Below are 113,505 nucleotides of genomic sequence, written 5' to 3'. Positions count from 1 at the left end.
GAGTATGGTTTTACACTGCGTTTAGCAATGGGTGAGAGGATGAGTGTATGGGTGAGTGAGTGAGTATGGTTTTACACTGCATTTAGCAATGAGTGAGAGGACGTGTGTATGGGTGAGTGAGTATGGTTTTACACTGCGTTTAGCAATGGGTGATGGGTGAGAGGATGAGTGTATGGGTGAGTGAGTGAGTATGGTTTTACACTGCGTTTAGCAATGAGTGAGAGGACGTGTGTATGGGTGAGTGAGTGAGTGAGTATGGTTTTACACTGCGTTTAGCAATGGGTGAGAGGGTGAGTGAGTATGGTTTTACACTGCGTTTAGCAATGAGTGAGAGGACGAGTATGGGTGAGTGAGTGAGTATGGTTTTACACTGCGTTTAGCAATGAGTGAGTAGGTTTTACACTGCGTTTAGGATGAGTATGGTGTATGGTCAGTGAGTGAGTGAGTGAGTATGGTTTTACACTGCGTTTAGCAATGAGTGAGAGGATGAGTATGGGTGAGTGAGTGAGTGAGTGAGTATGGTTTTACACTGCGTTTAGCAATGAGTGAGAGGATGAGTATGGGTGAGTGAGTGAGTGAGTGAGTATGGTTTTACACTGCCTTTAGCAATGAGTGAGAGGATGAGTTCGTGAATGTCGCACACAGCAATATTCTTGCTATAAGGCAGCGGTATATAAATAATCAAGTCTGGGCCACACAATTCAAGGTTAAACACCATGAGCATCAGTGTACGCAACTGGGATACGATGTTATGTTTCAACAAAGACCGCGAGCCAGACCATCCGATCCCGCTAGTCGCCTCTTACCACAAGCATGGGTTGCTGAAGACCAATTCTAACCGGGATCTTCACGGGTCATATATAAACTTAACTATGCACAAACAAAATGGGGCACAGACTAACGATTAATTTCAAAGCTGAGGAATGAGTGAGTGAATTTAGGTTTACGTTGGTTTTAGCAATATTCCAAGAATATCTCGGCGGGGGACACCAGAAGTGGGCTTCACATATGTGCCCGTGTGGGGAATCGAACCCGGATCTTCAGCGTGACGAGCGAACACTTTAACTACTAGGCTAACCCACTGCCATTTCAAAGTTGACGAAGTCAGAACATGATATTGTAGTACTGATTATGGACCGAACGATGTTTTTGGGGGGTGGGGGTGTGGGTATGCAAGTTTATGAAATGACCATTGAAACTCGTGAAAACGGGTGCACGCACACACGCACGCACGCACACACACAATTTATCAGGTGTGTGCACCACCTTTCTAAAAAGGCTGTCAGCATTTAGCTCTGTTCCAACAAAATCATGAGATCACGAGTGGGAATCGAACCTGGGATTTCGGTGTGACGAGTGAACACTTGAAAAGCTATATCTGAGCAAAACATAAGTCTTCCTGAAAATTACGACCTGTCAATTGAACTCTGCGGCTGCGTCGATTGGTCGATTACATAAGCAGGGGTGGAAGGTTTGCTCTTTGCTCTGACACAAAAACGGTTATACTATACAGCACGTGCATCGTGCCACACGCATCCCAAACGGATCCTTCTGTTGCACGCGGAAGACATTCTGTTCTTAAACGCGGTGTTCACTTCTTTCCCCAGAAGGTTTGTTTAGCAGTTACTTCACCGCCCACTCACAAACACCGCTATGAACAGAATACGTTACGTCAGCTGTACTTGTGCTGACAAGCTCATACTGGTACACGTTTCACCATTCGGTGATCCAACTTACGAGAGCAACCTACTAAGACGGAAGAGCGTAATAATTATTGTGAAGTGAACTTTCTTCAAGACATCGTGATCAGCTGCCAGTGGAAAATGTAGGAAATTACAAAAACATCACGAGCCATATTGCCACGGCAGTCATATTGAAAGGGCTATTTATAGCCATTACTCAGTCATTTTGTCATGACATTATAAACGTGCCACGAACATGTGTCGTTAGATGTCTGGCCCTCCCAGCAATATTTATTTATTTGTCTGTCTGTCTGTCTGTCTGTTTATTTATTTGTTATTATTTATTTGTTATTATTATTATTATTTTTTTTTTATTTATTTATTTGTTATTATTTATTTGTTTGTTTATTTATTTGTTATCATTTATTTATTCGTTATTATTTATTTGTTTGTTTATTTATTTGTTATCATTTATTTATTCATTTATTTAATTATTATTTGGGTAGGGGTATTTTCATTTGTCTTTTTTTGTTCTTGGTAATTATTTCAAATTCTGATCTCTCTTCAACCTGTCCAAATTCCTAAACATTGAGTTAGAATTCATTTCCTCGCTATAAGAACATTTTCACTGAACCATGGATACTGAAACTTCTCGACTTAATTGTTTCCACAATTGTCAGAAACGTATTTATGGTCACTGCTCAAAATGTACTGTAACACTCAATTTTTTCTCAAAACACAATGTTTGCTTTGTAAATATCTGTGAATTAAGTTGGCAGACTGCAGAACCTAAACTTAGAATGGCTAAATCGTGCTTAAGGTAACAGCGTAGTTTTGGAAAAGTCAGTTGGAGGTTACTGTGTATTCCGAGATTCATTTCAAGAATGAATTGTATGAAAATAAAGAATTATATCTCCGGGTAGAGGTTCCTGAAAGTTTATTATAAATGACCATTGAAACTCTCGTGAAAATGAAGCGTGCAACCCCTAACTAACAACAGTGTCGGAACACTGGTTTATAAAGACGGAAATCGTATATTGGTTCTTGATAGCCTAGTGATGTAAGCCTTCGCGTTCGCTCGTCACTTACCTAAGTGATGATCATAATGAAAGTAAGAACATTCCAATGGGTAATATTTGAGAGGATCGGTCAGTCAAATATTCCGACTAATGCCGAATCTGTTTTTTTTAAATGTTAGCAGTAAAGAATTACTTTATATGGCCGTTTGATGTTTATTCGTTGGAGAATGAGAGATGTATAGTTGTTTACGTAAGCGATATGACCAGTAAAAATGAAATGCAATCATGAATAAAAGGAGCACTCATAAAATCCTTTCCACCACCATTTCTACGGCAGAAGGGAGGTAAAAACTGAATGAACTTCCGGATTTTCATTATCAACCAATCAGAACTATGTATTTTGGCTCGGCCCGCTTCTTTTCAATATGGCCTCCGGTGACACTGCACTGTGGCTTCATAATAAACTAGGATCGACGGACGATTTGTGGTCAGGACGTACAATATGCTCGCAACTCAGCAAGGAACGTTTGTTAAGTATCCTGGAATGTTTCCATACACTTCAGCCGCATGTCAAGGTCAAGCTCATGCTGTCTTTCCTTCACGTTCCACGGCGAAACACAGAAGTGGTGAGATGACATTTCGCGGAAAAAAATATTTACACAAAGCTGTATAAAAACGCATTTTTTCAGCCACATTGAACAACGAAGATTGTGTCTGTATGAAAACCTTTCAGATAATTCATATTTACAGAATCAGTAGATAACATAACGCCTTTCATTCGGTGTTAAATGTTGATGTTCTGGCAATTTCGTGAATCGGCGAATCATTTGCGAAAAACATAACAATTATCAGGTGTGGGAGATTTCACCGTCATTCCATTCATTTCATCTACATGCATATCAATTCGTGACAGCTGGTCTTTTCATTTCTGGATCGGTAAATGAAATTCTGCCTTGTCAATCATGGAATATAGTGGTCAGTCTCTCAGTGACTGAAGGATTCAGTGTCATCTTGCACTGAATGCATAGGTGTTTTATTCATAATGTTAACCATTACCTTTGGATCATGGAGATCTGATTATTTACAAATTGTTTTCTGTTAAATTAGCTGAACACAACATTTAATATGCTAAATATACTATAGACATGATAGATATACCCGAGGTGTCATCAGATTTCTGTTTACAGAAACATACCCTAGCTGAAATCAGAATACAGAAACATACCCTAGAACGAGTCCATTAAGAATTGTTCTGTTTCCTTGATCGGAACTTCATACTGTTGTATGAGATGCTTTTGAGTGTGTTATACAAGAGAGAAGCATACACAGTAACGAATGTTTGCATAATACCACTCGCGATCAGGTGAATGGTAACAACTACATACAGTTTCGATTTTAGATTGAGGAATATTCGTTGGTTTCACATTAATTATGCATAGAGCGTGTAAAAATATCCACTGGTCAACTTCCGGTTTGGTCGTATTAGCGATATTGTAAACACACTCTAAATAAATGCTGTATGAATATTATTTACCCGTGACAACTGTTCATAGTTGAGTACATACATCCATTTGCCTATGCTTTTCAATAATTGATGTCCTATTTTGGTGGCATTGCATCAGAGATGTGTTTTTTTACTTGTGAGAAGGGGATGTGCAGGAAGGACGGTGGACGGGTGGTGGTGAGATGTGTTTATACAAGAACTTGTTAACAAACGTTAAGCTATTTATTTAACTAATTTCGGTCCCTTCCATTCATAAATGAATTGAGATCAGTTAAATTCGACATAAAACCATATATTTATTTTGATTTTGGCTTTCTTTAGAGTGTGTTTACACTTTCGGTAAAGCTTACTACCAAACCAGAAGTTGGGCCGTGGATATTTTTACACGCTCTGCGCATGCGCACAGCGAGTCGAAAATTAATGTGAAACCAACAAATGGACTTGGGTTCGACATTCAGGGTACCTGGGTTGCATATCTATAGCAGTACTAGTACCTGTGCCATTAATGATCTCTTCAGCGATATTTATTAATATGAACTTTTTGTTGTATTTTGCCTCTTGATGCAGTGTTGTATCAATACTGTCTATTGATTTTCTAACTTGTCATTTGTCTATTGCCGTTGGATCAGACAGGCTTTTGCCTTGCCCAACTAAAATAAGGGGCTAGAACACCCCAAGTTACAAACTGCAAGGGTCCTGTCACTATCAAATTGTATGGTGACCTGTTATATGAAATAATAACGTTTTTAGTAATTATACCTAGGATTTAGGACATTTGTGATTGACTCGGTCAAAAGATTGTGGCCTGCTTCCGGCATTACTGTTTCATGTTTTTGTCGAAAAATGCAACAACTTTTCAGTAGCCTCGAAACCCAAGGGCAGCACATAAGTTTTATAAAAAACTGCTATTGGATCAAAGGACATATACCGTTCCTTATTGTTGTTTCAATATTTTACATAAAGTAGGGTGTATTTATCATGGTATATTATGGATATGGAAGACAGAAGGAGAATGATACACCAATGCAAAAGTTAAAGAGTTTAGAAAGAGCTTCTAGATCAGTGTTATGCATGTAGTTGAAATGTGTTGAATGTGTCAAGCTCTTGTTTTGACAGATTAGCTGTCATAGGTTTTCATGAATATGTGTTGTGATTTTGCAATCTGTCATTTTGGATACAGAAGTAAAAACTGGTTGTTGAGGTTCTCTCAGGGTTGTCATGATTCAGAAAGTGACACATACCTTCAGTGTTGACAGTTTAACATGGGCCATTGTATACACTTTGGACACATAATTGGCAGTTAACCTATATCAGTGTGATCCACTCAACTGAATTTTGTAAAATAATGTGACTTATTGACTAACAATTATATTATAAACATGGAAAACCTTTCATGGGACCATTCGGAAGTAAGTAAACTTAAACAAGAAAATCAAGGGATCATATTGAAGTCAACAAGATCATATTGAAGTCAACAAAGTCATATTGAAGCATTAGAGAGATATCAAACAAAGGTGACCGCCTCCGTGGTGTAGTGGTTAGAGTGTCCACCCGGAGAGTGGGCGGTCGTGGGTTCGATCCCCGACCGCATCATACCAAAAGACGTTAAAATATGGTACTTGTTGGTCCCTGCCTGGCGTTCGGCATTAATGGGTACAACAAGGACTGGTCGGCTCGGAGTCAGTATAATGTGTCTGAGTGGGGTATTCATGCTTCACTGCGGCATGGTATCTCAGTGGGCTAGCACTATAAAACCAGCTTAAGTCTGGGCTAGTACAAGCAGCCGCACATACACACGCATGCACGTTGTCATATGAGCGAAATATTCTCAAGCACGACGTTAAACCCAATTTCACCTCACCTCATCAAACAAAGGATGCCAGGATCATGTAGACTAATGCTCAAAGACTGAAAAACCGATTAGATGCAAACGCAACATTGCCTTCTTGCCATCACCAGATGATACAGTTACCATGGTAACTGATTTTTGTTATTAATCACGTCATGGTGACATAATATTTTCATAGAATGCAGAATATTGTCATGGTTGCTGAAAGTTGTTGTCATGGTAACACAAAGTTGTAATGGTTGCAGTGGAAACGGGAAATGGATGAGATTCTGCACATGGCCATGATGGACACCGATCCATGGGTGTGCATGGTGGCAGAGATTCTGCAGACCTTCCCAGCTACAGGCTCACTGAACACGGCCTTGGAGGAGAACAGTCAGACATTTGCAGAGGTCTTAACTGACCTCAAGAAGAGTGGTAAGGGAACCTCACATTTCACAGTTTCTAAATATTCTGTTTTGTCATGTAAACTGGAAAAACATTTGTCGTAAGGATTTTTAACGATGTGTTTGTATCTAAGGGCATGGCTGGCCTTGCACTTATAGTCCGTTTGGCTCAAAAGCGGACCGATGAATTGCAATCTAACTCGAAAACTAATAAACATAACATACTCAATGAAACGCTGATCATAATCAAAACATCATACCCACTCGGTGAGGATTTTGCAGAATTTTTGTCCTAAAATTAAAAAAGTTGTTTAAGAATCTATCAATAAAATATTGACACAGTTCACTATTTGTTACGAGGGAGGAGTGCAGAGAAAGGGACAGCCAGGTGTTCGAGAACGGATGGAGACGGCACAGCACAGGTTAATGAATAAATAACTTTGTACGAGGAGAGTGAGCGTGCTTCTTGAACACCTGGCTGTCCCTTTCTCTGCACTCCTCCCTCGTAACAAACAGTGAACCGTGTCAATATTTTAATGATAGTTTGTTAAAAGTCAACATAAACCCTAGGGTACAAATACATAAATCACTAACTGGCATCGTTATAAATGAACCCCGTCATTAAAACTACTCATTTCGACCTTTAATTGACTTAAATCGACCTTTTTTGACAACAGTGCACAATTCTCACCATGAACGAAATTTCAACCAATCAGAGGTAAGCATCTGTGGCGTCATATGAGGAATAGCTTTGAGAGCCGATGCAGAATTCATCTACATTTTAGGGGGTAAATTATCGTGTTTACAGGCTTGTATAAACCTGAAATCGTGACAATTGTGGTGGAAAATGAAAGCTATATGTTCTCACAATCTACTGTCATTTAATTTTGTCTCCTGCTTTTGCCTAGTTTCGAAGTTACAACTTGTTTTCATAGACGATTCTGTCAAAATCGATTGGTGTCGTTAGGCCCTATTTGTATAATGACTGATCCAAATTGATCCCATTTCTGTGTTGTTTTACCTCGATATTTAATCATGTCATGTAAAAATCTGCTTGTATTCTCAAAACAGTGTCGGCCCATAAGTTTTCACATGCAATACAGCAATTAATACTCCCTCGTTGTAACCCGTGTTAGGTGGTATAAACCTACACATGTTATTTGTCATCATTCACTTGATGGTCAGTTAATGAATTTATAACAGGTATAATTAGTGGTAACACACTTAGATTACCCGACAAAGGTTCCCATTTGGCATTTCTTGTGTCTGGAGTAAATATTCAACATTATAAACATCGATCAAAGGATTAACCGATAACGCTTTGATTGATTAATTACTTTTATCTTACACAGTGGAATTGTCAAAAGGTAGTGTTTATGTATGTAGATTTACTAATCTATACTGAATACACTCTGTCGGTGTCGGTGTCTGCGTAAAACAACGTCCTTCTTTCAAAGGATTAACCCGGCAATACATTGATTGATTGCCCATTATTGGCTAACTAAATTACTGTTTTTAAAGAAAGGCGGACATTATGCAATTAGTTGCCAGGTGTGCTATCTTGGGTGACCAATGAGACTATACACCAATACCTGAAAAGATTGATCACTTTTTCAGTATATTAAACTGTTAAAAGACACATCATTTGGAACAGTTTTGTGGATATTGATGGATACATTCCTCGAACAAGGTAATGGCCTGATATTGTTCCTATAACTTTAATCTGTTTTAATTTTAATATTTGCATTTTGTTTTATTCATTTGTCGTAGCATTCAACAGAATCATTGTTTTCGCCGTGAAGTGTAATGAGACAGACAACATGCACTAGGTGTGTGCGAATTATGATTCACATTGGCAAACTATAAAATGTCTAGATATTACAGTTCTGTTATAAATTCACTATAAGTATCAGCAGATCGTCTGCTTTTTATTTAGTTTCAAAATGCATACAAGTGTGATAATAAACTAATTAGGATTATAAGACCAAATATAAAGACGCACATTGACTAGTATCTACATACTGGTGAGTGGACATTAACCATGGGAATGTAGCAAGAAATTTATCACAAGCAGTATTGTGACTTCGACCCCCACCTCGCTTCCGTGGAAGAAATCGTTATGTTATAAGTTGTGTCATGCAAAATCCGTTTGGTTATGATTCCAATACATATTTAATCAACGAGTAGAAAGTAGTCTTGATTTTCTAACTTGATGAAAACAAACTATAATCTCATTAATTCTAACAGATTTTTATTTTAAAAATGGCTGTATACCCTGTCGGGAACATCCGCCAGTCTGAGGATAAATGGTATTTAGGTTTGTTTTCACTGAGTTACAAAATCAAAACTACTTTCTACTGGTAGTAAAATATGTATTTTATTGATAGCCAATAGGATTTTGCATGACATAGCTGCAGATATCATAACAATTTCTCTCAAACCTGGCTGGCAGCGAGGTGGGTGTCAATATAATACTACTTACAATATTATTGTTACTTCGACCACAACCTCACTTCCGAGGAAGAAATCGTTATGTTACAAGTTGTGTCATAGAAAATCTTTATGGTCATCAATCATATGCATATTTTACTACAACTAGTAAGTAGTTTTGATTCTTTAACTTCCGTGAAGCTATTATCTGAACACAAGTAATGCACTCACAAACATAACCCATTTAGCACGAACCGCGGGGTCCTGTGGAAATCTGTGCATGGGGACACCATCGCCCGACCCCTAGGAGCAATTGACGACAAAGCAACGATTCGCATGTCGCCGTTGATGTCGAGAAATCATCAAATTGATGAGCGTGCTACACATTTTCTATACAACTAACTGAAAATCGTTCCTCATATGACGTCACTGCAGTGCTCTGGCGACAGAGTTACGTAACCTGTCTGTGGTTTCGTTGGCGGGCGAGAGGGAAGCAGGCGACTTTTTGGCCACTTTTAATCGCTCGGTATTAATTAACCACAAGTTTTTAAAGAATAAATTTGGTGTTCCGCATAAGACTAACCACAAATCTTTCATATGTAATGGTTAAAAGAGTAACAAAAAACAAAGTTTAGTGGTTCTTTAAACAACTTTTTTAATTTTAGGACAAAAATTCTGCAAAAACCTCACAGAGTGGGTATGATGTTTTGATTATGATCAGCGTTTCATTGAGTATGTTATGTTTGTTAGTTTTCGAGTTAGATTGCAATTCATCGGTCCGCTTTTGAGCCAAACGGACTGTAGGTGCTGCAATGTACTCTGCAGAGTTGTGTCCCTTAGGTGTGCAAGGCACATATGATCGTGGGTTTGAATCCTGGTTTATCGTGTGTACTTCTGGGTTATTTGTCAGTGTGATACCTATAATTGTGGGCGTCACCAAACGGGTTAAGTCTAAGACTCAATGTTGGTAAACATTTATCTTTGTGTCATTGATTTTCGGATGCTCAAGAATGTTTGTTTTTCTCTCAATTATTGCATGAACAGTTGTGAAACATTTCACTAACCTATTAAAGACATCTTTATTGTAAACACAAGCCATCATCTATGTATTCACAACAATTGTGTGTTGCAACCCACCTTGTGATGGCAAGCGTAAAGACTGCCTGCTGAAAGCACATACAAGTCTCAAAACGTAATCTGATGAAAAGGTGTGCCTATGTGATGACATATTTTTTTCATTCACTCCCTACAGCATCAAGGAGTCAGGCTCGCTGACTTGGTTGACACATGTCATCATATCCCAGTTGCGTAGATAAAGGCTCATGCTGTTGATCACTGGATTGTCTGGTCCAGACTCGATTATTTACAGACTGCCACAGTATGGCTGGAATATTGTGTAAAACTACTCACTCACTCATTCCCACCCTCACCTGCATACACTGACATTATTTGTATTTCATTTATTTGCAGTGAAAAAGTCAGGCGGATGTTCGCATGCTGCCCATTGAATGCCAGTTCCTCAACAAGACGGCGCTGTCGAACACTGCTGGCCAGCCTCCGCAGCCTGTCAAACACTTCGCTCTCAAGAGAAAACCCAAGTCGGCTACGCTTCGAGCTGAACTTCTTCAGAAGTGTAAGTACACCAAGTACAGCGAAGACGTGTCACCATCTTGATTCAGTATATCTGTTTTTCACAGTCATGGGTGCAATTAAGGCCATCATTGAAACATGAAAGACTACCATGAACATTATGTTGAATGCAGGATGTAATAATGGTTACATGCTTACTGTCCTTAGCATGTTTCTGGAAATTATTATTAGATTGTTTTTGTTGTAAATATTTTCAAATGCCAAAGTCATCCTGTGGCATGGGAATGCCAGCGTTCTTGATGCTGTGGTTAGGAAGAGATTGAAAAGTGGCCTTCAATATCTGATTGAATGTGAAGATCTGTAAGTCTAAAAGTTTAAGTGTCTGTTTTTCTGTTTTAGCATCAGAGGCAGCTGCCAACAAGAAGAACAATGTACCTAATTCTGTGCCCATCAAGATCAGGAGTTTTGCCAAGAAGATGGATGATTCAAGTAATTTATTATTATAAATGTCTTTGTCAGTTGAAGTGAAAGCTTTTTGGTTTATGCCTAATCTCTGTTAAAATCAGGGTCAGAATTTCTCTTCAGCCACCCGTGTCTATCATAAGAGGCAACAAACGAGAGTGGGGGTCAGTCTGTCACTTACTTGATTCATGTCATTGTGTCCCAGTTTCGTAGATTGATTCTCGTGATGTCAGTTACAGAGTTCTCTGCTTACAGATGACTGGCATAAAGCTTGATGTAGATGGAATATTGCTGAGTGCTGTCAAATTTGGAACTATAGGTTTCTTGTGTTTAGAGTACCGTAAAACTGAAGAGATCCTAAGTGACCGAAACTTATGACGTGATGCCCATTAACTAGGAATCTGAAAACCCTTGTCAGTGTTCAGTGTGGGTGAAATAGGTCTCTGCTTCCTCATCGATGTTTTGACAGGTGATAACATGGATCTGTTTGACAGTCCCATGTTCCTTGATGAATCTTAGGTTGAGATAACCCAACTCAGAGATGACAGTCAGATGCCTCAGCATTGTTTCACACTTAAGTAACTTAAGGTTACTAGTAGGGGTGCAATGATTGGGTATGATTCATTGGAAATCGAATCTGACACCTTACTTTCTATTTTCGATAACCATTATCACTATTTCGATTCGATATTTGAATACCTATTTAAATTATTTCCACAAAGCCAGAACGAAATTTTGACTCCAACTCGAGCAGTTTCGAGCGCTGAAATAAGGTGAAATGTAATTGGTTGACGCCAGGCTAATTATCTAATGAGAATTGTTGTTAGTAGACATCGCCAAGTTGACGATGGACTTCACGCTAAAATGCCGACCCTGAGAGTTAAATGAAATCTGATGTTTTTACTTGTATGAAGAATCGAATTGAAAATGATCGAATCGAGGGTCCAATATAAAAAAATCGAATCAAATCGAGGTCTGGGTAAATGTTGCAGTGCTTGTTCGAGCTACAAGATTGTTGTCTTGTTATTTTCCAGCTCCACTGAAAGGCTTACCAGGAAGGAGTCCGACTACTCCAGCGTTCCGGGCGGCAGGGGCAGGATTCGGGAGGATTAACAACACGCCTCTCAGTACTCCCCCTCTCAGCAGCAGGTCCAACTCCGCTCGGAGGGAGGGCAAGATAAAGGTACCGCCCATGTTGTAGATACAGTGTTTCTGATGGCCTTTGTTTGTGCTTGTAACAGGTCTAGTGATACCCAGATATCCGGAAGCCCCGGCTTCCAGTCAATTTGCAGAAGTAACAATCTCTTACGTTATAAAAGTGACTGTATATAACGAATATGTGCTTTCTGGACAGTAAATTTTACAAACCAACTGACTAAATCAACACAAAATTGACTTACTTATCCGCATGAAGTTTCGATCTTCTGATTTTGATTTTGCTTACTCTGCTGGGTAACTGAACTGTGTTTGTTGTCAGTTCTTGGACCTGGATCAAGTACCAGTTGGTTCCAAGGAAGCCAAGCGGAGAAAGAAGATGGCTGGTCAGTAAACATGAGTTAATGTTAGTGTGCAAAACAATCTCATGATGCAGTTCATTGTAAGGACGGGCGGTGGGGTAGTCTACTGGTTAAAGCGTTCGCTCGTCACGCTGAAGACCCGGGTTCGATTCCCCACATGGGTACAATGTGTGAAGTTCATTTCTGGTGTCCCCACCGTGATATTGCTGGAATATTGCTAAAAGTGGCATAAAACCAAACTCACAATCTCACTCATCATAAGGAAACCTGGGTTAAACAGGTCCCTTGTACTGCATTGCTTGTCTTCAGGGGTAACTGAAGTGAGGTGAATGATTTCAAGCTTTCCTTCCTCACACATAAATTTAACATGCTGTGAAATATAACCAAGATTCTGTTCAAAGCGACATTGGACAAACTCACTATTGTCATATGTAAGTGTATTTGATTATTGAATTTTGTTTGTTTCAGAAATTGAGGCTATTGAGCTGCAGAAGAAGGAGAAAGAGGCAGCAGCATCCTCAGCAGCATCGGCAACAACTACGACTGCAGTGACATCTTACACTCCCGACTATGCTGCAGGTCTTGTACCTCCAGCAACACCGGTACGTCTCAGTGTGTGTTTGTTGTCATCGAATTGTCTTCTGGATATTGACTGTGTTACAGTGTAAGAGTTATTTCAATCCATATGTTTGGTTGTGATCTGGTTGTGACTTCGAATTGGCTGTAGTACTTTTTACATGGCATAACTTAATGTAGAATATCATCTTCACTATGTCAGTCTAAATTACTTTTCTATAGCTCGCCTGGTGTAATTACCATTGTTATCTACAGAGTGTACTGTTAATAAACTGTTAAGAACCTTCCAGGGCTCAGATAAGGACCGTGATCGGGCGTATGTACGGATAAAAAAATATACACGATCACGGTAGGAAATAATTTAGAAAAACGAAAGCACATACACCACAGCAATGCTGTACGGTCTTGGAATCATTTACAGACGTATTTATCTGAAAGAGTGTTGTATTGTTTATTGACCTGTTTACACAAGAGTAGTAATGTTGTGGTGCATATATGAAGCGGCACCCAAGATTACTGATACTCCATTAAATTCCATTCAGTACAAAATGTACTCTTTAAGTTTATCCAGTACTCCTATATTGAAAAATAAGGGAGGCATGACTCCTGATGTTGAAAAATTATCTTGAGCCCTGCCATTGATGTAAAAATTCATCAAAACCATTGGTTAATCACATCACCTGTGATGTAATGAAAATTTTTAAAGTTTCTTGCTACCATGTTAAATCGACCAATGTTAAACAACATTTCAAACCTTCAATAAGTTTAAAACTAAACCCAACAGAGACATCCTGCCTGATCTTATTCCTTTTATGACACAGGAAAATCAAGTGTGAAAGGAGAACATTTAATGTTTTATGTTAGTTTGCTTGTGACAAGGGAGACAACTCATAGCACCTTGGGTTTGAGCAGATCAATTGTGATGAATATTAAGATGATGGTGTTGAAATTATATTGGGATTTGGGGCACAATCGAAAACAGTTTGTAGCACTACTATGTTCACAAGCCAATTATAAACTATACAGTTGCAATCCCAGTAAAACATTAGTAACAATTATTGTTCGATTTTACATCATTCCGCACATTTCCTAAAGTCAGAATAGCAATGTTATATGGATTGTCTGCAAGTGCAAGTAAATCTGTTGGACAGAGGGTCTGTATATAAGCTTATTCCAGTGACATAGTTACAATATTTCAGTATGTTTTTGTTTCACTATAAACATTTCAGTCACACTGTGATACGCATTGCTTATTTACACTTTGTGTATTCAGAAAATGCCCACCCCAGCTGTTGGAACCAGCACATCAACACTGCCCACCCCACCCCAGCCTATGTTCCCACAGCAAGCAGTAGACTCCCAACACAGCCTGCTGCTGTCACCACGGCTGCCACAGGTAACAAGACATACCGTAACCTATAGCAACCAGAACAATATTTGTCAGTATTGTTGAGTGTTTAGGTGAAACAAGGATATAGTAGTGAAGGAGGTGAGGTGAGGTGAAATTGGGTTTAACGTCGTGCTTGAGAATATTTTGTTCGACGTGCATGCGTGTGTATGTGTATGTGCGGCTGCTTGTACTAGCCCAGACTTAAGCTGGTTTTATAGTGCTAGCCCACTGAGATACCATGCCGCAGTGAAGCATGAATACCCCACTGAGACACATTATACTGACTCCGAGCTGACCAGTCCTTGTACCCATTAATGCCGAGCGCCAGGCAGGGACCAACAAGTACCATATTTTAACGTCTTTTGGTATGACGCGGTCGGGGATCGAACCCACAACCTTCCGCTCTCCAGGTGGACGCTCTAACCACTACACCACGGAGGCGGTCCGGTGAAGGAAAAACTTACCCTCACTACTATGTCTTCCTAGTTTAACCCAGGTGGAGATAGATCCACAGCTATCTACTAGCTGCAGCTGCAGCCGCCATCTTTGTCGACACTGTTTGATTTAAACTTCACTGATTGAAGCTCGATTGTTAAAGTGTTGGCTCGTCTGACGAAGGGCCGGCTTCTACTCCCCACACGGGACAATGTGAAGCCCATTTCTGGTGTCCCTCGGTGATGTTGCTGGAATATTTAAAGCGAAAACCAAACTCAGTCAGTCAGTCTTATCTGATTGGCTGTGAAAGACCGGTGGGGTAGCCTAATGGTTAAAGCGTCTGCTTCGTCACATGAAGACCGGGTTCTACTCCCCATATTGTGTGAAGCCCAAGCCCATTTCTGGTGTCTCCCGCTGTGATATTGCTGGAATATTGCTAAAAGCGGCGTCAAACTAAACTCACTGTGAGAAAGAGGACCTAGCAAAGGGAGGTAATACAATTATTGGGCCGAGTTGAAGATGGAGGTTATCAAGGATGTCTACTAATCTGGAAAGGATGGTCATACTCTGTGACATGGTTGACCACAGGTCATTGCACACCAGCATCCATTGCAATTCATGACAAACTGATATGTCTGGGTGAGTGAATCACTTAGTTACAGTCAGCTCTGATGTATCTGTAGTTGGAATTTTGAATACCTAGAAGACATTGAAAAGTCATTGCCATTGTCTTATGATGATAATTGTGTAACATTTAACTGATGCATGTTATTTGAAAATAAATATGTCCAAAATGTGTATGAACCTAAGTTGGGTGATGTTTTGTGGACTTATCAGTATGCAACTAATACAACAGCCCACCAAAGTAAATACCTGTCTGATAATGAAGTCAATATTTTATATGTTGGTGTGGGTGTGTAATAATATGGCCAAATAAGAAAAAATGTTGTGGTTCCAATTACACCTCTTTGAAATTTAGGGTAGGTAGGTACGATTTTTTAATTTTTTTTACATTTTTTTAGAAGTAAAGTACAAGCTTATAACACATTTATCAGTGTGTAATTACTTATTCAATCAATCTTACGGCCATCATGTCGACTTTCTCTATCAGAGTGACCAGTGTCCATCGGTAACGGGGAAAAACAATGGTATCTGAAAGCTTATTTTATTCATACCGCCTAAGAAAGATCAGCACCAGAATTCAAGGGTAATCAGTAATCGGAACCACAACATTTTCTTTTTTAGGCCTATGTCAATTTTATATAGCTGCTCAGTCAGAACTATCATCAGTCAGAACTGCAATTTAGTCCCTCATTCAGAGTTGCATCCCTGTTTCACGTGGTCCAGGATCTTGTGATTGTGAGTGCGGCGGTGTTAGTCACTCATTTTCCATGGTGGAGATTCTTGGTTTGCCAGCACTATGCTTCTAGAAAACCTATAACACCTGCATCAAAACTCCTTGTCAGACACAAGTGCAAGGCAACCATTTTGAAGATAAGATTGGAATGATATTGTAAATTGTGACTACATTAAGAGTTGACATGTTAATTTGCTCCCTGTGTATTTCAGCATCGGTCACCCTGTCAGCCTCGACACAGCAGGCCAGACAAAACCTTCAGCAACAACTGCAGCAACAGCTTGGCCAGTCACAGATCAGGACACAGATGATCGTCACCCAGCAACCAGGCAGCCAATCACAGACAGTGATACTGCAGCCTCAAACAACCCTGCAGCAGGTAGTCACACAGCAACAAACAGCTGTGCTGGCAACAACTCCACTACAGCAGCCGCAACAGCAGCAGCAACAACAGCAACCTGCTCTACTCCAGCAGTCTGTACAGGTGACAACAACGCCGCAAGCACAGACAGCTGTCGCAGCACCAGCCAAGAAAGGCCTTTCACTCACAGTGAGTCCAGTTCAATGTGGAAATTTGAAATGACATATATATCAGTGTAAACCTTTTCTTTCTTTCTATGATGTACATGACTACAGCAGAATGAAGTTCAAATATAAACGATGCTGAGAATATGTATAGGAGAAACCATGACTACGAGGGTTTACTAGAGATTATGAACCCTGAGAGGAGGGAACATGTTCCCGACTCTCAGGGTTCACCATCTCTTGTAAACCCGAGTAGGAGTGGTTTCTCCGACTTATCAACCGTTTTTGCGTAAAATATCTTTTAAAATAATATATAACGATCGACATCAATACGCCCCTAGCAGAAAAATATTGATGGGACAGCCCACAAATGATGGAACAGTGTCAACTGGGATGCGACTGGCAGCCAACACCTTGCCTAGCATGCGCAATGCACGTGCTACCTGGTGTCCTGCATGTGTGCTGCATGGTTCATACTGACAAACAATCTCATTCTTCACAGCGATCCTTCGTAGCTTAGTGGATAAAACTGCCAAGCTAGAGAGCAAAGGGTTGCAGGTTCGAAACCAGTTATCGCCACTATATGTTGGAAGTTTTCAATAATGTCATATTTTACGATCAGTGATAGCAAGACAAAGTTGTATCAATCATGAATAATATCCTAGGTTTAGAAATGATCAGTGCAGAGGTCTGGGAACCCACTTAACTATTCACATCCCAGGGATTACAATTTACATCCCGGGGATTTATAATACACATCTCTGATTATATAGTCTAACCATATGATACGATATTGAAAAGACTGTCTGAGATGACCTGTTATACGTGAGGTAGGGTGCTATAGGTAAAACCTATGATGTTGCTGGAATATGGCTTAAATTTGTGGGTATTTTTTTTCAGAGAGAACAAATGCTTGAAGCACAGGAGATGTTTAAGACATCGAACAAAGTCACTCGGCCAGAGAAGGCCCTCATCCTTGGTTTTATGGCAGGGTCAAGAGGTGGGCATGTTTGTTTGACTTAAAAAAAGGACACTAGGTATTCAGAAAGTTGTCCTCTTTATTCTGAATCACTTTATCATTGCTAAGTTCCTGATGCACACAATGATGATTCATTGCATTCATTTTACATTGAGTTGAATGACACCACGCTTTCACCTCCTGCTCTACCACTCACTCCACCACTCATTCAAACTCGCACTCTACCACCTCACCGAACCTCCCAGTCATCCAGCATCCTGTCTCAACCTTGTTTTAATCAAACTCCAACTCTTTTAAAACCTCACTCTACCAGTTGTCTCTCTCGAGTGCTTGTTTCCCTTAACCACTCAACCACTCACTCAACCATTCCTTCACCTTCAACATCCACCAACTCAGCCACTCATATCCCTCAATCACTCCCTCAACCACTCACTCAACCATTCACCTAACTGCCTCACTCAATAACTCACTTCACCACTAACTCAACCACTCAACCAACAACTCACTCAACCATTCACCTAACTGCCGCACTCAATAAGTCACCTCACCACTAACTCAACCACTCAACCAACAACTCACTCAACCATTCACCTAACTGCCTCACTCAATAACTCACCTCACCGCCACTCAATAACTCACGTGACCACTAACTCATCCACTCACTCCACCGAGGTACTAAATCACTCATTTCCTCACCTTCCACATCCACTCACACAATTTGGACCAGAAGCTATTGTCACAGAATGCATTCTCTCACCCAAGCTTTTTTCTTCCACAGACAACCCCTGCCCACAGCAGGGCGACATCCTCAACATCCGACTCAGTGAAACAGAGGAGACTGTACAACAGACTGACGGTGTCCAGAGGAAGATGATAGCGGACACCTACTTCCAAATGAACTATTCCACTGGAGAGTGGAAGCGCTTTAAGAAATTCCGGGAGTTGGGAGCCTCCTAGTACACAACCAACCCATTGTTAAATGGGTGTGCGTGACTTGGTGGGGAATACATGTGATAGCTTGGATCAAACGGGGAATACATGTGATAGTTCTCGAGCCTGTTCACTGAAGGAATCAACACTAGCAATGTCGGTCTTGAGGAACTTATCCTGGATAGTCAGTCACATTTCTCAGGGTCTGTATAAGTTTCCGAGCCTGTTCACTGCTCAGATTCAACACTAGCATTTCAGGCATGTTCAGGGTTGGAGCTTGTTCAGTAGGAACTTATCCTGGATAGTCTGTTTACATTTCAGGCATGTTCAGGATACATGTCTGTATAAGTTTGGAGCTTGTTCGAGTGGGAGCTCTTGCTCAGATTAGGAACTTATCCTGGATAGTCTGTTCCCATTTCAGGCATGTTCAACACTGTTTAGGATAGGAACTTGTTCAAGATAGAAGATTTGGACCTTGTCTGAAATAAAGTTAGCTGAAGAGCCAGTTTGGGTGGGAGCCTAGCCATCTATTTTATAGTTGAAACCTTTTCCAGTTGAAGGCTTGTACATATGGATAGCCTCTGATACTGTGACCAATCTCTGAGCTGGTCACTGCTGGAACTAGGATACTGGGATTGAGAGCAGGTGCTTGGAGAATGGGGGCCTGGATGAATGACCAAAGTTTATATTTTATCATGCAAAGTCTAAATGCTTGCAACCTGCCTTTGTGTATGTATTTTTCACATCATGAGAACATATACATGTATGTTTACCATCCATCATCGATTCTATGGGCCATACACAAGCTGTGCTACTCAACCTGATGGCCAGAGGACTGATAAATGGGAAAGACCTAACGTTTAATCTCAATGCCTGTCAACATGCAGTGTGATGTTAGAAAATCTCAAGCTGTCAGCCAACGTCATCATCACTTAAAGCCACCAAGCTGTAGTATTGTGTATGTTTGCAACTGCATGTATAAATAGTGTTCCCGATCTTGGACACTTACTACTTGTCATTCAAAATGGCTATTCAAATTTTTCCAAATTTTTAAAGGAATACAAGGATATCTCATAAAACTCACTAAATTCATGAACATATCCCATTTCCACGTAACTCCAACTTACTGAGAGGGAGACTAATGATTATACTTATTGTTTGACTGTTGATTTTGTGGTAATGATGTTAAATTATGTATGGAAGAATTGTCATGTTAAGTTATATCATCCCAATCTCTACAGTATGGACATACTTGCTGCATTAGTGTTAGAAGCTGCCGACTTCTCTCATGTAGTTCCTGGTCCCTCTGTGGACTGTTAAACATAAAACACTCCCCTGCATCAGGATGGCCCTGTGGTCTGAAGAACTCAAGTACACGTTGAGAGTTTTACATAATGGTGCCATGAATGGTATCATCAAAGGAAAGAAACCCAGATTCAGCCTGATTATCATCCTTGTTTGTTAGAACCACACCCAAGCTAGTGGATGCCACCAAGTGGTTGATAACTAAGCCAAGCAGCACTCCAGGCTTTCCTCCTACAGCTTGCCCTGATTTAACTGAAATACCGTTCCAGGTGGGATTAAACCAAACTCACTCACTCACTGTTGGTTTGTCAGTGCCCTAACCGTCATATTGGGTGTCTCCTAAGTGGGAGGTAGGTAGCCTAGTGGTTAAAGCATTCGCTCGTCACGCCGAAGACCCGGGTTTGGTTCCCAGATGGGTACAACTTGTGAAGCCCATTTCTGGTGTCCCCAGCCATGATGTTGCTGAAATATTGCTACAAGCGTAGTCCAAACTCATTGTGTAGTATGTCTCCTGAGTGGAAAATGTCTTTTGGCATAAGTCTCATGGGCAGAAACACACAGATATACCAGAAATACAGTTTGAAGCACGGTGATTCGCTGTACACAATCATTCTCAAAATTGTTTTTTCCATCATGGGCAGGCTGAAATGGTCGGAATACAATTATGGTTTGGCTTTTTGGTGTCAGGATGTTTAGATTCACATGCTAGATTTGTATATTATTTCTTGTGTACCTTGCCAACCAACATGTGTTGTGATATGTCTACTATCTCATGGCTAATGTAGTGTCAACCTTGTGTGAAATATTCTAGGGGAATCTATCTGAGAAAGATGTTATACTGAAAGCAGCCGACCAGTTTTCGGGAATCACAACATGTTTGTAAATGACATTCAACATACGCTATTCACACTTTGCTAAGGATCAAATGGATTCAACAGAAAACTATTATGTGGGGTCAAATTTGGTTTAAATGCCTAAGTGTATTGTAAGCATGGATCCTAGGTTTCAGTATGTCATTGCATCTTGTGCAACCCATACCTGCTATTGACATGTGTTGTGTACTTGTCACTCGTTCCATGATTTGCAAAATGGTTGATTGGTGCCATGAAAACCATTTTTATGGTTACTCGTATATCAAGTGCATAGGGTTAGATTAAACTGGTTGTTTGCCTGAAGAGGGGTTACCATATTATTATTTATCCAGTTTTAAATGGATTCAATTTCAAATTATGAGTGTGTTGTGATTTTTTGTGATCCTTTGCAAACTGTGAGTAGTATATCTGTTAGTTCACTTACACACCGACCTTCTAAGAATCTACTGACCGTGAGCCTCTTCTAGAAGACAGTTTGGTGCTCTTCAGCTACTACTAAGTAATTCTTAGGAACCAAATCGGTTTTAAGAAAGTAAAACAGGATATTTTGATGAGGTACATTCGAGGCTGTTGCACAAACAGCCAGGGGTACATGACATTTCTAGCACAGGGTTTGAGTGATTTGTTTTGGTATCTGAGATTTGTTACCTTGCAGAATTGTTGGACCATGGTTATGAACACCCGGTGTTGTTGAACCAGCATGTACGGACATACTGACCTGGTGTCTGTATGTGTCGCATGTTCAAGTGGAATCTACCTATTAAGCATGTTGTTTCCATATGTGCAATTACCGACATGATACTGTATGTTTGGTATCTACATGAATGTTGTTATGGTGATGACCTGTCATTTGATGCCATACGTCTGCATCAAACTGTGTTTTGTTTATACAATAAACCAATTATGAAGAACGTGTCGTCTGCTCTTTGGGTTCAAATCCTAGATTTTCAACCTGAGATGAGGTGAGGTGACGGTCCATCTGGGTGAAAAGAAATCCAGTGGGTTTAACGTCGTGCTTGAGGTGAATATTTCGCTCATATGACGACGCTTGAGAATGTGCTCATATGACGTGCATGCGTGCTGCTTGTACTAGCCCAGACTTAAGCTGGTTTTATAGTGCTAGCTCATTGACATACTTTTCACCCTGATGTTTTTAGGTAGAACCGTGCAATGGGCATAATGCCGTGACAAGCGGCGTCAAACCAGACAATCATGGGGTGTTGACACGGGTGAAGCCTCTGGTCGTGGGCTGCAAAATGGGGTAACCTCAAAACGAAACGTTTTGGATATTGACTCTTGAGTGGTAGGAACCTGAGGTCATGGCGTGACAGCGTGAATGAGGAGTCAGACTCATTACAGCGATATTGAGAGGTAACCTAGTGGTTAAAGCGTCCGCTCGTCACGCCGAAGACATGGGTTCGATTCCCCACATGGGTACAGTGTGTAAAGCCATTTCTGGTGTCCCCGTCGTAATATAGCTAAAAGCCGCGTAAAACTAAACTCACTCACTCCCTCACTACAGCGGTAGTGCAAGCCTTCATCATTGCTGCTATATACGGACTTGCATTTTTCTGTGAGTTTGCTGAAAATTAAATGATATTTGTCAAATTCCATTGTGTTTGTTCATCGCCTGACAGAGTCAGTACCTTGGGTTGTTAGTACCATAGCCGTTCTTGTAGTGTTCAGTGTTTGGTGTGGTGGTTTTATCAACAGTAGTTAACGAAGGCCCTATCCAGGCAGTTGAAATAGAATCGTCCCCATGCGACAAGACATTCATGTGGTAATCAACGTAACTATCTCCAACATCTCTGTTGAGCGGGGCGGATGGGTAATCCAGTTGTTAAAGCGTCCGCTTGTCACGCCAACAACCCGGGTTCGAATCCCCCCCACATGAGTACAATGTGTGAAGCCCATTTCTGGTGCCCCCCACCGTGATATTGCTGAAATGTTGCTCAAAGCGGCATAAAACCATACTCACTCTGCTGAGCGTAATATTGGCAAGCATTGTACCAGTACAAGCACCAGTATCTAAAGCAATGGTTTAAATCCTTTTATGGTATCATTCAGTCTCAGTTAGGTGACACTACTTTAGTTGCTGGTGTTTTGAACACTTCTAAATACTCTTATTACATCAAAATGTTCGAGAAGTTTAGACATGACTGTAAGTACGAGGCATTTGTGTATACGCATTGACTTGGTCTCGTTGCGATGGCTGAATGAGTTTGGTTTTAACCAGCAATATCACGGCGGGGGACACCAGAAATGGGCTTCACACATTGTAACCATGTGAGGAATCGAACCGGGTTTTCGGCGTGACGGGCTAACACTTTAACCACTAGGCTACCCCGCCGCCCCTCGCAATGGCTGAAAGAATGCAAACGTTTAATTCTCTCTCATTGAATCTTGTGGGTTTCAGCAAAGTCATGTACGTCGAGGATTCACGTCTCTCCGGGCTTTCTTCCCACACGAATATCAGGCAGTGATGAACCTTGTACGCCGTTCAAAGAGGCGGTCTACCAAACTCACTCGCTCCCTCTTGTTTTTGATGCATGCTCGGGACGCGGCACGCCCAGTTGGCAACTATTAGCATACGTTAGCGTTTTTGGTTTGTTATGCAATTTGGAATTTCGTAAAACTGCCATGGTAACTATCAGGAACACAATGTGATCGCTGGAATGCTTGTTGATTATGTAGTGACTCACCAAGACTGCATCGCAGTAACCTGTTTGTGTTGACCATTTGTTTGCTGCTAAATATCACAGAAGGGCACGAGTTATTCAAAGACGCACAACATGCACCTGTGGCGAAACAACTTGAAACAGCAGAGCAAGAATGCATTTCCATTACATGCTGTGCATGTTGGAAGAAGGAGTTCGGTAATGGAAGTGAAATCTGAGACCAGACTAGACGCCTCTATGTGGAGAATGTTTCTTTCTTTATCGTATTCGCTGTGCGGTTTGTTGTTTAACGCCGCACTCGGCAATATTCCAGCTGTATGCGCAAGGACTCTCCGAGATCGACATTACTTAACTTCATCTGATTCGTGACCTGAGCACAGGACCACACACCACCTCCACTACAGAGTTACGACAGATCGTAACGTTACGAACCTTTTGTGGATCGTAAAGGATTCGTAAAGTTACGACCAGTCGTAACTCTATACCTGATCATAAGGCTTACGAATAGCATAGTGCCACGAACGCTTTGTGGATCAGCTGTATGAATAATCGAGACCCTGACAACCCAGTGACTGACATGATGAGCATCGATTTACGCAGATGAGATACGATGACATGTATCAGCCAAGTCAGCGAGCCTGACTATTCGATCCCGTACGTCTCCTTTTACAAACATAGACCACTGGGGCCCGATCCACAAAGCGTTCGTGGCACTATGCTATTCGTAAGCCTGATGATAAGGTATAGAGTTACGACTGGTCGTAACTTTATGAATCCTTTACGATCCACAAAAGGTTCGTAACGTTACGATCTGTCGTAACTCTGTAGTGGAGGTGGTGTGTGGTCCTGTGCTCAGGTCACGAATCAGATGAAGTTAAGTAATGTCGATCTCGGAGAGTCCTTGGATGGGTGGACAGCCTCCGTGGTGTAGTGGTTAGAGCGTCCGCCCGGAGAGCGGAAGGTCGCGGGTTCGATCCCCGACCGCGTCATACCAAAAGACGTTAGAATATGGTACTTGTTGGTTCTTGCCTGGCGCTCGGCATTAATGGGTACAACAAGGACTGGTCGGCGGCTCGGAGTCAGTATATTGTGTCTGAGTGGGGTATTCATGCTTCACTGTGGCATGGTATCTCAGTGGGCTAGCACTATAAAACCAGCACGACGTTAAACCCAATTTCACCTCACCTAAGCCTTGGATGGGTGACCGTGTTTGGTAGCTTGACTCCTAAGTGTTTATAGGGCTTCAGTCCTTCCCCACAACGAAGCAGGATAATAATCAGATTCTGATTACAGCGTCCAGTTAGCAACCAGTCAGATGGACACTAGGCGCAAAATGATTGAATTATTATTAGCTAATCAGTTATGAATGTCGTAGCGCTACGAACGTGTTGTGGATCGGGACCCATCTCTTTAAGGGTACATTAGCTGTAGAGAGTTGGCATGCCTCTTTGATCGGGTTTTATTATTTTGGGTTAGCACCAAACCCGTTTTCAAGGGTTTGGTAAGTGTGGAACGATGCTTGGACTTGCTCCACCTTTTATTTGGCCTTTCTCCTACTTAAAGTCGACGTGTAGATATATTTAAATACAGCTGAATCTGTTACATAAGATGCCTCCCACTCTCCGGTCTCATTGCCTGGTCTAAGTCAAAGAATTTAATTTGTAAACTAGTGTCTCTCAGTCAAGTCGTTAAAGTTGTCAAAGAGTTGGGTGCACGAAACTTCTGGCCGTTGGTTCGAACTGCTTATGACTCGAGTTGTATAATTCACGAGATAACTGTTGGAACTGTAGGTTTACCAATGCATATAATAGTTTTATATCGTGAAAGGTTTCAACAGTCAACTTAATCCTGTCATTTTGGTTTGTTCTCCTACAAGATGACAAGCAGGGAGAGAACTCCGGGGGCGGTGGGGTAGCCTAATGGTTAAAGCGTTGGCTCGTCACGCCGAAGACCCGGGTTCGAATCCCCACATGGGCACAATGTGTGAAGCCCATTTCTGGTGTCCCCCGCCGTGATATTGCTGGAATATTGCTAGAAGCGGCGTAAAACCAAACTCAGTCAGTCAGTCAGTCAGTCAAAGGAGCGAGTCGGGTTTTATGCAGCTGTTATAGTCTGTTTGCAGTGAAAACGTACCGATGAGTTTCACTTTAAACGAAAAAGTAAATCACATAAAGTGAAATTGAGATTGCGAATCCTCATAATTTTACCTTGCCAATTGAACATTTCAATTTCAGAATTTTATTCAACTTAGGATAAAAGTTGTTTTTCCAAACGATCATAGTTTCAAATCGCTATTATTGGTTTGCATTACAAGGGGTATGCACATTAAATGAAACACCAAGAACAAGTTGAGTTGGTTTCTACGGAAGTCAACGTTAACGCTCATCACGCACCGCACATGCATTTGCTTCACTGTTCCAACTACAGCGCTTACCCCCTTGTAATTCAAACCAAATATTGCGATTTGAAACTATGATCGTGTGATTTGGATTAACCAATAGCAACGTTAGTGTGAGTGAGTTACTTCAGCTCCACTAGTGTTTTCTTTTTACACGATTTACAATGGAAAGTTTGTTTTTTAATTCTTTTTACGGTTAATGACTTTTGTAAATTAATGATACAACAGTAGCCAATAATTGACTGACATTCTTGTGTTATTGTATCCCACTGTCAAGAACCTCGACAAATACCTAACATGAAACTTCAAACAAAACGTCAAAACTTTCACAGTGCATACAGGACCTGTCGAAATCTAAATTTATTATGTCCACAAATGCATGAGGATTTTGCTGCCATGTCAACATCGCTGTTGTACGGACAACCGTGCGTCAAACATGTAGGGTTGACATTCAGCCTGTCATCCCGCATGTCCGGGGCAGCTTCCTGTAGAGGTCGTGTGTCCAGCCTCTGCCGCTGTCATACAATTATGATGATGTTATATTAAACTAAACCTATCATTCTGTATACAAGAGAACGTGCGTCTTCGTACCTTGTTGAAGTCGACGTCTGAATATCACAGAAAAAGCTGACGTTTATTTTTTGTTGGAGACGCGGCTGTGAAAAACATCCTAAAGCCTTTGTATTTCTGTGTTATCTTTGTCAAGTGAAAAATATAAATATCTTCGTACAATGTTTACGATTACGATGTCAGAGAACCATTCTCAATGTTTTTAATTGAATAAAAGTACCCTTTTGTTACGTTGTCTTTTGCATTTTTATCTTCTTAAAGTTTGGAATTTGAAATGCTTTTGTTTGGTAAGAGGCTTTCTGGGTCATAGGATGTGTTTCAGGATTTGATATAATTAAATACTAATAGACTTTTAATAAGAGTTCTGTATGTGAAGCAAATCTTAAATCTAAATCAACACGCCTCATACGAAACTCATTCATTAATTCACCCATATCACGCAGTACCAACCTATTCACCAAGCCACCAAACCAACAATTCTCCAATCCACTCACTCACTCACTCTGAGAAAGATCACTTCGCTTCTCTATATAGTCAACTCTGTTCTCGATGAATAATGCGTTGTTGATGAGACTTGGTATAAAGGTCATACCTCGGATGTGGTTGTCTATGTGAGAGATGCTATCTGTTATCCGCCCGCAGTATGACATTGCAATCACAGCTATACAAATATGTAAGCTGAAGGGAACCTTTGTAAATACGAGCGCTTCTACAATCAGAATATTTTAGTAAATAGTCATGTCACTGGCTGCACGTACGACTGGCGTTAATAACGGACATGACACTGCAGCCACGAGGTATTAAGGTTGTATAGGGTGTATTCATCATGGGTGACATTTAGACACAACTGTATGCAGTCATTGTAACTGATGTGCCCTTGCTGGGCCAGGAACCGTTGCATTGTGCAGAATACGACATGGACAAAGTCACTTCAATATAGGCGTTTTAATTTAGGATATTTTCATGAGAATCCGTTGCGATGCATAAAATAGTATGTGCGTGCACTTTTCAAAAGTGCAGAGTACCATACCAACTCGTCTCGGGTTATCGCTTTCTAATTTCGTGTTATCGCTTTCTCGTCTCGTGTTATCGCTTTCTCGTCTCGTGTTGTTGCTTTCTCTTCTCGCGTTCTCGCTTTTTCGTCCGGTGTTATCGCTTTCTCGTCTTGCGTTATCGCTTTCTAGTCTCGTGTTATCGCTTTCTCGTCTCGCGTTATCGCTTTCTAGTCTTGTGTTGTCGCTTTCTCGTCTTCTGCCTTCGCTTTCTCGTCTCGTGTTATCGCTTTCTCGTCTCGTGTTATTGCCTTCTCGTCTGGTGTTATCGCTTTCCCGTCTCGTGTTATCGCTCTCCCGTCTCGTGTTATCGCTTTCCCGTCTCGTGTAATCGCTTTCCCGTCTCGTGTTATCGCTTTCTCGTCTGGTGTTATCGCTTTTCCGTCTGGTGTTATCGCTTTCCCGTCTCGTGTTATCGCTTTCCCGTCTCGTGTTATCGCTCTCTCTTTCGAATTTTTTAAGGCGGGAAAGCAATGGCCTTATCAGCCACCATACAACTCTCATGCATCTGGCGTGAGTGAGTGACTGATGTTTTACGCCGCTTTTAGTAATATTCCAGCAATATCACGTCGGGGGACACCAGATATGGGCTTCACACACTGTACCCATGTGGGGAATCGAACCCGGATCTTCGACGTGACGAGCGAACGCTTTAACCACTGGGCTACCCCATCGCCCCTGCACTTGACGTGAGACGCTTTTATCACTCATATCACGCTCTCGCGAACAAAACTAAGAAATCGAAATGGGTTCAGATGAAAATACAAACACAAATCCCTTAAAAATCATACAAATAGGTCTCGTTTTCATCGTCTTATGACCCGTGAAGGTCCGGGTTAGAATATTGATCTTCAGTAACCCGTGATTGTCGTAAGAGGCGACTAAAGGGATCGGATGGTCAGGCTCGCTGACTTGATTTACACATATCATTGTATCCCAGTTGCGTAGATCGATGCTCATGCTGTTGATAACTGGATTGCCTGGTCCAGATTCGATTATTTACAGACCGCTACCATATAGCTGGAATATTGCTGAGTGCGGCGTAAAACTAAACTCACTCCCTCACTCCCTCATCTATCCATCTATGCATGCATAAATCATACCCTCATTGTGGTCTAGTAGATGGAAAGACTGAGCGGAGAGGTAGTTCCATTCGTGGCATGGAGAAGTTATACCAAAATATAAGATGGTACTTATTGTTGACCTGCCTGGCGATTGGTCGATCAGGTAATAGTTTCATGTGTCTGAGAAGGGTACACATGTTAAAACTGCGGCATGCCATCTCAGTTGGCTTGCACTATAAACCTGTTATAGTCCGGACTATTAAAGTAATTAAAATATCCAACATCAAAAGGCTTCATATGACTGAATTTTTTGTCAATTTTAAGTTTAAACGTTTTCGTGTTTACGCTTGTGAAACAAGGTCTGTGTACTCCTTAGACTGAGTGTAGTTTCAAAATTCAATTTACTCTTTCGCCTTAACATCCGACAACCAAGCACAGTTCCTTGTCGGTGTTTATATGGGATTTCAAGCAGGCAGGAAGCGCCAGTTACTGCTGATAAAGAAGCTCTTTGAATAAGCGTTGCGAAGTTTGGGGTTCTGCTTAAGATAATTTACATACATGTATCTAATTTGACAATGTGCCTTTATTACACATACTTGATAGAAGGATTTCATTTATTAAATAAGCAATCTAGTGTCAAAATACGCAGTGGTCACCATCATCATCATCATCATCATCATCATCATCATCACCATCATCATCAACGTCGTCGTCAACGACAGCGTCCTTAAAATCTGAATCTCCTTCTCTCGAAAACCTCCTTTTTGTACCGCTTCGCTAAAAGATCAAAGCGTCCTCGTACTTTAACGTTAACTGTAGGCAAAAATACTTTATCACACTATACATGGGGATAGAGGGAACTGTATTTCATAATGAAGTGAGAACAAATGTCCCGTACCCCTATATTCTGGTACTGAGTGAGGTGAGGTGAAATGGGGTGTAACGTCGTACTTAAGACTATTTCGCTCATATGACGCCGTGCATGTGCGTGTATGTGTGGCTGCTTGTTCTAGCCCAGACTGGTTTTAAAGTGCTCGCTCACTGAGATACTATGCCGCAGTGAAACATGAATACCCCACTCAGACACATTATACTGACTCCGAGCCGACCAGTCCTTGTTGTACCCATTAATGCGGAGCGCCAGGCAGGGACCAACAAGTACCATATTTAAACGTCTTTTGGAATCGAACCCGCGACCTTCCGCTCTCCGGGCGGACGCTTTAACCACTACACCACGGAGGCGGTCTTATTCTGGTATTGAATGATACGAAGGTAGAAAATAATACCCCTAATAACTAAGGATGACAGACCATGATCAGCATATATTTAGGAGATAAACCTACTGTGTGGGAAAATCAGAGGTATATAACGAAATTATAATAGCTCTAAATTTCATTTAAAACCGAACGCGTAGCGTGAGGTTTTAAATGAACAATTTAGAGCCATTATAATTTCGTTATATACCTCTGATTTTCCCACACAGTAGGTTTATCTCCATTCTACCATGACAATTTTATGAACAATTTCAGGTGGAGCTCTTTCTTTGGTTACGAGTCAATACGTGAAGCGGCCTCGCATTCCAATCTCAAGTGGTATCGCCCGAAACGGGGTGTTTGGTGGCAAAACCGTCAATGACTAACAAACTCCAGATTCAGTAATAACAAATCACGTTTTGTTTTTTTCAATGCATCAATCACCAATCATTAACTGATAAGTTGGAAAACATATATCAAATAAGTTTCAAAAGCTTGGTTCACATTTGAAAATTCCACCGTAGACCCTTTCCCCACCAGAATAGTGGCAGCAACCTCATGGCCTTGACCTTTTCTCGAAGTCATTGTTTACATTTGGAAAGATGCGACAGGAGAGCCACTGACAGTTTGCGCAAGGTTAACCTGATTGTATGACTGAGATAGTCTTTGATATCTAATTACTGGTACTGGTACAAAATTTAAGAGTAGGGGGCGCTTTTGCTGTAACGAGAAGTCCGTGTTGTACCGAATTTAGATACTGTTGAATTTTGCGCCCTGTCAACTTGACGATTTCACGCACCTCTACGTCTGCGTGCAACAGCTGTGGTGACTCTTACACACCTCATGTGTGTACTTTGTGCTCAAATTCGATTCTACGGATATTATTTTCTACATTTTGGAAAAGTGTTTTGTGACCTAGTGGCTTCAAAGTGTAGTGAATTCAAATTGAATCGGATTCGCTGGCATGTTCGCGAGTCTGCTGACAAAGAGCCAGATTTGTGGTGATATTTCCGAAAGGATGGATCAGGACACGAGGTGTACCTCTGGCATAAACACGGTAAGGTAATTAATTATACTTTAATAGACTACTTTAGATCAAGCAGTGTAATGGATAAGAGGGATCATGACTAAGCTTAAATAACTTTTTCAACGATATTATACATTTAGAAAAAAATATGTTGGGCTAAACAGAACGGTTTGCAGATTCTGTAGATCTAATTGTGTTTTACTACCGCTAAATTTGAAACAGTACAAATTTCAAAATATCATTTTGTTTGAATTGATAACCCAACTGTTTATTTATGTGGACGGAAGGCATTAGAATCTAAAATTTCTTCGGCGTTCGATGTTAATGCATCCTCCGTTACCGGATCAAGATCGAGTGGCGATATCGTTGACGAAAGCTGATGATAGATTATAAGTTGTATCTACGTTACTACTACTTCCTACCACCCCTTGCTCTCCATCACCCCGCCTATATGCACGCACGCGCACACACGCAAAATCGGATTCGCGACAATTTTATACTTTATGGTAAGTAACTGTTGGTCTACGTCATCGTAGTCGTGATCATCATCATCATCATCATCATCATCATCATCATCATCATTGCCATCATCATCACCAACACCATCGTTGTCATTGTGTCATCGTCGCGGTCATTATTATGTTACTTTTAGCTGACGGACGTAAACGGTAACTTCACTACTTCAAGTGGGGTGGTGGGGTAGCATAGTGGTTAAAGCGTTCGCTCGTCACGCCGAAGACTCGGGTTCGATTCCCCACATGGGTACCATGTGTGAAGCCCTTTCTGGTGTCCCCCGTCGTGATATTGCTGGAATGTTGCTAAAGCGGCGTAAAACTACACTCACTCACTCACTTCAAGTGGGCGCGATGCAAACAAACCCAAATCAGAACGATATATATTTCGATGTGACCATCTTTTCTACCATATTCTACTCTGGAAAACGTTTGTCGTCTGTCTGAACATCGAAGGAGCACGTGTAGGTTTGTGTTTTTGTCTTCCGACACAATGTGAGCTGGTATTTGTCGAGGTGCGAGACAGACGATGTCACCAAGTTCGATGCTCAAGCATATGCACAAGTAACGAGCCTCGTATTGCGTTATGTTATGTTTAAACTACGTGGCAGGCACTTTAAACAACGTGTTGTTTCCTCTGTCGTCGATTGAAGGATGTGCGTCATGCATGATGTAGAACACATGGCCCTCTGTGGGACGCACGGAACACGGCGGCCTGCATGTGGACCGGCGCCGGGGTGGGGATGTGTGGGACAGCCCCAGGGTGGGGATGTGTCGGGGAGCTGAAAGGATGGGTGTCATGATGGCTGTGACGGTGCCGGGGTGGGGATGTGTCGTGGAGCTCAAAGGATGGGTATCGTGATGGGTGTGACGGTGCCGGGGTGGGGATGTGTCGGGGAGCTGAAAGGATGGGTATCGTGATGTGTGGGGCAGCGCTGGGGTGGGGATATGTCGGGGAGCTGAAAGGATGGGTATCGTGATGTGTGGGGCAGCGCTGGGGTGGGGATATGTCGGGGAGCTGAAAGGATGGGGGTCAGGTGTGACGGTGCCGGGGTGGGATGTGTGGGACAGCGTCGGTGGCGGGTATCGTGATGTGTGGGGCAGCGCTGGGGTGGGGATATGTCGGGGAGCTGAAAGGATGAGGGTCATGATGGGTGTGACAGTGTGACACACACGCACGCACGCACGCGAGCACACACACACACACACACACACTCCATTCAACTTCACGATAACTTTCTCTCCATATTTTGACACGCCGAGACACCGGTGCATGTGTTCAAATCTATGCTAACCCAACTTAAACAATATTGAAATCTGAAGAACAAAATACACGTCCCGAATTGTCCCGGGTGTGTCTCATACAGTCAGAAGTCTATATTCAACAAGGAAGCGGCACCGTGGCTTACAACGGCTGCTTGTTGTATGGCTTCAATATAGCTTCTTGCAGGCCAGTTCCTTCTCGAGACGGACATATGGTCTGTGTATGTGGATCATTCCGAAGCAAGTGGCTGACTTCCAGAGAAACCAAGTGTTACTGTTCTATATGTCTCCGCGTGCGTCTCAGCATGGCCAGCGACTGCTGTCCAAACACCAGGCAACGCTTATAAAGGTGCGGCAGTGGATTTGAACTTTCACCGGCCATTTTTTCATCGACGTCCAACACAACTGGACGCGCGCACCTCATGCCGAGAAGGTTATTGACCCCGCCGGTACCACATTTTCAGCCATGACCAGAAGTTTTTTTGTCGTCTGCTCGGTGCCCGGATTACGTCTGCTTATGTGATCGGCCGCTGTGGTGATGTAACTGGCGAAGGATGACTTTTGATCCTTGCCGCTTCCTGCTGAACGGGAGGAACGCGATGAGATGACACTATGTCAGTAGAATCCCCTCGGATATACGATAGTGAAAGAAACAGCTGGGAGCTCCCCCCGTAACGCTGAGATAAGGTTCATTGAAGAGGAGACTCGCTACCAAGTAGCTACGGCCTGTCAGATAAAGCAGATAACTCGGAGTGGAAGGGCTCAATAGCTGATACAAGCGTCAGTTTGCTAACGTGATGGATGTATAAACATTCCTAATAGCCGCCTGGACTGTGTTTGGACAGATATGTAGAAAAGTAGGGCCAACATTACATCTGTGGGCAACAGAAGCGATCGAGACAGATAGCAGACGACCATTTGAGACACGAGCAGACGATATCATACTGGTAGTCTTTCTGGTATAACGTTTCACAGTGAGTTGACTGAAACAACGCCAGGATATACGTGTTGTGCTTGAAGCCACACCGGAGTCAGTAACGCTGATGCTGTGCAGATGATGTGGGTGCATACATGTGCAGGTGGTGCGATGTAACGCGCAGTGCTGTTTCAACGAGGTGCAGACTCCCAACTCCAGAAGGATACTCGGCTGCATCTTCCCCTGTTGCCTGACCGACTGGACAAGTTCTTGTACCCAAACAGGTAAACAGACCAGCATGTTTGACCATACTCCCTCAATAGTGTTGCTGTTACAGCCTGGTTGGAACATCCGCACAGTGTCGGGTTTCTGTTATAAGCACCCCTGTGACCCCAATCTCGCTATCTGTGAGCCAGATTCGCTCCTCCTTAGTGTAATAGCTGCACTCCAACCTCGGAAACACACATAAACGTATATGATCAGATTAACCTCATTGTCGATTACTTTCTTCAAAGCAAATCATAGACTGCCCATGACGGGATTTCCAGTTCTTATATTGGTAAATTCTAGCAATGAAACCAATCAGTGTAATTACGTTATGATAATTATGGATTAAACAGTATCCCCATGATATGGATTCTTAAATGTATTAGAATTCATAGCTCCGATTAATTATGTAAAAGTGTACAAATAATGTACCAGATAGCATAGAAATAATCTGCTACCATATATACAACTTCAAACAAATCTAGATGTCTAGATTGTCCTAGGCCATTATATACATTTGTATTGGTACATGTATTGTTGCTCTGACGTATTATGTATCTTGTTTAAGTGGTCTATAGAATATCGTTACTGTTTCTATATGGAAAGTACGTTTGTGCAATAAAATATCTTGTATCTTAAAACAGAAGATACATTATCAGAATATGTTAATGACGATAACCCTCTTACTCCTAGCACTACAGTGAACGTTTGTGAAATATTTGTAGCGTTCATTCACAAAATTATCCCAGACAGATCATGTATGACCCACTCGGTGACACAAAGTAGATCTTTCATATTAGATTAAAATACTTGCCATATGTATATCAGAAACAACCAAACTACTGTAAATTTAAGTCCCTGTTATCAAAAAATAATGAAACACTTTTAAGAAATTTGTGTAAATATATCTTTCAGCTTTAAAATCAGGCAATCAAACTCCAATAAATTTTCTTTAAACCACGCTTTAAATGTTTAGCAAGGTGTGTATATATGTTTCCATAAACATTCACGGCGGACAAGAAATCTATTTGAACCAGATTATTGATATGTATGCCCTTTTCATCTATATTTGTAAACAAATGTATGTATGTTGTATTCGAACACCGCTTAACTTGACTTGACATATTACTGATTTCGATAAGAGTAATTATTATGGGTTGCAGGTGTATCAATTATTGTAGTACAGCCAAAAGTATGGCGTCATCAGGAGAAAGCACTGTAGAGTAGGGAGAAACCAAAATAGATCAATTATAAATAGCTTCAAGTTCCTGTGTGGATGTCATAGGGTATTACCTGGACTGGATGATTCTATTCTCACTAATACAACTGGCGTATATGAAATAATACACCCGAGGTGACACGAGCAACGAGTTTAAGTAACTTTACGGTAATATACATACTTCTACATTGCTCCCATTCTGATATGGCTGCAGTCATCAATATGTTTTTATGCATGGTATTTTCACGTAATTTACTTCTTTCAAAGACCAAGGGCAGGATTTGTATCAGGTCTCTGATAATGTGTTTTTTGTCATGGGGACGTTGTACAAGTCATATTCGTGCCATTTGTTTGCAGAAAATGTCAATGTTTTGTTTTTCTTTTCTGTTATCAAGTATCATTACAGTACGCACAATTCAAAACGAACTGTTTCGATATGCAACGAAGCGAATATTAAAAGTTGCAAACTGGAGGTGCAGAGACTGTTCCGTTGCTATTTTGAATTTATTGAATGTATATTTTTGTATTTATTATATTTACTAAAATATAAATCAAGTCCAGGTCAAACTAATTCAGATCTCCTGTCGTCGATTAACATGGAAAGGTATAGAAAATATAGTACACATATTGTAAAGAATGGCGACAGGTCGGTACTAACCACACACAGCACAGAAGTGTTTGATATGATTAATCTCGGTAACTTTCGGAGAAACATGTGTCAAAGTCATCGCACACATGTTATCAATCACACATGTTATCAGTGGCCGCTCCAGATAGCTTGGGCTAAACTGATAACTCTAACGTACCAGCATCGCCCGAAATTGTAACCCCCCAACCCACCCCACCCTCTCTCTCTGTCTCTCTCTCTCTCTCTGTCTTTCTCTCTCTCTCTCTGTCTTTCTCTCTCAGTCTGTCTCTCTCTAGGTCTGTCTGTCTGTCTCTTTTTTTCTCTCTCTCTCTGTCTGTCTCTTTCTCTCTCCTGTCTGTCTGTCTGTCTGTCTGTCTCTCTCTCTCTCTCTCTCTCTCTCTCTCTCTCTCTCACGCATACACACACACACACACACACACACATCTTATACTTATTTGCCCTACTGTTGCCCCCTGATGTTGGCCTATTTATATTCACCGACGTGCTATGTTAGTGTACATGTGTGTATGTATATTCCTACTCCATGCTGACCGTATAACACATAACCTTTAACGTCATGGGCAGCAATGAAATATATTGCAACATTAATTTCAATATCTAACTCACGCGCTAAATGCAGTGTTACGTTTCAAATAGTAAGCGTCCGCCCGGGAGAGCGGAAGGTCGCGGGTTCGATCCCCGACCGCGTCATACCAAAAAACGTTAAAATATGGTACTTGTTGGTCCCTGCCTGGCGTTCGGCATTAATGGGTACAACAAGGACTTTTCGGGTCAGAGTGAGTATAATGTGTCTGAGTGGGGTATTCATGCTTAACTGCGGCATGGTATCTCAGTGGGGTAGCACTATAAAACCAGCCTCAGTCTGGGCTAGTACAAGCAGCCACACATACACACGCATGCACGTCGTCATATGAGCGAAATATTCTCAAGCACGACGTTAAACCCAATTTCACCTCACCTCACCTCAAATAGTAATATTGGTTATTGAAACTACACATCAGTTCATCATAGTATATAATATAGATACATTATCAGAATATGTTAATGATGATAACCCTCTTACTGCTAGCACTACAGTGAACGTATGTGAAATATTTGTAGCGTTCATTCACAAAATTATCATGTATGACCCACTCGATGACACAAAGTAGATCTTTCATATTACTGATTTTGATAAGAGGACTGACTGACTGAGTTTGGTTTTACGCCGCTTTTAGCAATATTCCATCAACATCACGGCGGGGGACACCAGAAATGGGCTTCACTCATTGTACCCATGTGGGGATTCGAACACCGCCCCTTGATAAGAGGAATTATGTGTCAAAGTATATTACTGGGTTGCAGGTGTATCAGTTATTGTAGTACAGCCAAAAGTATGGCGTCATCAGGAGACACTGTAGAGTAGGGAGAAACCAAAAATAGATCAATTATAAATAGCTTCAAGTTCCTGTGTGGATGTCATAGGGTATTACCTGGACTGGATGATTCTATTCTCACTAATACAACTGGCGTATATGAAATAATACACCCGAGGTGACACGAGCAACGAGTTTAAGTAACTTTACGGTAATATACATACTTCTACATTGCTCCCATTCTGATATGGCTGCAGTCATCAATATGTTTTTATGCATGGTATTTTCACGTAATTTACTTCTTTTCAAAGATCGGGAAGGGCAGGATTTGCATCAGGTCCTGATAATGTGTTTTTGTCAGGGGACGTTGTACAAGTCATATTCGTGCCATTTTGTTTTGCAGAAAATGTCAATGCTTTTTTTTCTTTCTGTTATATCAAGTATCATTACAGTATGCATAATTCGAAACGAACTGTTTCGATATGCAACGAAGGAATATTAAAAGTTGCAAACTGGAGAGGTGCGAAGACTGTTCCGTTGCATATTTTGAATTTATTGAATGTATATTTTTGTATTTAGTTATATTTACTAAAATATAAATCAAGTCCAGGTCAAAATTAATTCAGATCTCCTGTCGTCGATTAACATGGAAAGGTATAGAAAATATAGTACACATATTGTAAAGAATGGCGACAGGTCGGTACTCAACCACACACTGCAGCAGAAGTGTTTGATATGATTAATCTCGGTAACTTTCGGAGAAACATGTGTCAAAGTCATCGCACAACACATGTTATCAATCACACATGTTATCAGTGGCCGCTCCAGATAGCTTGGTCTAAACTGACAACTCTAACGTACCAGCATCGCCCGAAATTGTGCCCCCACACACACACACACACCTCTCACTCTCTCTCTCTCTCTCTCTCTCTCTCTCTCTCTCTCTCTCTCTCTCAGGCTCTCTCTCTCTGTCTTTCTCTCTCAGTCTGTCTCTAGGTCTGTCTGTCTCTTTTTCTCTCTCTGTCTGTCTGTCTCTTTCTCTCTCCTGTCTGTCTCTCTCTCTCTGTCTCTCTCTCTCTCTCTCACACACACACACACACACACACATCTTATACTTATTTGCCCTACTGTTGCCCCTTGATGTTGGCCTATTTATATTCACCGACGTGCTATGTTAGTGTACATGTGTGTATGTATATTCCTACTCCATGCTTACCGTATAACCCATAACCTTTAACGTCATGTGCAGCAATGAAATATATTGCAACCTTAATTTCAGTATCTAAATAACGCGCTAAATGCAGTGTTACATTTCAAATAGTAAGCGTCCGCCCGGAGAGCGGAAGGTCGCGGGTTCGATCCCCGACCGCGTCATACCAAAAGACGTTAAAATATGGTACTTGTTGGTCCCTGCCTGGCGCTCGGCATTAATGGGTACAGCAAGGACTGGTCGGCTCGGAGTCAGTATAATGTGTCTGAGTGGGGTATTCATGCTTCACTGCGGCATGGTATCTCAGTGGGCTAGCACTATAAAACCAGCCTCAGTCTGGGCTAGTACAAGCAGCCACACGTACACACGCATGCACGTCGTCATATGAGCGAAATATTCTCAAGCACGACGTTAAACCCACTTTCACCTCACCTCACCTCAAATAGTAATATTGGTTATTGAAACTACACATCAGTTCATCATAGTATATAATATGGCGCTTGTGTACCTGTAATACTGCGTCCGGTATTACAAGAAACATGAGAAATAATTTGAATAATAATAATTTTATGGCGCATGGAATTCGGCGCATGTCTACACGGAATGTATGTAGCGACGTCTACTGGTTCAGCTCTTCTAAATATCAGTTTCCTGTCCGACTCCAGCTGAATCGAAACATGTACCAGATAACGCTGTACTTACAACAAGAGACCATTATATAGTCTGTTATAACGGACGGAAAGAGACAGCAACACTTGGTGAATCATAAACCAAACCAGCACTGAACATCTGTCTACCTATCAATAATAACGCTGGTCCTTCCAATAATTTATCTTGACATGCGTCCCAACATCTTACCGTAATCCCTGTCTCGTTTTCCGCTCAAGTCTCAAGAGGCCTCTGTCCTCTTGCTGTTAACTCGTGCTTGTAACAATCGTCCCACGCGCCCGTAGCTTACTTTTTAAGTAATCGAAATTAACAGAAATGAAAATTTGTGAGATGTTCCTGAAACATCCGAACATTAGGCGCTCATTCTTGAAAGTATGAAAACATGTGTCGCCAATTTCAAACCTTGGTAAGTTTAACAGCGTAACTGTTGACGCATCTTAAGGCGATGTAGACCGAACGTATTTCAACACCACGAGAACAGATATTTTCCAAATATGAATTTAAAATCTCAGTTCATGTGATATATTATTAAAATTCATTTTCACATAAGAATTCTATTCAAACCTTCGAGCTTTGTTTAATGACTTGGAATGAGCACCTTTGGATTAACAGTCATTAGAGAAACCAAACACACGCCCGTAAAGTCAGTTTAATCTTCACCAGCTGTTGATAATTAGCTGAGAAGTTGTTTAATGGCTGTAATTGGGTTTCCGGTGATGCTACCAATTATATCTGTTGACCTCCAGATGTAGATAGCCACGGAACAAAGAACGTTTCCTGATACACGTAGGTGGCTAAGGAACAAAACACCTTTCTTGATACACGTAGGTAGCTAAGGAACAAAACACCTTTCTTGATACACGTAGGTAGCTAAGGAACAAAACACCTTTCTTGATACACGTAGGTAGCTAAGGAACAAAACACCTTTCTTGATACACGTAGGTGGCTAAGGAACAAAACACCTTTCTTGATACACGTAGGTAGCTAAGGAACAAAGCACCTTTCTTGATACACGTAGGTAGCTAAGGAACAAAACACCTTTCTTTGATACGTAGGTAGCTAAGGAACAAAACACCTTTCTTGATACACGTAGGTAGCTAAGGGAACAAAACACCTTCTTGATACACGTAGGTGGCTAAGGAACAAAACACCTTTCTTGATACATGTAGGTAGCTAAGGAACAAAACACCTTTCTTGATTTCTTGATACACGTAGATATACGCTAAGGAACAAAGCACCTTTCTTGATACACGTAGGTAGCTAAGGAACAAAACACCTTTCTTGATACATGTAGGTAGCTAAGGAACAAAGCACCTTTCTTGATACACGTAGGTAGCTAAGGAACAAAGCACCTTTCTTGATACACGTAGGTAGCTAAGGAACAAAGCACCTTTCTTGATACACGTAGGTAGCTAAGGAACAAAGCACCTTTTCTTGATACACGTAGGTAGCTAAGGAACAAAGCACCTTTCTTGATACACGTAGGTAGCTAAGGAACAAAACACCTTTCTTGATACACGTAGGTAGCGTAGGTAAGGAACAAAACACCTTTCTTGATACACGTAGGTAGCTAAGGAACAAAGCGACTTTCTTGATACACGTAGGTAGCTAAGGAACAAAGCACCTTTCTTGATACACGTAGGTAGCTAAGGAACAAAGCACCTTTCTTGATATAAGGAACAAAGCCCCTTTCTTGACATACGTAGGTAGCTAAGGAACAAAGCAGCACCTTTCTTGATGTACGTGGGTAGCTAAGGAACAAAACACCTTTCTTGATACATGTAGGTAGCTAAGGAACAAAACACCTTTCTTGATACACGTAGGTAGCTAAGGAACAAAGCACCTTTCTTGATACACGTAGGTAGCTAAGGAACAAAACACCTTTCTTGATACACGTAGGTAGCTAAGGAACAAAACACCTTTCTTGATACACGTAGGTAGCTAAGGAACAAAAGCACCTTTCTTGATACACGTAGGTAGCTAAGGAACAAAGCACCTTTCTTGATACACGTAGGTAGCTAAGGAACAAAGCACCTTTCTTGATATACGTAAGTAGCTAAGGAACAAAGCACCTTTCTTGATATACGTGGGTAGCTAAGGAACAAAGCAGCTTTCTTGATACATGTAGGCAGCTAAGGAACAAAGCACCTTTAGCTAAGGAACGAAGCACCTTTCCTGATACACCTCGGAAGTAAATGAGGTTTGTACGTAGCTTTAAGCCCCAAAAAGGGTTTACCTAATTGTTAGTCCCCAAGACCCTCGACAGTAAGTTGAATAGTCCAGCTCAAGTCTAGAATCATATGGCAAAACTACGTTGCCTCAGCGAATATATGTTCTTGGTTCCAATTGGATTTCTTTGTAGATATATACATATATTTTGAATAGGATAACTTTATTTCAGGGGCTAAATGTATTTTTAAAAATTTCAACTATGAGCCTATTTATGTTATATTTTTGCAAGACAATTCTTGTAACAATGCTCTTTGTGGCAACCAATTCATTCCATATTTCAGAATACTGAAACATGTATCCTGGATTTCCAGAAGAGTCTTACGGAAGGTATATTGAGACACGTTGTGGCGCCTGGGCTTGGACCACACGTGTAAACGATGCACACCGAGTGACGGTCTCATTGTCTCATTGTCTCACTTACTGGAGACCACTGCCCACATGTTGCGGCTCTGTACGTCCTGAGCACAGCCCTCCATTGTTGGATTTGCCAGGAAGCGCTATATATCGCTGTTTTACACGCGTTGCTTGTACAAATATAATCTCAAAGTTTGCGATTTTCAACAGTAACACAAGTCAACCAGCTTGCATCAGTCTAGATGTATGTGTTTTGATTCAAGTCATATACAGGAAACATCTCACATACTATCGAAAATATTAAGGGTATCATAAACAGATTGGTGTTAACTAATGTACGATGACTTTGATAAAAATACTATAGCATCCAACACAGTAGGGTCTATATATGAGTCATATACCAAAGTCATATATACTGTAATATGGGTCTGGGGGGGTTATATATACTGTAATAGTGTCTGGGGGTATATGGAGCTATAAGAGTTGTTTCCTATATATCCAAGTTATATACCAAAGTTATATATACTGTAATAGTGTCTGGGGGTATATGGAGCTATAAGAGTTGTTTCCTATATATCCAAGTTATATACCAAAGTTATATATACTGTAATAGGGTCTGGGGGTATATGGAGCTATAAGAGTTGTTTCCTATATATCCAAGTCATATACCAAAGTCATATATACTGTAATAGTGTCTGGGGGTATATGGAGCTATAAGAGTTGTTTCCTATATATCCAAGTTATATACCAAAGTCATATATACTGTAATAGTGTCTGGGGTATATGGAGCTATAAGAGTTGTTTCCTATATATCCAAGTCATATACCAAAGTCATATATACTGTAATAGTGTCAGTTGGGGTATAGTGTCAAGGGAGCTATAGAGTTGTTTCCTATATATCCAAGTCATATACCAAAGTCAAAGTTATATATATAGTGTCTGGGGGTATAAGGAGCTATAAGAGTTGTTTCCTATATATCCAAGTTATATACCAAAGTTATATATAGTAAATAGGGTCTATATGGAGCTATAAGAGTTGTTTCCTATATATCCAAGTTATATACCAAAGTCATATATACTGTAATAGTGTCTGGGGAGCTATAGAGTTGTTCCCTATATATCCAAGCATATAAGAGTTGTTTCCTATATATCCAAGTCATATACCAAAGTCATATATATACTGTAATAGGGTCTAAGGAGCTATAGAGTTGTTTCCTATATATCCAAGTCATATACCAAAGTCATATATAAGTGTAATAGTGTCTGGGGGTATATGGAGCTATAGAGTTGTTTCCTATATATCCAAGTCATATACCAAAGTCACACATACTGTAATAGGGTCTGGGGGTATATGGAGCTATAAGAGTTGTTTCCTATATATCCAAGTTATATACCAAAGTCACATATACTGTTATAGGGTCTGGGGGTATAAGTGGCTATAAGAGTTGTTTCCTATATGTATCCAAGTTATATACCAAAGTCATATATACTCGTCTCTATTTTCTACCAACACGAAGCTGACATGGTGGGATTCGAATAGAACGCTGTGTTCTATTCAAAATCCTGCCGTGCTATAAAGGAAGATAACAATATGCACGATTTGATTAATAAGTTGTTTTTCAATAAGAAATATGGATTTGTGAACAAGCTGTTATAGTAATATTAACATTGTTCCCATGCAACATATTATACAATACAAATTTTAAGGTCCGAACATGATTCATTCATTCATTCATTCATTCATTCATTCATTCATTCATTCATTCATTCATTCATTCATTATCAGACAGGTTAACAACTGCGTGTAGAACAGAAGTATGGTGAAAACAAATTCATGTGATGAATTTGTATTTTCATCTAGATCTACTAGATGAACACACGTAGGAGTAATCGGTCAGCTACAATTTGGTGTGAACGAATAGTTGATGGAACTGAGGGACATATTAACTGGTGATACGTTTTCATTTACAATTGTGGGAACTTTTGGGGTGAAAATGGGATGGTATAGCTGTGAAGTAGATGAAGTTGGAATTCCATACCTGACAAGTGGGTAGAAATGGAATGCCATTATTGAAAACTGGATGAAATTGGGATACTATAGATGGAAACTGTATCAAATTGGTGTACTATAGATAAAAATGGGATGAAATTGGGAAACTGTACATGAGAAGTGGATAAAAATTAGATTCTATATCTAAGATGCGAATGACATTGGGAAACTATAGATGAGAAGTGGATGAAATTGGGATGTTATAGCTGAGAAGTGGATGAACTTGGGATTTTATAGCTGAGAAGTGGATGACATTGGGAAACTATAGATGAGAAGAGGATGAACTTGGGATACTATAGATGACAAGTGGATGACATGGGGATGTTATAGCTGAGATGTGAATGACATTGGGAAACTATAGATGACAAGTGGATAAAATTGGGATGTTATAGATGAGAAGAGGATGAACTTGGGATACTATAGATGACAAGTGGATGAAATTGGGATGTTATAGCTGAGAGGTGGATGAACTTGGGATTTTATAGCTGAGAAGTGGATGAAATTGGGATGTTATAGCTGAGAAGTGGATGAACTTGGGATACTATAGATGACAAGTGGATGAAATTGGGATTTTATAGCTGAGAAGTGGATGAAATTGGGATGTTATAGCTGAGAAGTGGATGAACTTGGGATACTATAGATGACAAGTGGATGACATTGGGAATCTATAGATGAGAAGTGGACGAAATTGGGATGTTATAGCTGAGATGTGAATGACATTGGGAAACTATAGATGAGAAATGGATTAAATTAGATTATATAGCTGAGAAGTGATGAAAATGGTATGTAAGACTTGGGAAGTCGATAAGAATGGATGCTGGAACTAAGAAGAATCTGAGAGTTGGGGAGGGAGAATGTGAAGATGTGTGTGAGTACACTCGTGTCTGGAAGACTAGGTGAATCAGCAGTCCGCAAAGAGGCATCGAGAATACGACTCCACCAGTCTACAAAGTCAGCATTAATGCCTGCTGTTTCCCACACATTGTAAGAGATTGTTTAGAAAGCAGTTTTAAAACAACATTTGCTGAAATGACAACACACGGGCACTGTGACTGACAAACCTGGGTTAATTGGCGAGGTTTCCGAGTAACAGTCAAATAGGGGAGCAGTGTTCTTCCCAACATAGTTTGCCGTGATTTCAGCACCACCGATCCCACAGGTTGTCTCTCTCTGACCTCTCAACATGCCCCATACAATGAATGAACGAATGAATGAATGAATGAATGAATGAATGGATGGATGGATGGATGGATGGATGGATGGATGGATGGATGGATGGATGAATGAATCCCTCTCAATGGATAGCAATTAATAAGAAATACATTTTCGACAAACCACAGTATATTTTTTCATCCATCCTTCTCTCTATCCACATCTATGTTAATTTTACATTTTTTAAGCGTTAACTCGTCGCTCCGAAAGACCTGGGTTCGATTCCCCATAAAGGTGCGCAGTTTGTGTCACAATTGCAATATAGCTGTATAATTCTAAAACTGTCTCAATGCAATCTAAGCACACTTTCTTAGCACACAAGCTTATCACGTTTCTAATTTCTAATTCACACGTTTTTTTAAAATTAATTCCACTTCCTAGTCTTAAATTAATAAAACTAAAACAATCTATATTAGATTACTCCTGTTAATACAGCCAACCTTTCTTGTATGAGGCTCATGAACCGAACGTACAGATGCAATAAGCGTCAAAGATACAAAACCAAAACAGAAACATTCTTCCTCAAATTGTTTCTGTTTCAATGGCCACTAACGTGTATTTGCATATTACATGCAATTACGTTTCGGTAAGAGCGTACCTGTTGTGCGTTAGTCACACACAAACGCCAATGTTTACTGGAATATTTGCTTGAGCAAAGGTCAATCCTGAGCTCCTCGCGTAAACACAACTTATTGTAACAACAAACAGCTTGTGTTATTTGAAACAGGTGGAATCAAATAGCTCCGTGAGGGATATTGGTAGGGTCTCTCTTCGTGGGCCTTAAAGCTTTCGAGTAGATGTTTCATAGGTAAGTAATCTGCTTGTATGTTGGTATATTTCGGGGGTATTTTTTTCGAAACTGGGCACTGACTTATCCAGATCTCAGTCAATACCGGACCAAACTTGCTGCGTTAATTTGAAATCAAGTAGAATTAGTCGGAATCGGACGTCCGTCACTCCAGGTTCAGAGTATTCCGAGAATTGAGAATTTCTTGTTCAAGGAACAGCTACTTGGGGTACAGTACATGTGCGGATCCAGGATAAATTGTTACAAAGTTTATAGATGCAAGTATCCACACAGCTGTAAGTCGATTTGTCTGTGATAACTTTATGTGTATGGGACCCAAACACTGGCATGTTAAATATATCTCATTAGACTGACTAGTGATAGGTCTTCTGGTAGTTTACGGAAAGTCGTGAGAGTTGACGAAATTGCGGACAGTGTTCAGGTTTAGCCGACTGAACATACTCTAAAGACCTCGTTTTTGACATCGATGTCGACTCTCTCTCTCTCTCTCTCTCTCTCTCTCTCTCTCTCTCTCTCTCTCTCTCTCTCTCTCTCTCTCTCTCTCTCTCTCTCTCTCTCTCTCTCTCTCTCTCTCTCTCTCTCTCCCCCTCTGTGTCTGTGTGTGTGCGCGCGTGTGTGTATTTGACAGAAAAAAGAGTTAGTAAACATGGCAATGGTGATATTGTTGATATTAAAGTTACAAATATTCGCAGATAATAATTAAGTATAAGATACCTTTGGAGGACTTAACACAAGGATTAGAGCGGATGTTTTTAATGTTGAGTCAGTCTTCTTTTGAATTAAATATGTATAATGATGTATAATTTGGGTACCGGCTGTTGCATAGTCTGGTTTGGGGTCTAGAATGAGTACCAGCGTCTGTGAATCGTGTTTTTTAACTTATTACTTTGAAAGAAGATTTCTTTCCGCGGAAAGAATCTTAATCGTCTGTCTTGTTTACAAATCCATGTTTGCACAATCTCTGATATTCTTATTCGGATGGTTCTTATCTGCCTCTGTGTTCAAGACTGACAGCTGACACGTACTTTGGTAAGGGTTACTTGATGAACTCTACCTATTACATCAGACAGAAATTGACACAAATGGCGGGCATGAACCAGTATGTCTCACAGTCTCTGAACCACATTATTTCCCCTACTGCCCAGTCTAGATTTTCGCAGTTTCTGAATCTCCTATCTCATTGGGGCTCCATTTCAATTTAAATGGGGTTATTTCTTACTATCAAAATTATATATAATCAGAGACTAAGCGTTAGACTAGGCATGAACCTAAGGCATTAATAGTTATAGGTGATTTTAGCACTTCAAATACTTTTACTCTAATTTTGTTATATGGACTTATTGGCCACTTCAGGAATACTTGGGGCAGTGCTATGTAATAGTTGAACCACATACCTCTGCTCCATATGTAACAATCGGAACACTTTTCATCTTGTGACATGCTGATATGGCTTTAAACAGGAAATAAAGCCAGTTCTGACAAAGGAAACCCGAGGAAGGTCTACGAAATGATTGTATCAATACAGAGATTTCCCTTTCTTTGTATGGCCAGCAAAGATAATTAATCAGTAGCAAACAGTACGTTGAGTTGGGATTGTGAGCAAGGGGCCTTAACTGTACTTGTAGCAAGGCAATCTTTCAGGTTGGTGACATTAAACGCGTATGGCAGGAGACACATCCTTGTTTCACTCCAATGCTGGAAAATCTTTCCACACCCAATAGAAATCTCTTCTTAAAGAGTCGATTGTACAATTCCGACTATATATACTGCGTATGTGTGTTTGAATCACTATGAAACTAGTGATGATACCAGGTGCTCGTGAAAAGGTGAGCGTAAGTAAGTAAGTACGGAAGTAAGTAACCCAAAGCAACAACTAACTAAAATATTACATATTCATCCCACGTACGCGCTTTAGAAGCTATTTACGTTGTATCCATATACAAATAACCACGGTCATTGTCATAGCAGTCACATGTGCATCAATTAGAAAATAACGAGCTAGAATGCTTTATGGGTTAGCTTCCCCGTTGTTGGTCCCAAACCTCTGGCACATCATATTCCACCCGTGAAGATCCAGGTTAGAATTTATCTTCAGTAACCCATGCTTGTCGTGAGAGGTGACTAATGGGATCGGATGATCAGGCTCGCTGACTTGGTTGACACATGTCATCGGTTCCCAATTGCGTAGATCGATGCTCATGCTGTTGATCACTGGATTGTCTGGTCCAGACTCGATTACGTACAGAGCGCCGCCATATAGCTGGAAAGTTGCTGAGTGCGGCGTAAAACTAAACTCGCTTAATCACTCACATCACAGCCTGGCCAAGATCATCTTCCAGAGAGGATGGAGTTTTTAATGGACTAGTCGTGGCGCCGGCTACGACAGCTGCATCACACACGTCCACGAGGAAGAATCATCATCCGATTTCCTCCTTGAAAGTGACAGAGTGGGTGCTTCTGCAATGGACATTGGTCACTCGGTCCCTTCAACCGCCATGTTATTACCAATGTTTATACTTCGACCCATATTCAAGTTTATTAACACCCTTTGACCGACCTAACCACCAACCAGTGCTTTAGACAAATCCAAGTAAATATATGCAGGTCGTTATGATGAATGCTCCATTAAACTTAAAAAAAAGTATATGAATAAGATATCCGATTGATAGTAAATTGACTTGAAATGCCTCAATCGCCTCATTGCTTTTGAAAGACTGATGACGGAAGGGAGGTAACTCCCAATTCGTTACATTGCGGTAAAACTGGACTTGTCGTTTCTCTGGACTATTAAAACATTCACCTAGTTTTGTTTACAGTCGCTGGTCCGTTTGGACGCTAATATGTGCTAGCAGAGAAAACTAATACACTATGAACTGAAGAGCAGGCTAACATCATGGGTTTAGGTCAAAAGACCCACAGGACAAAAGCCCCTTGGTACAATAGCCCCGCGATCAAAAGCCCCTCGAAAAATGACCAAAGCCCCTCACTTTATGTATTAATGGGAAAATAAGATTAAAGACAAGAAATAATTAACAACATGATACATTTTATTGCTTGATAATATAATGATCCTAAATACTATATAAATTAATATGTAATTAGCAAATATTTTTAGAGAATAAAAAATATATATCATCAGACAAATGAAAACAAATCAACAAGAATTATAAATGACATGACATAATAAGTCTGACATGATAAACCATATACCCATTTCCTCCTTGGGAAAGCCTGAGATTGGCTATGAGAAATGTTTGTTTGTCAAGTATTATGAAATATTTGAAACAAGTGTTTTGTTATGAAATACATGAATCGAGGGGCTTTTGACAGGGGTGCTCAAATTAGCGAGGGGCTATTGTCGAGAGGGGCTTTTGGTCGAGGGGCTTTTGTACCAAGGGGCTTTTGTCCTGAGGGGCTTTTGGCCGTTCCCCAACCTCATAAACCCACCACTGATCTGTTATCTTGATATACATTTTGCATCAATCTTAGTCCATGTGTGGATGAGTTTATTCATATGAAATGCTAAATTATAAATTACTCATTAAATTATTTCATTGGTCAGTGGTTTTCGATCATATTATTACAACATATACGTTCAAGTGTGACCCTACTGATCATATTACCGCCGAGATATACATGTAAATCCGAGGTCTGTTCTGAATGTTATTCCGACGAATGCCGATGACACTCCTCAAGTTCGGCACCTGGCGCTCGTTGTGTTAAGCCTATAATACCTCCGACATAGTGAAACATTTATGTGTGCAATTTCCAACATCACCCCTGTTTATATTTACCAGTGCATGCATACAGACCTCATTTCCGTCGGGGCATTGTCTTAACATAGCTGACAATCGTGTCCCGAGCTATTCCCGGTAGAAGCACGCAGCGTGTTGCCTAAACACTGCAGACTCGTTCAAACAATGCAGTTATTGGAACCAGCCTACGTGTCCTGCGACTTAAATGCAAGCGATTTCCTACTGTAGTTCCTATTAAAGTCCCAGGCGCCACAATGGAAACATAAAGTCTTAGATTTTACAGATTACTCCGCAAAGAATGTTGGTGGCCTGTTGGTTACGTATAGGGTGTCTGATGTTGATGTATTGGGTCGTGTGTCTGATGTTGATGTATTGGGTCGTGTGTCTGATGTTGATGTATTGGGTCGTGTGTCTGATGTTGATGTATTTTCTCGTGTGACTGATGTTGATGTATTGGGTCAAATGTCGTGTGACTGATGTTGATGTATTTGGGTCTGATGTTGAATGTCTGATGTTGATGTATTGGGTCGAGGTCTGATGCTGATGTATTGGGTTGTGTGTCTGATGTTGATGTATTGGGTCGTGTGTCTGATGTTGATGTATTCGTGTGTCTGATATTGATGTAGCTCGTCTGATATTGATGTATTCGCTCGTGTGTCTGATGCTGATGTTGATGTATTGGGTCGAGTGTCTGATGTTGATGTATTGGGTCGAGTGTCTGATGTTGATGTATTGGGTTGTGTGTCTGATGTTGATGTATTGGGTCGTGTGTCTGATGTTGATGTATTGGGTCGTGTGTCTGATATTGATGTATTGGCTCGTGTGTCTGATATTGATGTATTCGCTCGTGTGTCTGATGTTGATGTATTGGGTGGTGTGTCTGATGTGGATGTATTGGGTCGTGTGTCTGATGTGGATGTATTGGGTCGTGTGTCTGATTTCGATGTTCTAGGTGGTCTATCTTGATAATTTTAATTCCGGGGAGTCAACGTCTCTCTTAACAGTGACGTCACGATCAGCAGACCGGGAAATTGAATACGCGTACAAAATCATAAATAATTTTGATACATGAATCACGGATAGTTATGTTTGCACTGTGTGTTCCCTAAAAGCAGAACGTATTACGTGACTATCTGGAACTGATAAAGCGAATAACTTACTCAGTGTTTTCCTCTACATCAGTTCCAGATAGTCATGCCATTTGTTAAGAAATACACTTGTAACATGGCAGAATATGGACGAGTGGCAGTGGAGTATTGGGTTGTTTTCCTCGGATGGCAAGTGATTCAAGAGGAATCTGCTGTCATTCATTAAAGTGGTATATCACATTACCGCGCACGCCCTAATACACTAAGTACTAATGATAGGCATTAGGATCTGGATATCTCTAACCAAAGGAACGGGATTTTACCCAAGGTATCTAACAGCAAAATGAAAAACGCCAGCTTTAACTTCCACTTAAGGGTACGTATCATTTTGTCTATATCGCGTAGAGAATGTAAGATTTGTTTGGTAAACTTTTTGCGGCTGGAGTCTCAAATGTATATATAATTTACAACGCCGCTCTGAGTGAATGATTGAGTTAGTTAGTTAGTTTTACGCCGCAATATTCCAGCAATATGGCGGCGAGTAAATAATCTAGTCTAGACCAGACAATCCAGTGATCAACAGCATGAGCATCAACGCCGATGTGTGTAATAGCAGCACCGAGGAGACTAACCTTCACCCTTGACCCCGTGAGGTGATGAGTTATAAAGGTCGAGGCTCTGAGTAATAACATCTCGCCACCACTTTGTCTGATAAGGGGTTCCTGCTCAGACATAACCCGGTACACTTTTATATAAATGGCAGGTGACAAACTAAACTGACGTTCAAAAGAAAGTACACAGGTGATGCTTTAGGATCATTTTTAAACAAACGGCCCTTAAACAACGTGAAGTCACAAACATTGTGTTCGTGCTGCCAAAATACCACAGATATCGTACCCAAAATGGCAGTTTCTTGGAAACCATTCCCAAAACAACAGAGGTGTACTTTCTTTTGTACATCAGTTTGCATAAAAGATGTGAAACGGCGGCAGGAACAAGCAGACAATTAGATTTCGAGTGATCGATGGTGTTTCCTTTGTTTGTACCGTCGAAAGAGGATATGATTGGAATGTACAATTCTTCATGTTCACAGAGTTAAACGCATATGCTGAAAACCTAAATTCACTAACAAACGGGTAAACGCCAGGAATCTGAGTTATTTTAGATCCTGATATAAAGCTGTGGAGTCTCGATATAACTGAAATAGTGTTCTAATGCTTTAAACATCACTCACTCTCTCAGCTTACCAGTAAAACCGCGTCATATGATCATGCGTTGTTTATATGCCATTAGATCTACAGGAAACAATGTGTTCTAGGCCGGAAACAGGTCCTGGTTGTGGTTGTCGTAAAGGAAGAGACTTTGTCATTTCGTTTATCGCATCCTGTCCTTTTTCACATACACATGCTATTCAAACAAGGATCCCACAAGCCCTGTCTCACTGTAACATGACATGTGAGTGAGTGAGTTGAGTTTTACGCCGCGCTCAGCAATATTCCAGCTATATGGCGGCGGTTTGTAAATAATCGGATCTGGACCAGACAATCCAGGGATCAACAGCATGAACACCGATCTACGCAACTGGTATGCGATGACATGTGTCAACCCAGTCAGCGAGCCTGACCAACCGATCCCGTTAGTCGCCTCTTATGACAAGAATGGGTTACTGAAGGTTCATTCTAACCCGGACCTTCACGGATTGTAAAATGACATGTGTTTGTGTAGGTTGTTATTAACACTACGGTGTTAATCTGGTTGTACAGCATGTTTGCAGAAGGTAGAACTGGAACTATACTCAGCTATAGATACGTGTTGTTATGAATGTCCTCACTTCGATATTTGATTCTGGCGATAAAAAATATGGTCCTTTGCCTGGGATACCCGTGAAGATCCGGGATCGGGAGATCAGTCTCCCTGACTTGGTTGACACATGTCGTCGTATCCCAATGGAGTCGACTGATGCTCATGCTGTTGATCTGTTGATCAGTTGATTGTCTGGGTCATATTCGATTATTTACAGACTTCCGCCATATAATATTGCTGAGTGTGGCGTAAAACAACAAGCCAAGAACCAAACCTTCCCCTGTGACAAAATAGGTCAGTTGAATTTAATTACGGCTTCATGTTGGCAGACGCTTGCCTAGAGTAGCCTCCCTTAATTCTATGACCTTGCGTGTATTCCTTAGCCCTTAACCAACATTCTTGCCCAAACTAGTATGACGTTTTATATTTATTACATACCCTTTTCAAGACACAGACGGTCTTTGAATCTATCATAGTCTGTCTCACAGTCCCTGAACCACATTATTTACTATGGAATCCTGGAAGGGACATTGTCGCGTTGTCGCATTGTCGCGTTGTCACCCTCTCAAATACAAGCAAAATGAGGCAAATTAACCAAAACGCGACAAGCGACATCGCGACAACGCGACAATTCGCTCATTTGTCACATTGTCGCTATGTCGCGTGTCGCCCTTTTGGAGGAATAGAAAAATATTATTCAAAACGCGACACGCGACATCGCGACAATGCGACAAATGAGCGAAATGTCGCGATGTCACGTGTTGCGTTTTGGTTTAGTTTGCCTCATTTTATTCGTTTTTGAGAGGGCGACAATGCGACAACGCGACAATGTCCCTTCTCGGATTCCATAATTTACCCTAATGCCTGAACAACTTCCATAAGTATTATAGTAAAGATTTCATTTGCACACTCTTCAGGGATCACATTGTCTTTCACATCCGGCAGCGGTGCAATACGGAATTCGCCTGAGCTCACCGTATTGTGCGGCTGTATTGCCATCGTAAGATTAAATGGGTATGTAATAAAACGTCATCTCGCTAATACAGGAAGATGAATAATGGTTATAAGGTCATCATGCTGACAATTGTCGTTTTATAGTGTCACGTCATCTTGCTGACGAATGGCGTTATACAGTTTAACGTCATCTTGCTGACGAATGGCGTTATATAGTGTGTTACCGTGTCCTGATGGCGTCACTTGTTGCTCATAATTGCAATAACTTGTTTACGTATCCAGATTTGGTAATTTTCAGGCTAGAACGCTAACCGTGGCGTCAAGCAAGAGTCACCCGTTCTTCCATTTACTGTGGGTGTTCTCCAAGATATCTTTATGTGTATGGGACCCAAACACTGGCATGTTAAATATATCTCATTAGACTGACTAGTGACGAAATTGCGGACAGTATTCAGGTTTAGCCGACTGAACATACTCTAAAGACCTCGTTTTCTCTCTCTCTCTCTCTCTCTACCAGCTCTCTCCCTCCTCTTCTCTCTCTCTCTCTCTCTCTCTCTCTCTCTCTCTCTCTCTCTCTCTCTCTCTCTCTCTCTCTCTCTCTCTCTCTCTCTCTCTGGTTCCATTTCCCACATGAGTACAATGTGTGGAGCGCATTTCTGATGTTCCCCTCCATAATATTGCTGGAATATCGCTAAACAGCCTTAAACCATACTCACTTACTCTTATCTCTCACTGGGAGGTGTGGTAGGGTAGTCGTGTGCTTAGAGTGTTCAGTCGTCGAGCCGGACCCGGGTTTGATTCCCATGTGGGTACAGAGTGTGAAGCCCACTTCTCTTTGTCCCCCTCCGTTATATTGCTGGAATACTGCTACAAGCTGCTTAAAACCATACTCCCTGACTCTTATCTCTCTCTGACCGCCTCCGTGGTGTAGTGGTCAGAGCGTCCGCCCGGAGAGCGGAAGGTCGCGGGTTCGATCCCCGACCGCGTCATACAAAAAAGACGTTAAAATATGGTACTTGTTGGTCCCTGCCTGGCGCTTGGCATTAATGGGTACAACAAGGACTGGTCGGCTCGGAGTCAGTATAATGTGTCTGAGTGGGGTATTCATGCTTCACTGTGGCATGGTATCTCAGTGGGCTAGCACTATAAAACCAGCTTAAGTCTGGGCTAGTACAAGCAGCCGCGAAATATTCTCAAGCACGACGTAAACCCCAATTTCACCTCACCTCACCTTCTCTCTCTCAATGGGCATTTTAAGACGGACAGTCAGTACTTGTGAAAACTCGGGGCGCCTGTTCAGAAACAAATTCCAGTGTTTCTTCAGCGTGCTAATAATCCCTTCTCCAGCTCCGGCTCAACAGCCGTCAGATGGTTTTCATTGCATCCCGCGCCATCTTGATGTAATCCGTACATCATGTATCGCCGGGGATGGTGGAACTGTTAGTCCAAGTGCATGCTGGGTTAAACTCTGGCGGAGTAGCTATATCACACGTATACACTTTAGGTGTCGGCCCCGAGGGTCTGTGAAAGGGAGTTAAAAACATATCTGCACTGTCAGCGGTACCTCTGCATAATGGAACCCCGTTAATCCGAACCTCTTTCAATGGAATCGACCGGATTAACAAGAGTCCGGATTACGGAATCGTTGCTTCTATCAGTTGTTTGTATGTTTATGTCGGTGATATTTATGTTAGTTGTCTGTTTCTAACAGATTTGTATGTGTGAGTGAGAGTGAGTGAGTGAGTGAGTATGATGCTTTCCGGAATGACTGTTCTACTATGTTAATTATTGATGACGTTTTGACCAGGCACAACAGTGCGAGGTTTAGTACAGATAAAACCTTTACTTTAAAAGGGACTGACCTTTTGTTACAAGAACAAATACTAATTCTTCCAGAAACAAATGGTTAAATATTCGTTTTTACCTCGGGTTTAACCCCAAAATGTAAATTGTTCGCTGGGCATGCTCAAGTTTCTGGAAACGACTGTCAGTTAAAATAATGTCACCAGAATATTTAACGATATTACCCCTAGTCTGGCACCAAATTATCAGATAGAGCAATCTCGTCATTAAGCTTCTATAAAGGCCTTCATACTGAACTCGTCTCACCCTGGAACATTCTGTGCCAGTTGATCTAACGGTTTTTAGCCTAGCCACACACTCTGAGAAACTTCAAGCAGAGACTGTAAGCGCAGTATTTTGATTTTGGTTCCAGCTAGTTAAAGTAAATGTTGTCACGGTTTGAAATCACATATGGAATAACTTGAACCTTGCTTGTGAGGGGACCACGTTGCGTCTAGAGGTCCCGTGTATAGCCCAATATAGTCGTTTATACATACATGTAAACACGCCTGGAAGAAATGCTATGGGTGACTGGCGTTCCAAGAAGCGTGATGTTCTGGACGAGGAATTGTACCGGGTACCGATTGTCTTGCAAAATGTTCTGGATATATTACTTGGTGTATGACGGCGATTGTGGAATTCGAAATGGTAAGTCAGAAGTGATGTTGTTAAATATCACTGTCTCTGAGTAAAAATTGTTGTACGCCTAGTCGGTATTGGTGAAAGAATTTCCCATGACCCTTACGCTCCTCTTTCCCTTTAAAGCATCATTGGATGGTGAGCACTTTAATGTCCCCGCTATGAAGTGCGTGGGAGTTCCAAGCTGGACCACAACGTTTATATAATATAGATCTGTTTACTTATGACTGTTACATTGAACGGTGGAGCTGTTTATAGTATATGATTGACCGTCTTGAACTCACTCACCCACCCAATCATCGCCCATCCAATCACCCAGCCATCGACTCACTCATGCATTTCACTCACTCACTCACTCACTCACCCAATCAACACCCATCCCCTCACCCAGCCATTTTCTCGTCCACTTAATCACCTACTTACTCACCCACTCACTCATCCACCCTCTCACCCATCCACCCACTCACTCACCCAACCACAAACCCACTCACTCGCCCAACCACCCACCCACTCACTCACTCACTCACTCACTCACTCGTCCACCCACCCACTCATTCACTCATACACCGACTTACTCACCCACCCAATCAAAACCCATCCCCAACCCTACCACTTACTCACCCACTCAATCGCCTACCTACCCACCCAACCACCCTCTCACACATCCACCCACCTACTCACCCACCCACTCACCCACCCACCCACTCACTTATCCACCCACGCACTCACTCACCAGCTCGCTCTCCCACCCACCCAATCATCACCCATCCCTCACCCACCCACAGACTGACCCACCCATGCACCTACTTATACACTCACTCTTTCACAACTTAGTTTCAGTGAGGAACGAATCTGCTTCTTTTTATCAGTTTTCTCAAACCTGATTAAGTTTCAACAATATGGAATACAGTCGGTACGTGTGACTGTTCCCTTTTTGCTCTTCCACGTGACGAAACAAACATTTATGAGGTCACGGAGAAAGAAAACGATCCCCATTGTGTGTATACTGTTGCCCCGAAGTGGAACATGACGAAAATTAATCCCCAAGCAAATCGTTGAGTTGCATGAAAGCCTATCTGGCAACATGCCCCTGTGTGTCGAGGTAGCTGTCAAAATATGGGTCCACTTTGGATTTGATTGGCAACGGGGGAAGTAGCCACAAGTCGTGGAAATGAACACGTGAGTCCTCTCAGCTCGCGGAAGGATAAACGCAAAGTTTGCCTTAGGTGCGGAAGGATACATAAAAGTTAAATCCTTGCTCCCGTAATTGATAGATGAATGATCAAACATGGCGGCAGAAATTTGGGACGGAAGGAATAGGAAACTTTAAAGGAACGTGACTGAACCGTCGCTATACAGTAAGGGTGGGTTTAGAACACTATTTCAGTTATTTCATGACCTGTCAAATGGTTAGCGATCCACTAAATACAAGAAGGCTGTATACATTTACGCTTTGGGTATTGCATGGTTTTGTTTGATTGCATGTGGTGTAACGCCGCATAGGATACACAATGTTCCAGCTGTTTCAGTTTGTTAAGGTTTCAACATTGCTCGTGTTTCGTGTAATTATACTTTATATTTAATGAAACAGACAATTACGGAACCTCTTTAACAAAGGTCTATTTGTTGTGATTAAAGGCTCTTTCTCTGTACTCGTGATATCTACATAATCATCTGTTTCGTGATAAAAAATCAACTGCCAAAAAAGCTAATTATCTTCATGTTTATATTTATCTGGTGCCGCTGAGCGTCTTCACGGCCTCCTTATCAACCAGACAGATTTATGTAGGTTCGCAAACCACCACCCGCCTACAACTTCCTCGGCTGCATCCGTACAAACATTCGGCACTTATCGGAAAGCAATCCGAACGTCACTCTCAGAACCTTCCCTGTACATACTGGCTCAACTTTGATAACATGCCGAGAATGTTTTCTTTACGACTGTGGGACCCCTTAATATATCAAATTTCGCCTTATTTGCGAAAAGTTTGGTTACAAACACAATTTGTGGAGCATAAAACCTCACGTACCAGCGGCCCCGCCTTGTTAAATTAATACACTGGAACCGCGGATTTTTTTTTTTCTGCGAGTTTCAGGAATTTGCCGTCCTTGGAACTACTCGGATATTGATTTCTGGTTTCAGAGAGCTGTGCGAGTTTTTTAACTTAGGGCAGGGCGTGAATAACTTTTTCCAACTTGGTTACAGTAGAAACAAACAGTTTATATTCGACGTTTGTTAATAGTATTAATTTACTGTTATCCCAATGGGGACCATAAACTAAAACCATGTCATATCATATTTGGAACCGGTATTCGGACCCACAATAAGGGTCTAAGACGACTAGGGGACGCAACTCCACAAAACGAACTGCGACATCGTAGACGACTTGTCGGCCGTACCCCGTTAAGAGATGCATTGCGTAGAGCGCGGGAAAGTGCCCGTACGTGCGTACGATGGACATCAAAGTGCGCGTTTAAAGATATGACTTTGTGATCTTTCGTGTATTATGAAGCAAGGAGTGAAAGGTTTCTTCATTCGTATGCTTTGTTACAAGCTAACCCCTTTTATCCGAAAACCACTCCTTCCAAACTCTCAATACTGATGTCAAAATATCAGTTAATGCATATTAATCAGGCGATTTTTTAATCTGGTCGTTTCCCTTGAAATAACGGGTTTCGCTCTGTGTTCCGGTTACGCAACTATACCGAGTGGATCTGCATATAAAGTAAGTGGGTATGGTATTACTCCGCTTTTAGCAATATTCCAGCAATATCAGAGTGGGAGACACCAGAAATGGGCTTCACACATTGAACTCAAGGAAGGAATCGAACCCGGGCCTTTGGCATGACCATCGAACACTTTAACAACTGGGACACCCCAGCGCCGCCCGGATAAAAAAACCCAATACCGATAACCGTATATAGGCATGGGGGAATTATATCTTGTTTGCTTTAAGTCTTCTCCAGACAACACTGTAAACATGACAATGAAATTCAACACTTTCCGCAACTCACCGTTCCCCAACGACCTGTTCCCCCTCTTCTGATTATCCGTGCTACCGTGTGTCATCACGCCCTCCCAGGGGGGTAGAACGGTAGCGATATCTCTTGGAAAGCGATTAGCAGCATCCAATGAAGTGCAGGGGTTCAAGAGAGGGAGAAATCGGAGACAGGTTTTTGAGATTCTGAAATATTTCCCAGTCATACTTCGGTGTTTGTTAACGTTGGACTTATGCTGGCTGGGTGCAAGAAGCAATCGTGGTGGTAGGTGCATTTTTACAATATTCGCTATGACAGGCTTTGGAATATGATTTATGATGGTGCAGCTTGGAGGTTGGTTTCGGATTCAGGCGATGTACATTAGCATCTCAGAGATGTACTGCAAATATGTTGTTTTGTGGGTACAGGTGACCTACATTTTTGTTTTGTCTTCTTGCAAATCATTGATATGGGGCTATATTTCCATTACTAATATATGAAGAAAGTTCTATCATCAACTCTTCACACAGTTTTCATGCTCTATATCTATGTCAACTAATTTTTATTTTTGTCGCGCGAAAAAGATTACTGTATTACGGTCTTTGTTGACATATTAATCTCTCAAAGATGCAGAACTTTCTGTTTAAACATCCCTCCCAATTTGAAAGAATAATTAAGTTCCTGTCATACAAATATATAATGTTTGTCAGATTTCAAAATTATACAATACGATGTAAATGTGATATACTATTCACACTTTACTAAGGATCAAATCATGGATTCAACAGAAAACTATGATGTGGGGTCAAGTATGGTTTAAATATCTAAGCTTATTGTAAGCATGGATCCTAGGTTTCAGTATGTCATTTCATCTTGTGGATCCCATACCTGCTATTGACAGGTGTTGTTTATTTGTCAGTGACTCGTTCCATGATTTGCAAAATGGTTGATTGGTGCCATGAAAACCATTTTTATGGTTACTCATGTATCAAGTGCATAAGGTTAGAATAAAGTGGCTGTCTGCCTAAAGAGGGGTTACCATATTATTATTTATCCAGTTCTAAATGAATACAAGTTCATATTATCAATCTACGTTTAAGTAAAGTTGTGAATTTTTGTGATCCTTATCAAAGTGTGAGTAGTATATATATTAATTTGTGGAACATTTTACCGAACAGTAAATAAAGTGTCATTGTTCGATGAGGACAAAATCTGACAATGTTCATATTCAAAAGTTTGTAACGGTGGTTCCGCTCGACGTCATATTCTGGCAAGTACGAATGTTTCGCTTCACGAACACGGCATCAATTATGGCCAACGACCAAGAAAATTGTCTTGAAGAACGGCTCTTGTGTGAGTGATATCACTCATTGATTATAGTTCCAGCATGGTAAACAAGAAGCTTGGAAATGTAGGTTAAGCACATAACCAGCGGCTCTGGACATTCCAAAACATAAAGGAAGTCTCTGGTCGTAGAATACATTTTATGACAAACGTTTAATTTGACCTAGATTTTTCAGCAACTGTGATTTATGACACTGAAGTAGCAAGAGAGCTAATATGATTAATGTCATACTGAGTTAGTTAAGGCCCTGGTTATTATTTTACGTGTATAAGTTATATGTGTAGTTATAACCATAAAATATAACCTGTTAATCAGGAGTATACAATCTCCAGTGAAATCGCCGAGAGCAACAGGTTTCAGGATGAAACCCAGGGAGCTGGTAATGAAGTCACTTTATGATTACTATTAGTATCATGTGTAGTCTGAGGTATACATATACACCTTTCATATATACATCTTTCATATATACATCTTTCATATATACATCTTTCATATATACATCTTTCACATATACATCTTTCATATATACATCTTTCTTATATACATCTTTCTATATATACATCTTTCATATATACATCTTTCATATATACATCTTTCTTATATACATCTTTCACATATACATCTTTTCATATATACATCTTCACATATAATACATCTTTCATATATACATCTTTCATATATACATCTTTCATATATACATCTTTCATATATACATCTTTCATATATACATCTTTTATATACATCTTTCTCATATATACATCTTTCATATATACATCTTTCATATATACATCTTTCATATATACATCTTTCACATATACATCTTTCATATATACATCTTTCATACATACATCTTTCATATATACATCTTTCATATATACATCTTTCATATATACATCTTTCATACATACATCTTTCATATATATATACATCTTTCATACATCATCTTTATATATACATCTTTCATATATACATCTTTTCTTATATACATCTTTCACATATCTTTCATATATACATCTTTCATATATACATCTTTCATACATACATCTTTCACATATACATCTTTCACATATATACATCATCTTCATATACATCTTTCATATATACATCTTTCATATATACATCTTTCACATATATACATCTTTCATATATACATCTTTCATATATACATCATACATACATCTTCATACATACATCTTTCATACATACATCTTTCATATATACATCTTTCATACATACATCTTTCATACATACATCTTTCATACATACATCTTTCATACATACATCTTTCATACATACATCTTTCATATATACATCTTTCATACATACATCTTTCACATATACATCTTTCATACATACATCTTTCATATATACATCTTTCATATATACATCTTTCATACATCTTTCATATATACATCTTTTCATCATCTTTCATATATACATCTTTCATATATACATCTTTCATATATACTGAGTATACATCTTTCATATATACATCTTTGATACATCTTTTACATAACATCTTTCATACATCATCTTTCATATATACATTGTGGTATTATACTGGTATTCAGTTGCTATAAATATAAATAATAATAAATATATCTCTACAGGCACAGCGTACAGCAGAACAGTACAATACCCACATCATCATCAGCTAAGTACAATCATCAGCTAAGACACATCATCAGCTAAGACAGTACCCGTATCATCAGCTAAGACAGTACCCACATCATCAGCTAAGACAGTACCCGTATCATCAGCTAAGACAGTACCCACATCATCAGCTAAGACAGTACCCGTATCATCAGCTAAGACAGTACCCACATCATCAGCTAAGACAGTACCCAAGACAGTACATCATCAGCTAAGACAGTACCCACATCATCAGCTAAGACAGTACCCAAGACCGTACCCACATCATCAGCTAAGACAGTACCCATATCATCAGCTAAGACAGTACCCACATCATCAGCTAAGACAGTACCCGTATCATCAGCTAAGACAGTACCCACATCATCAGCTAAGATAGTACACATCATCAGCTAAGACAGTGTATTTTCATCAGCTAGCACAGTATCTTCATCATTTGCTAAAACAGTGTATTCATCAGGTAGCGAGGTACCTACATCATCAGCTAGCACTACACTCACATTACCTTGTACACTGTTTCACTTGTGAGAACTATGGCATCGTGGCAATTCACTGCTACGAGTCTAATCAGTGGAAATCACTGTCAGGCCACATGAAAACATGGGAATGTTCACATCTCGTTAATGTCATATTTAATGTCATATTTAATGTAGCTGTTTGACAAATATCCGGGAAATGGGTTATCATCATTAAGCAGAACCATATTTCTTGGCAGGCTGTATATTTGTAAGTTTGCCAGTCGCCGGTTGTAGCCAAACAAATGTATATCTCTCACCCCCACCACCACCTATTTCGTTTTCAGTGGGTCTTATTGACGATGTTAGTTGTCAAGTTTAACGGATGAATGATAACATTGTCTGATGTCCGTTGTACTTACAGTTATGTGTGTGGGCAAAAAGACTTTCCGAAATATAGGAAGTCCGTATAAGCTATTTTCTGTACTCTGATGGGTGTCAAACCAAAGTACCTTCCCACATTAACGGCTCGGATTGAAGACTTTTCGAATCGATGGCCAGTTAACAATTCAAACTACTGTATGACATCCAGTGAACTGTTTTAGATGAAGAAATTCTTTCGTTGAATGCTTTGTCTCCCCCCCCACCCCCCACCCCCCTTTGAAAATTTCTGGATCCGCCTATGCTGTATATCAAAACGATGGTATAGTCAGAATGCTTGTTGACTAGAGGCTTTAACGCACCACGCTCGTCTCCAAAAGGTGATACCCAATGTATTTTCGACTTTTTGCACTGAATTTGCAAAACGTGAAAATATTTTTCTTTCCGCCCCTGGACCATTTATTTCAAACAGTTCTTTTCACCTCGAAGTTCGCCTCGATCAGCTACAAGATTGTTTATGTTGAGTTAAACATTAATCACTCACCCACTAACTCTTTTCAAAGTTGATCCAGTTTTTTTCTTCATGTTGCGTGCACGTTTTATCTGGGTTCTTTGTTATCCAATAACCATGTTTTCTTTGGGTACGTTACGTTTGTTTTGCCTGTGTTTTGTGCACCCAAAGTGTTAAATTATCAACGCTATCGGTAAGTACACTATATACACAGTAGATGCTGTTGTTTCTGTTTTTCCTCCTTTCAATCAAACAGTCTTTTTGACGCGTACACACATTTTATGCTTTTTGAAGTGTTTCTTCGGCTGCGTAGACAAAAAATCAGGAATAAAACGTATTTGTTTTGGTTCCTTAAAGCATAAAGGACACGTGCTCTCTTGAAAGACACAGTCCCCTGCATACTGAACATAACCTTGCTATTACGTGTTCGAAAACTGAGGTTAATTAGTATCAGCTTTCTCACATTTTTCTTGTTAATATTTTCAGTTTAAGAACAAATTATATGTGAATAGAATGTTGTTGTCGTTAGACGATTGTTCAAAACAATTCAATGTACACGTAATGACGAAAATATGTTGGTTGTTGTTACGGAGTACTAGGTGAATATTTAGAATATAAACTGAAACTATATGAATAAATGTTGTTTTGTAGTTCCAGGGTGGTAGACGATTGTTCGGAACGGTCAAACGTACACGTATATATGTTGTGTTGTTACGGAGTATCAGGTGAATATTCGGAATAATTGAACTATATGAACAAATGGGTTTTTTGGTTCCAAGGTGCTTGACGATTGTTCCGAACAATTAATAAGCACACATATAAATGCTTTGTTGTTCCAGGGTGCTAGAAGATTGTTCAATTGTTCCAGGGTGCATGACGATTGTTCCAGGGTGCATGACGATTGTTCGTAACAATTGAAAATATACATGTAAATGTTGGTGTGTTGTTCCATGGTTCTAGACGATTGTTGAAACAATTAAAAGTACACATCAATGTTGTTTTGTTGTTCCAGGGTGCTAGACGATCGTTCGACCAATTAAAAGTACACATCAATGTTGTTTTGTTGTCCCAGGGTGCTAGACGATTGTTCGAGCAATTAAAAGTACACATCAATGTTGTTTTGTTGTTACAGGGTGCTAGACGATTGTTCGAGCAATTAAAAGTACACATCAATGTTGTTTTGTTGTTAGACGATTGTTCGAGCAATTAAAAGTACACATCAATGTCGTTTTGTTGTTACAGGGTGCTAGACGATTGTTCGAGCAATTAAAAGTACACATCAATGTTGTTTTGTTGTCCCAGGGTGCTAGACGATTGTTCGAGCAATTAAAAGTACACAAATGTTGTTTGTTGTTACACACGATTGTTAAATTAAAAGTCAATGTCGTTTGTGTTGTTCCATGGTGCTAGACGATTGTTCGAGCAATTAAAAGTACACATCAATGTTGTTTTGTTGTTACAGGGTGCTAGACGATTGTTCGAGCAATTAAAAGTACACATCAATGTCGTTTTGTTGTTACAGGGTGCTAGACGATTGTTCAGAACAATTAAAAGTACACATCAATGTTGTTTTGTTGTTCCAGGGTGCTAGACGATTGTTCGGATGTTGTGTGCGCTGTGCCGGTGGTTGTTTTCGTCAGCTGACAATGGTTCTAGGGTGGCAAAATATTACGGAACGACCATACCACAAGCACCCCTCAGCAGTCCCCAAGAGAGACGCACGATGCATCTACGCGGTGTGTCTTGCTGCAAGCATCATCTCCATCTTCATCCTGGCCTATGTGACGTCATACAAGATCAACAACGGCCATTTTGTAAGACATTATCAACTCGGCGGCGTGCAGTCTGCTCGCAGTGGAAATGGAACAGACGAAAGTACCATGCAAATTGTGGGTTTTGTTAATAAAAATGGTGACCATATACGATTAGACTCGATAATGGGATACTCCCCAAAGGTGTTCTCGAACTCCGGTGGAAGAAAAATGGCAGTGACACTAAGCCTGTCGGTCCCACGGCCTCGGGGGTCGGTTTTGGGGGCCGGGCCAAGTTGAATTGTGAACCTGGGAATCATACGTCGGACATACTCAGCATGGTAAGTGGGTCTTCCAGAGCAGTGGAATATAACGCCGTACTCGACTGCACTTTAGATATAGATAACCGAACAAACCTGTGACCTGTCTCATGAACATCGATCCTTGAGCGGGTGATTGGGTAGCCTGGTGGTTAAAGCGTTCGCTCGTCACGCCAAAGTCCCGAGTTCGATTCCCCACATGGGTACAATGTGTAAAGCCCATTTCTGATGTCCCCAGCCGTGATATTACTGGAATATTGCTAAAAACGGCGTGAAACCCAACTCACTCACTCGATCCATAAGATACGATGGCATACAACCGACTGAATCACCTGACACCGTGACCTTTGTGTCTTCACTTACAGCCTGCTCAGGTTGCTGTCTTCAAATTGCATTAAACTATTTTTTAATTTTGTTTTAAAATACAATCCATGGCTAGAATCCAGAGGTGATGTCTAACTTTAGCTGTGGAGAGACACATTAACCACATAAAATAAGGGCAATATGCCAGACATTTAGCTTGTGGAAGTAGTTATATATTGTTTTGTCGACAAGACTTTTCAACGTTTACAGCAAATCCAATAGCTTTAGGTTAGGATATCTGACATGCATTTATTCAAGCTGTAACGGTACGGTGAGGCCAACGATACGATATTTCTCCCGATACCCGTGAAGATCCGGGTTAAAATATTGATCTTTAGTAACCCATGCTTGTCGTAAGAGGCGACTAACGCGATCTGGTGGTCAGGCTCGCTGACTTGGTTGACACATGTCATCGGTTCCCAATTGCGCAGATCGATGTTCATGCTGTTGATCACTGGATTGTCTGGTCCAGATTCGATTATTTACACGCCATATAGCTGGAATATTGCTGAATGCGGCGTAAAACTAAACTCACTCACTCACTATTTCTCCTGATAATAGTGCCGATATAGAATTTGTACTCATATTATGAATTCATTTTCTCTCCCTTTAAGAGGCCAATCTCAACTCTGCATCTTTATGTTTTATCTAAATTTCAGATTAAATTGTGTATTTTGGGAGAGAAGCATATAAGCTTTCGGGCACTGTGCAGATTCTTCTATATATAGCTAATCAGAAATTACAAATTTGTATTACTGGTTCATGAAAATTTTCTGTCATTTTCACGTTTTTACACCACTTTAACCTGTAGTGTAATCGTATGTATTGCGATACAATAGCTGTATATGGAGGTATGATATCGTGAACCTCGAATCGCGATACAATACAGATTGCCGTATCGATACTCGGCTAAATCAAACTGTGTCGTCATATAATTAGAATAGGTTCGCAGATCATCAGTGTGATTGGTCGTACAAGGCGACTAACGGGATCGGGTGGTCAGGTTCGCTGACGACACATGTCATCGGTTCCCAATTGCATAGGTCGATGCTCATGTTGTTGATCACTGTATTGTCTGGCCCAGACTCGATTATTTACAGACCGCCGCCATTTAGCTGGAATATTGCTGAGTGCGGCGTAAAACAACAACCAACCAACCAGTGTGACTGACCCGTGAAGATCCGGGTTAGAATTGGTCTCCAACAACCCGTACTTGTCGTAAGAGGCGACTAACGGGATCGGGTCGTCAGGCTCGCTGACTCGGTTGACACATGTCATCGTATCCCAGTTGCGTAGGTCGATACTCATGATCACTGGGTTATCTGGTCCAGCCTCGATTATTTACAAACCGCCGCCATATAGCAGAAATATTGCTGAGTGCGGCGTTAAACAAGAACAAGAACAAGAACAAGAACAGTGTCGTGATTGTGTCTGTCGATTTCCGGAAGAAGCAGGTGTATTGCTCACAATATAAGACATCACCCAGTCGCATTGTGCTGACGTGAGGATGGTGGCAGTGTAGTGGTGTTTGTTCGTCATACCAACGTCCCTGGTTTGAATCTCCACATCGGCACAATGTGCGAAGCCGTGATAGTGCTGAAAGTGGCTCAAGCCTACCCTCACCGCTCTGCAACATGTTGTTGAGTATATGCCGCTTGGTAAGTTTCATGCGCGCTTTGCTTCACGGTTGCTAAGATTTATTGCTAATGCTCGGAAACATTTTCTTCCAGGCACCCTACAAGTTTCTTCCAAATTTTAAGAATCCATGTTGGTATGAACCGATGGTGAAACCAGATGTGTACAAGACCAACCAGTTTAAACAATTTTCAAAGTATTGCCGTAACTTATTCAAAGACTTAACAGAGGAATGGCGGAAGAAAATGGAACAGGATGCCCAGCCTCGGAGACTTCGATGTCTCCCGTACTTTTTTATTGCCGGGCAACCCAAGTGTGGCAGCACGGACCTGTACTTTAAGCTGATGTCACATCCGGACGTGGTGTCCCCGCCAATGAAGGAGTCTCATTGGTGGGCTAAAAATAGATTTGGTGAGTGTTACAAGATCATCATATGAATATCATTCTGGAGAGATGGGTCCGTAAGTCGTTAATATGTGTCTCCCTTTAGATTTGGGACAGAACAGGTCCTCTGGGCTTCGTGGAACCCCGTTTGGAATCGGGTAGAGTAGGTCTGGAGGCCATTGCCTCACAGCTGTCTTACTATCAGTCGACAGTCTCCAGTCAGGGGTCGGAAAATAGTCTCCTCTAAGGAGGTCGTAGAAACGTCTCCCCTTAGAGGTCGTAGAAATGTCTCCCCTTAGAGGTAGGAGAAACGTCTCCTCTTAGAGGTGGAGAAACGTCTCCTCTTAGAGGTCGTAGAAACGTCTCCCCTTAGAGGTCGGAGAAAAGTCTCCTCTTAGAGGTCGTAGAAACGTCTCCCCTTAGAGGTCGGAGAAACGTCTCCCCTTAGAGGCCGGAGAAACGTCTCCTCTGAGGGGCCTGACAAAGGATTCCTCTTAGGAGGTCGGAGAAAAGACTTCTCTTCGGGGTTGCGAACAGTCTCCTCTTGGAGGCCGGACAAACGTCACCTCTGAGGGGCCTGAGAAAGGATTCCTCTTAGGAGGTCGGGGAAAAGACTTCTCTTCGGGGTTGCGAACAGTCTCCTCTAAGGAGGTCGGACAAACGTGAGAAAGGACTCCTCTTATTGGTCGAGAACAGTCTCCTCTTAGAGGGCGGAGATTAATCTCCTGTTAGTCTTCCCTATGGGTTAGGGAATAATCTGCCCTTGTGGATCAGAGCATAGACTTCGCTAGGGGGTCGGAGGTGGAAAAGGTCAGTAACCCATTCCAGAATTATCTCCCCGTATGAAGTAGAATATGCCCAATAACATGTGACTGTCTCCTTGTGTGTGTTCGGGGACGACAAGGGGCCGCAGTGATGGTGACTGTTCATCCTGGTACTCTTTGAGCCAGTAGGGGTATCTGTATCTATCCAAAACGATTCAAGAATAAATATGGGTAACAGGTAAAATTGGGAATTGTTTAGTTTCTGCTTGTGGGTATAAGAAGTGCCCACCACTGTTAAGTGTTACCTCAGATTTTCTTTATAAGGTTCAAATGGGCCACCATTCGTTCCCACTGAAATGGAAAGTTTCCGTAACACGAAAGTGTCGAGTTGTATCGTACGGGTTTTTGTATGGTATATGGTAGACTAACGACTGTGGTATTGAAAGTAGTATATGATTTTAATGGAAAACGCAACTGCGGTTATAATGAAAACGAGCCTAACTCGATGATAGTTCCAGAACTTGAACTATGGAAAATCCAGGCTTTCATCCAGACTATCACATTACAGTGAATGAAAGGCGGAAGAGAACATATTATGGATAAGGGTTTAGAGGACAGATATGTCATCGCGACCTCATTATCATTATATGACTCACATGGTAACTATGTGTATCATAACTGTCCAACTATCATGGATATTCTATTGCAGTCTGGCACAACAAAGCCTTTTACGTCTGAAATTCAAGATTCAGTACATTTGAATTCAAAGTTGTAAAGATGTGAGGGTGTCTGATTATTGTCTGATAATCAAATATAGACTTATTTTGATCAGATAACGACTCTCTTGATGTAATGTCTATTTCTTTTCTTATTTTTTTACAAAAATCAAATGGTTATAAGCATTAATGTATTTCTGTCATGGAAGCAGTACCTCCATCTACAGACAGTGGAAGGAGGGTGAGACTCATGTATATTACTCTTTATTTCACACCCCTCATGTAATGCGGGGTTGGGGTTGGGGTTGGGGTTGGGATATAGTCGACGCCTTGTCTGTCCTTGCGTCCTTGCGTCCGTCCGTCCGTAATCATTTTGTTTCTGGAGCATAACTCAAAATCCGTTCAAATTGGTGGATATATCAAACAGATAGTATAGTGGTGCCTTTTGCTATTTACAGATTAAAAAAAATAATTTTTTCCTTGGTTTCCATGGAAACATTTTTGGACTTTGTCTCAAAAGGATGGGTGGGCTTCGTTTCCGGAGCACAATTCGAAAACCGTTCAATATCTTTCAAGAAACACCCTTGACAGACTTATCAAACAGACCCTAAAGTGGTGCCTTTCACTATTTACAGATTTTGTGATTTTTATTTTTCTTGGTTTCCATGGAAACGTTCTGGACTTAGTCTACAAAAATCAAGTTGGACTTTAAGTAACTGTCGGACGATTTTTCTTTCAAATTTGTGGGAAACAGGGGGATTTGTCATCTTGTTTACTTTGTGAAATGACAAGCATGCATCTGGTTGAGATATTGTTTATATGCAATAACTTGGTGTTTGTGAAATACCCACAGTGTGTTAGCATTAAATGTTGTAGTTGTATACGCAACTTCAGGTTGGAGACTTAACTTCACGTCCACGATACCAATCAGTGACTACATCGATTTGTACGACAAGGCGGCGTTATTCATGGAACACGTCAACGACCCCAACACATCAGAGGAACAGGAGGGGTACCACCAGTTGATTACAGGTAAACAAACACCTGTTGAATACATGTACAATACCACCAGTTGATTACAGGTAAACAAACACCTGCTGAGTGCATGTACAATACCACCAGTTGATTACAGGTAAACAAACACCTGCTGAGTACATGTACAATACCACCAGTTGATTACAGGTAAACAAACACCTGCTGAGTACATGTACAATACCACCAGTTGATTACAGGTAAACAAACACCTGCTGAGTACATGTACAATACCACCAGTTGATTACAGGTAAACAAACACCTGTTGCATACGTGTATGTACAATAACACCAGTTGATTACAGATATGCAAACACCTGTTGAATACATGTACAATACAACCAGTTGATTAGAAGTAAACAAACACCTGCTGAATATATGTACAATACCACCAGTTGATTACAGGTAAATGAATCTCAAACCGATAGGTAAATGAACACCAAAGTGATAACTGGTAAATACACACCAGTTGATAACATTTATAAACAGCTGAATGCAGGTACATCAACAAACTACAGGCAAAAGGCAATTTCTGAATATATTTTTCTTTAGGTAAAGTACACACACAGCAAAATTCTTTTATTCATATCTCAGGCAATCTCTGGAACCTCATTAACGTTTAAGTTTCCAAGTGTTTCTAAGAGTCTAACAAGATTTTTAGGAACGTTTACATTGATATCAGGGTAGTCTGTCTCACAGTCCTTGAACCACATTATTTTCCCTACTGCCTAGCCCTCCCTGCAGTGCTAAAGCCCTAAATAAAGCAAGTCTAGATTCCCCAGGTTCAGGCTCCCAACTCACTGGGACTTCTTTTCAGTTTAAATGGATTTATTTGTTAGTATGAATATTATAGATATTCAGGGACTAAGCGTTAATCTTATATCAGGGCTGCCTAATCAAAATATGTTTACTGTTGACAGCAGTTTGTCTTTCTCTTCCTTTCTGTTCAATAATTCCCTCCTATTAAATTCTCAACAATCTAGTGATCGGTGTGGTTGGTAGACTAACGCTTCAGCTCTGAAAATATATAATTTAATAGAAGCCAAAAACTCTGCTTCAACTGGAAAGGAGCCCCAGTGAGATTGGAAATTCAGATTCTGCCAATTATTGCAGCTTGCTGTGTATAGTCTATAACACGTCCCTGATGTGAATTAGTTTTCTTGCGATAGTATCAGACCCTGAACCCCAGGAACAACTAGAAGCCTTTTAGGGCTTGACAGGAGGTCTTGGCTGAAGGTATATAATGTTTCAGGGACTTGGATGCTGACAAGGTGTTTAGTGGTTAGAAAGCCCACTAGTTCTGTTTTCCTCTGTTTTAGGTGACGCTAGTGTGTCCACGCTATGGTTCAATGACTACTGGTGGCAGCTGCCGGAGAACTGCGGGTCTGTGGAACCCAAGTACACGAACGCCCACTACATCCGCTACCTTCTACCCAAGGCCAAGATCATCGTAATACTGAGGGACCCGACTGAGAGGTGAGGGTTAACCACGGCGTATGTACTTAGCCATGTAATGATCCCAGGATATGTACTTAGCCATGTAATGATCCCAGGATATGCACTTAGCCATGTAATGATCCTAGGATATGCACTTAGCCATGTAATCCCAGGATATGTACTTAACCATGTAATGATCCCAGGATATGTACTTAGCCATGTAATGATCCCAGGATATGCACTTAGCCATGTAATGATCCCAGGATATGCACTTAGTCATGTAATGATCCCAGGATATGCACTTAGCCATGTAATGATCCCAGGATATTCATTTAGCCATGTAATGATCCCAGGATATGCAATTAGCCATGTAATGATCCCAGGATATGCACTTAACCATGTAATGATCCCAGGATATGTACTTAGCCATGTAATGATCCCAGGATATGTACTTAGCCATGTCATGATCCCGGGATATGTACTTAGCCATGTAATGACCCCAGGATATGTACTTAGCCATGTAATGATCCCAGGATATGCACTTAACTATGTAACCTCAGGATATGTACTTAGCCGTGTAATGATCCCAGGATATGCTCTTAGCCATGTAATGATCTTAGGATATGCAATTAGCCATGTAGTGATCCCAGGATATGCACTTAGGCATGTAATGATCCCAGGATATGCACTTAGCCATGTAATGATCCCAGGATATGCACTTAGCCATGTAATGATCCCAGTATATGCACTTAGCCATGTAATGATCCCAGGATATGCACTAAGCCATGTAATGATCCCGGGATAAGTACTTAGCCATGTAATGATCCCAGGATATGTACTTAACCATGTAATGATCCCAGGATATGCACTAAGCCAAGTAATGATCCCAGGATATGTACTTAACCATGTAATGATCCCAGGATATGCATTTAGCCATGTAATTATCCCAGGATATGCATTTAGCCATGTAATGATCCCAGGATATGCATTTAGCCATGTAATTATCCCAGGATATGCACTTAGCCATGTAATGATCCCAGGATATGCACTTAGCCATGTAATGATCCTAGGATATGCACTAAGCCATGTTATGATCCCAGGATATGCACTAAGCCATGTAATGATCCCAGGATATGCACTTAGCCATGTAATGATCCCAGGATATGTACTTAACCATGTAATGATCCCAGGATATGTACTTAGGCATGTAATGATCCCAGGATATGTACTTAACCATGTAATGATCCCAGGATATGCATTTAGCCATGTAATTATCCCAGGATATGCACTTAGCCATGTAATGATCCCAGGATATGCACTTAGCCATGTAATGATCCCAGGATATGCACTAAGCCATGTAATGATCCCAGGATTTAGCCTTGTAATGATCCCAGGATATGTACTTAACCATGTAATGATCCCAGGATATGCATTTAGCCATGTAATGATCCCAGGATATGCACTTAACCATGTAATGATCCCAGGATATGTACTTAGCTATGCAACAAACCCAGGATATGCACTTAGCCATGTAATGATCCCAGGATATGCACTTAGCTATGCAATAAACCCAGGATATGCACTTAGCCATGTAATGATCCCAGGATATGTACTTAACCATGTAATGATCCCAGAATAAGTACTTAGCCATGTAATGATCCCAGGATAAGTACTTAGCCATGTAATGATCCCAGGATATGCACTTAGCTATGCAATAAACCCAGGATATGCACTTAGCCATGTAATGATCCCAGGATATGTACTTAACCATGTAATGATCCCAGGATAAGTACTTAGCCATGTAATGATCCCGGGATAAGTACTTAGCCATGTAATGATCCCAGGATATGCACTTAGCTATGCAATAAACCCAGGATATGCACTTAGCCATGTAATGATCCCAGGATATGTACTTAACCATGTAATGATCCCAGGATATGCACTTAGCCATGTAATGATCCCAGGATATGCACTTAGCCATGTAATGATCCCATGATATGCACTTAGCTATGCAATAAATCCAGGATATACACTAACCAATGTAATAACGCCATGATTTGCACTAAGCCATGTAATAACCCAAGGATATTCACTTTGCCATGGAATAGCCCAAGGATGTGATATGCGTACCGACATAGCAATGGTTGAATAAATAGCACCAAAGCCAGGAATAAACGAAAATGCATTGTCTTTGTGTAAAGGTGCAATTCTATTGTCAGACTTAACGGACAGGAACAGTGTTCCCAGGCACAGTTATCATGTCAACACTGACAATGGCCCTATTTATATATACCTAACTCCGGATATGACGAAGTGCAGCTGCTAATACACTCAGATCGGTATATGCGAACATCTCCCTGTGACAACAACATGGAACACGAGTAAATCTGCCTCTGCTGCAGGTCGTACTGTATTGTCCACCATCTTGATGTCATTGAGGGCCCATTGTTTTCCAATGAATGTTGATTGACAATGCATGCACAGCATAACTGAACACGACAGAACAGAAATATCGTGTAAACATACACTGAGTTACATATCGAGAATGCATAGGTTATACAGGCATAATATCGACATTGATAAGATTTGTAGGTAAAGATACACATGCATAGGATATACAAGTATAGATGTACATGCTCATGGTATACAGGCATCATATCTAAATGCATACGATATTCTGCTAAGATACATGGATTAGATACACAAGTATAGATACACACACGTCAGATAAACAGGCACGATCTCTCTCACCTGTATATCTTATGCCTATATATATATATATATATACGCAAAAAATGTCCAAAGTAGTACAGGTGTTCAGTCATAAATATTGCATAGATAAATAAAAACAGAATGCCTTTTTCTCCAACATGTTTCGTTCTTTACTCTTCAGGGAGATTATTATATATATAAATTGTTTCTAACTATAACGTCAAAAACACGATGACGTCACAAACGTAACCTTACTGTCACCCATGACAACGTTTTTTACGTCTCCCGCTATTGTCACTAACTGCTTAACGTCATACGCATGATGACGACATAGCTATTACCGTTATGTGTCGCCTATGACGACACTCAGCTTTCATTGTACACACGAAGAGCCGTTGAACGGCGAAAGATCTTGTGCAGATATAAAGAGATTTGACGAGAAGAAATATCTGGACTCATATTTTATATATATATATATATATATACATGTACACACGCACGCACGCACGCACGCACACAGGCATAAGATATAAAGGTGATGATATGCATGCATGAGATACACAAGCAAAGGTCACACAATCATGATATAAATGCATACGATAGACGGGTAAAATATATGTTAATGTAAACGCTAGGGAGGCAGACTAATATTATATACAGACTTTGGCAATAATAATATAGGATATCCACGCCGACATAACGCCGACTGAATAAATAGGAGAGGAAGCCAGACAGATATGTGAAACTCCATCACAATCTGTTGCCTGTGCATTGTTTTCGTGTATAGTGCATCTGTATTCAGGATAGCTGCCTTGTGCGTGTACGTGTCGCCATCAATAACACAATCTTAAGTTGATTACAACATTCAAATTGATAACATTGGCTTCAAGTTCCCTCTTCTAAAGAATAAATGATTTGTATAAAGCGCGAGCCACTTACGAAATGCCATCAATTGTGGAAAGGTTTCTGAAGAGTTTTCCAACATCGACACATATGGTAGGCATGTTGTATGTCTCTAATCAAACCAGGAGAGCCAGACGTGATGCGAGACCAACCTCAAACCATTTGTGCCAGAACCGCTCAGTGTGACTGAGAAGACTCAAGAATCAAAACCAGACGCCATTCCTTATTAAAGAGGTGCGGCAGTTACGTGGAGTCTGGCTTCTAAATTCTTCGCATCGGAAGAATAAACTTGATGAATTATTTGCAGATGGATTCTTCTCACTTCATGTTGCAGTGCAGTGTTGGGAAATCGGATATCTGTTTAATGAAGACCGCTTGAATGTAATGGCGCCGGGTTTTGTGTTACGTTAAATCACTGATTGGGTCTATTAGAAACTGTTGACATTGTATAACCCATTGTGTCTGGAAAATAGGAGTGGTCCTTTAGGGAAAGCCCAACTAATATCTGTCTGTTCAAAGAAGGAAGTAGTCTGTCTCACAGTCCCTGATCCATATTGTTTTCGGTAATCCTTAGCCCTCTCTCCAATGCTAAAGCAATAAATGAAGCAAGTCTAACGGGAACGGGTGGTCAGGCTCGCTTGCTTGGTTCACACATGTCATTGTATCCCAATTGCGTAGATCGATGTTCATGATGTCAATCACTGGATTGTCTGGTCCAGACTCGATTGTTTACAGACCGCTGTCATATAGCTGGAATATTGCTGAGTGCGGCATAAAACTAAACTCACTCACTTTAATTTAATACCAAACCAAATCTCGTTTACGAGCACCAGCATTCGAGATGTCACGTTTAGTGTGCACGTGGAATACCGCAAGTGCGGCGTAAAACTAAATTCACTCACCCACTCTGGCCTGGAACACACGAGCATGTGGATGGTACTGACATATTCAAAGACAATATTCCTTGATTAGAACCTACTATAAGCTGATTCTAGTACAAATATAGGTTTGCGAATTGTGGCGTTTATGATGAACTGGAGCTCATTATCCAAGTGGTTAATCATTCAGGGCGAATTATGACAACGATAATTATCAATTGTCTGGCTATAAATTATTTTCATTGCTCAAGGCTCATCACTTCATGTGAACAGTACTGTTTTCAGTTTTGTTTCGGGTTTTGTTTTCAGACTATACTCGGATTACCTTTATTTCCAAAAACACCGGAAGTCACCGGACGATTTCCACCGAGAAGTATTGATGGCCATCAGCTCCCATGAAAGATGTGTGAACAAAACTACACTGCGGTCGTGTATCAATAACAGAACGATCGCCAACACTGCCAGGGTAAGTGCCTGTTAATGAGTGAGTGAGTGAGTTTGGTTTTACACCGCTTTTAGCAATATTCAAGCAATATCACCGCGGGGAACACCACAAATGGGCTTCACACATTGTACCCCTGTGGGGAATCGAACCCGGGTGTTCAGCGTGACGAGCGGACGCTTTAACCACTTGACTACCCCACCGCCCCAACGTCGTAGTAAGACAGGATAAGTCCTAATTTGGCTGAAAGCCGATTCGTCGATCCATGATGTGCAACATATATGTCTATTACTTACATATACTTGTACTGTTATGAATCTGCGGGGGCGGTGGGGTAGCCTAGTGGTTAAAGCGTTGGCTCGTCACGCCGAAGACCCGGGTTCGATTCCCCACATGGGCACAATGTGTGAAGCCCATTTCTGGTGTCCCCCGCCGTGATATTGCTGGAATATTGCTTAAAAGCGGCGTAAAACTAAAACTCAGTCAGTCAGTCAGTTATGAATCTGCGTATGTCTGTGTATTCATTATTTTGAGGACGGTCCATAGTCCAAACGAATAGATAACGTTATGTGGGGAATCGAACCTGGGTCTTCGGCGTGACGAGCGAACGCTTTAACCACTAGGCTACCCCACCGCCCCCAAGTGCCTGTTACTTCAACCCGTTGGTGGAGTGAGTGAGTTAGGTTCTACGCCACTTTTAGTACCCCGGAGGACACCAGACATTGTACCCATGTAGAGAATCGAACCCAGGCCTTAGGCGTGTCGAGCGAACGCTTTAGCCTCAAGGCTACCCCACCGCCCTCTTAGAGTTAGTGAATGGCGGATAGATGAATTATGTGGCCACGATGTCGGCTGTGAAGTCTTAGGTCGCAGGTCGATAAACCTCGAACAGCTGGCGCTGCATTCTTGTCTGTGGTTCGAGTCCCGCTCCGATTTGTTTGTTCGTTGCAATGATGATCTCACCAACATAGTTTAATTTATGAGTTTAGAACTGAATTTTTAAACGTTTTTGGCAGGAGTCCAGTTCAGACATCTCTCCCGTTTCCCAACTAGTTAATCTGTCGTACAGAACCAGTGATAATTAGGGGAGCCATCAATATCTAAATTAGAAGGTATCGTGAGAATTGGTTGAACAGACTGCAAATCGTTCCAAGTAACGTATTTGGAACTTGAGTCCTTGAATCATTGTTCTTACGGATATTACCAAAAGGTTAACCCGTCTTTCTGTGATATACGAGCACTGGCGTTGGCGTATAGGTTCTGGATACGGAGTCCTGAAGGATTCCTCTTCCAACTTCTTCAAATTCCTTGGCAAATTTTAGTCGCACTTTTCTGTGATTGGGTTTTTCACCCAAACTAAGACCAAAACGGCTTTGTTTCAAAAATGTGTTTTGGCATTGGCATACCATAAATCCCATTATGGTGCCGGTGTGCGGTCTTGTGCATAGAGCGCAGGTCACAAATCAGTTGACGTTAGCCAACGTTGGTCACGGAGAGTCCTCGGATGGGTGACCGTGTTCGGCAGCTTGACTCCTAAGAGTTTCTAGGACTCCTGTCCTGCACCACAACGAAGCACATGTGGTCTCACCTTAGGCAAGTGAGTTTGTTCAAAATTGCCACTGTTCACCCAGCAGAAAATGGGTACCCGGTGGTATAAGTCATATGACTATTAACCTTCTAGCGTATGCACAGGCAGCTTGGGTTATCCCGGGTAATAATGTCCACGATGTTGTATGCGCTTAGAGCATGTCTCTCCGGCGTGGAGTTCAATGCTATATAAGTGACCTATTATTATTATTATTATTATTAATTACTATCGTATACGGACGTGGTCCGATTGCTACTTGGACGTCTTTTTTAATCCCCAGTGCGCTATTACGATTCCGAAACTTCAAACAGGTAATGTTTCCCCCGATGTTTTAATGAAATTACTAAAGCGGCGTTAAAGCAATACTCACTCATACGACTGCACGTGTAAATATGTATATTGACCATACCAATGTACGTATTGTTTGTCCATGCAATTCGACGTATTGATACATTCACTGTTCATACACTGTATGTATTTATATGTTTATTGTCCGTACGGCTGTACGTATTCATACGGTCATTGATCATACAACTCCAGCAAGGCAATGATACGTTCATTGGTCATACGGCTGAAGTATTTTCAAGTGTATTATTGTACCTATACGTAATCATACGTTTATTACGTGTTCGGTGGTTACAGGTGCGGCTACGTATAGGGATGTACTATGCATACATACAGGAGTGGCTGCGGGTGTTCCCTCGACACCAACTCCACATCGTCAGACTCGAAGACTACGCCGACGAACCCATGGACATCCTCAAAGGCATCTTCAAGTTTCTCACGCTCAGTAAGTGCTAGCTAGGTGTCTATGTTTTTAGACAGAGTAGCTTTTCTGGCAGCGCTTAAAAACATATGAAACTATATTTTTAGCGCTTACTGAAAACAATTCTGAACACAATTCTTTGCAAAGATCGTTGACCTTACGAAAGGAATGTCAGTAGTATGACGTGTATGTTGGTTCGTCTTGCAACAAGAATGAATCTTATGTTCCCTGAATAGAACGCAGAACCGTTGTTGCGAAATTATGCATCTGGTGAACAGACATCGTTCTTAAAATATGTGTGTGGAAATTATGTAACAAGGGGAATTGCATGAGGTCTAATTTTAAGATTTAGACTCTTTTCCTAGCATTCCGATCATAGAATGTGTTCGACACCGCCCCAGAAATAGTTTCAAACTGTGTTTACTAATTAACCACTGTAATATACGTTTGCATTTTCGTCGACGATGTATCGCTTAAGATGCATGGCTTGACTTGCACTTTGGTTCATATTAATTTCCTCGTAATTTCAATATTATGAAATATTTCGTATTCACTCACTGTGTCTTTGCAATACTTTCCGGCGAACCCGTGAAGTTCCGAGTTAGAATTGGTCTTCAGTAACCCATGCTTGTCATATTTAAAGAGGCGATCGGGTGGTCAAGCTGGCTGAATTGGGTCGAATCATCGAATCCCAATTGCGTAGATCGATGCGCATGATGTTGATCACTGGATTGTCTGATCCAGACTCGATTCTTAACAGACTGTCGCCTATAGTAGTATATAGCTGGAATAGTGCTGAGTGCGGCTTAAAACTAAACTCATTCACTTTAATTTAATACCAAACCAAATCTCGTTTACGAACACCAGCATTCGAGATGTCACCGCGAGCACTCCACAGCAATACGTCACAAATACAGAGTGGAAGGAATTCTCACGCGCATCTATAGAGCACTGTTCAGTCGTTCAGGTTTTATATTCGCTCTAACGCCTCTCGGCCATGGAGAAACGAAATCTATTTTTAAATGAAACCAGTGCTGGGAATGCCTTTCAGTAACTCTAAAAGTGTGTTACTTCTGTTAACACTTATGTGTAGATACCATAAGGGCATGTTACAATGGGATAAGAAACACAGGTGGTTCATTGTATCCCAATTGCGTAGATCGATGCTCATGCTGTTGATCACTGGCTTGTCTGGCCCAGACTCGATGATTATTTACAGACCGCCCCAATATAGCTGGAATATTGCTGAGTGCGGCGTTAAACAACAACCAAACCACATCATGGCACTAATGATGATCCAAGTCATTGCTCGCTCGCCTCTTACGACAACATGTCATAACGGCTATCTCAATCAGCTGTCGACATCTACAGTATCGTAAAGACACGTATGATATATACTTTAACAAATCAAACAGAAACCAGTAAGTGAAAGATATCAAGACAACATTTCCGGAAATGTTTTACAAGCGTCGGCAAATAAACATTCCCGATTACCTCTTCCATCTTAAATAATATAATTTTGGGAAAGATCCACATTACGCTAATTTATTACCCCGAACATTCGTGTTGGGATGCTAACATGTTTCCCGAAAACGCTAGATCAGTTTGATTACACAAGCAAATGTACAACATTCAAGTTACATATTCTTTATAGATCGAAGTGGTTAACTCGATATATAGTTTTCCTTTGATGTGTAATCCATATTAATTTAAATACTCCGATTGCTACTGAAATATATATCTTCGGACCATTTATTCCCAATGAGCACACGTGTCGGTAGGTTGAGTGAGTGCTCATGGTATGTCAAATTTCTTTGCACTGAAAAATGCCAAATTAGTTGAATTAAGAGATTATTTTAAAAGCGTGTTATTACATAACCAGTTCTATTGACTGGGTGCGATATCACTCTGTCACTGAGGGCCGTGTTGGGGGCTGCGAATGACATTTTCGACAAATTGCATCATTAAAATGTGTACGTTCACACAAGGATAAGTTCGTTAACACATTTAAAAGATTCCTGGAAGAGGTTGACGAAGATGAAAATCTTTAAAAAATAGGGTGTGGTTAACGAGTAAACATCTATTGCTGCTCCAAAACTCTCATAAACTATTAGCATGTTAAAGGACGGAAGTGTTTTTTCGCTTTTACAGCTGTTGATTTCGTTGAGATTAACTCTGTTCTGAGTATGTGTGTATGACAAACCGCTATGGCTGTTACACGACACCGTTGCAACTGTGCAATCTGTTGTTTCAGTTCAGAGCACATTCCTTTTTTACCGTTTTCCATTTCCATATTTGTAGACACCCACTGAATGAGAGACGTAAGTTCTACGACCCCTTTTAACATTGCGATCGTATTCGTACGACAGTCGTAAGTCTATGTTAAAGTATAAGAGTTACGATCACCTTCGCGCTACGATCGTTTTGTGGAACGGACCACAGTCTATTATGCAAGGCATTTTAAGAAAAAATGCAAATGAATGATTTCAAAGTTTTTGCGCAGATCCACACCTTCAAAAACATCTTCTTGGTGAGGTTTAGAAATATCGTAGATGGTTGTTCATTTCAGATCAGTTAACGTAAGAAGTACGTAGTCTGGGGCCCCGTTTCACAAAGCTATCGTAGCGCTACGACTGTCGTAATTCAATGTTAAGGTATGGGAGTTGCAGCAGTCGTATCGGTACGATAGCTTTGTGAAACGGTCACCGGGGGCCCTATTCACAAAGCGTTCGTAGCGCTACGACATTCGTAAGCCAGTGGTAAACTATTGAGTTATGACAGGTCGTAATGTTACGAACGCTTTTAGGATCGGAACTCAGGTCATTTATTTCCTAAATATACCGCCAAAAAAGTACACACCCATGTTTGATGGTGCTTAACAATTAAACAAACACGATATTGTTTTCCGAAGCCTATGCACTTGATACGGGTATCACAGCTGCGTTTTGGGCCTTAAGTTTGCAGTGTTACAACAGCTGTTTTCAGTCTAGTGATGTTTTGATAGCTTTTGTAATTGTTTGGTGATCCAATTTCCTCCCGTCAGTTTATGACCGTTTGTACAATGTTACCATTTATGCTGGTCGTGAACTAAGAGGACATTCCCCACGCAGGTATCGGCTTAAAATAGAATAACAAAAGCCCTAAATGAAACCAATGAAACAAGTCTAGATTTCCCCAGGTTCGGAATCTGTGGTCTCACTGGGGCTCCTTTTCAATTTAAATGGGTTTATTTGTTACTATCAAAATTATATATACTCATGCCAATAATGGTTGTCACCCTCCCCACCCCAAACCCTCACACCCCCACCCCACACACCCTCTCCAATTAAAACAATTGAAGGGGGTGACAACCATTATTGGCATGAGTATATATTCAGATACTAAGCGTTAGTCTATCGTAACGTGAGTAACAAGTGATGTTTATTTGTGAGGATATACCAAATGTAAATAATCTTAAGTAACCCGTGTGAGTTAGATCTGCCGGACCAAATATACCATGCCACGTGGAATTGCATATAATATTTAGTATTAAAGTTAAGAATAGTAAATATTATTGTGTCGTTCGCGTTCACAACAGGAAGTTTCCCGCCAGCAATCGTAATTTAGATCTTGTTTGGCACTGAAGCTTCAAGGATTCCAACAGAAAGCTCATTAACTTTAAAAAGAAGGTATTTAGTTTGCAAAACAAACAAGACCAGCATTCCCGCCTGGAGAGGTTTTTTGGAATGGAAAACACTTCTCACCCTAACAATGTCTTCTTAATTGGATATACTCCTTTCTTCCACTTGACATCTCAAGACTCTCATCCCGGAGAATGGCAACTGTTCTCCCCAATCAACAAATAACCCTTCATCACACACAGCGGTACAAATAGCTCCACAGATCATGGAACTGTCGCTAGGAGAGTTAGCTTTGGAGGGTTTCCAAGAACTCTTTATCAGTGGCAGTTTTTGGTTTTGCAGAGGGGGCGATTTATACGGTAACTGCAAGGGGGGTCGTGGATGATGGAAACACAACACTAGGTCTTAAGTACGGCACACTATAGCAGGGCTAAGATACGGTACGCAACACTAGGGCTTAGGTACTGCACACTATAACAGAGCCAAGATACGGTACGCAACACTAGGGCTTAGATACGGCACACTAAAGCAGAGCCAAGATACATAACACTAGGGCTTAGATACGGTGCCCCTTGGTAAGGGGTAAGGACAGCAGTAAGGACGTGATACGGTACACAATAGTAAGGACGTGATACGGTACACAACAGTAAGGACGTGATACGGTACACAATAGTAAGGACGTGATACGGTACACAACAGTAAGGACGTGATACGGTACACAACAGTAAGGACGTGATACGGTACACAACAGTAAGGACGTGATACGGTTGATAACAGTAAGGACGTGATACGGTACATAACAGTAAGGACGTGATACGGTTGATAACAGTAAGGACGTGATACAGGGACACAACAGTAAGGACGTGATACGGTACGGAGCAGTAAGGAAGTATAGGACACAACAGTAAGGACGTGATACGGTACACAACAGTAAGGACGTGATACGGGACACAACAGTAAGGACGTGATACGGTACACAACAGTAAGGACGTGATACGGTACACAACAGTAAGGACGTGATACGGTACACAACAGTAAGGACGTGATACGATAACAGTAAGGACGTGATACCACAACAGTAAGGACGTGATACGGTACACAACAGTAAGGACGTGATACGGTACACAACAGTAAGGACGTGATACGGTACACAACAGTAAGGACGTGATACGGTACACAACAGTAAGGACGTGATACGGTACACAACAGTAAGGACGTGATACGGTAGATAACAGTAAGGACGTGATACGGTACGGATCAGTAAGGACGTGATACGGGACACAACAGTATGGACGTGATACGGTAGATAACAGTAAGGACGAGATACGGTAGATAACAGTATGGACGTGATACGGTAGATTACAGTAAAGCCGATAGTCCGTCGTACAGAAGCTGAAACAAATATATACAAGAAATCCCAAGCAAGTCTAGATTATGTAGCAAGTCTAGATTTCCATAGTTTCAGGAAATAAAGAAAGTCTTAGAGCTTCTTTGAATTATATATTATTTCTGTAAAATATGTTCATTTCAGAAACTAGTTGTTAGTCTATAAGACCGATATATGGTACACAACAGCCAGTCAGGTCCGGTAACTCAGTACAGGTTTGGTTCAAATCCTGCCGTTTAGGTCGTACGCCATCTTTCAAGCATCAGGAATGTATAATGTATATGTCACGTTGCGATGTAGAGATACCGTGTATAATTCACAACCCACCATAAACTGCCTTCAAAAAGGGCGTGTAACCCTTGCTGGAAATATGTGTGACTGCTCCATCATGTTTATCATAGAGTGGTGGTCGTTGAAGATAATGTTGTCTTGCGTCGTAACCAGTAGAAGTAGGTTAGATTGCTTAACCAGTACCAGACAATTTTGTCAGTTCGTATATCTCAAAATACACAGTAAAACAAGATCAACTTGCTAAAGTGAAAGTCATCGTGAAAATGCCTGTGTTTAACGATGAGTGTGTGTGTGAGAGTGAGAGAGAGTGAGAAAGAGAGAGAGAGAGAGAGAGAGAGAGAGAGAGAGAGTGTGTCTGTGTGTGTGTGTGTGTGTGTGTGTGTGTGTGTGTGTGTGTGTGTGTGTGTGTGTGTGTGTGTGTGTTTTCAACATTGGTTACTTTTCATTATTCGATTATTGCCAAGATCATATAACATTGCATTGACTGAATATGCAATTTGAATGGTGGTGATACTTAGATCTCTTATGGCGATGTTTGAAGGTTGATGTAAGCACAGAATGGTATACAGCACTAATTCCAGACAATTCCTTGACTGGCATTGATGGTTCCTCATATCAATGTGTAAGGAAAGCAATAACAAAATGACAAGCACGTCATCCTAGGCTCACTGTACACTCTATCTTAGTCTGTCTCCCAGTCCCTGAACCACATTATTTCCCTACTGCCTAGAACCACATTATTTTCCCTACTGCCTAGCCCTCCCTGCAATGTAGTCTGTCTCACAGTCCCTGAACCACATTATTTTCCCTACTGCCTAGCCCTCCCTGCAATGTAGTCTGTCTCACAGTCCCTGAACCACATTATTTCCCTACTGGTTGGACCTCCCAGCAATGTAGTCTGTCTCACAGTCCCTGAACCACATTATTTCCCTACTGGTTGGACCTCCCAGCAATGTAGTCTGTCTCCCAGTCCCTGAACCACATTATTTCCCTACTGGTTAGCCCTCCCTGCAATGTAGTCTGTCTCCCAGTCCCTGAACCACATTATTTCCCTACTGCCTAGCCCTCCCTGCAATGTAGTCTGTCTCCCAGTCCCTGAACCACATTATTTTTTTCCTACTGGCTAGCCCTCCCTGCAATGTAGTCTGTCTCCCAGTCCCTGAACCACATTATTTTTCCTACTGGCTAGCCCTCCCTGCAATGTAGTCTGTCTCCCAGTCCCTGAACCATTATTTTTTCCTACTGGCTAGCCCTCCCTGCAATGTAGTCTGTCTCCCAGTCCCTGAACCACATTATTTCCCTACTGCCTAGCCCTGCAATGTAGTCTGTCTCCCAGTCCCTGAACCACATTATTTCCCTACTGGCTAGCCCTCCCTGCAATGTAGTCTGTCTCCCAGTCCCTGAACCACATTATTTCCCTACTGGCTAGCCCTCCCTGCAATGTAGTCTGTCTCCCAGTCCCTGAACCACATTATTTCCCTACTGGCTAGCCCTCCCTGCAATGTAGTCTGTCTCCCAGTCCCTGAACCACATTATTTCCCTACAGCCTAGCCCTCCCTGCAATGTAGTCTGTCTCCCAGTCCCTGAACCACATTATTTCCCTACTGGTTGGACCTCCCAGCAATGTAGTCTGTCTCCCAGTCCCTGAACCACATTATTTCCCTACTGGTTAGCCCTCCCTGCAATGTAGTCTGTCTCCCAGTCCCTGAACCACATTATTTTTTCCTACTGGCTAGCCCTCCCTGCAATGTAGTCTGTCTCCCAGTCCCTGAACCACATTATTTTCCTACTGGCTAGCCCTCCCTGCAATGTAGTCTGTCTCCCAGTCCCTGAACCACATTATTTCCCTACTGGCTAGCCCTCCCTGCAATGTAGTCTGTCTCCCAGTCCCTGAACCACATTATTTCCCTACTGGCTAGTCCCAGTCCCTGAACCACATTATTTCCCTACTGGCTAGCCCTCCCTGCAATGTAGTCTGTCTCCCAGTCCCTGAACCACATTATTTCCCTACTGGCTAGCCCTCCCTGCAATGTAGTCTGTCTCCCAGTCCCTGAACCACATTATTTCCCTACTGGCTAGCCCTCCCTGCAATGTAGTCTGTCTCCCAGTCCCCGAACCACATTATTTTCCCTACTGCCAAGCCCTCCCTGCAATGTAGTCTGTCTCCCAGTCCCCGAACCACATTATTTTCCCTACTGCCTAGCCCTCCCTGCAATGCTAAAGTCCTCAGAAATGAAGCAAGTATAGATTTCCTCAGGTTCAGGATTTCCCAACTCACCGGGGCTCCTTTTCGATTTAATTGGGTTTATTTGTTACTGTCAAAATTATATATATTAAGGGTTAAAGCGTTATTCTACCCCTGTATGTGCATACATTGCGCATGTACTCGTAGTACCAGCGCATGAGAGGCATGGAACTTGACAGACTTGTATCTATTGCTCATCAGGAGAATATTTAACTGGTTCAACCCAAAATGGCTTCAACATCATCTAATAAACATCTGATTGCACTCCTATTTCCAAACATGACAGTTCCTCTTTTATCGAATATATAGTTTCAATCAATGGTGCTGGTTGATTAATGATGTAATTTCATTGTTAAGTTTATAAAATTACAGTGTCATTGGCTGGAAGCCGCAATGGCTGATAGGCGGCTGACTGTGTGTGCAGGCAATTAGGTGCCTGACTCTGAGGGTGTGGGTTGGAATCCCGGATGAGACTCAACCCAACAAAAGTACTAGAATCTGTAGGTCTACTTTACTAAGAAAGTGTATTCCCAAATATAACATATATTATATTTGACCACTTTCTAAATGGCATTGTGTATTCATACAGTATTATTAATCAATTAATATTCAAAAGCATGTTTAGTTAGCTAGTATGTACTCTTAAAATAATCGTGGAGATCCACACTCGAGGTGACGTAGACTTGCACAAGTCTTCAAGGTAAAAATATATCGTTTAAATGATAATTTCTAAAATATAGTAAATAAGAGACCGGGGCCCCGTTTCACGAAGCTCTCGTAAGCTTAAGATCTCGTAACTTTCCTCGTAGCATTCGTACCTCCTATACTGTAACATAGGAGGTACGACGCTACGAGAAAAGTTACGAGATCTTAGGCTTACGAGAGCTTTGTGAAACGGGGCCCGGGATCCTTATTTAGACTTGCCTCTTCGAAGGATAGAATTAATGCACATCCATGGGTCAGCATTCAGTACAGCCTTGAACCAAGGCTAGGGGTGACTTTGTGAAGTCGTTTGTAAAACGAACCGAAATTATCCACCAGTGAAATAACATAAAGAAACCCATACCGCGTTCTCAGATGCCATGAAATAAGTGGAGTCACAGATGGTTCTTATTGAAGTTATTCTGAATAAAAACCATCACAGACACACCCTCCTCCCAACAAACAGAGCGGAGCGAGACCACAGCTATCTGGCAACTGTAGCGGGTGAAGGGTCGGCTTTCACAGGCAAAGGAACATAACTCGAGCTGTAAGTCGCCCCAGATGGGATTCGACAGGAACCACTGAGACGTTTACTGGTAGTTTGGAATAAGGACATCTCATAGTGTAAAGTATGGAATGGATTTTGGTTTGGAATTCGGGAATGGCCTAAATCTGCCGGGTGGTTCCGTTTGAGTGTTGTTTATTTCCATAGATTTCCGTAGATGATTTGCTTATGACATATGTGGAAGTATTCTAGGATTTAAAAAAATGTTTTCATGCTGGGTAACCGAGGTGTAAAATTATTATTGTTTTTTATTCGATGTTATTTATATTATCATAGCATCTAAAGTGTAGCTGGAGGCTGGATGGTGTCCTCGTCAGTCTATGCACTTAAGTTTAATGAATTTTGAACGACACTTGAGGTTCACAGTTCGGTTTTGATGAAACGTGGGAAAATGAGAGACATAAAGGACAGACGACTTCCGGTCGGTGTGTGAGGAGTGGCATCGTTTGATGTGAAACGTTATGTATTCATACGCAATGAGACATATCGTCATCATACCGTCGGATATAAAATTGATAAATAGTTGCAGTCTTTTTCAAATACATAGATGAAGAAGACATATTTGGGTGTCAGAGAGATTCCGGCGAACGCCCGACTGAGTAGGCTACTGTGCAACCCGCAAGTGGTAATTTGTGTGTGTTTGGTTTGACGATACAAGCAGCATCGAGCTGATATGTTGGGCTGTAAATACTCTGTATGACTGCCTTGGCTTGTTTAGACAAGGTTATATACATGCCGCCGTCCTGAAACTGACACAGGCATGCCCAGCATGGTGTTCTTATTGTTTTAAACGTTAGTATATTTCACGAAGAGTGAGTGAGTGAGTTAGGTTTCACGCCGCATTTAGCAATATTCCATCGAGGGACACCAGAAATGGGCGCCAGACAATATGCCCATCTGGGGAATCGAACCCGGACCTTCGGCGTGACGAGCGAACGCTTTAACCACTAGGCTACCCCACCGCCTCTATTTCAGGAAGAAAATGAGTACGTAAGAGTCACGGGATTAACTTATGAATAGTAGCACAGTGGTTCATGCGTTCGTTCAGTAGGGTTGATTCCCCGTATGGATATAGTTTGTAATACCATTGCTGATGTCTCCCCTACCCAGCCAACTCATTCATATATTCAGCTGGACATCCAGATCTGTTTTCCTTGAGTTCTCTGAAGATATGAAATATAACCAGTTTGTATTAGTTTTCCGCATAAAAATCGAGTTATCCTTTCAAAAATAAACAATTAAAATAAACCCGGACCACACAGAGGCATTTGTTTTGTCTAAACAGCTCCGCAATCACAAACATATTGGTTCTGTATTCAAGAAATACGAAGAATTTCATAACTGATGCTTTTGACTTATTTCTGTCGCTGCATGATTAAAATGCGGAAAGGAAGACCGCGCTTTCCTAAAGCGGGACTAGTTTACGTGACCTCGATATCACGCAGACACCTAGTATATCACTCCGCTGTACCGTAACAGTAGCGGCTAGAGGGCGCTGTATAAATATTTGACTTCCGACTTCGGCAGACGAGACAACCGCCACGGTGGTGAAAAGATAAGAGACGTGCCGTTTCTCATCACGTAGAGCAGACGTAGACTTGAAGCGGGATATTTTGTAATCAGAAACTTGCAAAAGCCGTTGTCTTTGCAGAACAAATGTTGAATTCTTTGGCTCAATGGAGTGTGTGAGAGTGAGATGTTTGCTCAAATTAATTAAGATAAGATATTTTCCTCTGACACCTACAAGAACGTCTGTCGCACCCAAGCTTTCAAGGTCACAAGGGATGAAATTTGTGTTAGGATATTCAGTGTTGAGGCTTCTTCGTTCTAAATTCGAATGAGAGCAACCTACAGACCAGCATTTATGTATCTCGAAAACAAAGTTAATAGACCAGCTCTGAATGTAACTGATAAAGGCGAAGCCATTCCATTATGGTTACACCCTGTCTTCCTGAGCGGAGAAGCAAACAAACCGAAAGGAAGTGTCATAGGAGTATTTGTCTTTTATCTGTTAGTTTTCAATTGTGACACTATATACAAAAATTATGAATCGCGTTGGAAGAGAAATAAAGGCGCATCACTTTATGTTAACGGTGTAGGAACCTAAGCTAGATTTGGAGGTCGAGGTTGGCTCAGGTGAACGTTGTATGTAGCATCCATCAGATGTTATAAAGAGGGGTAGTATCTGGAAACAAATAACAATTTTGCAGCAGCGACACTGCAGTCATATCACGATAGATAATCCAGCCTGGGTCAGACTGACCGGTAGCTGGTGCACGTGCCACACTCCACGCCGTCCGGAATACGATGGCGCGCGGTCAGCACAGCCACACCCTGCAACCACAGTCCTCTCGACGGCTGTCATAACACGACCGTATGGCAAGCCATTTTCACATTTATTCTGATATACTGATGTCTTAAATTGTTTTAAAATATCTTGAATGAAAATAGACATATCTTGAATTGAATTGAAGATATCTTGAGTTAAATGGAAGATATCTTGAATTGTATTGAAGATATCTCGAATAGAGATAATTATAGATCTCTCCAAAAACAATCGCGAAATGGATTAAGGATGTGTTGAAGCATATAAATGATATCTTGAAAACAATTGCTGATACCTCTAATTGAACTGAAGATACTGTAATGAATTTGTGGATATGTGTAAATTATTTCAAGATATCTTAAATTCAATTCAGGATTATATCAATTATTTCTAATACATTTATGTGCACTATGATCGTAATTGTTTTATTGATATATTAAACACATGATATCACGACACATGCTCTTGATATCTGAAAACATTTGAAATATCAGTAATTCTATTTGGAAATCAGAAATTAATTGAAGATATCTTCAATTATTTCCCGATATATTTAAAACATAATGGGTATCTGTAAGTAGAATACAGATATCTTTAATACATTTGAAGATATCTTTAATTTTCCTAATAAATGTGAAAACGGCTTGCCATACGCACGGGGCATTTGGGACGTTTTTCATCCGGAGTTCTTACAAGGATGAAGAAGTGAATTTAACTTGATATATTACGCGAGGGAAGACGGTAAAGTCTCTTAAGGCTCAGTTCGTTTTGAATGAAGTAGTCTTGAAGATCTTAGTGTTAGCGTGTACATACAGTATCTGACATTTGGAAATTATTTGTGAAAACGAGTTAACGGCTGCATAGCACTGTGTGCACGAGATGAAGAGATATGGCGTTTGCCAAAGAACTGTTTGTTGGATGGGGAAGCGGAGCTGTAACGCCCATCACTGATGTTAATAACGGAAATATACACATGGTGCCAGGAGAGTACATAATGGGTAAATATGGAGGAATAGACATAAATACAACTGTTTGAAGTATGTTGCATATGTCGTGAAGGACTGCATTATCTCTCCATTGTTATAATATTGTGTACTCAACTGGTGAACCGCCTGCATCGACTATTGGTGTGTTTTGGGATATTGGATGGAATTTGTTTGATGTTGATGTACGCCATACTCACATCTTGACTGAGAGTGTTTATGGTATTGTTCCAGCATGTGGGAGTGAGTGAGTGAGTTTAGTTTTACGCCGCACTCAGCAATATTCCAGCTATATGGCGGCGGTCTGTAAATAATCGAGTTTGGACCAGACAATCCAGTGATCAACACCATGAGCATCGACCTGCGTAATTGGGAACCGATGACATGTGTCAACCAAGCCAGCGAGCCTGACACTTAACCCCGCATTAACCCAATAATACGTTCAGTTCAAGATCAAATGATGTAATGATATATTACTGATTAAATAGTGTTATAACAACGCTTCTCTATTTATTCATTCTTAGGAATTCCAAGGGTTTTCATCGGGAATGTGGGAGTAGTCATTTCCAGAAAACGTGTCGTCGATGCAAATATAGGGTCAGATATAGACAGATTCGCGGTCCCGTGACCGGCCTCTGGTCCAGTGAAAGTTTCGTATGCCTTGTAAACTTCACATATAAATTTTTTTCTTAGATGACTTCAATAACAGAATGTCCATCTCGCACACATCCTCGATTATTTTGTCTAACTTTTTTTCCTGATGTTTAAATAGATTCATCTGTAATGTAATGGAGATATTACACCCTGGATAATCGAAGATGCCTCACCAGGGACTAAATCATTTATAGGGGATTGTATAACAAAGGATAAACACTGGATGGAATGTGTCATTGTCTGTCATCCAACCTGATTACTTACAATATCGATGCTCACACTATCGACCACTAGTTTGTCTAGGTTCGATGTCGTATCTTGCTAGACATATTTATCTATAATATCGCAGATGAAACCCGTTTTACTTTCACTCAAGCATAAACATTTTCATGAAATAATTCCGTTTACCATTAAATTGTTATCATCATTGCGATGTTGATCATAATCATCATAATGTCGTATTTGCAGGAGCGCTGACGTCGGACGAAGAAGAGTCTATATTCCGGAAGCCTATCGTAGCTAACGCTCGGAGATCCAAGGATAAAGACCTCGGTGTGATGCGAGAAGATACAAGGGAAATCCTCAACAATTTCTACATGCCCTTCAACCAAAAACTCTCCATCCTCCTTCACGACCCCAAGTACCTATGGACTCCTCAGTAGCCAGTGTCTTCAGTTCTTCATCCTCCTTCACGACCCCCAGTACCTGGGGACGCCTCAATAGCCAGTGTCTTCAGTTCTCCATCCTCCTTCACGACCCCAAGTACCTATGGACTCCTCAGTAGCCAGTGTCTTCAGTTCTCCATCCTCCTTCACGACCCCAAGTACCTATGGACTCTTCAATAGCCAGTGTCTTCAATAGCCAGTGTCAAGGGAAATCCTCAACAATTTCTACATGCCCTTCAACCAAAACTCTCAATCCTTCTTCACGACCCCAAGTACCTATGGACTCCTCAATAGCCAGTGTCTTCATTTCTTTATTCTCCTTCACGACCCCAAGTACCTATGGACTCCTCAGTAGCCAGTGTCTTCAGTTCTCCATCCTCCTTCACGACCCCAAGTACCTATGGACTCTTCAATAGCCAGTGTCTTCAATAGCCAGTGTCAAGGGAAATCCTCAACAATTTCTACATGCCCTTCAACCAAAACTCTCAATCCTTCTTCACGACCCCAAGTACCTATGGACTCCTTAATAGCCAGTGTCTTCAGTTCTCCATCCAGTGTGTCCACGGCGCCAGTGACCTCTAGCATGTCCACAAACCTGTGGTCAGGCAGAGGTTTGACCATTTGACCCAAGCCAACGTTTTCTGACCAGATACGCTTTGGTCCTCGAATTTATGGCATGTAGAACAAAAGAGCAACGTTCTGGTACTTTACGTTTGTTCCCCACCGCAACCCAATCCATATAGTAAAACCCCATTACTTCAGACCCCGTCAATCGCGGACACCCATTTTTCCTTGCAAAATATTTATTTGATATTGAGGACATTCCCTGTACTATTACTTCGTAAATGAAAAATGTTTCAACCCAAACCTTTTCGTTGGTTTCCTGAAAGCTACACTGTCTGGATTAAAGAGGTTACTGAATCATTGATGAAACATAATGATTTTTTTCTTTTCCACAAAACGTCCAAGGATAAGGATAGAGCATAACTTGTATTGTTTTTATCAAACCATCACTGAATATCAGAACAGTTGTTATTTAGGATACCAATAGCCAAATAGCTGGATGCGGAGAGATGAAAGGGACCATGCATTGTTGATGATATTCCAGTCGGGCGTCAGAGGACGTTATGTAGGACTTCAACTCTCACTGGTAACTCCAAGCGCGGGATTGTTTGGCAGTAATATTTATGAATCTCATGGACGTTGGATAACATGTGCACATAATCAAAGGAAACGTATTGCTTTATGACAATGTTCCAAGAGCAAACCAAAACGACCCGATTCCAGAGATTTGGCATGCGTCAAAGGATTTTACGTCCGTGTGGATGAATCACTGACGTCATTGGGGACGCTGTTGAAAGGGAGATAACTTGCAAACTAAGTGCGCATTGAAAGTGGCTATTGTGCCTAGTGGGCCGTGTACTCCCTCGTCGCTTCAAAGACATTTATTCTGTTCTTAACATGGGCACAAGGTGGGACGTCTTCTTAATGTATCTGGAACATTTTGAGAAATGTCGGAAGCCACACTCACGGCTTATTAAGAATGTATATGTTATATCCTGTGCAATTGAATAGGCTCTGTATGATATAATGGTCATCTACTGTCGAAATATTATTTCAACAAACACAAGTGCTACTTTGATATAACATCATTTTCTATTGATTAGATTTGAAGCCTTGTAATTGAACCATGATTATAGTCCTGTGTGATGACGCCACAGCCGATAGTCCTGATGAAGTTCCAGTTTAAAACACGCATGATGACGTCACAGCTGATGGTACCAAGGAACTTCTAGTTCACACGCGTAGAACGTAGAACGTGTGTGTTTATTGAACTTGACACAATGGTTGTTATGAATGTAGAACAGCGACAATACAGATTTCTTCCAATGAAGACCCAAGTACCATTTCCTCGTTAGACCATATCTCCATACTGTGGATATGTCGTATGATATTTGTACATTAATCTTGTTATGGGCTATTCTAGTATGACAAACAGCCCAGGAGGAGAATGTGATATTGGAATCATTACCAGAAGAGAATTATCATTCTGATTGTATCAGTTGAAGGTATTATCCATAGTAAGGGCCGGCCATCTTTGGATGGTAGCCCATTTACAGCATGGTTGCAACTGGTTGACCGTTACACGTGATCGCTCTGTTTTTAGAGCATATTGTATACCAATAACTGCTGAAAATGCTCAAATTGCAATATTTGTTCTGCTCTGCTGCTGGTCCTTTGTAAAAAGGGTTACCATTGATGTTGTATATTTCAGAGGTTACACTCGTCGTCAATGCTATATTCGGCCTTATGTTCCCCAATCACCTGTGACTGCTGACGGCCGATGATGGCATTGCATAGTGTTTGTTTCTAGTCAGGAAATGGAGCCCAATCTGCGTCAACCGTAACTCCATGATTCGCATTTCAGTAAAACTATACTATTAACCGCAGTTCTTCATTGACTCATTACGGACCAATCAAATTTCAACATAGTGGAACATTCGTCACCACTCGCCCCTTTCCGTAACCTCCAAGCGGTATTCGGCTAGTCCCGGAATAACACGAGTTGGTCACGGAATATAATTGAAAGAAAATAGGTAAGGGAGGTAACTCGCAATACCAAGACTGGGCATGAAGATATCCTTTCCACGAAAAAAGACGTATGAGGGTTTGTTTTAATTTCTTGCAATCTTGATGACAGGTGCCATGGTATAGATACTGCCAAGTTTAGATTGTAAATCGCAATCTTGGCACGGAAGACCTTGTAGCGTAGCCAAATTGGCAAATGGCAATCAAGGGCGGGTAATTTCTGACTTTAAGAACAAACGGATTGTATCCAGGATTTAGCACAGGGATGCCGAAATGCAATCCCAGGAGATATACCGAATGTCCTACTCGGTGCTTGAAGTCATCGCAAATCCTTTCTGGTACTGAAACTATCTGTAGATGGAAGAAGGGCTATGATAAGTTTTACATGAGAACCATTTTCTTCTGTACGGTGTAACATCAGGTTTGATAGGTTAACGCAAAACAGTCGTATTCACAGGGGATGGGGTACAATGGTGCATACAAATCCGTGATGACGATACGGCCAATTATGCTTGTATATTACCCTTACAGTCATTGTTTATTGCGGATCTTCGTGAATACGAACGGTTCGGTTTCCAGTAAAATACATGTACAATTGTCGTTTTGTGTACGACATAGAGGCACAAGGTATACTTGAATTTGTGGTTTCATTATGTTCATTGACGTCACCTGGGTCACAACAAACATATCGCTTGTTGGTCGGAATTTAGCGTTAAAACGACAATTGCCGCTAGAAATATAACATATACATAGCCTTTGAGTGACATGTTTGTGATCCCAGTGACTGGGTCTATCCAAGAAGTGCGGATGCACAGACATTGAGGATAAATGTGTGTGATTACTATAGGAGGTCTTTTCCGAAGTTAGGTATTTGGGTAGCTGAAAACTGAAATTTCTTTCTTTAACGAAATTTAATTCTTAAAAGTAGAGTTACATTTCCGACGAACTGCAATCGATTTGTTGTGCCTTTGTGGTATTTTTAATTCATCTTTGCAAATTTGAACGCCATCACCATTTCTTGAAAAACATATTTAATCATATATTATTGAATATTTACAGTTTTATTTTCAGAAATGTATTTTTGACGATGGGTATTGTTCATGTTGCATGTATGAAGGATGTCTGGTCTTTGACTGCAAGTTTTGAAATAAATCTGTTAGCGGTATACAAATCCGTCCTAAATAATTTTATGACTGAAATTACTTTCATACTCTTAGCCTTTCACTTCGAAGAGCGTCGTTTGGTTTGAGTGACTTTCATTTGTCTACTACATTTGGTTTATCAGAGTCAGGGTATTTACTTAATCATGTATTTTAATTCTTCTATGAAAATGCTTCATTTTATGTTTTTATGACAGCAAATCAATCCTCACGTGTTAACTTAAGCACAGAGATGATTCTATAATATGAAGTTTTATGCTCATTTGTTAAAAAGCCGACTAAGGTATAAACGCAATGCGATGCTGGTGTTTACGTCCATAGTGACAACGGCTGTAATCAGTCAAAGGAACCTGTAAACCGAAAGCCATTCGTCTATTTTCGTGGCCTACATTCGGCTCTACACGGAACGACACGAAGGTTGACGAGTGAATAATTGTTAAAGGCACCATATCACACCACACTTCTCTAAACTTAAATAATACATTTCGCATTCGCCTCGAAGTTTCAATTAACGATTTCAGCGAAGTCGTAAGGGATAGTAAGTCTTTTATTGCATCAATAGGAAACTAAAGGGAGTGCAAATGCCCCAATATATAAAACATAGGCCAGAATAGTGTCGAAAATGTGTGACATTGTGCCCTTAAGCTCCGTTGCATTGCGTTTATGCTTTACGTCGCTTTCCACAACGTGGCGCTTTTATGTTATGAAGCTATGATCTCTGCCTTCAGCATGTTGCCTCTAGTCATGTAACCATGTACCATTAAAACTGGTTAACAGATTTATACCTGACTACTGTTTTCACTAACATAGGTATCACAATGTCACATTGACACACTGAGTGATCCATCCTGTTTGAATACAACTCACAGTAACACGGCTGACCGGTGCTCATTCTATCACCCACTCGTTTCGCTGACCTACATTCCATTGTGTTAATGCTGCGGTGGTATTGCCCTAGACTTCGTCATCACATCACCAATATCGAGTAATATATATGTTCACGGTGAACTACGTGCTTGAAAAGCTTGAAAAGCTTATGAAGAAAGTAGGTCCTTTGCATACGCCTTCAGGCAATCATATAAAAGTGGTTGAGTGAGTGACTTTAGTTTTACGCCGCTTTTAGCAATATTTCGGCAATATCAATATTCCAGCGGGGGACACCAGAAAAGGGCTTCACACATTATGCCCATCTGGGGAATCGAACCCGGGTCTTCAGCGTGACGAGCATAAAGAAGTGAAGAAGAATATCAAGGAATGAATACCATTCGACCTACATGAATCACAATACCTCTACTGATTCACATCAGTAGAGTGAGTGAGTTTAGTTTTACGCCGCTTTTAGCAATATTCCAGCAACACCATGGAGGGGACACCAGAAATAAGCTTCACACAATGTACCCATGTTGGGAATCGAACCCGGGTCTTTGGCGTGACGAGCGATCGCTTTAACCACTTGGCTACCCCAAATCAGTGGAGGTATACTGGTTTATATATATGGTATTACATCAGTGGAAGTATACTTCACGAGGAATGGAATGAACTAATAACTGTGTCACATGGTAGTAGATCAGTGATAATTAGGTCACATGGGATTAGATTAAGTAGATAGGGTTTAAAACATTTAACGTATATGTCACCTGGGTTTAAATCATTTAACGTATGGATGTAAAACATGTCACCTGGGTTTAAAACATTTAACGTACGTGTCACATGGATTTAAAACATTTAACGTATGTGTCACATGGATTTAAAAATTTAACGTATGTGTCACCTGGATTTAAAACATTTAACGTACGTGTCACCTGGATTTAAAACATTTAACGTATGTGTCACATGGATTTAAAACATTTAACGTATGTGTCACATGGGTTTAAAACATTTAACGTATGTGTCACATGGGTTTAAAACATTTAACGTATGTGTCACATGGGTTTAAAACATTTAACGTATGTGTCACATGGATTTAAAACATTAACGTATGTGTCACCTGGGTTTAAAACATTTGGCGTATGTATCACCTGCGTTTAAAACATTTAACGTATGTGTCACATTTAAAACATTTAACGTATGTGTCACATGGATTTAAAACATTTAACGTATGTGTCACCTGGATTTAAAACATTTAACGTATGTGTCACCTGGGTTTAAAACATTTAACGTATGTGTCACCTGGTTTAAAACATTTAACGTATGGGTTTAACACATGGATTCAAAACATTTAACGTACGTGTCACATGGATTCAAAACATTTAACGTACGTGTCACCTGTATTTAAAACATTTAACGTATGTATCACCTGCACATGGATTTAAAACATTTAAAGTACGTGTCACATGGATTCAAAACATTTAACGTACGTGTCACATGGATTCAAAACATTTAACGTACGTGTCACATGGGTTTAAAACAATTAGAGTATATTGCACGTTGATTTTAAACCAGTTAGAGTATGTTGCACTTGGAATGTAATCAGTTGAAATGGGTTTTAAACACCATATGTCAAATTTATAACCAAATGTAAGAGGTATACTTACATAGAGGTAAAGCAGAAGGGTTATATGTCACCTATCAGGTCAAATTGAAAAAAAATGAAAATTGTAGATTTTAATCTGAATTTTGCAACTGAAATGATGTGTTTCATATTTTGTGAACTGGTGGTGAGACTGTCGACACTCATTTGTAACAATCTACATTTCCATTCTTAAACAGCGATTCGACGGCCACGACTCTAAAACTATCGTAGCGAAGAGCTCCGTGACTTCGATGATAAATAACACCACCAGACATAACTGCTTACGTTCAAGTCCTATACCTGCCTTTCAGACATTCTGTTATGCACTGTAGACATTTCCAATATATTATGCTTAAAAACCAACAGTAAGTATTTCATCGATATCACTACTTGTCTCGTCATATGTCTTCGAAGTTAAAAAGAAGGGGCTAAAATGTACCCCCTGCTGGAGGCCTGCATGTCGACTGTATTCACAAAAAGACATTGTCTACACTGCTGCTGATTAAATTCGTGGTGATAAATGTCACAACTCTTAGCTTGCTGCACTTATCGTATCTCTTATCTGAAGTGTTTGTATGTTTGTCCCCACCGGGGTGTTCGAGTGCATTTTATATGAATGATATATTTTATGCAATAAACTTTGATTAGATTATTACAAACATGTACCTGACGTCTTTTCTGTGAATAACATTTTTACGAAATTATTGGATAGAAAGCTTTAAATTAGATTTATACAATCCAAAAAAGAAACGCATAACCCAGAAATCTGTTGCGAAAATGTTGTATTTCAACCATGTATAACACGTCCACAAATAGACTTTAGTACATGAATTTGTACACCAGTTTAGAAGAAGGTAATGTCTCTACAACCAAGTGGATTACTTTAGATAACAGAGATGTTGAGCGCGATAGTGACCACGTAGCATGGTCCCGACGTCGGGTCTCCTGGCTCTCAGTCCAATCTATCTCAACCTGTTCCGTACAGTTTGACCGGATATCCTCCGAAGTCCAGGCTGCTGTATACAGAAACGTACCTGGGGTACACAACTGTAGTACCCGTGCCGACAACGACCCTTTCAGCTATAGTATCTCTTATCGAATGGCATGTGCTGGCCTTGCTGCAAGGCTGTACTGAAGGCTAAGCTCATGGATGTTCAATAATTCTATCCTTTAAAGAGGCAAGTCCAGATAAGCGGACAAAAGACGCCATTCTGTTAGAGGTATATTTATGTGTTTTAGAAATTATTATTTAAACTATTAATTACCACCTTAGACACTAGTTTAAGTCTACGCCTGTACGAACAGACCTGAAAGCACGATGGCACAACACTGGAAGTATGAACCCACCCAGTACTCTGACGTTGGGACAACCAGAAGGCTATCTGGGAATGTATAAACTCATAAAAAACCAATAGAAACCCCGATAAAAAAAATTCTAAACAAATGTCAAGAAAGCGTTATTGATGATTAAATACGTATGCGTGCACATCAATGAATCAATAACCAGTCGTGTGTTGTTTGTAACTAAGCACAACACAGACATTGTTGATAAAATGCCTTTTTAGGCATTTGTCATTTAAAACTTTATGTCGTAGGGGTCCATCACAGGAAATGAAGAGAACGTTCATAAATTAATCTAATATAGTGAAATTTCTACTTGCTGTAGAAACGAAACCTTGCCAAATGAAAGAGAATAACGTGATACTGAAGCTATGTACGGCATATGATAAACATGATATGTCGGAGTAAGTTTGTGTTGTCCATCCTGTCTAACCCCACGAAGAAGTGGACTCATCCAGTGTCAGGTTGTCATATGTTTGCGTATAAATACACAGCTTATGTGCCACAACAGCAGACGGACACCGGAGATCTTCTCTCTCTCTCTCTGTCTGACAACTGAAAATAACGTGAGTACCATATTACATTTTGTTTAGTTCCCTACAAAGAAATTGCTTACTACTTTAACTACCCCTACTACCATTACTACTGCTATTACTTTACTGCTGCAGTCTGTCGTCCTTGGATGGGTGGCCATGTTTGGCAGTTTGACTCCTGAGAGTTTCTAGGACTTCTGGCCTGCCCAACAACGAAACACATGTGATGCATGTTGTCTCACCTTAGGCAAGTGAGTTTGTTCAAAATTGCCTCTGTTCATCCAGCAGAAAATGGGTACCCGGTGGGATAAGTCATGTGACTTACTCTAGCGCCTCACAGGCAGCTTGGGTAATAATGTTGTGCTGTTTGTGCGCGCTTTGAGCATGCCCTCTGTGGTGTGGAATATTGCGCGGAATAAGTACCCCCATTATTATAACCACTGTTTCTGCTACGACTTCTATTATGAAGAATACTACTGATACTGATATTACCTTTTCTATGACGTCTCTTTACTACTACTACTACTACTACTACTACTAACCCTTGACGATCCCGCGTTAGAATTGATCTTCAGTAACCCATGCTTGTCGTAAGAAGCGACTAAGGGGATCGGGTGGTCAGGCTCGCTGGCTTGGTTGACACTTGTCATCGGTTCCCAGTTGCGCAGATCGATGCTCATGCTGTTAATCACTGGATTGTCTGGTCCACACTCGATTATTTACAGACCGCCGCCATATAGCTGGGATATTGCTGAGTGCGGCGTAAAACTAAACTCACTCACTACTACTACTACTACTACTACTACTACTACTACTACTACTACTACTACTACTACTACTACTACTACTACTACAGGGGCGGTGGGGGTAGCCTAGTGGCTATAGAGGACAGATAATTGTGCATTTATTGATAAAAGGTTGCACATTTATTGACTGTTGCACAGTGAACATATTTAAATATGGAGGCACTCAAAATAGTTTCAGGTTGCCCATGCACAGAATGTTTAGAATGTTTAGTGTATGTTTTTGTTAACGACGCACTTAACTATATTCCCGCTGTCTGGAAGAGGTCTGTAAATAATACATTGTGGACCAGACAATCCAATGATCGACAGCATGAGCATCGATCTACGCAGTTGCGATACGATAACATATGCCAACCAACCAAGTTAGCGAGCCTGACCACCCGATACTGTTGTTTAACCCAAATCTTTGACATCAGCCTCCCACATACACCCGAGTTACACAAACGAGCCCTCAAGCATAAACTCATGGCAAGCCTACAGTAGAAACGTACACTCAGCATAGGAAACCGTGCTGTATTCGCTGTAAGAGGCTGTGTGTTGCTGTGAAGTGCTTGAAGAATGTCACTCGATCCCATTAGTCCTCTTACGTCAAGCATGGATTTCAGAAGGTCAATACAAACTCGCATCCTTGATTTTTGGCGGCCATCTTGGACGCCATCTTGAATCTTACGGAAAATGTGCCCCAAAAATCGGGCATCCCCCAAAAATATGTCTTATCATGATATTCCCCAGCACTATGCAAAGTTTCATGCTTTAGTCCGCCAAGTATTTATTTTCACCCTAAGCCACTGCACTATCAAGGGCGTTTGCAGAGGGTAAATACTACTTTGCCTTTTGTCGCTACTGTTTTACCTTTGAAAGGCTATCAATGCATTACAGGAAATTTCAACCAAAATAATAATTACCTACAAATTCTGGTTAAATGTCTTGAAAATATAGGAGAGTCAGTTTTATGAACAATGGCTCTCACACCAACAGAGTCCAGTGCATTTAAGTGACGACTGTTTGCACTTGCATGTGTTGTTACACCACTTTCTACAAGAGACCACCTCCTTACAAGACGTTGCTGCGTGGTAATGTGTCATCCATTGGGAATGGACATATTTACCTCTTTCCTGCTGTATCCAGAGTTAAGGCTGTGGAAGAAGTGACTTACCCCATACATGCCCTGCCTGGTAAGAGGGTTTTAACAAGCTGTGCAAGACCTGCATGCGTTGGTTGGATGACATGTTTTGAGAGTTACTGCAAGCACTACAACATCTGGAGCTACTGTTCGTAACATAATCTTGGTCATGTTTTGCAACATGAAGTTTGATGGCAATTTCCGTTTATTGATGACTGCAAGGGACATCCGTTACTCTGCTTTGTTCTTTCCTTTGTGAAGGTCTCAAACTGCTCTTTTCCTGTGGGTACCATGTTCACATGATGCTATGGTCCCAAGTAAAGCGGAGTATAAATTTAAAAATGACAGTATGTGCGCTACAATTTCCTGAAATGGTTTAAAAGACGGTAGTTCTAAAAAGTAACTTTTTTGACGTTCCGAAAATACATGTCAAGCTATTGGCTTGCGCAACATTGGTGCTAACGTGTGCATTAACCACGTGGCTGTTAGTCCACTTAAGAGGAATCTTGTGGCCTACGAGGAACCACGTGGTCACCGGGGAAGTATAGTGTCGTCCAAGAACATCAAAGACCATGATGATCGGGTCTGAACATCTTTCGGACTATGTTAGACGCCAAGTTCGAGCTGGACCTTATAGTGTTCAAAGTGAAGAATTGAGGCATGCACTCTATCGGAAATGACCATTCTTTTGCAGCTTTGTTGATGTTCACGTTTTTGTGTATTCTTCTCAGATTGGAGTAATGTGTTACCATGTTTCAATTTCAGTTTTGTGTTTGTTGAAATCAGAGTAAAATATGTTGCAGTTACCATTTTAAGTCCGTGTTATTTTGGTTTTCAAAGCATATGCACCAACATGTGTTTCCGTACTCCTCTTAAAGGGTGGGTTATTGCACTATTAATGCTCATGGATATGTTTCATTATGGCCTTGAGCATGAAGTCTACATTCAATATCGTAACCTGTCATTTGTAGTATAACTGCCACGGGGCTTGGAGCATTAAGTTCAAATTCAATATCGCTACTTGTCATTTGTGGTATAACTGCCTCGGGGCCTTGAGCATTAAGTCCAAATTCAATATCGCAACTTGTCATTTGTGGTATAACTGCCACGGGGCCTGTAAGCGAAGAAGATTATTGTGTCCCCATGAGTTTTCAATGTAAAAAAAACACATTTTATGAACATAAACTTAGTGTATTATCAAAAAGGTATATAATGGAAACGTAAAGACAAATTTAATCTTACATTTGTAAAATCGAATTTGGCAAAATTGTCACTGAATTTAATTGGGTGTTTTTAAATATTAAACAGTAAAAGTTTACTGGAATAAAATAATGACTGCTCTCTTGCGAAAGACAAATGTGGATTATCTGCCCTTGAGTCTAATGACTTAAAGATTTTATTGTTAAAACTATCCAAAATTGTAAGTTATGAATTATTGTCCTGGAGTTCTTTTGCCAAACATCAGTCAGTATTGATCAGATGAAATCTTAACATACTTACCTGTTGTCATGGAGCTCCATATTTGAAAAGCTGCCTGCTACCTGCCGTTTTGGATGGAGGGAGCCTTTATGTTTTGGGGATGCTTAACCTTAATGTAAATTAACTATTTCTTGTCTTATGCCGTACCTGTGAATTATTGGTTTGTAATGATTCCCTATGCTGACTCTGTAAGAGAAAACAGTGGAAATACGATGGCATATTTGTCTACTGCACATGTGCACACAAACAAAAACAAAAAATCATGTGCCTCCATATCTGATTTTTTTTCAGAAATGTTCTTTAAAATGACGAACAACTTTTGAACCTAATTCATTAAATGCACAAAGTGTGAAGCCCATTTCTGGTGTCCCCCGCCATGATATTGCTGGAATATTGCTAAAAGCGGCGTAAAACCATACTCACTACTATCACCCCCTACTACTCTTACTGATACGGTTCTGTTTGATTGTCCGACAGTTTACATTTCGCAATGATTCCATCCGATTCTTTGCCTTTTCTGAGTAATTCCAATTTGTGGAACTGGCGGCAATTCTCCGTCCGCACAGCGGTTAGTATGTGAACCCCCACTTTTCAGAGAGTAATATTTCATAATCAATCGAGGTTACTGCCTCACCATCTCACCACCTCACCACCTCGAATGATTCGTTAACCGTTATATCAGGATGAACTCACAGATCATCCACCAGGTTAAAGGTGTTCCACTGTAGATGTATATCTGTCAATGAATTATCAGATTCTTTTTCCATTTCTTTCCTTCTAGAAAAATGAACACCATCACCATCTTCTGCTTCGTGGCGTTCACTTTGGGGTTACTAACAGGTACGTTCTGCTGAAACAATGTTTAAAGGTATAATGTCACGCTTTTTCGACAATATTTTTGTCTATAATGCATACTACCCACCAAAGGTTTAGACTCACTAGTGTAAATGTAGCCACTTACTTCAGTCAACTGTTCTGAACTAGATTTTTCAAAATATTCCATACTGTTTAAAGGTACTGCACACATGAACATGTATTGTAAAACAAATTCGTAACGTTGAAAAAGTGCGTGTCATAGGTTCAATAAATGATGAAACTCGGTGAAAATTGGAGAATTCTTAACAAACCTTTACACTAAAACGCAGCTGTTCACATGCACGATATTTGCACATGCTTTTCATCAATTTGATGCATGATCCTCGTGCAGTTCATCTGCATAAGGTTTGCAGTTGGTTGCCCCAAGTTAGTGGAGAAATTCGTCTTCGATGTAACCACATATATATGCATAATGCATAACATATAGTGAGTGCTTTAAGTGAGTCTAAACTTTTGACGGGTAGATATTTTGGGGCATATGCACTCACTTTAGCTTCCTATTGATACAATAAAAGACTTATTATCCTTACGACTTGCCTGAAATCGACAATTGAAACTTCGAGGCGAACAGCTTCCAAACAGATAACACTTGCCATATTATGGAATGTAAACGATTGCTCCGTACATCGAAAACTGTCGCACGCGGTGTTTGCCGAACTGGCCATCACAAGTTGCGTAAAAGGATGGATATTCGTGAAAAGCGTTCCCAGGGACATAACTCTATGGGGTTCGCTTGAAATAAAATTCTGTCGGTAGTGGGCGCTAGAGTCGATTTAAGCTACGTTGCATTAATTCATTCGAACTTTTAAAAATAATTTGTAATGTTAATGCGTAATTTATTTCGGAATAAATTATATGGTAGCTTCGCTGAGGGCTGATAGTTAGTATTATCGAGAAAAATGCAATATTGATTTTTAGAGAAGTGTGGAGTGGTAGTGTGCCTTTAAATCATAAATATTCCAGCAATATCACGGCGGAGAACTCCAGAAATGGTCTTCGCACATATATTATCAGAATTATTGGAATAATGAAATGGTGGTTATAAAGAAATTTGTAAATACCGAAAGTTTGGTACGAAAAATATTTTGGTTCACAAGTAGTCACTGTGTCATTACGACAAATAGGTAGGTCCTATTTGTAAGAATTGCTTCCATATCTTCACCTCGCTTATACCTTGTATCACAAAATGTCCCCCACAATATTTTCGTTTGGACAGGTATTTAAGTGTCGTGCTATTAAAATCGTGATAGATGTAATGTTTCAGAGCGAAGCTATGGTAGCAAATGGGCCCAGGGTATTTATTCTAACAGCATGCGTTTATAATGCACTGGATAATCGAAGATGTGATCAGTGGAAAATTTTACATTGGTAGGAAACCTTGGATACAAGAAGTTGATTTTTGGATACACTGGAGGTCGTTGTACGTTCTGAGTAAGCTGTGTTTGATCGAAAACCGGTATTTCGACATGCATTCGGAAAACTTCGTAACTCTCTGAAATCTTCGAATATTTCCGTTTTTCACACCGGAAGTCAAATTAAGTTCGGTTTGAAGTTGTATTCTTACTTTTTATTCAAGCGATTTGCAATGTTTTGGATATGAATGATTTAAATATTTACTTATTAATGACCAGTGATCTCTGATATGTCCTGACCAGGTCAAGTTGCTGTCTAAAATATCAGGGCTTTTTTTTTAGCGTGGAGAAGGTAGTTGGAACTAGTAACCACTGTGTTGATGTTAAATTGTTCTTCTCCTTGTTTCCATATATTATTTATTTTGGCATGATTTTAAGTTTTTATTAAAGCTTAATCATAGTGATTTGGTTTCTTTTTGCTTTATAAATCAAGCATTAACTCGATTATAAGTAGGTTTGTTTTGTTAAAAAAGATCTTGCAGTATATTGCAATACATATCGCAATATATGCTTTCCCATCGCAATATATCGCCATGTGAAAATTCTCTGCAATTACCACCCCTAATTGTAACTATGTATAATGTTAATCTTTTTCAGATCCTCTTCGCGTGGTAAGTAAGCCTCAGTCTCCAATGAGACTTGCTCTACATAAGTGCAGAGATAACGATGCTGCGGTTCTCATTATCATAATGCCAAGAGCAAATCCAACTTGTTTGAAGATTAAATATCAAATTTATATTATTACGTTTAATTTAGCCTTTGGGTATATACAGTGAATTGTAAATAAGTGAGTGAGTTCAGTTTTACGCCGCTTTTAGCAATATTCCAGCAATATCACGGCGGTGACATCAGAAATAGGCTTCACACATTGTACCCATGTGGGGAATCGAACCCGGGTCTTTGGCGTGACGAGCGATAGCTTTAATCATTAGGCTACCCCATCGCCCAGTGCTTTGTAAGAGTTTCGTGAGAAGAATAATGTATTGAAAGATGTTTTGAGGTTACTCTCCCCTATTATAGAAAAAATCATTTACTGTGGGGTTGTCGTGTAATCGACATTTGTCTTCTTTGAGTAAGTTTTATTTTCTTGTTGGTTTGGGATAGGGAAGATTTGTTGTTTAAGTGTTCGATCGCCACGACGTTCACCTGGATGCATTTGCTCGTATTGGTATTTTTATGTGTGTGTGTTCGCCGCCACGATAAGGCTGGATTTTTTATCATAAAATTTAATAAGTGGTGTAAAACACTACTTAAATATTATCATGGAAGCTGTGTAAAACCATTAATGTCATTTATAGAGGTCGTGTTAGAACGTCAGCCATGTGATTTACAGACGTCGTGTAAAACAATACAGAATGTCAGAAACTGTGTAAATCAAATTATTATATCATTGTGGAAGCCGTGTAAAAAGTAGGGAAATATACTTTATAGAATCTGTGCAATTCAATACGGTAGTGCACTGTATAGAAGCCATGTTAAACAATACGACGTCTTCGGCGGAAGTGTAAATTTATACTGCAATGTTTATACAAGCAGTGTAAAACATTAACATAAAGTCATTTACAGAAACCGAGTAAAAGCAACAATGCAGTTATGTCATTGTGGAATCCATGATGTTAAAACAATATGGTAATGTCATTTATAGAGGCCGTGTAAAACAGTACGGTAATGTCATTTATAGAGGCCGTAAAACAGTACGGTAATGTCATTTATAGAGGCCGTGTAAAACAGTACGGTAATGTCATTTATAGAGGCCGTGTAAAACAGTACGGTAATGTCATTTATGTAAAACAATACGGTAATGTCATTTATAGAGGCCGTGTAAAACAGTACGGTAATGTCATTTATAGAGGCCGTATAAAACAGTACTGTAATGTCATTTATAGAGGCCGTGTAAAACAGTACGGTAATGTCATTTATAGAGGCCGTGTAAAACAATACGGTAATGTCATTTATAGAGGCCGTGTAAAACAATACGGTAATGTCATTTATAGAGGCCGTGTAAAACAGTACGGTAATGTCATTTATAGAGGCCGTGTAAAACAATACGGTAATGTCATTTATAGAGGCCGTGTAAAACAATACGGTAATGTCATTTATAGAGGCCGTATAAAACAGTACGGTAATGTCATTTATAGAGGCCGTGTAAAACAGTACGGTAATGTCATTTATAGAGGCCGTGTAAAACAATACGGTAATGTCATTTATAGAGGCCGTGTAAAACAGTACGGTAATGTCATTTATAGAGGCCGTGTAAAACAGTACGGTAATGTCATTTATAGAGGCCGTATAAAACAGTACGGTAATGTCATTTATAGAGGCCGTGTAAAACAATACGGTAATGTCATTTATAGAGGCCGTGTAAAACAGTACTGTAATGTCATTTATAGAGGCCGTGTAAAACATTTATATGTCACGTCGATGTCCAGGAATTTCGTGTTAATAAGTGAGTGAGTTTATTTTTACGTGGCTCTCAGCAATATGCCGAAGACCCATGTTTGATTCTCCATGTTGATACAATATGGTTGGTTGGATTGTTAATGTCACGCTCAGCAATATTCCAGCTATATGGCGGCGGTTTGTAAATAATCGAGTCTGGATCAGACAATCCAGTGATCAACAGCATGATCATCGATCTGCTCAAGTAGATTTTCGTGTTTAATATTGATGGTTTATACTGGGGAGCGATCTGTAGGAGGTAAGGGAATATTCCAAGAAGGGTGCTCACATTTGATAGTCACTGGGCATTTCTTAACAATGCCCTAATTGTTTGTTATAGCACTGGGCCTCCTTTCACAAAGCACTAAGGTGATCGTAAGTTGCTAAGGTAACCTTAGTGCAATGTTAAAGAATGGGAATTAGGGTTAAACTTAGTAAAGACTGCTTCATGAAAGGAGCCCCTGGGGTCGTATAAGGGGGATATTTTCTTGCTGGCGAAGTTGGGTTACGTGAAACGTCGTGGCCTTCAGATGCTGGCTATCGTTGGATTAATTCTTAAATTTTAATTGTTGTTTTTTAGGGGACGGAGGCCAGCAACAGTACTGATCCAACCAATACAACAAACCCAGATAAAGTAAGCTGATTTGTGTAATATCCTCTCAGTAAGTGATTGCGTGTGCGATTGAAATAGCGAGTAAGTGTTTTTAACACTATTCCAGCAATATCACTTCGAGAACAACTAAACATGGAGAATCGCCGTGACGAGCTGATGTGTTAACTACTGGGCTACGCTATATGAAATAACAGATGTTTTAAGACACGTATACTGTAGGTTATAGCATGTTCATCTTTGTGAATGAGTGAGTGAGTGAGTCAGTTTTACACCGCACTCAGCAGTATTCCAGCTATATGGCGGCGGTCTGTAAAAAATCGAGTCCGGACCAGACAATCCAGTGTGTGTTTTTGTTTACGACGCACTTAACTATATTCCCGCTGTCTGGAAGAGGTCTGTAAATAATAAATTTGGGACCAGACAATCCAATGATCAACAGCATGAGCATCGACCTACGCAATTGGGATACGATGACATGTGTCAAGCAAGTCAGCGAGTCTGACCACCCGATCCCGTTAGTCGCCTCTTACGACAAGCATGGGTTACTGAAGAGCAATTCTAACCTTTGTTAGAATCTTTGTGATAATGGCAGTATGGCATGTGAATCATGGGTAATAAAAGTCAACTTTGGATATAGCTGAATCCAAATAACCTTGATTAAATATTATACACCACGCCATCGGCTCTAAACGACTCGCACACATGTTATAACCATGTTCTATATGTAATGGATGAATAGATGTCTTGGCGGTCGTTGGTACTATCGTAAACCGTACCTCATGTGTCATTAACCAATTTAAGATTCCTCGCCATGAGGAATGAAAGTCGAAAGTCTACAGATCGGTTAATTACCCTCCGTGACGTCAATATGACATGACATCATCATCATCATCATCATCATCATTATCATCATCATCATCATCATCATCATCATCATCTTCTTCTTCTTCTTCTCTTTCTTTATTCATTTGCCTGGCGCTTATGTGGCCATATGTTTGAATTGATGCATTCATATTCGAAGGTACCCACCTCTTTTCCTTTGTTTATTCACAGAATGCTGCTGCAACAGTTGCTGTAGCAACATCCCTGATCCTCATCGGCCTTCGTCACCGCCCTCCAACTCGCTGAACGACCTTGACATTTACCGAATACTTCCTGTCACGTGTCAGTGTGAAGCATCTCGCTGCGTATGAACCTGTGGTTATAAAAAGTTACGGTGTATTTAAAAACGTTCGTTCCGAATTAGGAATACATTTTTCTGTGTACCGTATTGCTCGGCTGTGTATCGTGCGGCAAGAACAGAATGGCTTCTCGCGATACTCTCCCAATCATGTTATCGACTGGGCTCCGTCTTCGTAAAAGCAAACATACTATATAGTATGACTAGTTAACGCATTATTCATCTACCAAGTTGTTTGTGTGCATCTTAAACGGGTATTTACTTCAAAGCAGAGTTGTTGATTTGTGACATTCAGCATTACTCATGGAAATGTCCCCTTGATAAAATCTTAGCTAAAATTGCCATGCATAAATCAGGTATTTTGACAGACTCTGTAGTCATTGCGCTTTATCTGGTTTATCGAGTTTATCAATGCACTTTACATTGGAAATAAGTTCCGCCAAACGCGGAAAGAGACGAGTGGGGACGAAAACATTAGAACACTTATCACAAAAAAGTTGTAACTGAACAAAGAAATATTACTTTAATATTTTATCACCACAGGTGAAGCATTACCATAGAGGCACTGACACAGGCGCTGACCATATGTATGACAAAATGTATGACAATATGACCTTAATTGATAACAGTTGTGTGTGACTGTATGAGTTGATATTTATGAGTTTATTTCAGTATGATTAAAAGAAGCTTTTAATCGCATTCTGTAGTTATTTGTCAATGACATTTGATAACATCACCCACATATTCTGTTGTGATGGGGACACGTGTGGCCTGTCATCTAAGGTACTGCCATTCGGTATACGCTTGTACGTCAAACAGGGCGGTGGGGTAGCCAAGTGGTTAAAGCTTCCGCTCCTAAAACATTAACACCCGGGTTCAATTCCCAACATGGTTACAATGTGTGAAGCCCATTTCTGGTGTCCCCCGCCGTGACATTGCTAGAAAAATAGCTTAAAGCGGCGTAAAACCGATCTCACTCACTCACTCTTGAGCAAATCAGAAACATATGCTTGTGGGTTCGAATCCTTGTTCCTATAATTTAAGCCTCAAGGTTTGCCAGCGCGTTGTTTGTGCTCGTGAGTTTCACTACAGGGTGAAAGTCTCACATCAGCATCACTGATTTTTTCCAAGAGTAATCTTGCACGCCGTGATTCAACTACAATACTGTTCAACTCGGTGTTTAACCTCCCACAGACCGCCTCCGTGGTGTAGTGGTTAGAGCGTCTGCCCGGAGAGCGGAAGGTCGCGGGTTCGATCCCTGACCGCGTCATACCAAAAGACGTTAAAATATGGTACTTGTTGGTCCCTGCCTGGCGCTCGGCATTAATGGGTGCAACAAGGACTGGTCGGCTCGGAGTCAGTATAATGTGTCTGAGTTGGGTATTTATGCTTCACTGCGCATGGTATCTCAGTGGGCTAGCACTATAAAGCAGCTTCAGTCTGGGCTAGTACAAGCAGCCGCACATACACATACACACGCATGCACGTCGTCATATGAGCGAAATTTTCCCAAGTACGGCGTTAGACCCAATTTCACCTCACCTCACCTTTAACCTCACCCACGCCCTTTCCCTGTAACACGTGCTACTTTCTTCCCACAACATGACTGAAATGTTGTTCGACAGCGTCGTTAAGCCCAGCTCAATCACACTCTAATCGGGCGGTGGGGTAGTCTGGTGGTTAGGGACCGTTCATAATTTATTGCTAGGGGGTGGGGTGGGTGATGATGATTTTCATGGAGAAGCATGTACACTGTGAATGCCCCCTTCCCCTCGTACATGTGTACAAAATTGATGACATGAAGAAAAAATGAGTGATCCCCTTTAAAATCATCATCATATCTCACTCAACCCCCCTCACACACACACACACACACACACACACACACACACACACACACACACACACACACACACACACACACACAACACATACCACACCACACCACACACACACACACACCACACCCATACCTCCAGTAGAACGATGGGGTAGCTTAGTGGTTAAAGCGTTCGCTCGCCACGGTGAAGAGGGGCTCAATTCCCGTGATGTTGCTGGAGTATTGCTAAAAGCTACGTAGAACCATACTTACCCACTCATTTATCTGTATTACAATGTGTTATCTAAGGAATCTGATGTAATTTTCTAATGGTTTGGGGATGTATTTACCTTATAAGAATACTAGTTACAGTTGTTCTCTCTGTAAAGGACTGGAATGATCATGAAAAGAGATCCGGGACTAAGCAGTGGGTCCATTAATCAAAGACCGTATATTAGCCTGTTCGTACTTTTGTGTTTCCCAGGGGCGGTAGCCTAGTGGTTAAAGCGTTTGCTCGTCACGCCGAAGACCCGGGTTCGATTCCCCACATGGGTACAATCTGTGAATCCCATTTCTGGTGTCCCTGCCGTGATATTGCTGAAATATTGTAAAAGCGGCGTAAATCAAAACTCACTCACTCATTCTTTTTAAATTCCCAGAACCACACTTAATTTCCATTCCGATGGTAAATAATAAACTGTTTTCTTATGTCAGTTTCCCGATGTTGAATCTATGTCCTGATGTGATAAAAACATCATTATTACCAACGCACACTCATCCTCGATAATCTCCAGGGTATACGTTACGATCACTCTCCACTATACCTGGATGCATCCACGGCTTGGCCCGATGATTTTATGACCTCCCTTTGCTGTTATTTTTTTATGCAATTAGGAGTTAGTGAGTTAATATTTAACGTCACATCGGCAATATTTCAGCCATATCGTGACGAATGCAATTAGGAGTCTACGCTGGGAATTGAGCGAACCAATCACAACTGACTTTCGCTTCTTAAATTATCTAACCGTTTAAATTTGGCTACACAATTGATGCAGACGTACCCTGAAAGAGGTAGAAGTTAGTTCTTTCATATATGTTTTTCAAAGTTTCAGATCTGTCAATTTGTCTGCATGATTTCCCCAAAAATATGAGTGGCACTGCGAGCAAACCTTCGCGACTGCGACCGCTATCTTTGTTGACACTGGCAAGCTCGGATGTAACGGCGGCTTTAGCTGATTGGCTACTGTGAGAATGTGGAGCCAGCAAAGGGAGGTAATATAATCATTCGGCCAAGCCGTGGATGCATCCAGGGTATAGTGGAGAGTGATCGTAACGTATACCCTGGAGATTATCGAGGATGACACACACTGAGCTTCATTGTTCTTCAGTTGCATTTATTTCAAATTTGTATGCTATATAGACTATAACAAAGCGAGTTAAGTCGGAAGAGTTCATAACGTAAAATTCACAATTATTGAAAAATATTGTCCTTGTTTCATTTTTCGCTCTCCCGCTCTATTGCTGGTT

General features: G+C 40.9%; 3 protein-coding genes, 1 long non-coding RNA gene and 1 pseudogene across 8 annotated transcripts; 4 read left to right on the top strand and 1 right to left on the bottom strand.

Annotated features, from left to right (window-relative positions):
- Positions 1-3,120: 3,120 nt before the first annotated feature.
- LOC124255535 (negative elongation factor A-like) lies at positions 3,121-20,678 on the top strand. The gene is made up of 13 exons (XM_046689470.1): positions 3,121-3,327; positions 6,300-6,471; positions 10,345-10,503; positions 10,860-10,949; positions 11,957-12,105; positions 12,400-12,463; positions 12,908-13,041; positions 14,289-14,411; positions 15,678-15,705; positions 16,410-16,747; positions 17,623-17,722; positions 18,480-18,791; positions 18,890-20,678. The coding sequence occupies exons 1-12, from the start codon at positions 3,127-3,129 to the stop codon at positions 18,656-18,658; spliced, it is 1,737 nt and encodes a 578-aa protein (XP_046545426.1). The 5' UTR covers positions 3,121-3,126; the 3' UTR covers positions 18,659-18,791; positions 18,890-20,678.
- An 11,284-nt stretch (positions 20,679-31,962) lies between these two features.
- LOC124255534 (protein TRACHEARY ELEMENT DIFFERENTIATION-RELATED 7A-like) lies at positions 31,963-32,511 on the bottom strand. Its single transcript, XM_046689469.1, has one exon. It carries the CDS (start codon positions 32,509-32,511, stop codon positions 31,963-31,965), a length of 549 nt encoding a protein of 182 aa, XP_046545425.1.
- Positions 32,512-33,172: 661 nt separating this feature from the next.
- On the top strand, positions 33,173-96,627 carry LOC124255546 (carbohydrate sulfotransferase 15-like). 5 transcript variants are annotated; one of them, XM_046689483.1, is made up of 8 exons: positions 33,173-33,825; positions 64,552-65,060; positions 67,133-67,448; positions 69,778-69,933; positions 71,252-71,408; positions 76,172-76,328; positions 78,535-78,682; positions 91,900-96,627. In XM_046689483.1, exons 2-8 carry the CDS (start codon positions 65,058-65,060, stop codon positions 92,091-92,093), a joined length of 1,131 nt encoding a protein of 376 aa, XP_046545439.1. In that variant the 5' UTR covers positions 33,173-33,825; positions 64,552-65,057; the 3' UTR covers positions 92,094-96,627. The 5 variants fall into 5 exon arrangements, with proteins under 5 accessions (XP_046545439.1, XP_046545444.1, XP_046545442.1 ...); XM_046689488.1 differs by having other exon boundaries at positions 33,177-33,825; positions 69,796-69,933; XM_046689486.1 differs by lacking the exon at positions 33,173-33,825 and adding an exon at positions 50,424-50,785.
- On the top strand, positions 47,357-50,287 carry LOC124255533 (annotated as a pseudogene).
- A 3,498-nt stretch (positions 96,628-100,125) lies between the features above and the next one.
- Positions 100,126-110,858, top strand: LOC124255547. Its single transcript, XR_006892703.1, has 5 exons — positions 100,126-100,264; positions 104,421-104,479; positions 106,525-106,538; positions 108,947-109,000; positions 110,033-110,858. It is a non-coding gene; the product is annotated as an uncharacterized LOC124255547 (long non-coding RNA).
- Positions 110,859-113,505: the final 2,647 nt, after the last annotated feature.

Source organism: Haliotis rubra, unplaced genomic scaffold, assembly GCF_003918875.1.
Source record: "Haliotis rubra isolate DU_JTF1 unplaced genomic scaffold, ASM391887v1 Scf602, whole genome shotgun sequence".
Classification (NCBI taxonomy): domain Eukaryota; kingdom Metazoa; phylum Mollusca; class Gastropoda; order Lepetellida; family Haliotidae; genus Haliotis; species Haliotis rubra.
Note: the sequence above shows the minus strand (reverse complement) of the source record. Positions and strands in the feature narration are given on the sequence as shown.

What these genes read in the sequence shown, in the direction of transcription:
- LOC124255546 (XM_046689483.1), top strand. An exon ending in GTACCACCAGTTGATTACAG is followed by an intron (nt 69,934 to 71,251) that starts GTAAACAAACAC and finishes CCTCTGTTTTAG; the next exon opens with GTGACGCTAGTGTGTCCACG. An exon ending in CTTCAAGTTTCTCACGCTCA is followed by an intron (nt 78,683 to 91,899) that starts GTAAGTGCTAGC and finishes TCGTATTTGCAG; the next exon opens with GAGCGCTGACGTCGGACGAA.
- LOC124255535 (XM_046689470.1), top strand. Translation starts at nt 3,127, where the DNA reads ATGGCCTCCGGTGACACTGCACTGTGGCTTCATAATAAACTAGGATCG. An exon ending in CACGGCGAAACACAGAAGTG is followed by an intron (nt 3,328 to 6,299) that starts GTGAGATGACAT and finishes TAATGGTTGCAG; the next exon opens with TGGAAACGGGAAATGGATGA. An exon ending in TAATACAACAGCCCACCAAA is followed by an intron (nt 15,706 to 16,409) that starts GTAAATACCTGT and finishes TGTGTATTTCAG; the next exon opens with CATCGGTCACCCTGTCAGCC.
- LOC124255534 (XM_046689469.1), bottom strand. Translation starts at nt 32,511, where the DNA reads ATGACCCTCATCCTTTCAGCTCCCCGACATATCCCCACCCCAGCGCTG.